This window comes from Phocoena sinus, chromosome 1 (assembly GCF_008692025.1).
Source record: "Phocoena sinus isolate mPhoSin1 chromosome 1, mPhoSin1.pri, whole genome shotgun sequence".
Taxonomy (NCBI): domain Eukaryota; kingdom Metazoa; phylum Chordata; class Mammalia; order Artiodactyla; family Phocoenidae; genus Phocoena; species Phocoena sinus.
Genome location: NC_045763.1, coordinates 154,074,884 through 154,200,946, shown reverse-complemented (window position 1 = coordinate 154,200,946; position 126,063 = coordinate 154,074,884). Strand labels below are relative to the sequence as shown.

General features: G+C 47.1%; 3 protein-coding genes and 1 pseudogene across 4 annotated transcripts; 2 read left to right on the top strand and 2 right to left on the bottom strand.

The window, feature by feature from the left end:
- Positions 1-111, top strand: part of LOC116764302 — a 950-nt pseudogene extending 839 nt beyond the window's left edge.
- A 37,235-nt stretch (positions 112-37,346) lies between these two features.
- ADORA1 (adenosine A1 receptor) lies at positions 37,347-72,077 on the top strand. 2 transcript variants are annotated; one of them, XM_032608643.1, is made up of 3 exons: positions 37,347-38,195; positions 69,042-69,729; positions 72,009-72,077. In XM_032608643.1, exons 1-2 carry the CDS (start codon positions 37,855-37,857, stop codon positions 69,679-69,681), a joined length of 981 nt encoding a protein of 326 aa, XP_032464534.1. In that variant the 5' UTR covers positions 37,347-37,854; the 3' UTR covers positions 69,682-69,729; positions 72,009-72,077. The 2 variants fall into 2 exon arrangements, with proteins under 2 accessions (XP_032464534.1, XP_032464525.1); XM_032608634.1 differs by lacking the exon at positions 72,009-72,077 and having other exon boundaries at positions 69,042-71,030.
- Positions 72,078-72,222: 145 nt separating this feature from the next.
- MYBPH (myosin binding protein H) lies at positions 72,223-79,849 on the bottom strand. The gene is made up of 10 exons (XM_032608622.1): positions 79,584-79,849; positions 79,342-79,476; positions 78,419-78,586; positions 75,954-76,042; positions 75,379-75,574; positions 75,057-75,196; positions 74,277-74,436; positions 72,904-73,040; positions 72,569-72,755; positions 72,223-72,239 (listed from the first exon to the last, which is right to left on the bottom strand). The coding sequence occupies exons 1-10, from the start codon at positions 79,846-79,848 to the stop codon at positions 72,223-72,225; spliced, it is 1,494 nt and encodes a 497-aa protein (XP_032464513.1). The 5' UTR covers position 79,849.
- Positions 79,850-82,828: 2,979 nt separating this feature from the next.
- Positions 82,829-90,233, bottom strand: CHI3L1 (chitinase 3 like 1). The gene is given in 12 exon segments (XM_032608655.1): positions 82,829-83,485; positions 83,685-83,801; positions 84,359-84,541; positions 85,131-85,254; positions 86,296-86,417; positions 87,156-87,306; positions 88,265-88,321; positions 88,836-88,929; positions 88,932-89,036; position 89,270; positions 89,962-89,990; positions 90,191-90,233. Coding segments are annotated over 12 exon segments (1,149 nt in total). The 5' UTR covers positions 90,216-90,233; the 3' UTR covers positions 82,829-83,344.
- Between the last annotated feature and the right edge of the window lie 35,830 nt (positions 90,234-126,063).

The window sequence follows — 126,063 nt, the reverse complement described above, 5'->3', positions numbered from 1 at the left end:
TAAGGTGTTGATTAGAATCATGGTCTCCAAATTGCTGTACTACTACATCCAGCAAGACACCAAGAGTGACTACCAGAAAGTGCTCTGTACCTGTGTGGTGGGGATGACTGAAGCCTGAGACTGTCTGAATGTCTAGAAGTAGTGCTTCTATGCTTCTAGCTAACAGTTCTAGAAAATCAGCTTGCTACTAACAGCCCCCTTGTGCCCATTCCCTGTGAGGATGATGTTAGTATTGCTCCCCTTGGCCCCAACCTTATTTTAGTTGCCTAAGCATTGCCTGCCTTTCCTGTCTAGTCTCTCTTTCAGCCAAAGAAATGAATATTCCAAGGAGTTGGAAGTGCAATCTATGATGTGAAACACTTTGCCTGTTGTGTACCTTGCATAAATAGATGATAAACTAAATTTTTATTTTAAAAATTAAGAGAAAAGAAAAGATATTAAAAGCAGTCAGAGAGAAAAGATATATAACCTTCAAGTAAATGACAATTACATTAACTCCTTTTTTCATCAATAGTGAAAGCTAGAGAACAGTACAACAATATTCCTAATGTGCTAAAGAAAAAATAAGTCTATTCCTAGAATTATTAAACTTAGTGAAAATAACATCCATGAAAGAAAGAGATCTAAAAACATTAAATAACTCATGGATTAAAGAGTAATTATAATTGAAATTAAAAATATTTAGAAAGGCTTAGAGACAAAACACTACATGTCAAACTTGTGAAATACAATTAAAGTGGTACTTTAGAGAAAAATTATAATCTTAAATGCTTATATTAGAAAATAAAACAGAAGGGGGATCAATATGGTGGTGGAGTAGGTCGTGGAGCTCACCTCCTCCCACAAATACATCTCTGTGTGGAACAATTCTCATAGAATATCTACTGAACACAGGCAGAAGACCTCAGACTTCTGAAAGGGCAAGAAAAGCTCCATGTAACCAGGTATGACAAAAGAATAAAGAAAAAGAGAGAGAGAGAATGGAATCGGAATAGGACCTGTGCCCCTGGGAAGGAGCCATGGAAGAAGAAATGTTCCCACACCCTGGAAAGTCCCCTCACTGGCGGGGAGACAAGCCAGGATAGAGGGGGAATTTTGGAGCCTTGGAGGAGAGCATGACAACAAGTCTGTGGAAGGCAAAACAGAGAGAGACCTTCACAGATGGTCGATACCACCACTGTGCACTCCCCAGCCTGAGATGCTTGTCCCCGGTGTGGTTGGGGGCTGGGTGCTAAAGCGTGGGCTTCAGAGGTCAACTTGGGGAGAGAACTGGGATTGGCTGAGTGGAGACAGCCTGAAGGGGCTGGAGCAGGGTGTGGCTGCAACTGAGGGTATATGCAGAAGAAGCCTGAGCCAGCCAGAGTGGCAAGGCACCATTGTTGGGGGGTGCTCAAGGAGAGGGGTGGGACCACGTAGGAAATTCTTTCCCCATTCAGGCTGTCAGGTAACAGGATGGCCTATACAAGCTCTGGGGGTGGGCGTGAGCCCCCACTGCCATCATGGGCTTCGGAGGTGGGTGTGGGTCCCTGCCACTTCTGAGAGAATCGGGAGTGAGTGCCAATCACTGTCCCCACCCTGTCATGGGTCCAGAGAGTGTGCTCAGACTGCTGCCACTGCTGAGAGACCCATGAGCAAGAGTCAATTGCTGCCCCTGCTGTTGCAGCCCCTGGGAGTATGCATGAGCCACCACATCTGCACACCCCCTATCAAGGGGATAACAGCCAGGACATGCTGAGGAAAGAGGTGGAAGGCATCCAAACTAAAAGCAGCTCTCATGCCAAAAATATTAAACCCACACAAGTTACACAGGGATGCTCCCACGTATATCTAGCCTTCCAAGACTACAGTAGATAACTGTTTCTCCTAAACTCACAGAGTAAGGGAAACGGAAGTAAAATGAAGAAGCAGAGAAACCACTCCCACTTAAAATACCAAGAGAATTTCCCTGAAGGAACAAACAATGAGACAGACCTCTTCAGTCTAATAGACACCGAGCCAAAAAGGGGTAATGAAAACACTGACGGAATTAATAAAGGCTATCAACAGAAATGCAGAGTACTGTTAAAAGGAATGAGAAAATATAAGGAGGAGGCAAGAAAAATTAGAAAATTCATTTGCTGAGACAAAAGCTGAACTAAAGGCAATGAATAGCAGAATGAATAATGCAGAAGAATGAAGAAGTGATCTGGAAGATAGAATAATGGAAATCACCTAATCAGAACAGCAGACAGAAAGACAAATGAAGAAATATGAAAGCCATATATGAGACCTATGGGATAATATAACAAGCCAATCTACACATAATAGGGATTCCAGAAGGAGAAGAAAGAGAAAAGGGGATTGAAAATGTATTTGAAGAAATTATAGCTGAAAATTTCCCAAACCTAAAGAAGCAAACAGATATCCAGATACAAGAAGCACAGAGAATCCCAAAGAAGATGAACCCAAAGAGACCTACACCAAGACACATTATACTCAAAATGACAAAAATTAACAAGTTTTAAAAGGGAATAATCTGCAACCTGGAATACTCTACCCAGCAAGATTATCATTTAGAATAGAAGGAGAGAGAAAGAATTTCTCAGACAAGCAAAAACTAAAAGAATACAGCAATACTAAACCTATCCTACAAGAAATAGTGAAAGGTCTTCTCTAAATAGAAAAGAAGGAAGAAGAAATAGGAAATCACAATTGGAAAGTAAATCACTTAAATAAGCCAGTATACAGATCAAAAAGGAAAAAAGAAATCCATCTGTGAAAACAATGATAAACACAAGGAACAGCAAAAGGATAAACATGAAGATGTAAAAAAAGGACATCAAAATCATAAAGTGTGGGGGAAGAGAGTAAAAAATGTAGATTCTTATTATCTTTTTTTAGAATTTGTTTGAGCCTACATAACTATCCATCTAAAGGAAGCAGATATAGGAAGGGGTTAACATACTTGAAAAAAGGGGTAATCACAAATCAAAAACATAAAATAGATGCACAAAAAACAGAAAGAAGAGAACACAACATAAAATAAAAGGAAATCATCAAACCACAAAAAGAAAAAGAAAGGAGCAAAGGAGAAACAGAATCAACAGGAAAACAGGTTTAAAATGACAATAAAGAGGCGGGGAAGGGCTTCCCTGGTGGCACAGTGGTTGAGAGTCTGCCTGCCGATGCAGGGGACACGGGTTCGTGCCCCAGTCCGGGAAGATCCCACATGCCGTGGAGCAGCTGGGCCCGTAAGCAATGGCCACGGTCACTGAGCCTGCGCGTCTGGAGCCTGTGCTCTGCCACGGGAGAGGCCACAACAGTGAGAGGCGCGCATACTGAAAAAAAAAAAGAGAGAGAGAGGGGGAAGATGGCGGAAGAGTAAGACATGGAGATCACCTTCCTCCCCACAGATACATCAGAAATATATCTACATGTGGAACAACTCCTACAGAACACCCACTGAACGCTGGCAGAAGACCTCAGACCTCCCAAAAGGCAACAAACTCCCCACATACCTGGGTAGGGCAAAAGAAAAAATAATAAACAGAGACAAAAGAATAGGGATGGGACCTGCACCAGTGGGAGGGAGCTGTGAAGGAGGAAAGGTTTCCACACACTAGGAAGCTCCTTCGCGGGCAGAGACTGTGGGTAGTGGAGGGGGGAAGCTTCGGAGCCGCGGAGGAGAGCACAGCAACAGGGGTGCAGAGGGCTAAGTAGAGAGACTCCTGCAGAGAGGCTCGGTGCCAACCAGCACTCACCAGCCCGAGAGGCTTGTCTGCTCACCAGCCGCGGCAGGCGGGGCTGGGAGCTGAGGCTCGGACTTCGGTCGGATCACAGGGAGAGGACTGGCGGCGTGAACACAGCCTGAAGGGGCTAGTGCACCACAGCTAGCCGGGATGGAGTCCAGGAAAAAGTCTGGACCTGCCAAAGAGGCAAGAGACTTTTTCTTCCCTCTTTGTTTCCTGGTGCGCGAGGAGAGGGGATTAAGAGTGCTGCTTAAAGGAGCTCCAAAGACGGGCATGAGCCGCGGCTATCAGCGCAGACCCCAGAGACAGGCATGAGATGCTAAGGCCACTGCTGCTGCCACCAAGAAGCCTCTGTGTGAGCACAGGTCACTATCCACACCTCCCCTCCCGGGAGCCTGTGCAGCCCGCCACTGCCAGGGTCCCGTGATCCAGGGACAACTTCCCTGGGAGAACACATGGCGCGCCTGAGGCTGGTGCAACATCACGCTGGCCTCTGCCTCCGCAGGCTCGCCCCACATCTCTACCCTCCCTCCCCCCGGCCTGAGTGAGCCAGAGCACCCGAATCAGCTGCTCCTTTAACCCCGTCCTGTCTGAGCGAAGAACAGATGCCCTCCATGACCTACATGCACAGGCGAGGCCAAATCCAAAGCTGAACCCCGGGAGCTGTGTGAACAAAGAAGAGAAAGGGAAATTTCTCCCAGCAGCCTCAGAAGTAGCGGATTAAAGCTCCACAATCAACTTGATGTACCCTGCATCAGTGGAATACCTGAATAGGCAATGAATCATCCCAAATTGAGGAGGTGGACTTTGAGAGTAAGATATATTATTTTTTCCCCTTTTCCTCTTTTTGTGAGCATGCATATGTATGCTTCTGTGTGAGATTTTGTCTTTATAGCTTTGCTTTCACCATTTGTCCTAGGGTTCTGTCCATCTGTTTTTTGTTTGTTTGTTTTACTTAAAAAAATTTTTTTCTTAATAATTATTTTTTAATTATTTTATTTTATTTTATTTTATCCTCATTCTTTCTACTTTTCCTCCCTTTTATTCTGAGCCATGTGGATGAAAGGCTCTTGGCACTGCAGCCAGGAGTCAGTGCTGTGCCTCTGAGGTGGGAGAGCCAACTTCAGGACACTGGTCCACAAGAAACCTCCCAGCTCCACGTAATATCAAACAGCGAAAATCTCCCAGAGATCTCCATCTCAACACCAACACCCAGGTTCACTCAACAACCAGCAAGCTACAGTGCTGGACACCCTACACCAAACAACTAGCAAGACAGGAACACAATCTCATGCATTAGCAGAGAGGCTGCCTAAAATCTTAATAAGGCCACAGACAGCCCAACACACCACCAGACATGGACCTGCCCACCAGAAAGACAAGATCCAGCCTTATCCATCAGAACACAGGCACTACTCCCCCCCACCAGGAAGCCTACACAACCCAATGAACCAACTTTAGCCACTGGGGACAGACACCAAAAACAATGGGAACTACGAACCTGCAGCCTGCAAAAAGGAGACCCTAAACACAGTAAGATAAGCAAAATGAGAAAACAGAAAAACACACAGCAGATGAAGGAGCAAGATTAAAACCCATCAGACCTAACAAATGAAGAGGAATAGGCAGTCTACCTGAAAAAGATTTCAGAATAACGATAGTAAAGATGATCCAAAAGCTTGGAAATAGAATAGAGAAAATGCAAGAAACATTTAACAAGGACCTAGAAGAACTAAAGAGGAAACAAGCAATGATGAACAACACAATAAATGAAATTAAAAATACTCTAGAAGGAATCAATAGCAGAATAACTGAGGCAGAAGAACAGATAAGTGACCTGGAAGATAAAATAGTGGAAATAACTACTGCAGAGCAGAATAAAGAAAAAAGAATGAAAAGAACTGAGGACAGCCTCAGAGACCTCTGGGACAACATTAAATGCACCAATATTTGAATTATAGGGGTCTCAGAAGAAGAGAAAAAGAAAGGGAGTGAGAAAATATTTGAAGAGATTATAGTTGAAAACTTCCCTAATATGGGAAAGGAAATAGTTAATCAACTCCAGGAAGCACAGAGAGTCCCATTCAGGATATATCCAAGGAGAAACACACCAAGACACATATTAAACTGACAAAAATTAAATACAAAGAAAACATATTAAAAGCAACAAGGGAAAAACAACAAATAACATACAAGGGAATCCCCATAAGGTTAACAGCTGATCTTTCAGCAGAAACTCTGCAAGCCAGAAGGGAGTGGCAGGACATATTTAAAGTGATGAAGATTACTCTACCCAGCAAGGATCTCATTCAGATTCGATGCAGACATTAAAACCTTTACAGACAAGCAAAAGCTAAGAGAATTCAGCACCACCAAACCAGCTTTACAACAAATGCTAAAGGAACGTCTCTAGGCATGAAACACAAGAGAAGGAAAAGACCTATAAAAACAAACCCCAAACAATTAAGAAAATGGTAATAGGAACATACATATCAATAATTACCTTAAATGTAAATGGATTAAGTGTTCCTACCAAAAGACACAGACTGGCTGAATGGATACAAAAACAAGACACATATATATGCTGTCTACAAGAGATCCACTTCAGACTTAGGGACACCTACAGACTGAAAGTGAGGGGATGGAAAAAGATATTCCATGCAAATGGAAATCAAAAGAAAGCTGGAGTAGCAATTCTCATATCAGACAAAATAGACTTTAAAATAAAGACTATTAGAAGAGACAAAGAAGGACACTACATAATGATCAAAGGATCGATCCAAGAAGAAGATATAACAATTGTGAATATTTATGCACCCAACATAGGAGCACCTCAATACATAAGGCAAATGCTAACAGCCATAAAAGGGGAAATCGACAGTAACACATTCATAGTAGGGGACTTTAACACCCCACTTTCACCAATGGACAGATCATCCAAAATGAAAATAAATAAGGAAACACAAGCTTTAAATGACACATTAAACAAGATGGACTTAATTGATATTTATAGGACATTCCATCCAGAAACAACAGAATACACATTTTTCTTGAGTGTTCATGGAACATTCTCCAGGATAGATCATATCTTGGGTAACAAATCAAGCCTTGGTAAATTTAAGAAAATTGAAATTGTATCAAGTATCTTTTCCGACCACAACGCTATGACACTAGATATCAATTACAGGAAAAGATCTGCAAAAAATACAAACACATGGAGGCTAAACAATACACTACTTAATAATGAATTGATCACTGAAGAAATCAAAGAGGAAATAAAAAAAAAACCTAGAAACAAATGACAATGGAGACACGATGACCCAAAACCTATGGGATGCAGCAAAAGCAGTTCTAAGAGGGAAGTTTATAGCTTTACAAGCCTACCTTAAGAAACAGGAAACATCTCGAATAAACAACCTAACCTTGACCTAAAGCAATTAGAGAAAGAAGAACAAAATACCCCCAAAGTTAGCAGAAGGAAAGAAATCATAAAGATCAGATCAGAAATAAATGAAAAAGGAATGAAGGAAATGATAGCAAAGATCAATAAAACTAAAAGCCGGTTCTTTGAGAAGATAAACAAAAAATTGATAAACCATTAGCCAGACTCATCAAGAAAAAAAGGGAGAAGACTCAAATCAATAGAATTAGAAATGAAAAAGGAGAGGTAACAACTGACACTGCAGAAATACAAAAGATCATGAGAGATTACTACAAGCAACTCTATGCCAATAAGATCGACAACCTGGAAGAAACACACAAATTCTTAGAGATGCACAACCTGCCGAGACTGAACCAGGAAGAAATAGAAAATATGAACAGACCAATCACAAGCATTGAAACTGAGACTGTGATTAAAAATCTTCCAACAAACAAAAGCCCAGGACCAGATGGCTTCACAGGCGAGTTCTATCAAACATTCAGAGAAGAGCTAACACCTATCCTTCTCAAACTCTTCCAAAATATAGCAGAGGGAGGAACACTCCCATACTCGTTCTAGGAGGCCACCATCACCCTAATACCAAAACCAGAAAAAGATGACACAAAGAAAGAAAACTACAGGCCGATATCACTGATGAACATAGATGCAAAAATCCTCAACAAAATACTAGCAAACAGAATCCAGCAGCACATTAAAAGGATCATACACCATGATCAAGTGGGGTTTATCCCAGGAACGCAAGGATTCTTCAATGTACACAAATCAATCAACGTGATACACCATATCAACAAACTGAAGGAGAAAAACCATATGATCATCTCAATAGATGCAGAGAAAGCTTTTGACAAAATTTAACACCCATTTATGATAAAAACCCTCCAGAAAGTAGGCATAGAGGGAACTTTCCTCAACATAATAAAGGCCATATATGACAAACCCACAGCCAACATCTTCCTCAATGGTGAAAAACTGAAACCATTTCCACTAAGATCAGGAACAAGACAAGGCTGCCCACTCTCACTACTCTTATTCAACATAGTTTTGGAAGTTTTAGCCACAGCAATCAGAGAAGAAAAAGAAATAAAAGGAATCCAAATCAGAAAAGAAGTAAAGCTTTCACTGTCTGCAGATGACATGATACTATACATAGAGAATCCCAAAGATGCTACCAGAAAACTACTAGAGCTAATCAATGAATTTGGTAAAGTAGCAGGATACAAAATTAATGCACAGAAATCTCTGGCATTCCTATACACTAATGATGAAAAATCTGAAAATGAAATCAAGAAAACACTCCCATTTACCATTGCAAAAAAAAGAATAAAATATCTAGGAATAAACCTACCTAAGAAGACAAAAGACCTGTATGCAGAAAATTATAAGACACTGATGAAAGAAATTAAAGATGATACAAATAGATGGAGAGATATACCATGTTCTTAGATTGGAAGAATCAACATTGTGAAAATACTCTACTACCCAAAGCAATCTACAGATGCAATGCAATCCCTATCAAACTACCACTGGCATTTTTCACAGAACTAGAGCAAAAAATTTCACAATTTGTATGGAAAGACAAAAGACCCCGAATAGCCCAAGCAATCTTGAGAACGAAAAATGGAGCTGGAGGAATCAGGCTCCCTGACTTCAGACTATACTACAAAGCTACAGTAATTTAGACAATATGGTATTGGCATTAAAACAGAAATATAGATCAATGGAACAGGATAGAAAGCCCAGAGATAAACCCACACACATATGGTCACCTTATCTTTGATAAAGGAGGCAAGAATATACAGTGGAGAAAAGACAGTCTCTTCAATAAGTGGTGCTGGGAAAACTGGACAGGTACATGTAAAAGTATGAGATTAGAACACTTCCTAACACTATACACAAAAATAAGCTCAAAATGGATTAAAGATCTAAATGTAAGGCCAGAAACTGTTAAACTCTTAGAGGAAAACATAGGCAGAACACTCTATGACATAAACCACAGCAAGATCCTTTTTGGCCCACCTCCTAGATTAATGGAAATAAAAACAAAAATAAACAAATGGGACCTAATGAAACTTCAAAGCTTTTGCACAGCAAAGGAAACCATAAACAAGAGTAAAAGAAACCCTCAGAATGGGAGAAAATATTTGCAAATGAAGCAACTGACAAAGGATTAATCTCTAAAATTTACAAGCTGCTCGTGCAGCTCGATATTAAAAAAACAAACAACCCAATCCAAAAATGTCCAGAAGACCTAAATAGACATTTCTCCAAAGAACATATGCAGATTGCCAACAAACACATGAAAGAATGCTCAATATCATTAATCATTAGAGAAATGCACATAAAAACTACAATGAGATATCATCTCACACCAGTCAGAATGGCCATCATCAAAAAATCTAGAAACAATAAATGCTGGAGGTGTGGAGAAAAGGGAACACTCTTGCACTGCTGGTGGGAATGTAAATTGATACAGCCACTATGGAAAACAGTATGGAGGTTCCTTAAAAAGCTACAAATAGAACTACCATACGACCCAGCAATCCCACTACTGGGCATATACCCTGAGAAAACCGTAATTCAAAAAGAGTCATGTAACAAAATATTCATTGCAGCTCTATTTACAATAGCAAGGAGATGGAAGCAACATAAGTGTCCATCATCGGATGAATGGATAAGGAATATGTGGCACATATATACAATGGAATATTACTCAGCCATAAAAAGAAACGAAATCGAGCTATTTGTAATGAGGTGGATAGACCTAGAGTCTGTCATACAGAGTGAAGTAAGTCAGAAAGAGAAAAACAAATACTGTATGCTAACACATATATATATGGCGTCTAAGGAAAAAAAAAAAGGTCATGAAGAACCTAGGGGTAAGATGGGAATAAAGACACAGACCTACTAGAGAATGGACTTGAGGATATACACTGTGGTAGTGGTAGTGGTAGTATACACTACCAAGCATAAAATGGATAGCTAGTGGAAAGCAGCCACATGGCAAAGGGAGATCAGCCCAGTGCTTTGTGACCACCTAGAGGGGTGGGATAGGGAGGGTGTGAGGGAGGGAGACACAAGAGGGAAGAGATATGGGAACATATGTATATGTATAACTGATTCACTTTGTTATAACGCAGAAACTAACAAACCATTGTAAAGCAATTATATTACAATAAAGATGTTAAAGATAAATAAATAAAATAAAATGGCAATAAATACATGTTTGTCAATAATTACCTTAAATGTCAACAGACTAAGTACTCTAATCAAAAGACGTGGACTGGCAGACTGGAAAGAAAAACAAGAGCCTACAATATGCTGCCTATAAGAGACCCACTTTAGGGCAAAGGAGACACATAGATTGAAAGTGAGGGGATAAAAAAAGATATTTCATGGAAATAGAAATGACAAGAAAGCAGGGTTCACAATACACATATTAGACAAAATAGACTTTAAAACAAAGGCCATAAAGAAAGATAAAGAAGGACACTATATATTGATAAAAGGATCAATATAAAAAGAGGATTTTACACTCATCAACATATATGCACCTAATATAGGAGTGCCCAAGTACATTTTAAAAAATGCTAACATACATAAAAGAAGAAAATGACAGGAATGCAATAATAGTAGGAGATTTAACACCCCACTCACATCAATGGACAGATCTTCGAGACAGAAAATCAGTAAGGCAACAGAGATCCTAAATGATACAATAGAACAGTTAGATTTAATTGATATTTTCAGGATATTACGTCAAAAAAAAAAAAAAAGCAGAATACACATTCTTTTCAAGTGCACATGGAACATTCTCTAGGATTGACCACTAGAGGATTGAATCAATCAACTAGGATTGATTGATTGTACTAGGGCACAAAACAAACCTCAACAAATTTAAGAGTATAGAAATTATTTCAAGCCTCTCTTCTGAGCACAATGGCATGAAACTAGAAATCAATCACAGAAAAAGAAATGAGAAAAAAAAAGATTACTTGGAGACTAAATAACATGCTACTAAAAAACCAATGGGTCAATGAGGAAAGCAAAAAGGAAATTAAAAAATACCTTGAGACAAATGACAATGAAAGCACAACAATAAAAAATCTATGGGATGCAGCAAAAGCAGGTATTAGAGGGAAGTTCATAGAGCTACAGGCTTTCCTCAAAAAACAAGAAAAATCTCAAATAAACAACCTAACCTACCACCTAAAAGAATTAGAAAAAGAAAAATAAACAAAACTTAAAGTCAGCAGAATGAAGGAAATAATAAAGATAAGAGAGGAAATATATAAAATAGAGATTCAAGAAAAAATAGAAAAAATCAATAAAACCAAGAGCTGGTTCTTTGAAAGAGTAGAAAAAATTGACAAACCTCTAGCTAGGCTCACCAAGAAGAAAAGGCAGAGAACAAAAACAAAATGAGAAATGAAAATGGAGAAATATCAACTGATACTGCAGAAATACAAAACACCATAAGAGGATATTATGAATAATTATTTGCCAACAAATTCAACAGCCTAGAAGAAATGGACAACTTTCTAGAAACATACAGCCCACCAGACTGAATCAGGAAGAAATAGATAATTTGAACAGACCAACCACTAGAAATGAAATAGAATCTGTAATTTAAAAACTCCTTACAAACAAAAGTCCAGGACCAGATGTCTTCACAGGGGAATTCTACCAAACACACAAAGAACTTATACTAATCTTTCTCAATCTCTTCCAAACTCAAACTCAACCATCATGCTGACACCAAAACTAGACAAAGATACCACCAAAAAGAAAATTACAGGCCAATATCTTTGATGAATATAGACACAAAAATTCTCAATAAAATATTAGCAAGCTGAATCCAACAACGCATAAAAACGGTCATATAACATGACCAAATGGGATTCATCCCAAGTTCATGAGGATGGTTCAACATACACAAATCAATCAATGTATTATACCACTTAAACAAAAGAAAAGACAAAAACCACATGATCATCTCAATAGATGCAGAAAAAGGATTTGACAAAATTCAACATCTATTCATGATAAAAACTCTTACCAAAGTGGGTATAGAGGGAAAATATCTCAACATAATAAAAGCTATTTATAACACAAACACATGGAGGATAAACATGTTATTAAATAATCAATGGATCCCTGAAGAAATCAAAGAGGAAATCAAAAAATACCTAGACACAAATGACAAATAACATGTCAATCCAAAACCTAGGGGATGCAGCAAAAGCAGTTCTAAGGGGGAAGTTTATAGCAATACAATCCTACCTCAAGAAACAAGAAAAATCTCAAATAACAACCTATCCTTACACCTAAAGAAACTAGAGAAAGAAGAAGAAACAAAACCCAAAGTTAGCAGAAGAATAAAAATCATAAAGAAGAGGGCTTCCCTGGTGGCGCAGTGGTTGAGAATCTGCCTGCCAATGCAGGGGACACGGGTTCGAGCCCTGGTCTGGGAAGATCCCACATGCCATGGAGCGACTGGGCCCGTGAGCCACAACTACTGAGCCTGTGTGTCTGGAGCCTGTGCTCCGCAACAAGAGAGGCCACGACAGTGAGAGGCCCGTGCACGGTGATGAAGAGTGGCCCCCGCTCGCCGCAACTAGAGAAAGCCCTCGCACAGAAACGAAGACCCTACACAGCCAAAAATATAAATAAATAAATTAATTAATTTTTTAAAAAAAATCATAAAGAAGAGCAGAAACAAATGAAATAGAGATGAAGAAAACAATAGCAAAGATCAATGAAATTAAAAGCTGGTTCTTTGAGAAGATAAACAAAATTGATAAAACTTTAGCCAGACTCATCAAGAAAAAAAGGGAGAGGATTCAAATCAATAAAAGGAGAAAGGAAAAAGGAGAAGTTACAATGGACACCACAGAAATACAAAGGGTCATAAGAGATTACTACAAGCAACTATATGTCAACAAAATGAACAACCTAGAAGTGGAAAAATTCTTAGAAGGATATAACCTTCCAAGACTGAACAAGGAAGAAACAGAAAGTATGAATAGACCAATCACAAGTAATGAAATTGAAACTGTGATTAAAAATCTTCCACCAAACAAAAGTCCAGGACCAGATGGCTTCACAGGCAAATTCTATCAAACATTCAGAGAAGAGCTAACACCTATCCTTCTGAAACCCTTCCAAATAATTGCAGAGGGAGGAACACTCCCAAACTCATTCTAGAGGCCACCATCACCCTGATACCAAAACCAGACAAAGATATTACAAAAAAAGAAAATTACAGGCCAATATCATTGATGAACATAGACAGAAAAATCCTCAACAAAATACTAGCAAACCAAATCCAACAACACATTAAAAGGATCATACACCATGATCAAGTGGGATTTATCCCAGAGATGCAAGGAGTCTTCAATATATGCAAATCAATCAATGTGATACACCATATTAACAGACTGAAGATAAAAAACCATATGATCATCTCAATAGATACAGAAAAAGCTTTTGACAAAATTCAACACCGATTTATGACAAAAACTCTCCAGAAAGTGGGCATAGAGGGAACTTTCCTCAACATAATAAAGGCCATATATGACAAACCCACAGCCAACATCATTCTCAATGGTGAAAAGCTGAAAGCATTTCCTCTAAAATCAGGAACAAGACAAGGGTGCCCACTCTCACCATTATTATTCAACCTAGTTTTGGAAGTCCTAACCATGGCAATCAGAGAAGAAAAGAAATAGAAGGAATCCAAATTGGCAGTGAAGAAGTAAAACTGTCACTGTTTGCAGATGACATGATACTATACATAGAAAATCCTAAAGATTCCACCAGACAACTACTAGAGCTAATCAACAAATTTAATAAAGTCACAGGACACGCTGTTAATACACAGAAATCTCTTTCATTCCTATACATTAACAACAAAAGATCAGAAGGAGAAATTAAGGAAACAATCCCATTTACCATTGCAACAAAAAGGAATAAAATACCTAGGAAAAAACCTACATAAGGAGGCAAAGGCCTGTATGAGAAAACTATAAGATATTGATGAAAGAAATCAAAGACTACACCAACAGGTGGAGAGCTATACCATGTTCCTGGATTGGAAGAATCAATACTGTGAAAATGACTACACTATCCAAAGCAACCTACCGATCCAATGCAATCACTATAAAATTACCAATGGCATTTTTCACAGAACTAGAACAAAAAATTTACAATTTTTATGGAAACACAAAAGACCCTGAATAGCCAAAGCAATCTTGAGAAATAAAAACAGAGCCAGTGGAAGCAGGCTCCCTGACTTCAGACTATACTACAAAGCTACAGTAATCAAGACAGTATGGTACTGGCACAAAAACAGAAATATAGATCAATGGAACAGGATAGAAAGTTCAGAGATAAACCCATGCACCTATGGCCACCTAATCTATGACAAAGGAAGCCTGAATATACAATTGAGCAAAGACAGCCTCTTCAATAAGTGGTGCTGGGAAAACTGGACAGCTACATGTAAAAGAATGAAATTAGAACACTCCCTAACACCATGCACAAAAATAAACTCAAAATAGATTAAAGACCTAAATGTAAGGCCAGACACTATAAAACTCTTAGAGGAAAACATAAGCAGAGCACTCTTTGACATAAATCTGATCTTTTTTGAGCAAGATCTTTTTTGACCCCCCCTCCTAGAGTAATGAGAATAAAAACAAAAATAAACAAATGTGACCTAATTAAACTAAAAGCTTTTGCACAGCAAAGGAAACCATAAACAAGACAAAAAGACAGCCCTCAGAATGGCAGAAAATATGAAGTAACTGACAAAGGGTTAATCTCCAAAATATACAAGCAGCTCATGCAGCTCAATAGCAAAAAAACAAGCAAGCCAATCAAAAAAATGGGCAGAAGACCTAAATAGACACTTCTGCAAAGAAGACATACAGTTGGCAAAAAAACATATGAAATGATATTCAACATCGCTAATTATTAGAGAAATGCAAATCAAAACTACAATGAGGTATCACCTCACACTGGTCCGAATGGCCATCATCAAACCTTCTACAAACAATAAGTACTGGAGAGGGTGTGGAGAAGAAGGAACCCTCTTGCACTGTTGGTGGGCATGTAAATTGATACAGCTACCCTCTTGCACTGTTGGTGGGAATGTAAATTGATACAGCTACTGTGGAGAACAGTATGTAGCCACTATGGAGAATGGTATATAGGTTCCTTAAAAAACTAGAACTACCATGTGATCCAGCAATCCCACTACTGGGATTTCCCACCCAGGGAAAACCATAATTCAAAAAGACACATGCACCCCAATGTTCATTGCAGCACTCTTTACAATAGCCAAGACATGGAAACAATCTAAATGTCCATCAACAGAGGAATGGATAAAGAAGATGTGGTACATATATACAATGGAATATTACTGAGTCATAAAAAGGAATGAAATTGAGTCATTTGTAGAGATGTGGATGGACCTAGAGACTGTCATACAGAGTGAAGTAAGTCAGAAAGAGAAAAAGAAGTATATTCGCACATATATGTGGAATCTGAAAAAATTGGTATAGACAATCTTATTTACAAAGCAGAAATAGAGACACAGATATAGAGAACAAACATATGGATGCCAAGGGGGGAAGGGGGGTGGGTGGGATGAATTGGGAGATTGGGATTGACATACATGCACTATTGATACTATGTATAAAATAGGTAACTAATGAGAACCTACTGTATAGCACAGGAAACTCTACTCAGTGCTCTGTGGTGACCTAAATGGGAAGGAAATCCAAAGAAGCGGGGATATATGTACACGTGTAGCTGATTCACTTTGCTGTACAGTAGAAATTAACACAACATTGTAAAGCAACTATACTACAATAAAAAAATTTTTTAAAAACAACGTACGATGCTATACCTCAGAACATGAAGTCCATAACTTAAAAATTAATAACAATAGTGAAGCAGGATGAACACATTTATGGATTTTTACCAACACAAAAGCAGTATAAAAGCAGTTAGATTAACATAATTTATACAAAAGTGCACTCTTATAGGCCTATGCTAGATGTGGGTTGATTTTGAGAGCATTGATGAAGTCCATGAGGACAGGAATTTAAACAAATGGAGTTGTGGAGGGTGCTGCATCAGGGCACCTCTCAACACAGTCTCCAGATTTACTCACTAGTGATGTTTCTCAGCACTGCCCTCAGTGGTTTCATGAGAAAAAGAAAATTGACCCAAGTGTTGCCCAGAGCTAGACCATAAAGTAGGATATTTTAGACTCTGGGATTTATCCAGTGCTTTCTAAAATTCTAGGAAAATTGAGTCTTCTTGGTGAGCATAATTCCCTTTCACTATAATCAGTTCCTTGGAAATGAAGCCCCACTGATAGGACTGATGCTTGGTGATTAGACACATCTTCAAGTTTGCACAGAGTGGTTAAGAGCACAGAAGTCAGACTGCCAGGGTAGAGTCCAGGCTCCCCCACTTAAAAGTCTTTCTTCTTAACCTCACTGTTAATATCTGTGGAATGAGAATAATGCTAGAAACTACCTCTTAGGTTTGTTGTGAGGCTGGAATGAATGAGTACATGTAAAACACCTAGGCTAGTCCCTGGAGCATATAAGCACTCAATACATGTAAATTTCAAAAAGGTAAAAAAAATATAAAACTTAAAGCAAGGTTCATACTTACCCAAATCTGAGAATTTCTCTTAAAAAGTGACTTTGTGTCCATCAAACAGCACCACATTTCTTCACTGTTAGTGATTTCATTGCACTTAATGTAGTGAAGCAATAAGAAATGAAAGCAGGTTCTAGTGGTCAGTCACTTAGTCCACATGTCCGGCTTAAGCTCAACGTGAGCACTTCCTCCATCCAATGCATCAGCAGTGTTTCACTTTCAAGATTAGAGTGTTTACAAGTCTTGTCACATCTGGAAGACATGAGCTGCCTGAGGTCTGATGAGTTGGGTCCCTCAAAGCCTTTTAATTCCCTGTGGTGGAGAAGCAGTTCAGTAAATCTTTCAACAAGTTTTCCATGACTTTACTACCCAACAGCATTGACATAAACAAGGTCTCCATACTCTGCTTCATCTTTTTCTAAAATTTCAGTAAAGCGACAATAGTAAAAGCACAAGAACAAAGAAAATTCACAACTTTGGTGACTTCCTCCATGATATCATGCAATGAGGTGGGTTTCAAAGTTCACAGTACATATTCTTCAAACAAATGATGCAATGCAGATGCCTTTTGATGGGAATAAACTGCTGAGATCCCTGTGCCGCATCTATCCTTTTCTTTGTGGGAGCCCAATCTACCAACAGTGAGCTCAGTTTTTGCATATTTATATCCGTACTCTCTTTAACAACCTCTTCTTGGGAGGCTGAGGTTCTGTCAAAAGTCTCTGGTAGACTGCCTTTCAGGGCCAGTGGGCCACACATCCCTCAACGGTTTTATGGAGAGAGGCAGCATGGTAAGTCTGAATCTTGCTTTAAGTTTCTGCACTTTTTACTAGTTTTCTTTACTTAACATTTATTGAGCACTTACTATGTGCCAGGAACTATACTAGGTGTTTTCCATGCAATTCTTCCAACTGGGAAGGCAACAACAGGTTCCCTAAACCACAATTGGCCTTTCTCAATGGGGTGGTGGCAAAGGAAGAGTTGAGAGAACCAAATCAAAATGACCATGTGCCTCCAGACACACACTTACCCTGTGCTCCTCACCTTAGCCAGTGGTTCAACTCTCCACTTAACATCTGAGGTGGAAACCTGGAAGTCATCCTAGACCCCTCCTCCCTCCCTTCCCATATCCCATCTATTCCTGATCTCTCAAGGCCTCTCCCTCACTGGCTTACCTCTATCATAGCACTTTTCACACTGATCTGTAACCAGCTGTCTCTCTGTCTATCTTCCCCTCTTAAGACAGACACTGTCTTTGATCACTGACTACCCAATGCCATAGGAGGTGCTCAAAAGTTGTTCACTAAATGAGTTAATGAATAAAGTTCTATTATTTCTACATAAAGATTTCTTGAGTTAATCCCTCTACCCTTATGCCATTAATTGCCCCAGTTTAGGGTCTTACTCTTTCTTATCGAACTCTTACAATAACCTCCTAATTTATGTTCCTTCTCTCCACTTTGCCCTACTACCACCCACTTTCCTCATTGCCTCAACAGTCATCTCTCTAAAGCACAAATTAGAGTGTGCTATTCCTCTGATTAAATGCTTTAATCCTTCTCATTGCCATTAGCGTAAATTCAAGGCCTCATCTCTTGCCTCTGTTCCTCCTGAATGCTATGTTTAGCCATACTAAATGGTAGTATATGTGGTGTGTGTGTGTGTGTGTGTGTGTGTGTGTTTAGGCCCTGGTGCCTTTGCACTTGTGCCTTCTCCCTAGGATGTTAGGATGCTACCCCCCTTTCTCTGTCTGATAATCTCCTGCCCAGTTTTTGAAACGCAGCTCAAATGTCGCTTGCTCATGAAGCCTTCTGAGAGCCTACGGCCTCCACCTACAGAGTTTTAGACCTCTATTTGAGCTTTTGTTGATTGGCTGTAATTGTTTGCTCACACATCTATGCCCCTATCTCTCTCTAGCCACTAGAATCTGAGTTTCTTGAAATCCTGAGCTTGGTATCCCTAACTCCTTAATAGGCTTTAAAAAGTACTGAAGGGAAGAGGGTGGGAGGTGAACATCTTCTGTGTACAGTGAAAACTGTTTTCAGTCCAAAGAGCCTGGAAGAAGAGCCTGAGTCAATACTACGGCTGAGGTGGCTGCCAAAGATGGCCCAGCCCTCAAAACATGGGCTTTACTCCAATCCCTCTCTTTTCATCTCTCTTCTCCTCTCATTTCTTCTTCCATGCCCTTCTCCCCTCCCTCTCTTCTTCTCCTTTTTTTTAAAATTCATTTTCCTTTCCTTCCTTCTTCCTGTTGCTATTTAACTTTAACGTTAATCATATATTGCAAAACAATATTATGACAATATTAATGTAAGTAAGCAATAATAATAGTATACCCACAATTCTGCTACTACAACAAATCAAATTGTTTTATTTGCCTATATTCCCTTCCCATCATTTTTCATGGTTGCCATCATAATGCAGTTTTAATTTTGTACTCTACTCTTTAACTTAATATCAGAAGCATTTTTCATACTCCTACATAGTCTTCATAATTATCATTTTAATGGCCACATAATATTCTGCTGAGTGGATATGACAAATTTTACTTAACTGTTTCTTTTCCACTAGGCATGTCCAGTTTTATCCTGTTGCAGAGAGCACTGTCATATACGTGCCCTTTTACATCTTTCTCTTTCTTGCTCTTTTCTGTTCACTTTTCTTTCACTTTCTACTCTCTTCACTCTCTTTTGCCTCTCCTTCTACCTCACTGGGTGCACTCTCTTTCCTAGAGCAGTAAGTTGTTCTCAGGTGGATGTAGAGATCATCTTAATAGGACCCAGGGTTTTTTAAATTACTAAACATTTGTTATAAAATGCTCCTAAGGACACTTTTGCCATTTCTGCACCCTTAAAACAGTATAAATGATAAGTTTTCCTCTTCACAGGGGTAGGAACATAGGACCAGGCAGGACCAGGTTGGAGAAGCCTCAAGCATGTGACAGAACACAATGTTTATAACGGGAGAAAATGACAGAACCTGATGTCTATCAATAGGGAGATGGCTAAATAAACTGTGATGTGTCTATGCTAGGAATATCATGTAGCATTTAAAGAGATTGTTGTAAATCTATATGTACTGACTTAGATAAGACCTTTTTTTTTTTCTTTTTTTTGCGGTACACGGGTCTCTCACTGTTGTGGCCTCTCCTGTTGCGGAGCACAGGCTCCGGACGCGCAGGCTCAGCGGCCATGGCTCACGGGCCCAGCCGCTCCGCAGCATGTGGGATCTTCCCGGACCGGGGCACGAACCCGTATCCCCTGCATCGGCAGGTGGACTCTCAACCACTGCGCCACCAGGGAAGCCCAGATAAGACCTTTTTTAGTGAATTTAGTTGCAAAATATTTGTAGTTTACAATTTATGTAAAAAATAACAGCAAAACCCAAACCCACATGATAGAATTATATATTTTCTATGGATATATTATGCAAATATATAGACAAGCTGGTAACAGTGGTCACCTCTGTGTTTAGGGGAAATGGTCTGGATTTAGAGGATTGATCAAAGGGAATGTGAGCCTGAACTGCAATGGTTTCATTCTCCCAATCAAGGAAAGTGTATTCACATATTGCTTGTATAATAAGAAATTAATTTTTAAAATGTTGCCACTGTGTCTCTTTCTGTTCACATTGTGCACTGACCAGCCCCTGATTCAGGCCCTGGCCACGAATAAATGAAACGTAATAAGAGAATGTTATGAATTATGCAAATGTCCTTTTGGGAAAAGTGGGCTTCTTGCTTTTTCTTCACACTGCACTGCAGGTTGTTTCAGACAGTGCTGGTGGGTCGGGGACAGGCAAGAACCAGGCCTGGTCTTCCAGGAGATGAGGGTGCCCCTAACTCAGACTCTGCCTCTCAGCCAGTCCTCCCTACCCCGGTCCTGGCAGGTGGAAGTTGGGAATTTTTAAGTTTAGTCTCTTGCACTGGGTCCTGGATGGAGGACAACAGATGAGGCCACACTGTCCTGCTGTGCAAACCAAGGGGAACAGGTGGAGACCCTGGAGCCAGAGTGTGAATAGTGGCAATTCATGAGTGGTACAGGCAGGCAGAGTGCCCAGCTCAGGGCCAGTGACAGCTGGGCAGCACGTGGGTGGGGGAGGGAGCAGGGGCATGGGGGTGGGGTGGGCGAGTTCAGCCATGGGGGAGGAGGCATGAGAGGGCAGAGGACAAGGGAGGGAAAGAGGGGGAGCACCTCCTGTCCAACCCCCAGGGTGGAGCAGGCATGAGGTCAGAGGTCCCAGGCTGACCTGAAAGGCTTAGGAAGCTGCAGGGTAAGTGGACATAATGAGAGAGAAGAGTGTTCCTTCTCTGGCCCTTCACCCTCTTCCCCCATCCTCAGCTGTCCTCTACCTAGCCCTAAATCCAAGGCATTTGAGCCGTTCCAGCAGCTGTGCCAGTCCTTTGGCTGGGTCAGGGCCTGGGCAGGTGTGGGGGGAGCAGCTGTCACCCCTCCCTTTGCAGACAAGGGTAGGAGCAAAAGGAGGTGACCAGGTTGGGGACATTTCAAGCACATGACAGGATGCGCCACAGTTTTCTGTCCAGAGCTCCTACCTGCCTACTGTACCCCTCATCCCACTCCTCTTTAGTTAAGTGATAGAGTAAGAAAGGTAAAAGAACTACGAAAATAATAATAATTATTAATAACATTGACTGAAGACGCTATATGCAGAGTGCTGTTGATTTTGTGATATATCACTGAATATTCCCAACAACCCGTTATGAAAGTTAAGCCCATTTTATAAGTGAGAAAAATGAGGTTTCTTGGTTATGTGCTCAAAGTCAGACACTAAGAAGGGACAGAAGTGAGATTAGATGCCAAATTTGTTTGACACTACAGACTAAACTCATAATCCTTGAGGAGGATTGAATTAACAAAAATCCAGCGGAAAGCCAGCAGACCCACATCTCCAGAAGGAACAAGAGGTGGGTGGGTCTAAGCTAGCCTTTCTCACTGTCAGAACTGAGAGCTGCTAGATGAGGTGTGGTGAAAAGTAAAGGAAGCTGGAAAATCCTCTTCTCTAGAGATTTCTCTAAATAGGAGCCATCCCATTGCTTTGGGCTGGTTTAGAAGGCTTTGCCTAGAAAAAGGGGGACAAAGTACTTTGGATTGGGTGTCAGGAGAGCTCATTCCCTCTGGGTGGGCTCTCCGGAGGAGATGGGCAAAGCCTAGAAAGGTTAGGGGGCATGAGCTCTGTCTGTCTCCCACGGGTCTTGTCCATTCTACCCGGGAGCATCCCACCTGAAGCCTTTCACAGTGCATCTGATGGTCCCCCTAGCCTTGAGCCTCCTCCCAGCCTCAGGAACCCAGCCCAGAGCCGGCCCAGGGAGGGTGCCTCTGCTGCTGGAGTGGAAGCCGGCCCTTCCAAGATCCTCACCCCATACCCAGGCTTCCGGCAGCCAGCAGGGGGACCCTGAGCCCCAGGCAACAGCCCTGAGCTGGGCGGCTTCTTCTGGCTCTGGATCCCTTCTCTGAGCATATCCACACACCTCCCTGCACCACAGTTTCCTGCTCTGGAAAAAGGGAAAGTAATTATACTTACTTCACCAGCAATGCTGTGAGTTAAATGAGTTCTAAATAAACAAGAGAGCATTGCTAGACCTCTTCTTGTTGTAGTCTTGTACTGTATTATTCTGAAAATTCAGCATTCAGTAAATGCTTCTTGAGCTCTACTGTGTGCCAGGAGTGATTTTAAGCCTTAGATGGAATCCCTCCAACCCTTGGGCCAGGGACAGTGGTTGAAATAGAAAAGTCCAGCACCTGGAGAGCTCTTCTGATCAGCTGGATGGAGTGGATGGCTCTTAGGTATAGATGGACACCTCTGGCAAGCTCCTGTTTGTTCTCATGGCCTGGAATTTGGGACTTTGGGATGGGCTCGCAGAGGGGCCGGGGAGCCCAGGGCACAGCCTACCTCTCCATCCATCCTGACTTCAGGAAAATATACTTAGCGCAGAGTCTTTTCACACTCCCAGTGCTCTTTGGTGAAAGGGTCTTAGGCTCAGGGCAGAGGGGAAAGGCAGATGTGAATGGAATATTAAGAGCTCTGCTTAAGATCAGGGAATTAGGGCCAGGACAAGACTGGAGCTGAGAGAATGAGCTGAAGCCAGAATAAAGGTCTCCTGTCCATTCTTTTCCCAGAGCTGTTTCCCAGGAATGTTGTCTCCTCAGTGTGATGGGATGAGTGCCTGGTGCTTTGACTCCTGGCTCCTGACTCCTGGCTCTAGCCTTGATTTTTCCTTCTGCCCACTGAGGGAAGGGGAAGCAGAGAATCCTTGCCTTGAACCCTTAGAGGTGATGTTTGAGGGGTCTAGGAAATTGGGCACGAATATTCTGGCCAGGATGGGGTGGGCTGTGCTGGGAGGTGTGAGCTCTCATGGTAGTCAACTCCAGGGCTTCCAGCCTGTGGTGGGGTGGCAGATGGATTGCCCAGTGGCGCCCTTTTGGCTGCCATCAAGGGCCAGAGAAGCCAAGAAATTCGTAGCCAGTACCCTGTGGGCTGGGGTCAGGAGTGGGGGCTGGGCCAGGGGCCCAGATGAAGAGGAACCGATGCCGAGAGAAGGCTGGTTCTTTAACTGATGTGCAACATGGCAGGGCAGACTGCTGGCTTCGGGTCAGGTGTGGCTGGGGGCAGGGGAGTGGAGGGGCTTTTCGGAGAGACTAGGTTGGGGCAGGAGACCTGGGAGCCTCCCCTCGAGATTTTCTCTCTTCTCTCTGATTCATCTCTTCCTTGCCACTACGTCCCTCCCTCAGGCTGTGAGCATGCTGAGTTCTCCCCATCTAAAACCAACCTCTTTTTTTTTTTTTTTTTTTTGTGGTACGTGGGCCTCTCACTGTTGTGGCCTCTCCCGTTGCGGAGCACAGGCTCCGGACGTGCAGGCTCAGCGGCCATGGCTCACGGGCCCAGCCGCTCCGCGGCATGTGGGATCTTCCCGGACCGGGGCACGAACCCGTGTCCCCTGCATCGGCAGGCGGACTCTCAACCACTGCGCCACCAGGGAAGCCCTAAAACCAACCTCTTTTTGACCCCACTCGCTTGCAGCTAATAGTCCATCTTTTATTCTCTTCCCTGCCAAACCCTTTCAAAGCCTCATCCGCACCCACACCCCCACCTTTTCCTGCCTGCTCCAGTGTTAACCTGTGAGATGGTACTTCTACCCCACTCTTCCCCCTTCTTGTCACAAAATCTTACCACTTCCCTCTCGTATCATTCACAGCTGCTCTCCAGCCCTGAACGCCCCCAGGACCCTTCTTCCTGAAATACCTGCTAGCCTGCTCCCCACTTTGGCTGCTCTCCCTCCCTGGTGCTATGGGCACAGCCCTGCTTCTTTCCAACTTCTCTTCTACATCTTCTCCCTGAGTGATCTCATCTCTCCCAGAACACACTTGAGATGACCCAGACATCAAGGGGAGTTCCAGTTGTCCCCTTGGCCATTTCCACAAGCCTGCTGGACCCTGTGCCTGGATGTCGCCATAGGTACATCCCACCAACCTGTCCAGGAGTGGACTTCCCATCCTTCTCCAGGCCCCACAACCAGCTTCTGCTGCTCCCTATCTCCCTTACAGGCCTCAGCATTTGCCCAGGAGTTCAAGCTTGAAATCCAAGGGTGATCTTTGCCTGGCTGTTCTGCTTGACTGGCCAAGGAGCCCGGGAATCCTATGCGACATCTCTCTTGTTCATCTCCTCTGTTCCCACTGCTTCCTCTTATGTTTGGCTTTTAATCTTCTTTGACCAAGACTGCTGTTACCTCTGACAGGTCTCCCTGCTTTTACCCTCTCCCTCTTCCATCTCACTCTGCAGAGTCACAGAATGATCTTTCCAGAGCCTCTTTCAGATCCTTCAGTCTCCTGCTCAAAAATCTGCAAAGTCTTTCCATCCCCAATAGAATAGACCATGATATCTGCCTAGTGATTTACAACCTGAAAAACACTTTCAAATAAACAAAATAGGGAATGTGATTGTCCCTTCTTTATGGGTAAGAGAACTGAGGCTCAGAGAGATGTGGTGAATTGCGGGGGTTCCCTCAGGGCTGAAGTGTGGAGCGGGGACAGGCACCGAGGCCTTCCAGCTTTACTTGGGGGCACCGCCCACTGCAGTCTTCTCAGCCTCCCCTGGGAAGCTTTCAGAAACGTAACCCCTCACTATCACCCATCAGCCCAGCTGGAGGCCAGTGCTCTTGCCAAGCCCCTGGCCTTGCCCAAAACATACCTCTCTTGCTCAGGCTGTTTGCTCTTGCTGTCTGCCCAGAATACTTTCCTCCATGCCACCAGCCCCTCTGCATAAAAACAGAGCGTCTTCCCCATCTTCCAAGGTCGCTACTAACCCTTGCTGGCCCCATGTGCTCTCTCTTTTGTCTATGGCACTCAGAACACACCCCGGAGCAGACTTGACACTCCAGCCCCTGAGCTTTGAGCTCTTGGATGGCCCCTTAGAATAGTGTCATCTTCATAGGAGGTCCGTAATAAAAACCAGCTGAGCAAGTAAATGAATGGACGGGGCTGCTGGAGTTTCTCCTCCTCCAGAAACCCCTCGCAGACCAATTGGTTCAGTGGTTCTAATCACCCCCTGACCCTCACACACACCTCCCTGAGTAAAGCACATCACATCTGGGTCAGTCTCATCTCTGCTGCATGGCTCTCCTTTAACTACCCTCAGCCTTGGTTTCCTCATCTATGATTGGGCTCTAATAACATACCCTTTGCTAGTTCCCCGGTGTGTGGTGAGCATTAAATGAGATGTTGTTATGTGAGGCATAACGTGTGTTTGTGTGAACACTAAGGTGCTGTGCAACTGTGAGGGAGATTAATTATTGCAGAAATGTGTGTCCACCTGTGTATGTTCACAGCCCGCCTCCCTCCCATGTGAGATGGGGAGGGTGTGAAAGCCAAAACCCTCACTCAACCAAGTTCTGAGTTTGAAGCGCTGGTGCTTGAGGGATTCTCCGAGCATGGCTCACCTCCAGACATCTCCCCAGACACCAGGCTCTGCCTCCCAACTCATGGATGGGTTGGGACAAGTTTGTTGCCTTTCTGGGTCTCAGTTCTCTTATCTATACAATGGACAGGTTGAGTTGAAGCTCAGATTTTCAAATTTTTTTAAAGTTACATGGCTAATAAAATCTTTTACCAGCAACCCATATGTCATATAAGTCAAAACAGCTAAGACAGGAGCAGCTCTATGAACCCCTAAAACCTGACCCTCCTTCCCAGCCTTTGGAGGCTCCTTTGCCAAGCCCTGAGGGGATTCTCTGTTTATCGTATCACAGAGATCCTTCTAGCACTGGCGTGAGCTCTTTTCCATGCCTGCTGAAATTCAACGGGAGGAAGTACTCATCAGTGGGGGTAGAAAGACTGAGGTTCGAAGTAGAAAACATCTTCCCCAATCTTCACAGGAGGGACTGTGTTTTGGGGTCGTTTATGCCTTCTGTTCCCCACCTGACTGGGAGGTTTTCTTATCTCTATATCCCCAGTGCTCATCTCACTGTCTGATACAACAAAAGGGGTTCAATAAATGTCTGTTGAATAGAATAGGTGAATGGATTAATGAACAAACGAACAATGAGTTTAAGAAGAAATGAAGGTGACATCCTCAGGACTTAGGAACAGTTCCGTGACTGTCTGGAGGGACTTGGGCTAACTGGCCCTGACTTATCCCACACCCCCCTGACCTCACGAACACACCGATCCACAGGGAATACTCAGCCTGAGTCGACACTACTTCCTACGGACCCAGCATCTCCCCCCATAGGAGCCTCTGATCCTGGAGAAGGGAGAGAGGACGAGGGAGGGAGAAGGAGTCAGAGAGACTTAGATTCCAAATCTGAAGCGGGAAGGGTAGAGGAAAAAAGGAGAGGAAGGGAACTTCAGGGAAGCCGCTGCAGAGGCAGACTTGGCTTGGGGTGGGCCCCACTGGGGAAAGGCCAGGGGCTACCCTGCCATCCAGAAATCTTTTCCTTCCAAACTGCCTGTCGTTTCCCAGCCCTGCTCTTCTTCCTCCTTCTCCTCGTACACATGCTGCCCAGAACAATGCTGAAAAATAAGGCAAGGACCAAAATAACCTCCTGCTGTTGGGAAGGGGAGAATCCTAAAACCTCATTTACCCACCCGGAGCTGAGCCGAGCCTTGACACCCCCCTTCCCTGTTGGTGTCCTGAGGGGTGACTGAGAGAGCTTCAGCCTCCATGGGCAGGCCCCTTTCTGACTTGGGGTGTCTAGCCCAGTTTGGAGAACTCAAGGAAGGAAGACATGCAGGGCTGCCCCTCAGGAGTTGCTTCCACATCAGCCCTCCCTCTTCCCTATCCACCCTTTCCCCCAGTGCAGAGACTGTAGGTGTGAAGGGTCAGTGGAGAAACCCGGGACAGGGGCCTTGGGAGGAGAGAAGCAGGACAAAGAGGTAAGGGGGTAGAGGGGGTGAGGACCAGGCCCTGGGGGTCTTTAGACCCTCTGTGATGTTATCTTGCTCCCAGAACCACATGCCAAATAGGAGCTTTTCACTGGGTACCTTTAAGGACACCCAAACCTGGTACCTGTGGGACTTTAGCATGACTGGCTGCACGGAGCAGATTCCAGAATTTTTCACTCTTCTGCTCTTTCCACCCCCAGGACTCCACCTGCTTGGTGCTGCCTACTTGCCTTATTGATAAAATATCTGTGCTAGACACTCCATAAGTCAGCTCATTAAGCCCTCATAACCATGCTATGGGTTGGTTTTCCTACGTCAATTTTATGGATGAGGAAACCAAGGCTGTGCTGTTCAAGGTCACATGTCTCCAGAGCATAAGTGGACCCTGACCATGGAGAGGGTCATCTAGTCAGGGTGTCCTGGACATAGTGTGAAAGCCGGAGTTTTTGGCTCAGTGTAAATTCCAGACACCTTTGTTCCACCTGTTCTGCCTACACCTCTCCACATCATCCTCTTGCCCACTATAGACCTCTGACCCCCTTCTCTACTTCCCCCACCACAAACCGCCCCTCCTCTCAGCCCTGGAATCTGTCCTAGATGCAGTGGCCTGGACTTAGAAGTTTCTAGATGGAAAAGTCAAGTGCCCAAGGGCTCCATCTTGGCATTTTTTTCCACCTTGGAACAGACTTACCGGCTGTCAGAGCAGGACAGGATGATAGATGTCAATTGTCTGAGATGACTGACGGATAAACTGAAGCCAGGAGAGGAAAATTAACTTGTCTGGGGCCATGTAGCCAGTGAGTGGCAGAGTATGGTCCAGAAGCCAGCTTCTAGCTCTTCTGACTCTCAATCAAGTGGTCTTTTCACTGCACCAAAGGGACCTGATGCCCAGGAGCATTGTGTTTACCACTAACACCCCCACCCTCTCCCGCCCAGAAGACTCTGAGGAGATGGTGTGCTTTTCCCAGGGCAGCTCTCCAGGACAGATTCTGACTGAATCAGCTCTGTTCTCAAAGAGGCCAGTCCAATCCCCCAGAAGACCTGACCCTGGAAACAGGCAGGGGGTGGAGGGAGGGAGGGAAGGAGGGAGGGAGGAGAGAAGGGAAAACTGTTTTGGTTTATTTTACCCAGAACTGAGGAACAAACACATTACCTACAGGTATTATGCAAATGTATCTACTACATGTCAACAATCCATGGTGAGGTGAGAAGAATTGTGTGTGTGTGTGTGTGTGTGTGTGTGTGTGTGTGTCGCAGGAGATCTCTGTTGTCTCCAGAGCTGAAGTTGCTGCTGAAGTTTAGATAGGGTGACCCAACCATACACCCCTTGCCCCAAGCCAGGCCTGCCTGGGTCTTTGCAGGTTTTTATGACAGCTAGATGAGTGAAAATTAGGAAGCTAAGTGAAAATTAAGAGAAAGCCTTGAACCAAAAAGAATTTGGGCCAAGTAAAGGGCTGAGAGGCAGGGGCATGGACACAAGCCTTGTATGTTCACGTGACATGGGGAATAAGCAGACCTTCAGGATGCCATTGGGAGTGTGGAGGAAATCTGTAGGGGAAGTAGAGGGGAAAGCGGGGAGGAGAGTTGACATGTCCCAGTTTCTCCAGCTAGGCTCTAGGGAAAGATTGCAATTTTGATATTTGAGGCATAGATTCTTTTCTCCCCCTGAAGGTAGAAATTGAAGTTAGCTTTCCCCATGCTGGGCTTCCTCCTCCCCGAGGAAGATTCAACCCACCCTTACCCTTTTCCTCCCAGCTACTCAGGTTCAAGCCCCACCCTAGGCCTCACTGTGACTCAGCACAGACTCCCAGCAGAAGTTGTGTGTTCACCCTTGTTGACTGAAAAAAATGCACAACGTGACAGTTGTGCGTTAAGTTTTACTTGGGGCAAAAGGAGGACCAGAGCCTGGAGACAGCTTCTCAGATAGCTCTGAGGAACTGCCCCAAAGAAGTGTGGGAGAGGTCAGTATATATGCGATTTGGGTAAAGGGAGATAGGTGCAATCAAGCGCACATCTTGGCAGAGGGTTGCTGCTGGTCATAAGGAGCAAATGTCTCCATAAATGATTTTAGTGCTTTTCTAGATATGAGAAAATATAAGAAATTGGGCTCATACAATATTCTCCTGAAAATAACTATCTGAAGACCTATTCTTCCAGTTTTTCCCAGAACACAGAGTTCCTCATTCCTGATCTCTGCCCTGAACTCCTGGGTGAAGGTCAGAGACTGCAGTGGCTAGTGACCTAATTTTTGTAGAGGCAGATGGCAAATGACAATTTTTAGCTAGCAGGAACCCCTCATGGTCCTAAACTCGACCATAGCTTGGGAGGCATTTTATGACCATTTTGTTCCATGGTGCTAGGAATGCTCATTCCTAGGTCAGGTGAGGATTTCATTGATAGGCCACTCAATGGGCTATTTTTTTTTCTTTACATCTTTATTGGAGTATAATTGCTTTACAATGGTGTGTTAGTTTCTGCTTTATAACTAGGTGAATCAGCTATACATAAACATATATCCCCATATCTCTTCCCTCTTGAGTCTCCCTCCCTCCCACTTTCCCTATCCCACCCCTTTAGGTGGTCACAAAGCACCGAGCTTCTCTCCCTGTGCTATGTGGCTGCTTCCCACTAGCTATCGGTTTTACGTTTGGTAGTGTATATATGTCCATGCCACTCTCTCACTTTGTCACAGCTTACCCTTCCCCCTCCCCATGTCCTCAAGTCCATTCTCTAGTAGGTCTGCATCTTTATTCCCATCCTGCCCCTAGGTTCTTCATGACCATTATTATTTTTTTTTAGATTCCATATATATGTGTTAGCATACTGTATTTGTTTTTCTCTTTCTGACTTACTTCACTCTGTATGACAGACTCTAGGTCCATCCACCTCACTACAAATAACTCAATTTCCTTTCTTTTTATGGCTGAGTAATATTCCATTGTATATACGTGCCACATCTTCTTTACCCATTCATCTGTCGATGGACACTTAGGTTGCTTCCATTTCCTGGCTATTGTAAATAGAGCTGCAATGAACATTGTGGTACATGACTCTTTTTAGATTATGGTTTTTTCAGGGTATATGCCCAGTAGTGGGATTGCTGGGTTGTATGGTAGTTCTATTTTTAGATTTTTAAGGAACCTCCATACTGTTCTCCACAGTAGCTGTATCAATTTACATTCCCACCAACAGTGCAAGAGGGTTCCCTTTTCTCCACACCTCTCCAATGTTTATTGTTTGTGGACTTTTTGATGATGGCCATTCTGACTGGTGTGAGGTGATATCTCATTGTAGTTTTTTTTTTTTTTTAATTTTATTTATTTATTTTGGCTGTGTCAGGTCTCCGTTTCTGTGCGAGGGCTTTCTCTAGTTGCGGCGAGCAGGGGCCACTCTTCATCGCGGTGCGCGGGCCTCTCACTGTCGCGGCCTCTCTTGTTGCGGAGCACAAGCTCCAGACGTGCAGGCTCAGTAGTTGTGGCTCACAGGCCTAGTTGCTCCACGGCATGTGGGATCGTCCCAGACCAGGGCTCGAACCCATGTCCCCTGCACTGGCAGGCAGACTCTCAACCACTGCGCCACCAGGGAAGCCCTCATTGTAGTTTTGATTTGCATTTTTCTACTGATTAATGATGTTGAGCATTCTTCCATGTGTTTGTTGGCAATCTGTATGTCTTCCATGGAGTATTGTCTATTTAGGTCTTCTGCCCATTTTTGAATTGGGGTGTTTGTTTTTTTGATATTGAGCTGCATGAGCTGCTTGTAAATTTTGGAGGTTAATTCTTTGTCTGTTGCTTCATTTGCAAATATTTTCTCCCATTCTGAGGGTTGTCTTTTCATCTTGTTTATGGTTTCCTTTGCTGTGCAAAAGCTTTTAAGTTTCATTAGGTCCTATTTGTTTATTTTTGTTTTTATTTCCATTTCTCTAGGAGGTGGGTCAAAAAGGATCTTGCTGTGATTTATGTCATAGGGTGTTCTGCCTATGTTTTTCTCTAAGAGTTTTATAGTGTCTGATCTTACATTTAGGTCTTTAATCCATTTTGAGTTTATTTTTGTGTATGGTGTTAGGGAGTGTTCTAATTTCATTCTTTTACAAGTAGCTGTCCAGTTTCCCAGAACCACTTATTGAAGAGGCTGTCTTTTCTCCACTGTATATTCTTGCCTCCTTTATCGAAAGTAAGGTGACCATATGTGCTTGGGTTTATCTCTGGGCTTTCTATCCTGTTCCATTGATCTATATTTCTGTTTTTGGCCAGGACCATACTGTCTTGATTACTGTAGCTTTGTAGTATAGTCTGAAGTCTGTCAAGGAGCTTGATTCCTCCAGCTCCATTTTTCATTCTCAAGATTGCTTTGGCTATTCGGGACCTTTTGTGTTTCCATACAAATTGTGAAATTTTTTGTTCTAGTTCTGTGAGAAATGCCAGTGATAGTTTGATAGGGATTGCATTGAATCTATAGATTGCTTTGGGTAGTAGAGTCATTTTCACATGTTGATTCTTCCAATCCAAGAACATAGTATATGTCCTCATCTGTTTATATCATCTTTAATTTCTTTCATCAGTGTTTTATAGTTTTCTGCATACAGGTCTTTTGTCTCCTTAGGTAGGTTTATTCCTAGGTACTTTTTCTCTTTGTTGCAATGGTAAATGGGAGTGTTTCCTTAATTTCTCTTTCAGATTTTTCATCATTAGTGTATAGGAATGCAAGAGATTTCTGTGCATTAATTTTGTATCCTGCTGCTTTCAATGTGCTATTACTGGACTAGACCTTATTAATGGTAGCCAAACGTCTCTGGACCACCTGTCTTACTAGTCTGTTACAGTCCAGGCAATGATTCCTTATTGTTGCTTTTTTCCATATTTAGAGTTACACTATTACAATCGTTCATATAGAACTATGTGATTGGTCAACTGCTTCAAGTCACCTAGTCATCATTTTATCAGAGGCTCAGTCACACATCTGGTAATGCAAGAACAACAATTTTGTAAATCAGGCAAAATACAAATGCCAAGAACTTCCATTAGGTGCACCCCAGTATATCCCCAGTCATCTCAGTCAATTCTGTACCTATCCTTATCTTTAAGGGAAATTATATATTGGTTTTATTCAGAAGGCACCCAACCCAGTTTCCTAGTGTTATTATGCTGGTTATCCTTAATATGGTTCCCAACTTAAGGGGGACCTTAAACTTAAACGATTATAGCCTGGTGTTAGCCATATAAATCCATCCCACAACTGAGGGAGTTTATATTCCTTGGCTGAAATTTTAATTGTTGCTCTGACTGAGCTTGAGTAACTTTAGAAGAAAATTCATATTTATGGTCAGAGCCAGAGTAGGTATTATTAAGTGGCCAGGTGAGGGGATCCCACCTAGTAATACCAGATCAGTAATGACCTGAACAGAGCTATAATTTCTTTCTTCTAGAATAATTCTCTAAGGGCCTTCCAATTAGAGCCTTGGAGTGGAGAAATCCACCAATGTAACCCAGAAATACTGGATATAGGTAATTGGCCATAAACCTAACAATTGGATGAACTTTAACTCTGCATAAGATTGTGATATATAGTTGGTTCATAAGCAAAGGTGTGAGCAATTATCAAAGTAATTGGTATAGAGGCCTGGTCCAGCATCTTGGGTCAGCTCTCTACTTCAGATGTTGTCTTCCTCTTATCCTAGTCTGGTAGTTTCTTCTCTGCTTGAGCATTGTTTTAAGGTGATTTTAAGGTCTGAAATCCTCTCTGTAGGCTGGTTCATTGCAGGAGCCCTTTCTAAGAGGCTATACTAATCCAAGAGTCAATTCTCTTCAGTTTTGCTGTGCACAAGCTACTTAAGAGTACTTGATAAGGGTCCTTCCATCTAGGTTGGAGATAGTCTTTTAAATTATGTCTTTTCCAGTATGTATACTCCCCTGCTTTCAGGTCATGGGGCATCTGATCTTCATCCAAAGATAGGTTACTGAGATAAGCTTCAGAAACAAACTTAGAGTGTTTTTTAATAATTCAATTAAACTTTACAATAATATAACATAACAGCAAAGAGCTATGTGTGAAGTCAGTCTTAGGCAGTGAATACAGACCTCAATTAACAAATTTAGAATTTAAAATCCACTGAAACGTAATCTTTTTCTCTCTAAAATTACCTTCATTTCTACCAAATACAGCCAAGTTGACTAATTTGTTTGCAAAATAAGTCTGGTTTCAATAAACTTGGTCTAATGACTCATATAATTGGTCATACAGGCTTTTTTAACGTTTGGCTTTGCTGTAACTTGTCAGAAAGTTCTTACTATGAGTCTTCTTGAAGAGGAAGCATTTTTGCAGGTATAAGCGTAAAACAGTAACTGTCTATGAATGACAAAGACTTAAGAAGGCACAGTTAAAGACCTGATACGATGTCATTGACAAAAAACTTGGTTACTGCTGTGACATACAACATTTTAAGATAATAACTAGAATTATGACTGATAACATTTTACCAGGACATACCATAGTTTTAGAAAGTCCATATAATTTCTAGAATATCTAGATTAAAAACATTTACCCATACAATATAACCTAAGAAGATTTATTACCCATTTGACAATGCTTCCCATGTAATTAACATACCAAATGAACCTAATTAGTTTAATATCTTTCTTTGGGATGTTTTAGGGCCCCTTAAAGCATCCCAAAGTTAGCTAGAGGTCAAAGAAACTTCATTAGAATTTGATTTGGGAAGTTTGTCAAAAAATAACAAAAAGGTTTTAAAACACTTGGTCAAATAGGATCATAGGTCATTGTGAAATAATACTTATTCACTTAACCAAAGTGACAATAAAAGATTTCAAAGACAAATACAGAACAAATCACTGAAAAGGTAAAGAAACTTAAAATCTGTTATCAAAAGCAGATCAACATTTTAAGAAAACTTTGTACTCTTTACAGAGAGAAAAACCAAATTCAAGTTTTGTACCGACTTACTTTTAAAATTTATTTACTGGATTAAAGTTATTCTAAATTTAGCCAATCCTGACCATGCACAAAACTCTTCTCAAGGTTCCTTTCCCACAAACCTTCCATCACTTTCTGTACCCATATTAGTTTGTCCCTTATTTTCCCCATCCAGAAACAACCAGCTCTAGGACAGAATTACTTTTCCCTTAGTGAAATGCAATTCCATTCCTTATACCTTCCTTTAATGAAAATACACACCCTACTTTCTTGCTGCATACTGAAATGTTTCCTTTACTATTTCAAGTAGCTTTAATGACATATTTAAATTAGAATCCTCAACTCTTAAACACCTTAATTTCTAGTGAGAACGAAAAAGTAAGCAATTGGGAACTGTCTTCTACATTAGCACTCTGTAGATTGAAAAACATAAATACCAATAATAACTTCTAAAAACAAATGTGCTTTTTAATAGAAAATTTCTCAGTGTGGCACCAAATACATTTATTAATAATCCTCAATACCTTTAGTTTCTCTGTAAAAGGAAGCCAATGTTCAGTTATTAATGTTTCAGTATCCTATTTTATTTGGGAATGACTTAGCTATTCAATAAACTTCTATCATTTAACTTAATTTAGCACAAGTCTAAACTTTTAAGTTACCAAATATCTGGAGAGTTTTTTTTTTGCGGTACGCGGGCCTCTCACTGCTGTGGCCTCTCCCGTTGCGGAGCACAGGCTCCGGATGCGCAGGCTCAGCGGCCATGGCTCACGGGCCCAGCCGCTCCGCAGCATGTGGGATCTTCCTGGACCGCGGCATGAACACGCATCCCCTGCATCGGCAGGCGGACTCTCAACCACTGCACCACCAGGGAAGCCCTGGAGAGATTATTTTTAAGTAGACATTCTTAAAATATAATTACTCCTAAAGAGTTCACCCAAAAGCTCTTATCTCACTTACACTTAATTTACTTATAAAATTACTGATAAAAATTTCATCATACCAAGTTATTTTTCTTGCTGACAAGTTTGCAACGGATGTAATAAGATCTTATTTGACTTCTATGAAATCTAGGTATTGATACAATAAAAATATTACACTTAATGTTGATGACTCTAAAGACATATCTATATTAATTAAATCTACAAACTTTAACTTTAATACCAGGTATTATTTTAATACTGAATATTTCCCAGTTCACATGAACACAAAATTCATTCTGGCAAGTTTCCTTTCTGAGAAATTTATATAAGCACTTAATTTACTCTAAGCCAATTAAGTAGAGCTAATACCATCAAAGGTAAAGACATATATGCCAACATAGACATATAGACAGATACAACCAGAGATCTCATTTTAACACTTAGTCATGATTCAAGTATTACAATCTAAAACTCATTAGAGTGCCTCGTTCCTGATCTCTGCCCTGAGCTCCTGGGCTGAAGATCAGTGACTGCAGTGGCTAGTGACCTAACCCTTGTACAGGCAGATGACAAGTGGCAGTTTTAGTTGGCACCCTCCTCTCAGCAGAATTCCTCTCTTGACATCCTGAAACCCAACAAGAATGCAGTGACCTCAGTGACTGGGGTGTGGCCAGGTGGCATTGGGGTCTCCCAGCCTGACTCTCTTCGCCCTCATAGAGCTCTTTCCCCATATCCATGAACAAGGATTTCTCAAGTCGGAATCTTTGTAAGGCACCTGGTCTGAGTGAGCATCTGCCGTGGGGTGGTCCTTAGGCAATACCAGTGGCCCACCTAAACTGAAACTGTGGCAGGAGACAGCCAAGAGTGGGATCAGGATGGAGCACAGTGGTGGAGAGCCCTGTGCTGGGAGTCAGGAGCATGGTTTCTTACTCTAGTTCTGTTACGATTTGCTGTGGGAACTTATGAAAAGTCCCTTCCGTCCCTGGGTCTGCTTTTTCATCAATAACATGTGGAAATTGGACTGGATACCTATGGCTTAGGTACTGTGCTATGAAGAGGGAGAAGGAGGAAAGAAAAGAGGCACAAGAGGAGGTGACACTGATGTAGATGACCTTGTGAAGCTAGGTAACTTCTCTGAGCCTCAGTGCCCTCTTCTGTAAAAAGGAAATTACTAGATAGAGGAGAAAGGAACATAAATACTCAGGATAGAGCCTGCAAAGCAATGCGTGCTGGACTATGCAGAGGCTGATTTCATGGGAAAGCAGGGTTTCAGGACTGAGGGGTCCGGGAGCGTGCCAGGACTTCCAACTGACTGTTGGGGGAAATGGAGAAGGGGGGCATCCTGGAGTCTTGCAGGTGAGATGCCTTGCCGTGACCGGTGGAGGGATCGCTGACACCCCACATGTGAGAAGAGAGGGAGAGTGAACACGGGGAGGCTGCTCCGCTGTCCACTCTTGAGACAGGATTCACACATCAAACCCTACGACAAGCTCACATTTCCCAGCTTTTCTCACCCAGAATCACTGCCTTTGTTTAGAGGAGGGGATGGGGGAGGAGACAGAGGGCCAGGAGGGAGGGGCCCCGCGGTGCCGCCGCCGCCCCCACCCCCTCCGGTTGTGCGGAGCCCGACTGCCACTCAGCTCTGGCGCCGTGGGCGACGGAGGCGCCGGGTGCCCGAGTGGAGTCCCAGACAGCTGCCATCCCTCTGGACCTGACAGGCTGGCCCTGGATTCTTCAGGCATCCCTGGAGCAAGAGGCTGCCCAAGGCGTGGAGCTGGGAGGGCGCTTGGACGGAACCGTTCAGGTGGCTAGGAGCTCTGCCAGCTTTGGTCACCTTGGGTAAGTCTGTACCTCAGTTCGCCTCCGGGTCATCCCCAGTGGGGATGCAGGAAAGGGTTGAAAGAGGCGACTAGAATGCCCCCTTGGGGCAGGGTGTGTGCGAGGGTCCCTGGCAGAGCCAGACCGGGACCGGGGACTGCTAGGAAGCAGGAGCCAGCAGTGCCTCTGGTGGGTGGGCGCAGGGCATGTGTGCACTGCAAGCTGGGGAGAGGGGACCGCGCACCCTGGCTTGTTGCTCGGCTCAGTCCTCCAGACCCACGTCTGCCAGACCAGTCCCAGGTGCGAAATAGGGGCGCTACCTCTTTAAAATCGTCCGGGCTGAGCCTCTGCCGCACCATGTGATTGCCTGAAAGGCCCGGCTAGGAGCTCTGCGGCGGGAGCCTGGAGGACCGTGAACTGCTACGCGCGGTGCTGAGAGCCCAGCCCTGCCTGGCGCGGCCTCGAGCCCTGAGTGGCACCAGGTGTCCGGAACTTTGGGCACAGCCTCTGGGACTCCCTGGCCACCAGCAGACAGGATGGTGAGCTCCCTGCATCCTGTTCTGTGGGCATGGGTAGGCAGAGCCAGGCACTGGGGACCCGTGTGGGGTGAGTGTGTGCTGGAAACTGCCTCACACCTGATAAAATAGCCGGTGGAGGAGTGAGTGCCGCTCTTTTATGTTGTCGAATGGATCCGCTGGGACTGATAAGGGGAGGGGACAAAGATCCGGCAGAGAAAGGGTTAGGGTACCCCACCAGCTTGGGCAGGCACTAGATGTGCCAAGTGGGGCACATCTCCAAAGGGCAGCTGGACTTCCAGAGCCGCCTGGGTTCCCCTCCCCTTCCCAGGCAGGCCTTCCCACCCCAGGCTTCCGTGACCACAGGTGCTTGCCTCCTGCCCCTTGGTGCCTGTCTGCTGATGTGCCCAGCCTGTGCCCACCATGCCGCCCTCCATCTCGGCCTTCCAGGCCGCGTATATTGGCATCGAGGTGCTCATCGCCCTGGTCTCCGTGCCTGGGAACGTGCTGGTGATCTGGGCAGTGAAGGTGAACCAGGCACTGCGGGATGCCACCTTCTGCTTCATCGTGTCACTGGCAGTGGCTGATGTGGCAGTGGGCGCTCTGGTCATCCCACTTGCCATCCTCATCAACATTGGGCCACAGACCTACTTCCACACCTGCCTCATGGTCGCCTGCCCTGTCCTCATCCTCACTCAGAGCTCCATCTTGGCCCTGCTGGCAATCGCTGTCGACCGCTACCTCCGTGTCAAGATCCCGCTCAGGTGAGTCCAGAGCAGCTGAAGGTACCTGCTGTGCCCCATGCTGGGTGGCTTGAGGGCCATCTAGAGAGGATAAAAGGTAGAGCATAAGACCCCAAGTAAGCTGGATATTCTCTGGGCCATTGTGCCCCAGCCCTCAGTCTGCCTTCCTCTCCTCTGCCCTGCAGTATCAGGCTGAACTCAAGTTGAAGCAGGAGGGGGCTGGGTGGCTGGAGGAATGTGAACCTGGCAGTGCTCAGGACCCCAGAGCTGAAGCCCTGCTGTTCTCCTGACCCGGCCGGGGAACCTGAGGCTGCCTGTTCAGCCTGGCCTGGGGTGGGGCGGGATCGGGGGGTGCGGGGTAGACAGTGAGCCCTGGTTGGGAATGAGCTGATCACCAGTTCGAGGGAAGTGGAAGGGGCAGAGCAGATTGCTAGGGTGGGCTTAGGGTGGCGCGCCACGGACAGCAGTGCTGCTTCTCTAACCAGAACTGGGAAAGCTTCCTGAGGATACTCTTGTTCTGCAGATACCCTTGTGCTAGGCAGCTCCCTGCCCCAGGGCTGTCCTGTTGAACACAGACAGTCCGATTACCTCTGCCCAACTCCCACTTATGGGATCGCTGTTGCAGGCAGGAGGAGGCAGGCTCTTAACGTTCCTGTTGTGTTGCAAAACCATGTTGTCTTTCCGGTCACAGCAGAGGTGCTTATGCTGTGTCCAGGCAGCACCAGGGTGGGTGACCTAATAGTGGCAGTCCTGTCATGCAAGTGTCCAGTCCACATTGGGGCTCTTTCCCTGGGCCTGCCAGGCCATAATCTTGTCACCAGGCAGTGCCTGGGCCACCAAGCACCAGCAAATGCCTGGGCACACTGCCAGTGCTGGCCTCTCTGGGACATTCTTGTGAGGCGTGCTTGCCCCCTCGTTAAATCTTCTCACCAGTAGATTCCCTTTCTACTGCGGAGTTCTAGACGTCTTCAGCACCTGCTGTCCCTGGAGTAGCTTCCATACCTGGGACATGGAGCCTCTGGCCTCACCTGACAACTTGCCCAGGCAGGCCTAGGCACCCATGTTTCTCCTGTTTGCATTACATTTGTACACATTTAAGTTTTCAGAGATTTTATAATGCACCATGGTTTTCCTCTTTTCATCGTGATCCTATAAGGGAGGTGAAGTAGGAGCTGGTAAAGGGGAAACAGATCCAGAGAACCTCCTGAAGCTGATTGGGAGCAGAGCCTTGATTCCACTACTCCCCTTCCTTCCTGATTCCCCCAGTGTCCCAGCCCCCTGATGGCAGTGTTCCTGCCCTGTTTACCTCCTTCACAAGCTCCAAGTTTCCCAGGGAAGGTGAGGTGAAGACTGCTGCTCAGGAGAGAAGGGAAGACAGGGAAGGCAGCCCAGAAACCCTGTAAGCTCAGCCGCTGAGGGGCCTTCATGCTGCCATTAGCCCCAGGTTGTGGCTGAGCTATATACCAAAGAACCTGATTTCAACCCATTAGCGTGGGCTGGGCCTCTGAGCCTGGTGATTATAGCAAAGTGTTGCCACATTAGGAAAGTCATGCAGATAACGTGAATATAGGAAGGCTGCTTAAGAAATCTGGTCTACTGAGTGGGTGCCAAGGCAAACCAAAGGCCTGGTCGTGATGTAACAGAGGTCGCGGGCCCACAGAATGTGCCCTCCTTGTCCTGTGGGGATGGGGATGGCTGTGCTGGAAGAATTGCAGGCTCATTCTTCCAGAAGACAGCTTCTGTTGCTCCTTGCTCCAGCGTTGAAGAGCTGGGGGTCTTTAGGAGCTATCGTTGGAGGGCCAAGGCAGAGGTACGCACAGAGGCTAAGAATGCAGGCCTGGGTTCAAATCCTTGCTATGAATTCCTAGCTGCATGACCTTGAGAAAGTCACTTATTAACCTCCTTCAATTTTAACTTCCACGTCAATAAAAGGAGACGTTAATGATAGTGCCTTCTTCCTAGGGTGATTGGAAGAATATAATAAACTCCTACATATAAAGCACATGGTACTGTATAATGCACCTGGCGGTATGTGCAAGCCATAAGTGGTAGGTTTATTTTGTAGTTTTATTATCATTGTTAACATGTGGCTCAAAGTGGGTCTGAATAGGCAAGCCCTGCGCCCTCACCCCCCCACACTGATGCTTTTACATGACAACACATGTGCCCTTATACACATGCACGCACACGCGGGCACACAAGGCACACCGCATTTCCAGAGAAGTGTCCCAGTACTGTTAAGCTGTATTTATGCATGTTTTTCTCCCTTGCTAGACTGCCATGCCTCAAGTGCAGCGACCTGGACAGTGGCCACATTTTGTTCGTTTGTACAAATTCTCCAGAACGCCTAGCATAGTGTCTGGCGCACAGCAGACACTCAGTAAACGTTGACTGAATTGGATGAGTTTTCAGAGCTTACATGGTTGTACCTCAGGCAGGCCTTCCAGGGGTCTAACCTCTGACCATCGTGCTGTGGCCTGTATCTTCCCAGCATTCTACCTCAGGGCCCTGACCACAGCTGCCCTTATCAGCTCAGGTGGCTCCTTCAGAGCCACACTCCAGTAGCGCCTGAGAGAGGAGTCTTTCTCCTGAGTTAGAGAAAGGCTGCTGGGCCTAGCTTCCAAAGCTGGGATCCTGGAGGCTGGGCTGAGGTGACGGGTCACTCCAGGTCCCCCCGCAGGAGGAACACATGCGCTGCTGCCCCCTGGGCAGCTGGAGTCAGCCGGCTGCTGGGTCTGGGACAACACCTTTCTGCTGGAGGTCCCCAGGTGCCTGGCTCCCTGCCCTGACAAGCCAGGCAGAGGTAGATGTGGTCTGGGAACCAGGGGGCAATACTGCTCAAGCATTGGTGAGGCATGTATGGGGCGTTCAGTGACAGGAGTCAGCTGGGCCCCTCACCAAGCAAGGCATGGTTTGGTTAGTAACCAGAAATTTTATTTCCTTCCACTTGGCAGAAAGCCAAGAGGAAAAAAGGTTCACGTGGTGTAGTGTGATCCAGTTACCAAAAACAAAAAAAGCTTAAATTGTTGATGTATCAACAACCTGTGGTTATTTACATGTATTTTACAGGTTATTTGCCTTCCACCTCCACATGCTTGGTAATGGATATCCCATTCCCCTCAGCTCCTACTTCTAGGGAATCCCTGGGTTTTCTTGGGGGCACTCGGTGCCAACTTGATACCTACTCCAGGGGGCTTGTTATGGTGAGGAGTGCCACTCCCTGACCACCACAGCCCGCTCTGTGGGAAGGAGGCCTGACCCTCTCTGTGGGAAGGTGACCAGATGGGTTGGTGTGGGGTGAAGGGGTGATGGGTATTTGGGAGTCAGAAATACCTGAGTTGGAACCTTGCTGTTACAAACTAGCTGTGCAACCTTCTTGGTTAAGTTATTCAACCCCTGAGCCTCCTCTTTGCCACCACACCCCCTGCCACCATCTGTTAAATGAAGGGAATGGATTCTGGATTCGAGGTCTCTGAGGTTCCTTTCAGTTCTAAGTTTCTATAGTCCTTCCTGACCATGACTCCTGCCAATACTGTGTTGAAATCCTAGGAAGATTGTGTGTGTTTTTTAGCTCCTAGTGCTTATGAGCTAGGCACAGTGCTATATACATATATATATATTTTTTTTTTTTGGCGGTACGCGGGCCTCTCACTGCTGTGGCCTCTCCCGTTGCGGAGCACAGCCTCCGGACGCGCAGGCTCAGCGGCCATGGCTCACGGGCCCAGCCGCTCCGCGGCATGTGGTATCCTCCCAGATCGGGGCACGAATCCGTGTCCCCTGTATTGGCAGGTGGACTCTCAACCACTGCGCCACCAGGGAAGCCCACAGTGCTATATTTTTATAGTTTTATCTCATTTAATGCTCATAGTTTCTTGCTGGTAAAGGTTATTGTTATCCCCATTCTAGACACGTCTATAGATACACTGAGGTCTAAAGCTCAGGAAGGTTCAGTAATTTTCCCAAACATCTTATCAGGAGCCAAGACAGGATTTGAATCCAGGTCTGTCTACCAGAGATGCCTTTAACCGGTGAGCCCATATGTGTTTTGAATCAGCCTCGAGAAGCTATAGGATTTATGGAGCAGTTTCCTCACGGCTGTCAGCGGGGGTGATTTTTCCCCTCTGATTTTTGCCATGGCCTCTGCACTCTGCTCCAGCCCATGCTTGGTGCCTCCCCCTCCCTCCTCACCTTCACTCCAGTGGGCAGTTGAGCCCCTGGCAGCCCTGCCTCTGTCCACAGCTGGAGGCCTTCCCAACTGGGCTGCTGGCCAGGGAAGTACAGCAGAGTGTGGGGGAGGCCAGACTGCTGGACCAGAGCTCTGGGAAAGAGATCTGGTAGATTAACGTATGTTTGCTTTTAGGCATCAGTTTAGCCCTCTCCCCGCACCCCCCAGCTAGCCTGGGCTTTTCTGGACAACTAAAGTGCCTCCTGTGCTTGCACTGCAGCAGGTGACCATCTGTGGTCTCAGGGTCCCAGAACAGTTGCTCTCTGGTGGTGCCATCTGCTTTCGGCAGAGGTAGGCCATCTCTAGCTCCTGTATGGATGGATTAGTCGTTGGCCTAGGGTGGCTGAGATAGAAGAGGAGTGATAGCAAGCCCTGATGCCCAACTCCCTCACATTTGGACAAGAGGAAACAGAGGCCCAGAGTTCCAGCATGTTCAAGGTCACTCAGCCACAGGCTCTTTTCTCCTCCTAATTCTGACTCTGGCTCCCCAGCCTTTGATGTAAAAGGCTTACTTGCAAGGAACAGCACAGAGAAATTTCAGCCTCCACAGGTGAAGTCAGCAAATTAGTGGTGGGCTTAGAGGGGGAAAGTGATGGAAGGATGTCAACTTTGTGATTAAAAAGGTAATTTCTTTGTTTGAACTAGGGATAGCCTTCAAGTGGATTATGCTAAAGAGCGCTCTGGGCAATCCAGATTAGTATCAGTGGTGAAACCTTCTCCCAGCTGACATTGGAATGAGTCCTTTAGCAGTGCTGCTTGGAAGCAAGGGAATGGCCAGGATACTTTCTGAAGAACCCCTCTACCCAGAGGTCATGGGGCAGAGCCTTGGAGGCTGTGTTGTGTTTGATATTTATTTCCAAGCATAAAAGCAATCCATGTTTATTGTTAAAAATTTGAGAAATATAGAAAAGAATAAAGATGACAAAATAACCAGTAATTCTGCCACCTGCAGATCACTACTGTTAAATTTCTGGTGTTCCAGAAAATTTTCCAACATATATAGATGATAGATAGATAGATGTTAGATAGATGATAGATAGATGATAGATGTTAGATAGATAATTACTTTTGCATAGTTGAGTGCATCTATGGTTTTTATATCCTATTTTATACACTTAATGTTACATTATAAGCATTTCCCCCATGTCAATAAAGAATATTTTCTAAGGATTTTTATAATGGTATAATATTGGATTGTCTTTTTATTCATCTTTTAGGTCCTAGCTAAAACAGCCCCTTCTTAGGGAGGCCTTCTCTGACCCCCTCCCCCGCTAGACCAGTTTCATTTCCTCTGTTAGTTACTCCAGGTGGATCTATTTTTCCTTCCCCATCTCTCCTGGCCCAGGTAGTTTTTCTGGGCTTGGTAAGCACCAAAAGGGCCAGGACCACATCTGCTCACATACCTATGTAACCCCCATGCCTGGCACACAGTAGGCATGCTATAAACGTTTTTTTAAATAAATGATTATCATATTTTATATGACTTTTATATTTTGTATGACTCATTTTTATAATTTTGACTAGATTTCTAATTTTTACAAATAACACTACAGTGATACCCACAATTCACATTGTTTGTAGGATCAGAGCCAAGCCTAGAACTTTGGGTTTTGCCTCCTAGTAGATAGCACAGCTTCTGTCTGTAAGGATTTTCTTATAAGGTTAAATATTTCCTAACTCCCTTTCCTCCAACTCTCCCTGCTCCTCCTGCCCAGTTTCACCAAAATTGCAAACCCCCAGAGGTGCACCTGGCATTTCTCTGCCCATTTGCCCTTCTGGGCTAGGTAGGGCAGGACTGTCTGGGCCGCCAGTCTATTCCACATTGCCTAGTCTCTATTCCTCTTAGGCCTGGGCATCCTGTTTCTTTGTGTCTTAGTGAGGAGAGCAGTCCCTGGAGTAGAGGGCTTGGAGTATGGTACTTCCTGGTTGGCCTCATTTGGCAGGATGGTCACAGAACAGAGAGGAAGGAGGATACCTGGCTCTTTGAGCTGCATGAATCACCCCTTCAGCCTCAGCCTCCCTCTTAACTCAAGCCCCAAGGAGGCTACCAGCTGCCCAGGCTACCTATAGATTGATTTTGCCTGTTCTTGAACTTTTATAAAGGTAATTGAGTAGTATATACTCTTTTCTGTCTGGCTTCTGAAGCTTAAAATTATGTCAGAGATTCATCCATACTATTGAGCAAAATAGTAGGTTTTGCTTGTTTGGTTTTGTTTTGTTTTGTTTTTTCTCATTGCTGTTAGAATTCCACTGAATGAATGTGCCGCTATGTTTAAATTCTGGATGTATCTGGAAGAAAAAAATTTCTCTTATGGATTGGATATGGGGTGTGAGAGAAAGAAGAGTCAAGTATGACCAAACTTTTAGTTCTAAGCAACTGGAAATATAGAGTGTGCATTATCTGAGGTGGGAAAGGCTGCAGGTGATACACGTTTTGGGAGCAATAAAAGGAGTTCAGATTTAGACACGTTGAGTTTGGTGTATCTATTAAATGCCTCGGTGGATTGTTGAGCAGGCAGTTGGATGGATATGCAAGGATGGAGTTCAGGAGAAAGGTCTGGGCTGGGGATGTAAATGTGACAGCCATTGGCATGTAGATGGTGTTTAAATACATGAGGCTGGATGAGATCCCCAAGAGAGAAAGTAGAAATAAAGAAGAGGATGAAGATGATATGATACTATACGTAGAACATCCTGAAGACACCACCAGAAAACTACTAGAGCTCATCAATGAATTTGGTAAAGTTACAAGATACAAAAGTAATATACAGAAATCTGTTGCATTTCTGCACACTAACAGTGAAGTATCAGAAAGAGAAATTAAGGAAACAATCTCATTTACCATCGCAACCAAAAGAATACAATACCTGGGGATAAACCTACCTAAAAGGCAAAAGATCTGTATCCTGAAAACGGTAAGACACTGATGAAAGAAATTGAAGATGACACACACAGATGGAAGGATATACCATGTTCTTGGATTGGAAGAATCAATATTGTTTAAATGACCATACTACCCAAGGCAATCTACAGATTCAGTGCAATCCCTGTCAAAATAATGATGGCACTTTTCACAGAACTAGGTCAAATAATTTTTTTTTTTCTTTTTTCTTGCGGTGTGCGGGCCTCTCACTGTTGTGGCCTCTCCCATTGAGGAGCCAGGCTCCGGACACGCAGGCTCAGCGGCCATGGCTCATGGGTCCAGCCGCTCCACGGCATGTGGGATCTTCCCGGACCGGGGCACGAACCCATGTTCCCTGCATCAGCAGGCGGACTCTCAAACACTGTGCCACCAGGGAAGCCCCCAAATAATTTTAAAATTTGTATGGAAACACAAAAGACCCAGAATAGCCAAAACAATCTTGAGAAAGAAGAACAGAGCTGGAGGAATCACACTCCTTGACTTCGGTCTGTACTACAAAGCTACAGTAATCAAAAGAGTATGGTACTGGCACAAAAACAGTCACATAGATCAATGGAACAGGATAGAGAGCCCAGAAATAAACCCATGCACTTATGGTCAATTAATCTACGACAAAGTAGGCAAGAATATACAATGGAGAAAAGACAGTCTCTTCAATAAGTGGTGCTGGGAAAACTGGACCGCTACATGTAAAAGAATGAAATTACAACATTCTCTAACACCATATACAAAAATAAAGTCAAAATGGATTAAAAATGTAAATGTAAGACCGGATATTATAAAACTCCTAGAGGAAAAACATAGGCAGAACACTCTTTGACATAAATTGCAGCAATATTTTTTTGGATCCATCTCCTAGAGTAATGGAAATGAAAACAAAAATAAACCAGTGGGACCTAATTAAACTTAAAATCTTTTGCATAGCAAAGGAAACCATCAACAAAACAAAAAGACAACCTATTGAATGGGAGAAAATATTTGCAAATGATATGACCAATAAGGGATTAAGAGCCAACGTATGTAAACAGCTCACACAAGTCAACATAAAAAAAAAAAAAACCTGATTAGAAAGTGGGCAGAATAACTGAATAGACATTTTTCCAAAGAGGAAATGCAGATGGCCAAAAGACACATAAAAAGATAATCATCAGGGAAATACAAATCAAAACCACAATGAGATATCAACTCACCCTGTCAGAATGGCTGTCAACAGAAAGAACACACATAACAAATGTTAGAAAGGATGTGAAGAAAAGGGAACCCTCCTACACTGTTGGTGGGAAGGTAAATTGATGTAGCCACCGTGGAAAACAGTGTGGAGGTTTCTCAAAAAACTAAAAATAGAACTACCATATGATCCTGCAATTCCACTGTTGGGTATATATCTGAAGAAAATGAACACACTAATTCGAAAAGATACACGCGCCCCGATGTTCATAGCAGCATTATTTACAATTGCCAAGATATGGAAACAACCTAAGTGTCCATCAACAGATGAATGAATAAAGAAGATGTGATATATACATACAATGGAATACTACTCAGCCATAAAAAAGAACAAAACTTTGCCATTTGCAGCAACATAGATGGATTTGGAGGGCGTTATGCTGAGTGAAATAAGTCAGAGAAATACAAATACTGTATGGTATCACTTATTTGTAGAATCTAAAAAACACAACAAACTAGTGAATGTAACAAAAAAGAAGCAGACTCACAGATATAGAGAACAAACCAGTGGTTACCAGTGCGGGGGGTGGGAGGGGTGGGGGCAATATAGGAGTAGGGGAGTGGGTGTAACATAGGCTTAAAGGTGTATTGTACAACGTGGGGAATATAGCCAATATTTTGTAATAACTGTAAATGGAAAGTAACTTTTCAAAATTATATAAAATTTTTTTTTTAAAGTTTAAGAAAGCAGAGGAGAGGACCAAGGACTGAACATTGAGAGTTTGGGGAGATGATGAAGCACCAGCAAAAGGGACTTAAGGAGAGCTACAGATATAGGAAGAAACCCAGAGCCCCAGGTGTGGTGTCCTAGAAGCCAAGTAGAGAGTATATGAAGGAGGAGCAAGAGATTGGCCGTCAAGGGCTGCCAATGGGTCAAGTGAGGTGAGGACTGAGAATTACCATTGGGTTTAGCAAGAGCAATGTTAATAGTGGTAGGAGCAGAAAGTCTAGTTGGAGAGGGCTCAGGAGAGAAGAGGAATGGAATTGAAAACAGCTGGTGTAGATTACTTTTTTGAGGTATTTTGTTGCAGAGCGTAAAGGCATGGGGCAAGAGCTGTCAGGAGAAGTGGAAACAAGGCATTTTGCTTTGCTGTTTGCGAAGAAGGGACATTAGTATGTCTGTGTACTGACTAAGACCATCTAGTAGAGAGTGCAAAACTAATGATAGGGCAAAGGATAGAATTTCTGGATTGATGTCCTTGTTTAGGCAAGCAGGGCTGGGACTTAGGGCAAACACAGAGGGATTGGCTTCAGAGGAGCCTGGAGATCATCCAAGAGGCAGAAAGGCAGGGTATGTGGGTGCTGGTAGGTGACGTTCTCTTCGGAGCGTTTCGGTTTTCTTAGTGAAGTGGGAAGCGAGGTCATCAGCTGAGAGGGAGGAGGTGATGGAGAGAGTAGCAAATGTGAAATAATTCTTTAGGAAGTAGGAGAAAGACTAGACTCAGAAAGTCTAGTGGAGTCGGAGGCAGCGTTAAGGGCTCACCTGAAGTTCGTGGTGATAAATTTGAGTGTTCAGATGCACAGGCCCAGGCATGGAGGAGGCAGCAAGTTCACTCCTTCACTAATTCAGAAGCACCAGACTCCATGCCAGACATTAGGTATCTTATTATGTGGCCAAGAAGTCGGTCCTGGTCCCTGCCCTCATGAAATTTAGAGACTAGCTGGGAGAGAGCCAAGACACAGATAAACAAGGAAGTAGCTACAATTACAACTTGAGAAGTATTTGAGGAAGGAAGCCATCTTGGAATTGACTGTGCCTGGCCCTTGTTGGCTTCTCTAAACCCTGTGTCAGTCCAGCCCTCACAGGGCTCAAGGACTAAGGTAGGGCCTTATAGGCCATGTGGTTCATGGTCAAGAGTTTGGATAGGATTCTAGGTACACATTGAAGCCTTTGAGTGCTTTAAGCAGGGAATGACATTATCCAGATTACATTTTTAAAATGTCAAGTCCTTAACCAAATATTAGCAAATCAAATCCAGTGACACATAAAAAGGATAATATATCACAACCAAATAGGTTTTATTCCATGTTAGAGTTAGAACCAACTGGTGATGGACTGGATGTACAGAGTAGGAGGAGGATCAAGTATGACTCCCCAGGATTAAGGCTGACGCCACAGGGCGGATGGGGTGCCATTTCTGGAGATAGGGAAGGGTGGGGAAGGGAGGGATGGGGAGAAGATTCAGATCCTAGTAGGTACTCAAGTGGTAGTGATATAATGGTGGGTCCACTAGTGGTCTCTCTCTTGCTTGTTCCCCAGCTTCTGTCCCTTCATGTGGTCCAACAGATGGGCCCCCTTTTGCCTCATGCAGCACCAAAGAAGGAGTCCTTCAAATATCCAGCAAGCTTCCTGGGTGCCTCCAGCTGCCCCATCTACTGTTCCCACCTCACTTCTCAGCAGGCTTTTGGCTTTCTTAGGCTGAAACCACAGCAATAAGGACATGTGGCTTTAGGGAAGCTCCCTAAAGCTTCCAGAAGGAGACAGCAGAGTTGCGGGTTCGTCCTTCTTGCCAGGCTTTATTCAGAATGAGACACAGTAGCTTCTGTGATAGCTAAGACCCCCCAATTCTCTACCCATCCTCAGTCAGGTGGTCACTCTCCCTGGATGCTCTGTACCTTCACAGCCTCATTTCCCACCCTCATCGCTGGAACCCACTAGTGGCCTGACACTGGGGATTGTGTTAATCCCCTGCACAGTGGTCGTTCCTCCCCAGTTCCTCAGCAGGGTCCTCTCACAGCTGCTATATTGGGCACTGGGTGGCCCAGTTTCAGCTAATGCAGCAGAGAAGATGGTCAATCAATAAGCAGGCAGTTATCAAGTATCGGCTCCAGCCTAGCCCTGATGGGCAAAGCAGGAGGGCCGGGGGAGCCCCAAGGCTAGCATAGGGCACACGGGGACAGGGTCTCTGTCGCTCTGGACTGCTTGGTGGAGCACTGTCAGCTCTTCTGTGCAGAAACTATCTTTTGCCTCGTGTAGCAGAGAAAAAGCTTTGCAGTGCAGTTGGTGAGGTTGGTGCAGAACCTGAGGGCCAGACCTTGCAGCTCTCACCATGCAGCCTGCTCTCAGAGTCCACAGGCTTCCAATTCTCTGCTTCCCACCCCTGGGAGAGCAGGGGCCGAGACTACAGCAGAGCAAGAGCTACTTCTTAGCCCTTTTTTTCTAGCCCAGTGGAACCAAGAGCTCTGATGCACACCCACCCAGCTAGAATGCAATGTCCCAGGCAGTGATTCTCTTGGGGGCACCAGAGGGAAAGGTCTGTTGAAAAAAAGCCCCTCTACCCCAGATTTTTTGTTTCATTTTTTTATTGAAGTATAATTGACTTACAATATTAGTTTCAGTTGTACAACATAGTGATTTCATATTTTTATACATTACAAAATAATCACCAGGATAAGTCTAGTTATTGTCTGTCACCATACAAAGTTATTGCACTATTATTGACTATATTCCCTATGCTGTATATTACATTCCCATGACTTATTTTACCCCAGATATTTTTAACGATCACCTTTTCAGAGACACATCTCTCTCCCCCTGCTTTATGGAGGTACGCGAGTCGAATGAAGGGTAAGGGCGGTCTCCCCAGACAGTAAGTTCAGGTACTTGGAACTGTGTCATCTTGGAGTAGTTACCTAACCTTTCTGAGCCTCCATTTTCTCTTCTGCAAAACAGGCTTCTTAATACTTCCTCTAAAGGTTGTAATGAGGCTTAGGGATGAGATACATTAAGAGCCTGGCACATAGTAGGCACTCAGTAAATGGGGACTGTTACTATCGTCAAATAATCCAAACTTGGTTCTCACATACCACTTGCTGTGTGGCCGCTGTAGTTCCACTGGGACAAGTCCTCATCGAGATGAGTTGCGTACTCTGTGAGAGCAGGGTGTGGTTCTCTCCATCTGCCTCGCTCATTGTATTTCAGTACCTAACAACACATGCCTGGCTGGCACTCAGTAGGTGGCTGAATCAGTGTCTGTGGGGCGAAGGAAGCCTTAGTGGGGCAGACTGAGTAGCCAGGTAGAGAAGAAGTCAGTGGGAAATTTTACATTCACCCACAGAGGGCAAACGCAGGTACTGGAGAGTGAAGGGTTAGTTCATTAAAACGTCCCCAGGAGATGAGAGGAGTAAAGGGTCTCGCTCAAGCTTACCTGGCAAGTTAGGGGGGAGTATTCTGGCCTCCTGACCCCCAGCTCAGCTCCTGTTGGTCCCCGTGCTCCTGTTTCTATGAGGAAAGGGTGTGAATAGTCCCTCCTGAGCTCTGCTTGTCTTCCCAAGGCCTTGTCCAGCCCTGCCTGGACGGTTGGCCTCTGAGGGAGCCGAAGCAAGGGCTCCGCTGGGGGCTGGCAGCTCCGTAAATCCTCTCTGGGGAGGAAGACGTTTGGTGTGTTTGGGGACTTGCTGTGCTCAGCAGACACACCTGCCATGGTGGCCCATCCTCTGCAGAGTAAATACAGCACCCCGTACCCCACATTATGGGCTCCTGGGGCTGCCATCCTCAGATGGCCCAGCAAGGGCAGGGGAGAGACGCAGAAACCACTCAGCAGCTCTGTCAGGCTCAGGAGCAGCCAGCAAGCCAGAGAGGGGTGTGAAGGCATGACACCTTCCCTCTGCCGTCATCACCTGTAATCATGACAGGAGGCCACGGTGGCTTCAGGCTCTTAGTGGTGTGTGTGTGTGTGTGCGTGTGTGTGTGTGTGTGTGTGTGTGTGTAGGGAGCTATAGCTTTTTATTTTTAAAGGTCAAAAAATTATATCCTGGGTTTTCAGACCATACATTCAATTCTGCTTGCTCACCCCTGGCCCCGCCCACCCCAGTCCCTCATTCAAGGCCTTGTTGGGAAGAGTCCCAACAAGGCTAATCTCTTTCCTGTTTGTGCCCCACCCAACCCTCATGCCCTACCCCCACCATTAATCTTCCTTGACGTAGGAACACAGTTTATATGTGCAAGTTAAGAAATGTTTTCTGACAACACAAGTCCTGCCCTCAATGGCACAGACCCACAGTCTCTTGGGCAAGACTGACAATTTACCAGCTGTCACGCAGCAGGAGGCCTGAGCAGGCCTGGCCCACACACAAGCACACAGGGCCAAGGTTACTCCCCCAGCCTAGGATGCTCAACCCCACCCCACCTTTTACCTGTGGTCAAAACTCACCTTCCCTGCCTCCTAGCCAGTTATATCTTAACCTGTCCAGGCCTTGGAGTTGAGGAGGAAGATGAAAGAAGGATGTTTAACATCTAAGACCATGTCTAAAACACACACACACAAACACACACACACACACACACACACACACACACACACACACCGCTCAGAAATCCGTTCCCTTTTCTTTCCTAATTCCTACTCATTCGTTAATAGTCAACTCAGATGACACCTCCTCCCAGAAACCTTCCTTGTTTTGGTATGTTTACAGCTCCCCATGCTCCCCTGTAACACAGCCCTTGTCAGATTGCACCGAGGTAACCTCCTTCACTGGCCTGTGAGCAACTTGAGGGTGGGGTCCAAGCCTATTCAACTCTCCTTCACAGTGCCCAGCATGGTTTCTGCCCATTTTCGGTATCTGATGCCTGACCAATAAGTGAACGGTAATAGTAGCAAGTGACTCTCGAACACCTAACGTTTGCTAGGCCTTTGCGAAATACGTTATGTGGATTCTCTTATTTAAATCCTTGCACAATTTTATGAAGAGGCACTAATAGTGTTTTCTAATAGTAATAATATATTCCTATTTTCCACATTTTCTGAGGAAGCTGAGGCTCAGAGAGGTTAAACAACTTATTATGAGTCACACAACATCTAAGTGTAACTGGAATTGTTGAATGAACAATTGAATGGATGAATGAAAAGACCTGCACTTGAGCCTTGACTCCAACCTTGCTGCTGGGTGATTTGGAGTAAATCACTTACTTCTTTGGGTCTCAGTTTCCACACCTATAGAATGGGCACAATTCCTTATCCCTACTGCAGAGAGTTATCTATAAAGGAGTGCTCTCAGAAGAGGAAAATGGCTGCATTGTTCAGGGATGAGTTGGTTCTGGGTGTGTGTGGGGAGGCTCCCAAACCCCCACCCCAAGCTGTCCTCTGGCCTGCAGAGTACCGCCCAAGAGCTGGCCTGATTGCCTGGCATGGAGGTGGCAGAAGGAGCTAATGTTGGCTGCCGGGCTGTGGGTACATGAGTGGAGCAGAGACCCGAGAGACAGACACAACTGTCCCCGGGAAGTAAGAAGGATCAGGAAGTGGGTGCTGCCGCACACCTGGCAGAGGGGCTGAGTTTGTCTTTGGAGCTGACGTTTAAAGAGAAAACCTCTTCCCTCTTCCCCCTCGGGTGTCGTGCCACACTGTCTACCACCTGCTCGAGCTGTAGACAGCTCTCCTGGCTGCTGGGAGACGGTGCTGCATCTCCAGCACTCAGTGGAGTGGAGGCTCCACACCAGCAGCTCCCTGACCACACGAGGTGGGCGGGCGCCTTGGGCCTGGTGGGGAGGGAACTCACAGCGACTGGATGTGCAGGCTACTGCTGGGCTTTAACTCCTCCATGATGGGCAGCTCCAGGGCCTCAAGGGGTCTGCACAGGAGCGGTTGTCACCTCCCACCACTGAAGTCCACGCAGGCAAGGAGGGGCCATTCTCTAGGCCGCAGTCTTCCTGTCAGAACATGGCCTGAGTCTGAGCTCGGTCTACTGTCAAGGTTTAAAGAAAAAAATGTTCAAGGGAAACACTTGGGAGGAGAATCAAGAACAGGGGAACCCCCTCCCAAACCAGGGAGACCTGATCCCCGAATTCACCCAGTACAGAGAGAGACCCGGAGCCGGAACTCAGAGACTGGAACTGTCTGCCGCTGTACCCATTTGGACAAGCCACCTCACTTCCCCGGCGCTGCATGTTCCTCAGCAAAGGGGACGCACAGTCCCTGCCTGACTTCTCAGGGCTGCTGCAAGGATCCAGCACGCAGTGTGTGTGCTGAGTCTGAGGAAAGAAGGGACGCTGAGAGGCACAGAGCTCTGAGTGCCTTAGGCGTCAGGCTGGCAATGTTGCTCTCTCAGTCCTAACTCTGCTACTTACTTGTTCTATGATCTTGCCCAAACTCTCTGAGCCTCAGTTTTACACGTGTAAAATGGAAATAATGACATCTTCCTCATTGGATTATTGAGGGGATTACACGTGAAAATAATGTAAACCCACCATCTCTCTCCAGTATCACAGGGGCTTGTTCTTCCCCTTTCCTGCCGTTTCATGGGAGGGAAGACGATGGATGGGTAGCGGCATGCACACGTGTGTCTCTCTGTCTCTGTCGCAGTTGGGGCAGACAGTTAATACAGCCACCCTCAACTATGGCTTGAGAGGTTCCTTTACATGCATGCCATGGCCTAATGTTGGTGAGCTCCACCTGGAGAAGTGGCCGTGGCACGGCTCGGAGGTGCATAGAGCCGTATACACAGGTGAGGTGTGCTCTGTCACTGTTCTGGGTACAGTCCCCCTCTGCTTCAAGCTTCTCCATGAGTCCAGGGGCTGCCTGACAGGAGAGGATCCTGAGGAAGGAGACATGTGGTCTTGGGGCAGAGGGAGTACCTGCATGCTGAGTGTCCCCTCCATGTCAGGAACAGTGATGAGTGCCTTCTTTGGTAGCATATTTAATTTTATTTAGCCTTGCAAGGCTGGCATCAACACCATTTTTACAAATAAAGAAATAAGAGAACCAGGGAGGTAAAGGAACTGGAAAATAGTTATCCAGCTAGTAATTAGCAAAACTGGGATTTGTACCAGCTTACCAGATACCAAAGTGAATGCTGCTTGTGATATACCGACTAACCCAGCCACTCTCCTCAGGGATTTCCAGACTGTGGGGAACTATAGCCCCTGTCCTCAGAGAGCTTCTAGGCTAAGATGGAGGCAGAACACAAGATTTTGCAGTTAAGAGAAATTGGCACAGGCCGAGCTAAGAGGGCTGAGATTTCTGGGACAGAGGCTGCTAGTGGGCACAGGCCTGGCCTGACCTGCCATCTGGTTTCCTTTAGGCCCTGCCTGCTTTCTCTCAGGTTCTAGGGCCTGCATGTGCTCATTTGCACAGCTACCTCGATCACAAGTGCAGGGAAGCTAAATCAGGAGGTGTTGCTAACATCATGGCAGCAGAAATAATCCCATGGGGTCCGTGGAAGTGAGAATGGAGGAGGTGGGCTAGAGAGGCAGCCCAGCCGACCCCGGGCTGGGTCCTAGGGCTGAGTGTTGTGAGGGATTCCAGGAGACCTTCTCTGCCACCCACAGGTAGCATGCATGCCGCAAAGAGCACTGGGCCAGGTTCAGAGGAACCTGGGTTCAGTCTCAGCTCAAACACTAATCAGCCAAGCTATAGCCTTGGGCACTCACTGAACCTTCTTGGGCCTCTGTAAAATGGCAACAACAGGGGCTTCCCTGGTGGCGCAGTGGTTGAGAGTCCGCCTGCCGATGCAGGGGACGCAGGTTCGTGCCCCAGTCCGGGAAGATCCCACATGCCGCAGAGTGGCTGGGCCCGTGAGCCATGGCCGCTGAGCCTGCGTGTCCGGAGCCTGTGCTCCGCAACGGGAGAGGCCACAACAGTGAGAGGCCCGCGTACCGCAAAAAAAAAAAAAAAAAAAAAAGGCAACAACAGAATCTGCCCTATCAGGCAAGCTGAAATGCTTTGTGAGGAGAGCTGTGCACCCCACTATCATTTCGCTGAGGTGGGGAGCCTCTTGCCTTCCCTTCTCCCACCCTGGCTCCCTGCCTTTCCTCTCTCCATATGGTGGAGGTGGCTGTCCATTAACAGAAACAAGTCACACGGGTGGTTTGCAAGGGACCTGGCAGGGATTTGAGTTCCTGTTTCCTGCAGGGTCCAAGACAATGCCTTTCCTTTTTCTGGGCTCCTCAGACAGGCTTCTCCCCAAACAAGGGTGGGGAGGGTTACTTCTGGGCCAGCATTAGGCTGAATGCCATTGGGCCTTGCTTCTCACACACATTGCAGTCTGAGAAGCTTGGACAATAAGGGGTACTGGGGAACATAAGACTATAGTCCCTATTCTCAAAGTCCTCACAGCCTCATGGGGATATTATTGTGTGAAACACAAAACCCTGGTTTGGGACGCAGCTGACCTGAGTTGCAGTTCCAATTCTGACCACCAGCTCTGTGACCTTGAGGGAGTTACCCAGTCTTCTCACCTGCGGAGATGCCGCCTCCCTCCTAAGATGATTGTGGGAAGAGGAAAGGAGAGACTGTATGTAAAGCTCAATGCCAAGTGGTTACCATAGGAACACTGGGAGGTGGGCTAGGCAGATATCAGCTCCATTTTGGATAAGGAAGCTAAGATTCTGAAAGGTGATGTAATCTGCTAACACAGTAAGTTTGAGTGTGATTAGAACCCAGGCCCTCTAATGCCTGTCACACGCCTGCCAGTGTTGTGTTATGTGAAGCCTTTTGTTTCCTCGGCCAACTGGTGTAACTCTGTTGGAGATAGTGGGTACCAGCTATGGAGGTCAGAGAGGGAGAGTTTTGGGTGGTCAGGCCTTTGTGGGATTTGAAAGTTGGGGACCCTAGAGTTGGACCTTCCACATGGCCCATATTGTTGGTATTAATATCAGCTGGGTGAGGGAGGCCACTTTGGTGTCCCCACCCTGTGCCTGCAGTGCCTGTCCTACCTGATTCTTGCCTGGTTGAGTCCCCAAGGCCCGTTATTGTCAGCAATCTGCATTTTCTTTTTTGTGGCTCTGAGCACAGCACTTTGACGTTTTTTGTGAATGGTGGATGGGAAAAAAAGGTTTGGATATAATAAGCTTCCTCCGCTCCCACATACGTCATAATGTGTGATTCCCGCATCGAGGGTCGTGGCAGATGTGAGTGATTTATTGGGCTTTGCAGAGTGGCAGAAATGACTGAAAATATGGTCATTGATCAATGCTCAGAGAAGCTGCCTCTCCAGACCCCTGCTCTGGGATGCTGCCAGCGGCTCCATGCTGCTCCGTTATCCTGGCGCAAATCACAGGGGTGTAGGGCAGCTCCCTGAGAACAGACCGTTCCCTACTTCCACCCAGGGACGGCTGTGAGGGGAAGGGCTGGTCTTGTAGTTAGAACCACCTAATTAAGTGGCTTAACGTATTAAGCTGGATGACTTATAATGGAAAGTGACTGGGTGACTGGGACAGAAACTTGGAATGGAAATCTCAAGGATTCTATGGAAGGTCCCTCATCTGGGTGGGCTGGGTGCAGGGTCTTCTACCTGCCAGGAGGGATGTTGTGGAGAGAAGCAAAAAGCTTCAAAGTGGCTTCCGCTTACCCTCCTTCCTACTTTACTCACATTTAAAGTGGTTATTGATATCATTGGATTAATGTTTACCGTGTTGGTAACTTTTCTGTTCATTGGGTTTGTTGTTTGTTTCTCCCCTACCTTCTCTTTTCCGCCTTCTCTGGTTTTAATTGAGCATTTTATATGAATCTATTTTCCTTTCTAAAAATATTATTGTGTGCCGTACTGTGTACCAGATACCACAGTGGGTGCTAGGAATACAACATTGAACCAGACCTGACTCCTGCTCTTGGGGGGTTGGCAGTTATATGCTCAGGGAGGAAACAAATAATTTTACTGATTGCCCCACATGGGGAAGAGGAGGGCATCAGCTCCCACCTTGATCCAGGGGATCCTGCTGCATGCTGTCCTGGGCAGGGGACTGTATGCCCAGCCTGTATCTACCTGGGCAAGACTGGGTGCTTCCCCACCTTCCACTGCATCAGGATCCCCCTTATCCCCAGCTCATCTCTGGGGCTGGGGCAGAAAAGAGGAGGAAAACCTGCAGCAAATGCAGGGCGTTGGAGGGGCAGGGTGGGGCAGGGCTCAGGGCTGATAGCTGTTGCTAAACTCTTCTGCGTGCCGCTACCTGAGTGGCTGCACTGGTTCCTGGATTGGGCCTGGCCTGCAGCTTCATGTAAATGTTCCCGCACGCTGTGGGGCTCGGTGAATAGGCATGTGTTGGGACGTAAGACACAGAAAGCAACAAGAGGCACCAAGCAGGGATGATGGGAAACTGCTGGGTGCTGGGGTTCTTACCACTGTTATCTGGGCTCCAAACTCCACCAACCTGGATGTGAAGTGGGGAGAAAGTCCAGGACCTGGGAGAATATGACTGCAACTTCTTCCAGGTCCCAAGGGCAGGACTGCCTTGGGTTGTGGTGTAGCAAGAGGGACTGAAGTTAGATCCTGGGTAGGACTTTCTTTCTTTTTTTTTTTTTTTTTTTTTGTGGTATGCAGACCTCTCACTGTTGTGACCTCTCCCGTTGTGGAGCACAGGCTCCGGACACACAGGCTCAGCGGCCATGGCTCACGGGCCCAGCCGCTCCGCGGCGTGTGGGATCTTCCCGGACCGGGGCACGAACCCGTGTCCCCTGCATCGGCAGGCAGACTCCTAACCACTGCGCCACCAGGGAAGCCCCTGGGTAGGACTTTCTGATGTAAAAGTACAAGCGATGGAATGGAGGGAGGTCTGAGGGTGAAGGTGGGACCTTTCTTTAGAAAGAGGACAAAAGTCTCCCTGTCTTCTCTGTCCTCCTCCCACATCCTGCCATCTGTTGCATCTTTTCTAGAATAGAGGGCTAGATGCTATGAACTTTAGGGAGCCCTGAAGGCCCAGGCAGCTAAAGCAGAGAAAGACCCCAAGCCCTATGAGAGCAGTTGCCTCCTCAGGGCAAGCATCCCTGTCCCCCAAGCCAGCCCCTGTGACTCCAGGTTCTGGGCACTAGGGCACTGGGTCTGCTCTCTGGCTCTCAGTGGACCACTGCCTTTGGGCTGCTCTGGAATCTATATATTGTCTCTCTGGCCAGAGTTGGATCATGGTCCCTAGAGGGAAACAGGCCTTCAGGCAGATGTTGAGTACTCTGGTTCCAGACAGGCCAGGAGATATGCAGAAGGGAGGTGGGAGAAGGGACATCATGAGCTCCCCCTGAGTCTGCCTCGCCCGTCTCCAGTCTCTACACTGGCCACTTACTCAAGAGAGCTTTCCTGCGCTTAGCCAGGAAGTGTGGCTTCACCAGGGCCCTGTGTGGGGTTTGTGCTGGGCTCAGCAAGCTCCCACATCCCTATCTGCTCCCCACCCAAGACTCAGATGCTAGGCAGACAGATCAGGGAACACAGACTAATTCTGTACCAGGGTTGAGTTAGGTAGGAGAGCTGAGTGCAAAATGGATACTAAAGCCATGTGACCAGTCTTTCCAAAGTGAAACAAATAACTTTTTGTTTGTCTGTGTCACTGCAACCTGTTTTGTATCTCTTCAGGAGCTGACTGTATTTTCTGGGGGAGTCGGGGACATCCTTGGGAGAGGGGTGGTGATAACACTAGACACCAGCTGCCACTATTCACAGAGGGGCCTCATGGCCCCAGTGAGCCTGCCAAGCAAGTCTTCTTGTGCCGTTACGCTGAGGACAAAAGCAAGGCTCAAGAAATTTTTACTTGGTCAAGGCCACAGGCTGTTAACTGGGAGAGCCACAGCTTGAACTCAGATCTGGCTCCGCAGCACTCTTCATTCATTCCTTCATTCATTCACTCACAACAAACATTTATTTCTCTTTCCATTCCATGTTGCTTCCCATCTTCCTCTCCATGGGGCACATAGCTGGAGCGTGAAATCCTTAGAGGGGGGACTCCCTTCTGGGGAGTTGTAGGTGCCTCTCAACTACTGCCCCTGGGATCCCCATCCCCAAACTGGTTTTTGGTGTTCCCTCCCTCCACTAGTGCCAAGTTCACCTCTTCGTATAAGATGATCTGACACATTTCAGAAGAGGGGAACTTGACCTGCCAGAGCTTGGGAAACATCTCATTCAGTCCTACATCATCCAGATGAGGATAGAGATGCCCCCAAAGGAGAGGAGTTTCACCCAAGGCCAGCTCATTCCCTCCCAACAAAGCCTGGACCGGAACCGAGGTCTGCTGGTTCCCACCACAGTGAGGTGCTCCAAGGGAGGACTGCCCCGCTCTGGGGGTCCTCATGTCATTGCTGTCCTTGCAGGCACCTTGATGGGCAGCGTGGGCCCCCTGCTCTCTCAAGCCTGGGGAGCTCTGCACATTTCCAGCTCCCTCCTGCCCTCACCCTCCTGATGTGCCAGCCAGGCTGCAGGATTCCCTGCCACCTATTAAAAGTGACCACTGTCTGCAAAGACCAGAGAGGCTGCTGGGGAATGATTCAATCAGCTCCCTTTTCCTATAATGTCAGGTCTTTCCACTTAGTTGGAAAAGAAATTTGACCCCCTTTACTACAGTGGTCATCCCAGTAAGGCCTCACTGCGCCAGCCACTCGTAGGTCATTAAATCCATATGCAGACAGGAAAATTTTTTTCCATACTGCCGAATGAGTCAGAAAGTCTCCCACAGCAGGTGGGGTAATTTGCCCTTGGTATTTTCACCATCCTGGCCTTACCCCAAGAGCTGGAGAGAATCAAATCTCAGAGCAGGAAATGGCTGGGAATGCTGAGGTCTGGGTCCAGTTGTCCTGAGTTTACAGCTCAGGTCAGACACCCTCCTCCCTGAAGACCACCCTGTCACTGGGATGTGGGGCTGCAGTGGTCTCAGGAGCTAGAGGACTGGGGCCGGGGAGGAGGTGGCTGCATCTCAAAATTACCTAGGGGATTGTGTCAAAGTGCAGTCCCTGGGCCTCCCATTGCCTGTGTGGGGACATTCTGATATGCCCCGGACTGTGGGAAAGGGTTGGGGATTGTAGGCAAGTATACTTTGAAAATATGCCTTCCCCAAACCTGAGAACCTCCCTCCCTACACTACCCCCTGCAGCCTCCTCTGGATCAGGTGCACTGGACAAATCCCAGCCCCTCTTTGTAAGGATGAGAGGATGCAACCAGAGAGGAGAGGGGCTTTGTCACAGGCACACAGGCCTGAGGTAGGACTTGCAATGTCAGTTACCTGTGCCACCTTTCAGTCTGGGGTTGACGCCAGGAACTTTGGCCTCGTATGTTTTATTTAGCCTGGGCTGCTCTCCCATCAGACTGGGCATTCCCTCTGCTCAGGGGCTATACCTTCCCCATCAGATGGAGAACTCCTTTAGGTCAGGGGCTATGTTTTTTCTGCTCACTCCCAGATTCAAGGAAGGGGCTCTGAATCTGAAGCAGGGAGAACAGAGGACGTTCAGAATAGAGGACGCTACTGGGTCACATACCTAGACATAATTGTTTTTCCCACCAGGCTGTTGAGTTGTTTGTCCTCAGAACGTGACCAGGAGTTATTTCCAAGGCCCATTATGCTACTAGCCTAACGAATTTATCCAGCTCTCTTCTTTCAAGGAGTTCAGTGTCTGGGCCCGCTCTCTATAGTTCTGCAAACTAGCCTTGAGGGTGTCCAACGGATCCCCCTTTTGGGGATTGGTGACACTGATATTTAGAATTGGTGGGTGATGCCACAGGTCCTGAAGCAAGCAAGATTCAAGGCAGGATTATTAGGACCCAGACATCCAAGTCCCTCCCCAGGGTCCCTGATCCAGACTCCCCCGGGGAATGTTACCGTTAAATATTTGGCCCCTGGAGTGTGCCCAGTGCCTTTGATTGTATCCGGTTTCCTGTTTCCTTTGAGAGGGAGAATTTCTCTGAAGGAAGTGGTTTATAGTCCTAAAGCCTGACTTCCCTGACTTCCCTTGGATCCCTCAGATCCAAGTTTCCAGTTACAACTAGCTGAGATCAATGATAAGGAGGGAGGCAAGGAAGGAGGTCACCAGAGCTGTGGAATATCGCTCCTTCCTACAAGGCAAGAAAGTGGGAAGGGAAGATGGAGGGTTCAGTCCCAGACTCTCCAAACTGCCCATTGCAGAAAGATGCAGACATGCTCCGGTCCCCTACCCAGCCGCATGCCCAGTGCCTTGGTGACAAGAAACAGGGACAGCCAGACCTGAGGACCCTGCCCTGGTCTCAGCGGTTCACAGGACACTTCATCACCCCTGCCTTCAAACAGAGCCATATTTAGCCTTTTCCAAACCCATCCTGTGGATTCTCTCTCTCTTCTTTTGAGTCAACACATATTTATTAAGCGTCCGGTCAGTTCTCTCATCCCTCAAGGAGGGAGTTCTTTGTGATAACTACATTCAATTTTTCCTGCTCCAGCTTCACTCCTGAACCATTGGGATCTAACCAGGAACATGGAAATCGCTTTAGGCGTTTACAGCTGAGGGCTTTTAATGCCAGGAATTGGTCACACAGGTGATGAAGCATCTAAGAAGTCAAATAGGGGATAGTGAGGTAACTCAGACATTAGCAACAACAGGAAGCTACCCCTAGGCTGAAGGGCAAAGGAAGGAGGTGGTCCTGGAGCCCAGGGGCTACAGGGGGCTAGTGGACGCTGAAACCATAAGGGGCCTGGCTGGTGGGAGGTAGAGCCAAGGAAGAGATATAACCGCTGCCTGAGACCCATCTGTGACGGAGAGAGGGGGGTGGAAATATCCTTCCACCTCCTTCCTCCAGCACTCCAATGCCTTCCATGAACCCAGCGACCCAGGAGCTTGGGAAATGCAGCCTGCAGGGGTCAGCCGCCCTCCCCCCGCGGCTCAGAGCGGGGCAGGGCAAGGAGGGGAAGCTGAGGACATACAGCTTCAGGACCAGCACACTCCAGCCTTTTTTCTACAGTGATGGAGTAGCTTCTCTGAGCACCTTCCTCCGTTGGTCAGTTCTTGGTCCACCAAAGAGTTTTTGCGGATCTCTATGCCGCCTGCCCCCCTTCTCTTTCCTCTGTCAAATGCATCTTTCCTGCCTCGGTCCCCTGGTGTGTTCACCACCTGATGGCATCCTGAGCTTTTCCTGTTCTGAGGAGGCTTATTGTTCATGTCCTCAGAGTCAGCCTAAAAGTCAGTTCCCAGTGGTGTCCAGGAAGAGCCCTCCTGTGAGGCTGTAGGCAGACAGAGGACACCCCTCTGTGCAGTCAGGCCTCCGACTGGATTTGATCCCACCTATGAAAGGGGCCTCTTCATGAAGCAAAGGACCAATGGAGAGCTCAGGCAGGCTCATGGCTCCTGCTGGGGCTTAGCTTGAGTTGGAAATGCTGCTCTGGAAGACTCTGGGGAGGCTAGTTCTGGCCCGGGGTAGCCTCTGCTGGTCTCACAGTATGCAGGGACAGAGCCGGGGCTCAGGGCTGCCATGGATGTGCTGGAGGCTGGCTGGTGGCCTGGTGGCACTCACTCATACCTCTCATAAGGGGCCCTCATCGGAGCAACCTTATGTCACAGGACTTAAGTAGGGGACCAGTAGTTATCTGACTTAGCAGCAGATCCCCACAGCTTCTAGCCCAGTGGGTAATGAACAGGGGAAAGATTTTTTTCATCCAGGGCACTGTAATTGCTTCTAAGACTTCAGCTATGCCTTTCTAATCTGACTGTCTCTAATTGAACACCTACCATTTAATCCTTACCTGTGGTTCCCTGACGTACTCACATGGTAGGTCCTCAATTAATCATGAATGATCGAATAATTTTTTTTAATTTATCACTTTTATTTATTTATCATTTATTTATTTATCATTGAATAAAATGTATTTGTCATTGAATAAATCATAAATGACTGAATAAATGGATATATGGATTCATGTATCCATTTTTACATCTATTTACTCATTCATTCAACAAATAATTATTGAGTACTTTTCTAGGTACTGGGAACACAGTTGGTGAACTTGCAAAATGAATCTCTGTCCTAATGGAGTTACATTCCACTGGAGAGAAACATAATAAATTCCTAAACACCTACATATTTATATCTATATCTAAACGAGAGAGGAAGCAGTTGTGGGGGGGTGGTAGATGAATGGATTCAGAGAGTCAGGAAGTGATAAGCTCTATCAAGAGAATGAAAAACGGCAGAAGGCTATGGAGTGAAGGGCTTCTTTTGCAGGGTGGCCAGGGAATCTCCTCTGAGGAGGTGACATCTAAGCTGAGATCTGGACGTGGGGGAAGGAGCCTTCCCAGCCCTCTCAGGGAGGTGAGCAGGAAGTGCAAAGGCCCCAGGTGGGAGGTGCACACAAAGAAGTGTCCAGTAGTGTGGTCTGGACTTCCTGAGTGAGTGCAACAGGATTGGGAGTAGGGGAAGGGCCCCTGGCCAGAGAGGAGTCAGGGTCAGGGAATGGCCCCACTCTCCCTTCAGTGGTCGGGATCAAAACATGAGAGTCATCCTGATGGTGCATTCTCTCACCTGGACATCCAAACTCAGCAACAGGTCCTGTTGGCTCTGTTCCCAAACACATCTGACAGCCAGGCACTCCTCCCCACTCCCCACTGCCGCCCACGAGAGCTCACCACCTCGCCTCTTATCCGGATGGCTGAAGTACGCTCTCCCCGCGGTGTTCTTGCTTCCCCTGCCGCACACAACACGCTCCCCACACCGCAGCCTGAAGCATCTTTTAAAAACAGAAATTGGAGATTACTCCTTTGCTTACAATGGCTTTCCCTGCGCAAGAATAAAACCTTGGAACCTTTCGTGTGACCTGCCCAGCCCAGGTGGCCCCGCCCTGGCCCTTGCCTTCACTCTCCGGAAGCCCCCACTAGCTGCTCTGCTCCCTGAGCCACTCGGGCCTCAGGACTTTGCCTGCTGGTACCTCATGCCTGGCTGCCCTAGGTGATCGTGTCCCTCTCAGCTCAGTGTCTCCTCCCCAGAGAGGCTGTCCTGAGCACGTACACAAGCTAAGTCAGCGGCACTCCATGCCCAGCCACTCGCTCTCAGGGTGTCCTATTCATTTCACTTGGTAGGTCTCAAATGATCTGTTTATTGGTTTATCCCCTGCCTCTAGAATGTCACTTTCCTGAAAGCCTGTTCTCTTCGATATTCCTGAACCCAGCACTTGTAACCGGGCACCTAAGAGCCCTCCGTGAATATCTGTTTAATGAATGAAAAGGGAGGGTGCCTCCGCTGCCTACTTGCCCCAGCACTGACGACTAAACCGCTGAGCAGATCATGAACAGACCAGCCTGAGGGCTACAAAAGAGGTTGGACTTGGAGGGAGGAGGGAGGCTCCCAGGCAGGCCTGCTGCCATCTTCAGAGCTGCCCAGTCCAGAGGGTTACCTGAAGCAGCGGAGGTCCACCATGACTCCCTTCTTCTGTACTGGACCTCCACCCTCTGAGCCCCCCTTGTCCTCCACCTTCCTGAAGTGGCAGAGCTGGGGTCCTTCATGGGCTTTGGACTAGGACAAATCTCAGTCTTAGAAATTCCATCTCTACCTCTTACTCACTGAGTGACCTTGGACATGTTTCATAATCTGAATCTCAGTTACTGTGATTAGAAAATGAGAATAAAAATCATAATAATGCCTAAGTCACAGGGCTGTCTATAAAGTTGGTGCCAGCACATGAAAAGCATCAATAAATGTTAGCTTTTATTAGCATTGCTATTATTGCTGTCAATCAGTTAACTATTATTTTTGAACATCCCCCCTCCCTTAGCCTCCAGGACCTTCTCGCCTCCTATGGCAGCCCTGCCGAGGTGTCCAGGGAAGTAGCAAAGGCTTCCTCTGCCATGCCCTATTTGGGTACAGGATTTGTAGCCCTCCTTCCCTAACTTTGACCTCTAAACCACACTGACTTATTGTTGCAGCAGCTATATTATGAAAAACTTGTCTGTTCCGCTAGGCCAGCTCTTGGCAACAGGAGACTCGTCTACCTCTTTCCTTAAGCTCTCCCTTTTCCTCTTGGAGTCTCTGCCACCCCAACTACTCTAGGTACCCAGTTTTTTCATTTTTCTCATCATCAATAAGAAGATACTGACAAATAAAGTAATTCATACTATGGAGTCAGCGTTATCTTGGCTTTAAAAATAACACACAGAGAGGGCGATTCTTAACCCAAAGGAACATCTCACCAATGGGGGGATTCTATGCACTGTGTGGGAGCTACAGGAGCGGGCAGGGCTCTCCCTGGTTTCTTCAACAACATCTTTAAGGAGCTGCCTGCCCTGCTTGCCTGTGGACAGGGCTCCGCTTGGTATTCCAGTGCCTCCATTCTGTTGCCTCCCCTTTGTCTGTCTGAGACTGCACACTCCCGAGGACAGCCATCTCTCTGGCTAGCTCTCACAGGGCTGTCTATAAAGTTGGGGGTTATGAGGCCTTGGACCATGACTTATGGGACAAGTGTTTGTGGCACATTCAGCACGCCCCACCCCATGTGCACCCTAGGACTTGCAGCCTCTGCTTCTCTTTCCCACGTGTAGGGAGAGGTAGGTTTTTCTCCCAGCTCTGAGAGGCAGCCCTTCCTGTGAGAGCCAGCCCTACCTCAGCCAAGGTCCTGGGTCCAGCCCTTTCCCACCATGGAGAAAATAGCAAGAAAAACAGATGAGAACTGATACCCTAAGCTGCAGGGTCTGCTGGGACCTGGCCCGGAGGAGCCCTAGGAAAGCTTTAACCCCCGGGGCTCCAGGCAGTTGAGAAGGGTGAGGGGAAGAGAAAAGGCGGCACCTCTCTAGCTAGAAGTTACCTCCTCCTCTGTCACCTGGGACACTGTCAGAATTCACCTCCTCTCTTGGTGGGTCATCACTGCCCAAATGTGGGTCCTGGGAGAGATACCCGCTCCCCTAGTCCTCAGGCTGGACGGCAATACCAGAGGTCACTTTGTCTACCCCCCTTTCTCTGGGTGGTACCACCTTTGAATAGGGTCTAGACATTCCCATTTTAAAGCTTGTAGGAAAGGGATGTTCCCAATCTGCCAGTCATCCACATCTAAACAACCCACAGTCAGCCTGGTGCCCTGAGGAGAGCTGGTCTTGGAGTCAGGAGATGTGGGCAAGTCGTTGCCCATTTCTGGACCTCGAGTTCCTAATCTGTACAATGGGGATTCCATTTTGCGCTGTACTCACCTCACAGGGTGGTTACGGGGATTACCTGGGACATGAACGTAAAAGGGCTTTGTAAATGATCAATATGACATAAATCATAGCTGTGATGGGCTGTGATGGGGGGTGCCTGGCCTACATCCTTCCTTCCACAGCTGCCGCTCCACTGGGCTCTGCGGCGGCTCACCACAGGGACCTGCACCCTGCCTGTGACAGCTGTGGCAGAGCACCTTAGCCTTTTTAAAAAAAAATTTATTTATTTTAATTTTTTTTACAGCTTTATTGGAGTATAATTGCTTTACAATGGTGTGTTAGTTTCTGCTTTATAACAAAGTGAATCAGTTATACATATACCTGTGTTCCCATACCTCTTCCCTCTTGCGTCTCCCACCCTCCCTATCCCACGCCTCTAGGTGGTCACAAAGCACCGAGCTGATCTCCCTGTGCTATGCGGCTGCTTCTCACTAGCTCTCTATTTTACGTTGGTAGTGTCTATATGTCCATGCCACTCTCTCGCTTTGTCACAGCTTAGCCTTCCCCCTCCCCATATCTTCTGATAGAATGACCTGCGCTCCTTTAGTCTCACCCCATGGACTTGCCCAGAGCTTCTTTCACTATAGGACATCTTTAAGCTCATCAGAAACAAACCTTGAGCCAGCTGTTTACAGAGCCATTAGGCTGTGTTTGCTGAGCACCTAGAGATAGCAGGGTTTCTCAGGTGTGTGTGTTTTCAGGGGCTTGGAGGGTTAGGAGCTCAGGCACAGGGATATTGGTGGCGTGCTTACAGAGCATTTCCCATATGTTAGCTCATCTGAAGTGGGTCCCACAGTCTCACTTTACAGGGGAAGAACTGACCTAGTAAGTTGCAGACCTGGGGCCCAGATATGGATCTCTCTGACTCCAAAGTATGCACCAGGCTGGCTTTCCTGCTGGGGATTCAAGAGGTGGAAGTAGGCTTCAGTTACAGCAAGAGAGCAAGGATTAGACCTAAGAAAACTTCAGGAAGGCAGAAGCAAACTGGCCAGATTTCAAGGCCCCTTGGAGCTTTGGGGACACAAGGACCCTATGATTACAGAGTAGGGGATGGGGCACCACACTGAAGGTGTTGGAGTCATCTAGGGGCCTCAGTTTCCCCACTGGAATGATGAGATTAGAAATGAGGTTGCTTATCTAGTGCTTGCTTTCTAGATGGGGTGGGGGTGGGGTCCAGTTTCTCCCATCCCTCAAATCATTCCCCTTCCCACTCCTGTAAAGCCTTCAAGGAGCAGTGGGCTTTGGTCCAGGGTGAGAGGGACCTGAAGAATCATTGCCGTGAAGGAGAATGCCGCAGATTCCACAGGCATGGGACAGAAGAAAACGGAGTCAGAGGGAGGCCTCCGCCTCCACACCCGTGGGTCTCAGTAGCTGTTCACGTGCTCAGGAGGGGACTCCCTCCATCACAGACGCTACATTGGAAAATAACAACTGGGCAAGCTGCTGGGCTGAGCCAGCTCCTCAGCACAGAGCTGGGCGGGCCCCAGCCCTTGGCGCTAGCTCCAAGGCCAGTGCGTGGGCAGAGGACATGCTGGCTGCTGGCTGGATTGGTTTAAAGGGAAGTGGGGAGCCCCCCCCTCGGAGGGGCATCACCTCAACCCTGGGGGCAGAGTCACGGCCCATGGGCAGCCTCATCCATTTTCTGTGTCATCCAAATGTTTTCATCATCTGTGTATGTCACGGCATGAAAAAGCTTGGTAGCTCTGCCCCTTGACATCGTCCTGCTTATTTCCTTCAAAGGACATATCACAACCTCTAGCTGCCTTGTTTATTTATTTCCTTACTTTTGTGTTATCTATTTCTTCACCCAAAATGTGAGCTGCATAGAGGTAGGGATTCTTTATCTTACTCCTAGCACAGAGACCAATGGCACAGAAAGCACGCAAAAATGAATGAATACACCCATGCATGCATGCATAAATGGGAGTCCCTTGCATGCAGTCCTCAGTGAACATCAGTTTTCTCTCCTGAGAATAATTCCCAATTATCTTGGGGGTAGAGAGCTGGTTCTTGAGATCAGCCCCTCAGGAGATAAGTACTGTACATGACTGAAAGGGGAGGCGAGGTAAGGATGGAGGTGGGAGATGGGGGCACTGGCAGAGATGGGACACAGCCGAAAGGAGGGGGTGTGGGAAGGCTTTTTATGGTAGTGTGTCAGCTGGCCCAAGGGGAGGGGTGGTTTGTTAATCACCTTGTTGTTGTGGTCAGTTAGGAAGCCCAGGACAGCGCTGCCACCCTCCATGTGGTCTCGGGCAGAAGGCGTGGCTACTCTGAACCTCAGTTTTCTCAGCTGTCAAATGGGCATTCATTCTGCTGGTGCTTTTCTACCCCATGGGAACTGTCACGAAGCAATGATAAGGTCACCAGTGGGGGTGTGCCAAGCACATGTGAGCAATTTTTACCTTGGTAATTTTAGTAAGACTCCTAAAGGAACTCATTTGTTATTTTCTTCTCTGTTTTTTCCCACCCTCAGCAGTAGACATGAACCAGTGCATCGCCAAGTTCTGGCCTAAATTTTAGATCCCAAAGACTTGACCCTCTAGCCAAAGACATGCACCTCCCCACTCATTGGGCCCTGGCTGAGCAGGAGCCTCCTCTTAGAGACCCCCAGGGGCCGGGTGAACTGAGGAGGGGGCCTCACACTCTGCCCTCCTCTCCCCCAGGTACAAGACAGTGGTGACTCCCCGAAGGGCTGTGGTGGCCATCGTTGGCTGCTGGATTCTCTCCTTTGTGGTGGGCTTGACACCTATGTTCGGCTGGAACAACCTGAGTGCGGTGGAGCGGGCCTGGGTGGCCAATGGCAGTGTAGGTGAGCCCGTGATCAAGTGTCAGTTTGAGAAGGTGATCAGCATGGAGTACATGGTCTACTTCAACTTCTTTGTCTGGGTGCTGCCCCCACTGCTGCTCATGGTCTTCATCTACCTGGAGGTCTTCTACCTGATCCGCAAGCAGCTCAACAGGAAGGTGTCGGCATCCTCTGGCGACCCGCAGAAGTACTATGGGAAGGAGCTGAAGATCGCCAAGTCGCTGGCCCTCATCCTCTTCCTCTTTGCTCTCAGCTGGCTGCCCCTACACATCCTTAACTGCATCACCCTCTTCTGCCCTTCCTGCCATAAGCCGAGGCTCCTCATGTACATCGCCATCTTCCTCACACATGGTAACTCGGCCATGAATCCCATCGTCTATGCCTTCCGCATCCAGAAGTTTCGGGTTACCTTCCTTAAGATTTGGAACGACCACTTCCGCTGCCAACCTGCACCCCCCATCGATGAGGATCCTCCAGAAGAGAGGCCCGATGACTAGACTCCACCTCCTGCCCCCAGCTGCGCACATCTGGGGCATCTCAGCCCAGTACTCACCTCCCTGCTGTCCCACTCGTCTCCCTTGTCTCCCTGAATCTTCCCTACTGGCCTTTGGGCTGTGAGTGCCCTGCACCTCGAGGTCCTGGAGGAGTTTTGGGAGGGCAGTCCATGGGGAAAGAACGAGGTAACCTGAGGGGACGAGGAAAGTGGCGGCAGCACCCTAACCCTAACCATCCCCACCTGCCTGACCAACCCACAGGCAGCCCAGCACATCAGGCTAAGTGGGGCTTGGGGACACTGAGACTGCCATGGGGCCATGTGGACCAGGAGGGCAAGCTCAGCTCCCGTGGCGGGAAGGGAGGGGAGTCTGCTTGTCTTAGGTGGTAGTGGTGCAGCCCTGGGACCAAGTTTAAGGAGAGGAGAATATCCCTGCCAAGATGGAGGGAAGGGGAGAAACTAGATGTCCTGGCCTTGTTTTCTCTCCTGTTCTGTAGCAGAAGGTGGCCAGAGCCACTGACAGGCAGGAAGCAAGGAGCCTCAGTCCCCACCTCCCAGAACCCTGTGTTCCTGGCCATGCTGCATGCCAGGGTGCCTGCTCTCTTTGCCCTGGGGATCCCAGGGTTATACTTGGGAGAGGCCGAAAGGACGAGTCCAGAAATAATTTCCAGTATTTGCTTTATTCTCCCCTAGCCCTTGGACCTGAGTGGGGGCTCCGAGCTCCCTGGAGCTAATGTGGAATGGTAGGTGTGGGCCTCAAACAGCCACTGGGAGACAGTGTTGAGCCCTCATTCTTGCCTTGAGCCTCCCAAGTAGGAGACTTGGAGTGTAACTGCCTGTCCTCTGGGCCACCAGCTCTCGGTGATGGGCATGAGCCCTCTTAGGTGACACCCATCTCTGTTGCTTCTGAGCCAGATGGAGAGGAGAGCCCCAGACATGCCAGCTCTTGGGAGCATTCTGCCTGCCTGGGGAGTGGATGAAGAAGGGAAGGTGGGCTGCTGTGGTCATGCTGGGATGAAGTGTGACAGGGTGGTCAGGCCAGAGGAGACTACCCTCCTGGGTGTATGGGTGGGAAGGTCTTACCAGAATTTAGGTACCCTCAGTACCCCTGACAGCACAGTGTTCATGGGCTTTGAGGCTCTGTTGCAGCGTCTAGGCCTTTAGCCTAAACCCTTGGGGAAGGGTCTACTCCTGGCCAAGCCCAAAGCTCCTTATACAGAAGAATGAGGGGCCAGGTTCTAAGTGTGAATAGCAACTCCAGACATGATTCCAGGCCCTTCCCTCTCTCAGAGGTGGGATATCCCCTGGCTCCCAGGGCGGGCCACTTGACTAATAAAAGACTGTGAACCCTCATGGAGAACGTACCCCACCACCGTCTGAGGGCAATAAACAGCCTCAACAGAGAAAAAGCAATGGTGGGGGATAGGGAGAGGTGAAGAGAGGGGGGACTTGGAGGCATTTGGAGCAAGGAGGGTTCCAAAGAAGGGTTGTGTCTCTTCCTACAGTTATCCTCTTAGGGTAGCAAACTCTGCATGTGAAATGAGATCCTAAAAAACCTCACATCTGGAAAAGCCCCGTGACACCGCGAGCCCCCTCCCACGGGCACCTTCCTCGTGGTGTCAGAGGTGGAGACCCCCTCACGGTGACACATTCAACACCCACCTCGTGGTGACGCAGTGCCGCCCCCATCGTGATGATGCTCACTGTCACAGAGGCCCCTGCATTGTATCACTGCACACCTTTATTCAAGTGCTTCTCACCCAGTGTGCAGCTCCCTGCAGGAGCGCTCCAATCTTTGCACTTTCCAGGGCCCCTTGTATCCAGGAAGCCTGGCCTGGGGCCTGCTAGGCAGGTACCAAGGAGCAAAGCCATCAGTCATCACTATGGAGATGGGGACCTCTGGCCTCCGTGGAGCTTGATTCTGGGCCTGGCTGCCCTGAACCCTCAGGCCTGCGGCACCTAGCAGAGAACATGTTTTATGAGCCCCTGCTGTTAGGCAGAGCTGGGCTATACGTGCCCTGCTGAAGGGGTGATATGGGGAGGGCAAAGCAGTACCCCTCTTCCTTTCCCAGGCCTCCTTCCCCTTAGGCCCTTGGGCCCAAAGCCCAGGTCTCAGCTCTGCCCACTGCAGCTCCAGGATACATCCTCACTAGTCCAGGGCCTCAGAACCACCTGGGGAGGGCAGTCAGGGCAAGGATGTCGCCCCTACTTCTCTGACTGAGGAAACAGGTCCAAGGGAAGGCCCTGGCCTAAGGTCTTTAAGAGCCAGGACTAGATCCTGTCCTCTGACCATCCACTGAATCCCTTCCACTGAATGCCCATCCCTTCCAGGCGTCACCAGCAGCACCCTGCCCGGCAGCGTCTGTGGAGCACCCCCAGGACTGTGCGTGTTCGTTGCCTGTGACTGCAGATTTGTACCCAGAGCTGGCTGCCCCCTTCCCTTCTCACTCCCACCCCTGCTCCTGGCCTCCACCCCCAGAGGCAGTGGAGGGAGTGCATGCAGCCATTTACCTTCCTGCTCATCACAGCCTCCACCAGTGGCTCTTCAGTGTGTGGCTGAGGCTGGGAGAGATCTGAAGGTTAGAGCTCAGGGAGGGGGTGGGTGTCTGCTGGGGACCCGAGTGGGGGGTGGGGGGGGTGAGTGAGTCTCATGCCCTCACCCCAGTGATCCATCTGTCCACGAGGCAGGCTCTACCGCCTCCTTTACCCACGTGAAGCCATCCTCCCTCTTGGAAAGTCCTTCTGACAGCCTGACCTCGACTTTCACTACCCCTGTCTTGCCTTGATTTTCAGCGCTCAGCCTTGTCTAGTCCAGCAGGAGAAGAGGTGGCTTCTCCTGGTCTCCCATCCATTGGAGGGTTCCTAAGGAGTGACCCCTCTCAAGTCCTCACCTTTGACCTCCAGCCGGCAGTCCACAGACGCCTCCCCCAGCACATTGATGGCCTTGCAGGTGTAGACCCCGGAATCGAAGGGGCTGGGTTTCCGGATCTCCAGGGTGCAGACACCTTGCTCAGAGAGGGCGCGGTATTTGGGATCACCCTGGATGTCCATCTTGTTTTTCATCCAGATGATCCTGGGCTGGGGAAGCAAGGTCAGAGGAGAGCTGGGAAGTTTGTGGGCCAGGACGAGGCTCTCGAAGGCCGTCCTCAGCTTAGGGAAAGATGCCTGGGAAGATTCTTCAACCCCGGTGCCCCTGCCCAGGCCACAGCAGGGCCCTGCCCCTCACCTTGGGTGACGCTCGGACACTGCAGAAGAGCTGCGTGCTGTAGCCAGGGGTGGAGGTGTGGTCAGCCAGGGGCTGGGTGAACGAGGGGGCTTCTGAGAAGTCTCGCTCAACAAAACTTTTAGGTTTGGCAACAATATCTGGTTTGGAGGGAGAAAGTAGGGTGAATTTGAGGTTACAGGAGGAGACCTCTTAAGACTGACCTCATCCATTTTCTTAAGATCACTACAGCTTACACTTCGGTATGCCATTTAATCTACACAGCATTCCTTTGCAAGGATAAATTTGTCATCCCCAGTTGACAGATGGAAAACTTAGACCCTTCATAGATGAGGGACTTGCCCAATATCACGTAGTGAGTTTGTGGCTTAAGCGATGGAAGGTCACACGATGACTATGGCTCTCTGAGCAGAGAGCTGGTGGTCTGGAGGAAAATTAAGGGCGGGAGACAATCCATTTCATCCCTGCCTCCTCCTCTGGAACCCCATGGCAGGACCCTAGGCTCCTGGGGTCTTTGGGAAGCCAGGCACAGCCAACATGCCGGAGCTTAGAGGCAGAACGTCTCAAAGAGGCAGAGGAAAGCCGAAACGACAGCTGGGTGAGTCACAGAGGGGAGGAGAGAGGGGAGTGGGCAGCAAAACCAAACAGATGAGATGATCTTGGCTGAGGGTGGAGACTAAAAGCCCAGGGATCCTACATTTCATTTCTGTTTGTCTTTGGAGACTTGACTGGCTTTCTTCTTTTAAATGAAAATTTCTTCCTAATTCTGTGCAGTTCAGGCTAATGTGTGCTTTCTGCAGCCCGCACAGACTGTACGGGGGAGGGCCTTGGAGCACACAGGGTGACAGGGAGAAAGGGCTTGGAATTTCACATTTGACTCAAGAGGGCCATGTGCCTGTATAGAGACAGTAAATACCCGTATCTCTCTTGTCCATCTATATGGTGTTATATTAGGGTCGGGAGTTTGCTTTTAGCAAACTCACCGGTCTACCTATCCGTACACATTGCCCTTCACAGTAGCTCCCTTGGGACACTGCACAGGAGACCCAATGACTTATGATGTTGGCAGCCATACAGCATCTTTAGAATAAGTGCACAGCCTCCCAAGGGGTGCTTCTCATTTGCATGGGTTTGCTCTGATGTGTTTGTTTCAATCAATCAACCATGTCCATTTCTTTACAGTCACGCGGGTGTGAATGTGTGTGGGGGGGTAGCTGTGGAGCGGGTGTGGAGAGGGCAGCAAAATCTCTGGCAAGTGGGCACCCATGAGAAGCACAAAGGGAGGGGTGCTGACACACCAAGGAAACGTCAGAGACAGGGAGAAGGGTCAGCATGGCAAGGCCTAGCTTGGTTTCCAGGCTTGGACCCAGACCCACCTGTCTTCTGGATGTGGGCGAGCTCCTTGGTGACGGCCGCCGAGGCACTGAGTCCACACCGGTTTTCCGAGAAGACTCGGAAGGAGTAAGAGTTACCCACGATGAGGTCTGAGATAGTGCAGGTGGTCGGGTGGTAGCGCTCCAGCACTGTGAACCATTGCTGCAAGGACCCTGGGCCTGTCATCCTCACCTCCCCCCTGCCCTACCCCTCCCTGCTCTCACTGTGGCCTCTTCCTCAGAGGGGCTTGTTCCACGCCCCAGCCCTGGGAGGCTGAAACATCCAGCTTTGGGTCTGAGGGACTTTAAATTGGGAGAAGGAACCCCTGGGAGAATGTGACCTTGCTGGGGTCTTCAGAGAATTCTAGAACTTTACTGGTCAAAGTGTGGCCCGAGGTCCTGCAAAGTAAGAATCACCTGAGAACTTCACAGAAGTTCAGGATCTCAGTCCCCACCCCAGACCCACTGAATTAAGATCTGCATTTTAGCAAGATTCCCAGGTAATTCATATGCACATTACATTTCCTGAAGCACTGCTCTAGAGCTTGAAGGGCCTCCGAGAGCCACCCTTGCAGTCGTCAGGAGGAAACTGAAACCCAGAGATGAAAGGGATTTGCCAAGCGCCACACAGGGAGTCAGGTTAGTGGTAGGCAGACCAGAGCTCTTCAGTCCGTTGACTCTTAGTGGACAGGCCTTCCCAGATACCTAGGCCACTTCTTTCCCCACAAACCCAACCCCAGTCAGACCTTCCTCCTCCCCTTACTCTGCTCCAGCGGGCCTCACCCCTGTCTTTTTGTCTGCCTTCTGCACCGTGTAGCCCAGGATCTCTGTGTTGCCTGTGTCCTGGGGTGGTGTCCACTCGAGGGCAGCGTTGCAGCCCCAGACATCCAGTAGCCTGATGCTGCTGGGGGATCCAGGTTTATCTGTAGGACCCGAGTGTGAGAGAGAGTGAGGGGGAGGGCTGGGCTTGCTGCAAAATCCCCCCACCCAAGATCTGGCTCTTATCACTCTCTCTTGGCCTGACCCCATTGGCCATCAGTTCTGGGGCAGGAGGTGAGGTCTCTGGGTCCCCAGCAAGTCAGCCCTGCCTCCCCCCGCCCCATACCGATCACCAGGATGTCGATGGCTGCCTTGGCCTCCAGGCCTTCCAGCTGTACTGTGAGCTCATAGCAGCCTGAGTCGGAGCGCTGGGCTGAGCGGATGAAGAGGATGGAGTCCTGGTCCCCGGTGCGCACACTCACCCGCTGGCTGTCCAGGGCGTGACCGTTGTGGGTCCACGAGGCCTGAGGCTTGGGATTCCCCTGGGAGGGAGGAGCCCTCAAGGTGAGCGCAGAAGGCACCAGCACCCCCACACCCACTCAGCTCCAGGGATCCCTGCGCCAGGGGAGCTGTCCCCATTGGCCCTTCTGAGCAGGGGCAGCAGAGGCTAGAGCCACAGGTGCTGCCTAGAGCCTCATTCTCCGGATGTCCAGCCAGCCCCGGGGCCACCTGTCCTGTTCACCGGCTGGAGAATCACAACAGGGTCATGTGTACAACAGAGGGAGGATGAGGCCATCTTGGTGGGTGGGTCTCAGGCAGACCTCCACGGGGATCCTGACATTTCCTGGGCTCCTCTAATACACCTCACACGGGGGCCCTTATTTCACCCAAGCTCTTATCCTGGGCAGGAGGCATACTCACCTGGAAGGGGATTTGCAGGTTAATCATCTCTCCCACCTGACGGACATAGGTCTGACGAAGGTGGCGGGGAACGCGGATCTTGGGGGCCTCTGCATTAAAGCGAGAGGCTAGGCTTAGCACAGCAGGGGGCTGCTGATTGGAGGCTTCTGTGGCAGGGGCGGGGGACAACTGGAGAAGGCTGCTGGCTGGGCAGGAGGTCTGAGTGTGCTCTGAGGCTGCCTCCTTGTGGACAGGGCAAAGCTCACTCCCCAGATCCAGGGACCCAAATCCCCTGAGGCCCTTGGGGACTTGAGAGCCAGGAGGTTCCAGGAGGGCAGGACCTCCACGGTGTGAACTGGTAGGCATCCGGGGCACTCCTTTGGTGCCCTGACCCTGCCAGGCTGGGATTTGCCCTGCTGCTCTGGTATTCCTGGGCTCCAGATGGGCCCCAGCTGGCTCCCTGGCTCCCCCTGGTGGGCAGCGTGTGCTGCGCCTGGAAGGGTGGCAACCCTGTCTTCCCAGTCCCTCTGCCCTTCTGCTTCGAACAGCTCAGGCCTTCAGAGAAGCCCCTGTGAGACCCATTTGCCCACTGCTCTGTCTCCAAGCCATATGGGAGGATTGGGATCTTTCCCTTTTTAAATGAAGCCAGAGCAGACCTACCCCCTTCCTTCTCTCTTACTCCTGCCACTACCTTTCAGTCTGCGGTGGGGGAGTCCTTCCAGACATTTTACTTCAGCCCCATGCTACGGTAGAGAACCACCTTCCTGACTATCACCTCATCAGGTGCAACCACTGAAACGGTCGGGCATTCCAAGGGAAGCTGCAACAGCCCCTGCCACTATCCCCCTGGGCGGGAGCAGGGGTGGTGGTAGCTGAGGCTCCTCAGTGGCAAACAGGTGGCAGCAGTCGGTCAGTGGCATGCAGGGCAGAGAGGGAGGAGACAGAAGGAACACGGTGTCTCTGAGGATTAGCTGTGCAGGCACTTGGCCCTGGGAGTCTCAGGCGTGGAATGTTCCAGGGGCAGCTGCAGGGGGCCAGGAATGCTTGGCAGCTCCAGGTGGCTGAGGAGGGACAGCTGAGCAGCTGAGGACTCTGGACAGGGTCCCCACCCTGCCCTGCCCATGAGAGGGGCCTGGCTGGCTGCTCCCTGTTTATTCACAGCCTCCTCCCCTCTTCTCTCCAGGAAATCCCCTTCTCTCCTGCCAGAGGAATTTTAATGGAGTAGAGGGCGCTGAGTCTAGCGGACTCCTCCAGTGTTAGGCCTTGAAGTAGAGGACCCTGGCCCCTGCAGGCTCTCAGAGTCTGAGATCCCTGGGCCCTCAGGAAAGGTCCAGGATGCCCACCAACCCCACTCCCCAACAAGGAGGGCTTCCTGGCACTCCCAGGCTAGAATCGGTGAGTCCATATTAAGTTGCCAGGTGGCACCATGTCTCACCAAGACTCAAAGGAGGGGAAAGGCCTCTGGTTTTGAAAACCACCAGAAAAAGAGTCCCTGCTGCCTGGTAAGACCTGAACTGGCCTGTGTGGGAGTCAGGTTCTGGGACTGCCACTAATAGGCTAGGTGACCTCAAGGGAGTCCTGGGTGCCTTTGGACCTGCTTGGCTTGGATGGACAAGCCGTGACAGTCTACAGTTCTACACTCCCAACCCCCTGGTGCCCACATCTCTCAGGCCTTAGAGTTGAAAAGTATTTCCTTGAATCCAAACTTGACCTCCTTCTGTGGCCATGAAACCCCCTCTGTCTGGAGGCCTTGTCCAGAATTATGGGGTCAAGATGAGGAGGGGGGAACAAGGAGAAAGGTGGAAAAAGGCCTCAGGCCACCTGCTGGCCTATGTCTCTTGTCACCCTGGGGCTCTGGGCTGTCCCCAGAAACCTTGGATCAGACCAAATGACTCACTGCCATTAACAGACTGAAACCTGATCGGTCCTGGGAGGGCTTGAGGCTAATGTACCCTACAAATAGAAATCTTAGCAAGGGGACGGCAGCTGGCCTCCCAGGTTCCCAGGGCAGCACTGGCCTCTGGGGATGGAGAAACCTTCGCGGACCTTTCGTAGGGCATTTAACTTCTTCCCACTAGGGACAGCAAGAGGCAAGCAAAGACTCCTATCTGGAACCCAGGCCATGTGAAATGAGAAGAAAATGGACTTCCGTGGCCGCTGAAGGAATTAAGATTAGGTAGGAAGAACGAAATGACTCTAAGCATTGGGACTCTGAGGCAGGTGACCTGGGGAGCTTGAGCTCTCACTTCTGGAGGTCAGGAAGCTTGGGGGCTGGGCCACTCAGGGAAGTGGCCTCTTTGACCTCTAGAGGCCCCTCGCCGCTGAGGAACCTGGGATTTTCTTAAGGCAGAATGGCGATAGCAGGTGGCTTGTGCACGTGAGTGTGGGATGGGGGGAAATGACTGCCCTGTTCGCTCTACCCATTGGCCTCAGTTTCTCCGTCCATTAGATAAGGTGCCTGGGAAGGGCTGGGGAGCAGGATTTACCGATGATCCTTTGGATGTGGACGGGCTGGTCCAGCACAGCTGGTGGGCCAGCCCCTGCAGAGCTCACTGCAGCCACACGTATGAAGAACTTGTCACCTAGAGCCAGGTTCCGCACCGTCTGCTGGGTCACCATCATGGGCCGGGAATTCACAGGCACCCACTCCAAGGCTGAGAGAAATGAAGAGAGTGCAAAGCCCTGGCTCCGTGGCTGTGGGCACCCTTCTCAGTGGGGCTTCCCTTCTCGCTGATGATCTGAGGAAGCTGACCTCCCTTTCTGGGACTTATTTTCCCTTTGCTTCCCTGACTTCTTGTTGTCAAATGGCATCAAAGACACCTGATGTTAGAACCCTTGAGTGGTGGCCAGAGATGGGTTTGCCCGGAGCCCAGAGAGGGTTGGACACATTTGCCAAATCACACAGCAAGGTAGGGGCAAAGGCAGCCACACGTATGAAGAACTTGACTGCCATGGAGGTGGATAACAGGATGCTGGCGTGAGGAATTTGGCCAGAGCCGCCCGTCCCCTATTTCTCCTCACTCTCTCTTACAACTTACCCTCCCCCTCAGCTTCTTTTGCTCTCCACCTCCTGCTTGCCCTCCCCAAGCAGGGTCCTCTGAGACTTAGCACCTCCTTCTTTCTCACAGAGGAGTGCCCCACTGTCACCTACCCTTTTATCTCTGTTACTCAGAGGCTTCCTGGAGCTGGAGGACAGGGGGCCTCCTAAGGCCGTTTGGACATCCTCCTGCTTTCAGAGGTGCGTTGGTGGAGCAAGAAGCTGTGTGTGAGTGGCTTGAGCGGACTGCTTCCTCTCCCTCCTTCTGTATCTCCCCTTGGACTGACCCAACTGCAGAGTCTGGGGGCTTGTCCCTGCTGCCCTCTAAGCCCACCTCCCCTGGGTGTATGCAGGGCTTAGCCCATAGCTCACCTCCCTGTCGGCGGAGTTCCAGAACATAGCCCTGGAGCCCCAGCTTCCCTAGCCTCTCCGGGGGTTCCCAGCTCACAGTCACCGAGCCGTCACTCACGTCCTCCACAGCCAGCAGCAGCGGGGCACTGGGGACATCTGAGGGAGAAGCAGGGGGAGATAAAGAGGTTCGTAGCCAAAAGCTCTCCCCGCACCACTCTCCGCCAAGGCTGCCTCCCTCCTCCACCTGTCCCGCCTCTTGTCACCTTCACTTGGAGGTGCGGGTTTAGAGGCTGCGGGGGCAGGTGCCTGAGGGGCAGGCTCCTGTGGCTTGGGAGCCTGCTCTTCCCCGGTAGACTTCGGTGCCGCCACTTCTCCAGAGGGCTCTGTGGTGGGCACATCTGTAGACTCAGAGGCAGTCTCCTCCGGACCACAGGCAAGGGCTTCCCCGGTGGCTTTTCCTCTCATTGCAAGGATTGCTGGAGGGTCGGGCTGGAGGGCGCAGGTAGTAGCACTGGAGGGTCTGTGCATCCAGGGTGCCTGGGACACCCAGGTCCAGGCTTATATAGTCAGGGGGCTGCCCCACCCCCAGGCAAATGATTCCCAGCTGTGGGGTCAGGTCAGGCAGGGGGACTGGGGGGGTGCGTGGGGAGGCGCTGAAGCCAGGAATAGCTCTGGCGGAGGACTGCAAGGGTCCCTTGAGGAGTGCACGACCTTGTCCATCACCCCGACTGGATCTCAGCAGGCAGGGTTCTGGTGCCCAGATGGGAGGAGGGTACAGATCGGTGAGATGGGACATGGCCGGGAGCCTGCGCCAGGGGTCAGGGCAATGGGAACGAGAGCTTCCATTTGGAGAATGAACCCAGATCAGGCTCTGTGTGTTTGGCCTCTGGGGGACCACTTGTGCCCAGGGCTTCTCAGCTTGGGTGCTGGGGTTCCAGACAGCCTGGAAACAGCCTTCTCTTGGGAGCACCCCCAGCTTTGTCCCTGGGGTCCCACACTCCCCTGGTCCTCACATTCCCTGGGAATTCTCACTTGTGCTGTATGAGGTTGAGGGCCTAGAGAGGGAGGGAATTGGGATGCCCAAGTTGGGCCTGATTGGAGGAAGGTCTTCTAGCAATGGGACCCCAGGAAGGGAGTCTAAGGCCCCTGGTTACCCAGCCTCTCCAATCCCTGCTCTGGACCTCAGTTTCCCCATCTGTTACAGAGAACACTATGACAGTCCCCTAGCCCTTGGGGGTAAAACCAAGTCATAAGACAGGTCTGGAAGAGACCTTGGAGGAGGACAGCACTCTGAGACTTGTATTCTTCGAAGCAGGACATCTGCATGCCACGGGGAAATGAGGCAGGTACAACCAAATTCCTAGTCATTGAGTCATTCATCCAATAAAACAGTAAGATTGGGAATGATTTAATAAGCCTGAAAATAACACGTGTCAGGGAGGAGGGGAAGTAACAAGAACTCTCATTGCTGGTGGGAGTGTAGATGGGAGCAATCTCTTTGGAAAAAGTGAGACAGTATCTAGTCAGATTGAAAATGTGCAAATTCTATGACCCAGCAGTTACAGCCCCAGAAACTCTCACACCTGTGGCCCAGGAGACATGCATGCAAACATTCACAGCAGCATTGTTTGTAACACCAAATCTGGAGAACACAGCTCTCCCTCAACAGGGGAATGCATAAATAACTGTGACATGTATGTGCCCCTCTAAACCAAATATGGAATATAAAATGAGCAAACTTCAGCTACATGGTTGATCTGACAGACATAACGGGGAGCAAAGGAGCCAGGCACAGAGAGCGATGAGACACCTTTCATATCCAATTCAAGCGCGGGGAGCACCAGCTCTCTTCTTCAAGGGGTGTCTCTAGAGGGTGAGACCACAAAAGAAGGCAGGCAAGGTCAGGACAGTGCCTGCCTCTGGGCAGAGGGACAGGGAGGTATGTGACTGTGGAGTTTCAGGGGCACTAATGAGGTCTCATTTCCTGTCCTGGGTGGTGGTTACACAGGCTTTCACTGTACAGTAATTCTTTAAATTAAACAAATACATTTTACGCACTCTTTAGCTTGTATGATATATCCCCTAATTTAAAAATCAATACACATATAATTTATTTAGGGCCCTCAGTGGCATGCACTGAGGGTGGAGGCCTCACACTGGTGAGGTGTGGCCACCTCTCACCAGTGGCTGTCCTTGTTGGGGAGAGGCAGTGGAGGGCCTGGGGAGCCTCCAGATCCTGCCCTGCTTGGGTGCCCGTGCCCTCTGCCGGGTGACTCAGTGTCCTGCTGGGCAGTCCTCCAGGACTGGAGACCCGATCTCTATCCCTGGCCTCTGACTCTGCAGCTATAAGTGAATGTGACTAACTCTGCAGGACCCTGAGTCAGGCCTCCAGAGACTGTCTCAGGATGGGGGAAGGGTGGCCAGGGGGGGTAGGGTGGGGGTTGACTTCCCTGGAGGACTCACAGCCCCTGGCTTTTCAAAGACCCCTGTGTGGTAGAGTAGGCAGTGGGCAGGGATTAGGGAATGCTTGGCCCACTGGCCAGCAGTGAAATGCCAGGTACCCCTGAAGCTCTGGCCAAGTTCTCACTCTCTTTTCCTTTAGCTTGGCAGTGACCTTGGGATCGGTTGCATCTGCCCCGCTCCAGCTGGTTCAGATTTCAGGGAGGCCGATAGGTATTTTCTTCCCCACACCTCAAACCAGTGTCACAAATCACTAGGCCAAGTCACAGATAATCCAAACATCAGGGAATCCACAGATAAATCCTCTTTGGTTTTGAAGCATGCAGCTGAACTCTCTTTGGATACAAGGCATGTTTGGGGCTCTGAGAGTTCACAGAAACCGCTGAGAACATCTCTACTTCATAAAGCCTGGAAGGCTGGCTGATCTGAGGTCATCCCATTTGACCCATCCCATCCCATCTGGCCCCCACCTCATGTCCCAGGCTGAGCTGAGGAGTCTTGGTCTCTGCATGGGCTGAGGGCTATGTCCCAAGACAGGAGAGACAGAGGGCTGGGTTACAGCCCTAGGACATCTGACTGATTTCAGTCCAGCAATGGAAAGGGTTCCTCTAAGGTAATGAGCAACTGGTCACTGAGAGTGTGGGGGGAGGTTGGAAGGCTAGCTCTCAAGACCTGTAGAGACTCTAGGCCTGGGACGGAGGGAGGGTATGTGAGATAACATAGGTGTCTCCTTCTAGCCCTGAGAGTCCAGGGTCAGGGCTCTCTCTAACCTGAGCCTGTGTTGGCTCCTATACCTCCCGAGGTGAGAGGAGATGAAGGGTTGGTGTTAAAGCGTTTCCTTCCTAGTGCCTGCTAGCCCTGGAAACAGAAAAGACTTCTTTCAACAAGGAACTCTATCGAGAAGTCTGGACGACAATGACTTTAAGATCTGGAAGCCCATCAGCCCTCTTGGGTTAAGTCCATGACTGATGGGTCTGGCGATGCTTGCCTCTTTTGGGGACTTCTTGGGGCCCGGCAGAGGACAGGGTGGTCTCATTTTCTGCAGCTCAGGACTACCAAGCCTGAGAGAGAGGAATCCAGAAGAGACGGGGGAGGTGAGCCCCGGGGGTCCAGTGGGACCGCAAAGATAGACTGAAGCAGGCGCTAATAACTGGCGGGCCCCAGTGCTTTACTGAGCAGCCGCAGAATCAGGAAAGGGAAGTGGAGTGGGGACATGATTATGTCCCTGAGTAAAGGTTTCAAGCTGGGCTTTGCAGAGGATATAATTAGCGTGGTTGCTGCTTCTTGTAAGATATTTCACTCTGCAGTGGTACAGCTTGCCAAAAGGGTGTCCTTAGGCATAGAGGCCTGGGGGTAAGGGAGTTGAAGAAATCTCCTTGTGTGGGGCCTGGAGTACCTGCCTGTCCACCAGAGCTGAGCTCAGATGGCAGAGCTGTGGCCCTCCGCATGGGCCCAAGGAAGGGAGACTGAAGCTCAACAGGGGACCCAGCAGGGCAGGTGATCAGGCTCCTAGCCAGTCAGGGCCAAGTGATCTCTGCCCCACTGTGTGCCCAGGAACCGAAGGCTACACCTCAGCAAGCGCATCCTTGATGGCACTGGTGAGAGGGAAGTGCAGATTCTGTCCGCACAAGGTGCCCTGAAAGTCATCCAAGTCCAGGGCCCACACCATGGCGCCAGCCAGCTGCCTGTTCCTCAGGTACTGCACCTGCTCTGGAGACCCAGAGCAGGCAGGGCTGGGTTCCCTGGGCCAGGGTGCTTATGGGGGGCGTGCTATCTGGACACCTCCCCGTGGGAGAGAAAAGCAGACACCGGAGACCCCAAACACCTCTGTAGCCAAGCCCCACCCTCAGTGCAGGGGGCTTCCCTCCCCCTCTTCAACTTGGGGTGTGGCCTTAGGTACGTACCTTGTTTTTGATGCTCTCCTGGTCATCATACCCCACCCACTGGTTGCCCTTAGTGGCATAGGGGACCTGCTGACCAAGGAGTCTATGGACTGTGGCTCCGCGGAGAAAGTCACAGATCTGAACAGAGAACAGGGCAGGCGTGGTGTGGGGAGCTGTGCTGAGACTTTGCGGGTCACCGGGGGACGCCACAGCCCAAATCTCTCAGCCCCTTGCTTCTTCCTGCAGGCTACATCTTCCCCTAGAGACTGCAGGCTTCGCACAACTTTGCTTAAAACAGATGCAAAGATCCCAGGATTCTGTAGCTGCTATAACCTGAGGGCATTATGGGGGCTCTGATTAGCTTCCTGCATCTTAAACAGGGATGTGGGAAATAGTGCTTTGACACTGAGGACCGGCCCAAGGCAGCACAGAGCAGCAGAGGATGGGCCGAAACAAAAGAACCTACCTCTTGGCCATTGCTTTTTCCTGGGCTAGAAGGAAGGCCCAAACTTGGTGGCCAGAGGGGTTGCAGACAGGATGTGCCTGGCCTCCTCCTCCCTCTTCTCCAGAGTGCTAGGTCTGCTGGAACATTTTTTTAAATTTCCAAAGGAGTAAAGTGTGGGTGGGGTGGGAGGCTCACCTTCCCCGGGGGCTACGGGTGCCCCGGGAAATCTTACCTTCTCCCCAGCTCATACCTCATAGTAGGCGAGGGTCCCTTTCTCCTTGGTGAACTGGCCTGGTATTCCTGGCCCTGAGGTTGGGGCTCCCACATCTGTCTTGGAAGAGGCCAGGGTGAAGCTCCTCCCAAAAGTGGGGATACCCATCACCAGCTTATTGGCCTGGGCCCCCAGCCTCAACACATAGCTCACAGCGTAGTCCTGTGGGTGGGTAGGGCAGGACAGTTTGAGCAGTTAGATGCTGGTGGTCTAGGAGGGGAAAGGTTGTGCAGTTCCCACTGCTGCCTTGAAAGGTGGAGTTCCAGGTCTAGATGCGTCTGGAATTCCCTTCCTTCTGGGAACCTATAATGTCAGTCTGAAAAGCATTGTGTAATTTCAGTCTTGAAAAAAATCCTCTTAGGTATAGGAAGGGATTATTACTGTTCGATAGTTGCAGAACTCTGGTGATTGGCCCAGGTTACACAGCAAACAATGGCAGGTCTAGACTAGACTCTTGCCCTCTCAGCCCCCAGCCTTCTCTGTGCTCTCTTCAGTCTGCCCTCTGCCTTCACTAGGTCCACCCTACAGGCCCATCAGGAGACGTCCTGACTCTTTATGGACGCATCACCTCCCCAGTTCCCAGAGCTGTGGAGAACGCATAAACTTTGGGCCTCAGTTTCCTCATCTGTGAGGTGGGCCCTATAACCCCTCCCTTGCAGGATTACTGAGGAGTGGAGAGGTTGGTGTCTGAGCTCTGGCAAGTGGCATGTCTGTGGCCCCCTCTCAGCCCTCCCTCCTTTGGGACACTCACAGAATTGGTGAATCTGTCAGAACTTGTATCTTCCTGGCCTCGGAATAGGGGGCTGTGATGTGCTATGGTCTGGCGCTACGCTCCATAAAAGTCGTAGGTCAGAAGGCTGATGAAGTGCAGGTGTCTGTGGAAGAGTGGATGCAGGTCAAGGCGAAAAATTGAAAAAGCGCACCACCCTAGCAGGATGTGAGCTGGAGAAACAGGCAGCCATGAGAAAAGCCATTAACCCCAAACCCAGCAGAACCCAGTGACCCGCTGTCTAGGCTGCTGGACCACCTCCCTTGTGCCACACTGGGACGTGGGCTCAGGGTCCCACAGGAGCATTCAAGGCAAGAATGGGGTCCTTCCAATCCGCCCCCAGCACACAGTTGGGAGCTGGCCTCCAACACACGTCACCCCCTCCACTCCAGCCACATTCATCTTTGAGAAAGCAGATTACAAGCGGCATCAACAGCTAGCCTTGTCGGGAGAGAGAGGGACCAAAGGATGGCCTGAACCTATGATTCCTGCTGGTGGGAAGTTAGGTTTCCAAACACAAAAGTGGAGGGTCTGCAGGTGGATTGCATGAACATGAGCTTCAGGTGTTTGGGGCAAATGGTTGAGAGTCACCTCTTTCCCACCCTCTAAGTGATCAATTAAAGCACCAAGTCTACACTCCCTAAGACCCTAAAGAAGATTCTAAAGTCAGAGCGAAGAGTCTTGGTCTCTTACTCTTGGGTTTCCTAAGATCCATGCCTTTGTCTCACGGAGAGATCAGCCTGCTTGGCTGGGGACCACTCATTCTCACACGTGAGGAGGCAGGGCGAGGAGGAGGGGTGGGGTGGACAGGAAAGGGAGGGGGTCACCCGCATGTGTGAAAGGTATCATGACTGCTGCCTTGCCCCTCCAGAGACTAGTGACTGGCTGGTTTGTATAACTTTCCCTGCTTCCTTTTCCACAAATACATACATTCATAACGACTTTCTCAACTGAGCAGCGCGATACCCCAAGTGGAAAGGAAGGATAGGGATTGTTATGCCCCGTTTGACAGATGGGGAGGCTGAGGCACACAGAGGGGAAGTGACCTGCTCAAGGTCACACATCTTTGGAGAAACTGGGACTAGAAGCCCAGTCTTCTGATTGTACATGGAGTGCTAGGGCAGAGTGCATCAGGAAGGAGATTCACCGGGATATCTGGGCGATGTCATAGCCTCTGTCAATGGCAATCTTCCCAGCAGACACTGCCGCGCTGAGCAGGAGTTGCTCTGCTCCTGCCTGGGCTTCCCTTGCAAACTCAGCCTCCGTTTCCTGGTTGGGAGAGAGGCAGGTGAGTGACAGCAAGCCTTGAGGCGAAAGATCTCTGAGCATGTCATTGGCCTTCGCTGTCTGCTGTAACCTCCAACCTGACTGGAGCTCAGTGGGAACGATAAAGTGGTCTCATCCTCAGACTCACCCATCTTTTTCCTAAAAAACTGTTTGGACCAATCTCATCCCTACACCCCGTGCATACTCATCAACACTCAATTATTCTCTGTCCTGGAGGGACCATGAGGATAGAGAGTGATCCCACTTGGTCCACAGATGATGCTGGAAGATATTTACCTGTTGGTCTGTGCTTTGTTCAAGCTTATAAAGGAGAACACAAAATTAAAGTGATTTACATTGTACCATGAACAGTTTGTTTAAATGATCACTCTGTCCCTGGGGTAACTGAGTACCTCTGATGCAGTGCATGCTGGGGAGTGGGCAGTGTTGGTTTGGGAATGAATACAGGCAGTGAGGAATGGGTTCTCCGCTTAGTGACCTCTGCCTCTTAGAACCCCACCCTACCTCCCACTGTTGTCAAAAGATGTCTTCCTTGATGTGTGAGATCTCAGGACACAGGCTTGTTTGTCTTATCCCTGGTCCAGATCTCAGGACCCTGCAGCAAAGAGGCCTCAGTCCCCCTTTGCCTGCCTCAGGAGAATATCTCTGAAGACAGCTTCTGCCCTCCCCACTCCCTGATGCTCCCTACCTCCCTGCCCTTTTCCCTGACCCAATCAGCACCTTGATCAGAGTGGTGAGATGCTGCTTGTTTCTCCGCCCGGGGTTGAGCCAGGCTAGGTCCAGTCCATCAAAGCCATGGGTCCGCAGAAATGGTGGCACCGACTTGATGAAGGTTCTGCGACTCCAGGTGTTGGAGGCTATTTTGGAAAATCTAGAACCGAAATCACCCCAGTAGAGGGCTCAGTACCAATACGCTGGGTGCCTTAGCCCTCTGGAAGGGTCTCTGGGGCATGTGGAGCTGGGAGTCTGAACCCACACAGCTCTAGGAGGGCATGGTTGGGACAGGACCCACCTCCTATTATCTTAGAAAGACCATGTGCTTTGGAGCCAGATATCCCTGGCTCTATCACCTACTAGCCAAGCCACTTTGAGCAGGTTATAACCTGAGCCTCAGTTTTCTCATCTGTAAAATGGGCATAAATATAACATCTCACAGTGCTATTATGAGGATTACATGTGATAATGGTTGGATAGGATGCCTGACATATAGTAACAGCTCAGTAAATGAGAGCTGCTATGGCCATCTTTGCCCCCTTTTTAAAGCCTCCTCCAATTCTACCCACTCCAGGATGCCCTCACAGGGTCTCCACTCCCAAATTTCCCATTCATTCCATCTCTCTCCTTCCAGCCCTTAGGACAGTATCCCTCGCCGCCCCAAATTTCTTTGTTTTCATGTCTGAGAAGTAGTAAAAAGAGCATTGGCTGCCACCTTGCTGTGTGACTCTTTTTTTTTTTTTTTTTTTTGGAGGTAAGCGGGCCTCTCACTGCCGTGGCCTCTCCCGTCACGGAGCACAGGCTCCAGACGCGCAGGCTCAGCCGCTCCTTGGCATGTGGGATCCTCCCAGACCGGGGCACGAACCCGCGTCCCCTGCATCGGCAGGCGGACTCCCAACCACTGCGCCACCATGGAAGCCCGCTGTGTGACTCTTGACAAGTTCCTTTCCCTCTCTGCGCTCTGATTTCGTGGTTGCACATGAGGCAGGCTCCTGACAACCATTCAGACCCCTGTGCCTGACCAGTCTGGGGTCCCTGTGACCCCCATCCAGTGGATGAGGAGAAAGCTATGCCTCCTCCTATTCCATCAACCTCTGGGGGATGAGTCATCCTACCTTTGATAACCAAAGTTCCATCCTCCAACAAATAGAAGGGTCTTCAGGCTGGGATTCCTGTGGGGCACAGGGAGGCAGGAGGGCAGGGGTTGAGTGAAGTTGTTGTGACATGGGGTGGCCCCACATTTAGGAGGCTGTATCAGGCTTCTAGCTTTGGGTGGGAGGCTGAATCAGGCCTCTGAGGTCCTTCCAACCCTGAGATTCAGTATTCTAAGACTTTCTAAGCATTTGTGGCAGTTACTCTGAGGTATGTTGCCCATATTTGTTCCCTCCAGTGGGGAATATGGCAAAATAGAGTCATGAGCACTTTCTCCGTGGAGAGGCACCCTCAGAGGATGGAGAGGGGTCCCGTTCCCAGGGGAGCTCAGCTGTGCCTTCTTCTACGGTCTTCTTCTACACCCTGACACCTGCCCTCATCACTTCTTCCCACTTAAGCCAAGGCCCTCCAGTTCTCCACCCAGAGGTGAGTACTGGGGACCTCGCCCACCCTCTCGAGCAGGAGTACACTGCCCTGAGACCAGCCCTGCTAACCCTCCATCTTCCTCCTTCCCTGGCCAGCCAGTGGCCCAACCTGTTCTTGAGTGTGTTCAGTGTGTCATAGAGCGTCACATCATTCCACTCCCAGGTGTCGATCGCACTGTTGCTTATGCTGGCAAAGCTGTAGAGATGTGGGTACAGAGGAAGGGGTCAATGGCGTCTGGGAAGCAGCTCCCATCGCCCTCCCGGTACTGGGACCAGCTGGTGTAGTAGCAGATCAGCTTGTATGCAGCACCTGAGGAGAAGGCCAAGATTGAGCCAGGGACCCTCTGGCTGAGCCCTGAGCTGAGCACTAATGGGGTTTTGGGGGGCGGGGTTGATGGGTAGAATTGTGAGCAAAGTTAGAATTCTAAATGCAAAGGGCTGGCTCAGGGGAGTTCTCTGTCTGATGAAAACAAGGTCTATTTTGAAAATGCTTAGAAAAGATCAAATATAGTAGATAAACATACTGCAGACTAAGAACAGAACACTGTATGGGGTGAGGGGGTGCCGATGAATGAAGATGAAATGGGACTTGGTACAAGTAAAGAAGGCTTCCTGGAGGCAGCGACTTTGAAGGAGAAGAGGGACCCGACAGCCATATCAGAAGACCCTGGCCTTCAGGCGAGAGTCTTGCAGGACCTTCAGTGGAGTCCTTGATCTGGGAGGCTCTGGCCCATCTCTTCTCTGCCTTCCTGTGGGAGTGCCCCTAACTTGTAACCCACCCAGAATGGCATCCCCCAGGCCCCTTCAGTCCATCCCCCGAGCTGGGGCACAATATCCCAATGGACCCGGAAGTTCCTCCTCCCTGCTCATTCTAATTTTTCCTGCTGCAAAGTAGGCCTTTTCTGCCCTCTTGACTGTGGAGGAATAACTGGGCATCACTCATCCATGCTGCTACTGGTCTCCTGTTAGTTGTTCCCAGTAAGCGATTAGTTGAAGCCTTCATTGAACCTGAGCCTTTGAAAGTTCTTAATTTTCAAAAATTTTAAATATACAGAAAAGTAGAGAATAGTATAATCAACACCTATATACTCATCACCTTGGTTTAACAAATGCTAATATTTCTGAACCATTTGAATCACAGAAGAAACTGGAAAAGCGCTACCTCAGCGGCAAGGTCCCTTCCACACAGCCCTCACCACACCCCCACCACCCATGACTTAAAAGGGGTTACTTACAGCTCTGGGCAACACCAGGACCACAAAACCTGAAGGGAAATCCAGGGTGAGACCCCCTGCAAGTACCTCCTGCCCTTCCCCCTGCTCCCTGCACCCCCCCACCATAAAGGAATCAAGGGCCTCCTCACACCAGCCTCCTCTTCTCTCTCCCCACCGACTCTGCTACCCCTCCCACAGCAGGTAGGAGGCCAGCCCCTCTGCGGAGCAGCTCTGTGGCCAACCCAGAGACCTGTCTGAGCCACCCTCAGACCCATCCTGGCTGCAGCAGAGGGGGGCACGGCATGGCCTCTTCCTTTGCCCTCAGGCTCCTGGTGCCCAGCTGCCTAGACAGGACGCTTCCCTGGGTGTCCAACTTCCTCTTATACCTGTCCCACTCCACTCTCCGGCACCCCAAACCATGCCATGTACAGGAACTGAGCTGCGTGTCAGTGAAGGAACTAGCAGGCTGGAAAGTGGCGGGGCCAAGCACTGCGGGCCGCCTGAGGTGGATTGAGAAACCCTGGAGAGTTCTGAAAACGTGGGCCAGGTCTTCCTGAGGCACCTGCTGGCAGAAAAGCCACCAGGTGGATGATCTGGGGGCTCCTGTGGCCAGTAACTCAGCCTCCCACTCAGTTTCCTCCAAAACCCAGCAGTTTCCGGGCTTTTCGGGCAGCCTCTACTTTTGCCTCTCCAGCCCTCTGTCCGGGCCCTTGGCCAGGTTGAAACTGGGCACAATTGAGTTCTGTAACCAGCAGTAACCCCAAAATAGGCCGTTATTTATTCTCTCCCTGAGTCCAGCAGCACCCTGCCTGACCCACTCCCCCTCGCCAAGCTCTTTCCCACAGCCAGCCTGTGCTGAAGAAAGGCACAGCCTTTTAAAGAAAGGCTGGAGAGGAGTGGGAAATTGCTGAGAACGCTCTGAGACCTGGTGCCGCTTTGCTTCCTTTTTGAAAGGCCCGTTAAAATGAGTATGAATCTGGCAAGCCCGGGGCTGCAGCGAAGTACCAAGGAGTAAAAATTCAGGGAACTCTTGATTTCCCCCAGGAGCAGATAATCTCAGGAGATAATCTCCACACTCTCAGCTCCTCTCTGTTGAAACCTAAGTGTAACGATGCCACCCCTTTCTAGATCCCTCAGTGATTTCTTATCACTCTTCAGATAAGAGCAAAACTTCTTAACAAGGCTCTGCATGATTTGTTCCCTGTTTGTGGATACTTTTTTTTGGCCAAAGATCCTGGACAACTCCATTCTTTGCAGGCTATAAATTAATTAGTAGGCCGGGAGTGAAAAGTTCAGAACTCCAATTGCCAGAATGGGACAGAGGGCTTCTGAACAGATACCTTTATTTTTACAATCATATTAGGTAATAATCCAATGTTAGCCACACTGATTTCACAGCCCTCTCTTGGTGAGGTCTCTCCCTCTGTCCCCCTTCTCTTCCTTCCTCTCCCTAGAAACTGAAACATCTCTTTATTAAGAGAAATCGTCAGAAAGCAGTTTGTCCAGAGTCATACTCACGAATACTAAAGGGTCATGGCTTCACCCTCTCAAGGCAACTAGCCTTCTTTTGTACCCTAGATGATTGGCAGCAATGATAGTCCATGATAACTTTCCCTTGTTTGTTTAGGGCACTGGGAAGTGGACTTCCTTTCATCTCTAATAGAAGTATTACAAAGTAGTCGGCACGTAAAAATGTTCATAACAGGGTGCAGGATGTTAAGAAAACACCCAAGTTCACTCTCTTCCTTTGTTAAAAATTACTTCATAGGCACAGATTAGCCCAAGCCTTGTCCTGTGCTCCCCCAAACTCAGTTTATTAGTTCCACATGTCCTGCATGAAGGTGGCATTGTCATAACAGCCAAGACATCCCCTGGGCCTGCCCCAGCAGGATTGGCCAAGTGTCCCACGGCACATCACCTCTCAGCTTCATCTCACACCATGCCCCCTTCACTCCCTATAACTCATCCATTCATGCCTTCTTTCTTATATTTGCTCTACTCTCTCCCACCATAGTGCCTTTGTATATGTCATCTACTAGCCTGCCAATAACTATGAAGGGCCTGAGATTTTATACTACTTGCAAGTTAATGAGATAGACAGAATCTCATGGATTCTGGCAGAAGACACAAGAACCCGAGGTCAGAGACGAAGGACTTATTCATGGCACATCAAGCAGCATGAACTTCATGTTTGCATCATTTCCTGTGAAGAGGCAGCTATTTTGAGTTGCTGCCCAGGCATTTTACAGTATAACTCCGCTCATACCCAGAGTCTGGACATTTAGATAAGGACCTGAGTTTAGGATTCCAGCCACAAGGTCCTGCTTTGCATTTCCCAGGACACTTTTTAAAATAAGCACTTAAAGTTGAGCCCTGGAAAAGTTAGTGGTGCTCCCCAACCACCTTATAAGTAAAAGGTGCTTACTCTCTGTCTCCTGCTGGCTTGTGACCCAGGACAGAGGACTGCCCCCGCCCCCAGCTCAATGCACACCTCCCTCCTCTGTTTCTGGAATCTGAAAGTAATAAATCTTGTCACTTTACTTTCTTTGTGTGAGTGTATTGAAACTGTGCCTTCAATCAAAACTGCCCTGGGGTTTTCATTTCCCCAAAGTGGAAGCTCAGACAGTGAGGGAGCTACCTGCCCACCCTGTGTGTACGGTTTGTGCATCCTTATTCAGCAGGTCATACTCTGCATATTCTTAATTAAACACTCCTACTCATCCTTCAGACTGCAGCTCAGCAGGCACCTTTGGAAAAGGCAGACTCCCTAGTGAGGGAAAACCCCTATCGGGGCTGTCAGTGTACTTTGTACCTCTCCTCCTAGCACGTGACTCGGTTATAATTTTACATCTCATGTGTTAGTGTGGATGTCATTAATGTCTGCCTCCCTCACTAGACTATAAACTCAGTAAAGGCAAGGACTGTGTCTGTTTTATTCACCTTTGTGTCCATCCCTAGTGCTTGACACATAGTAGATGCTTAGTAGTTATTGAACGACTGAAAAAATGAATGATCTCAAGATGGTACATAACTCCAAACTCTTCTATTTTGTTTGGAACCTGAAATTCTAGAAATTTCATCTCTTTCCATAGTCCTTGTCACCTTGTGAATAACCAACTCAGGAGGTAAGATGAAATCGCAAAACAAACATCCTGACAACTTCCCTGGTCCAATTGTTCTAAGTCCCCACGCTGCTCTTATCATTCGGTTTACTTGTTCAACCAATGCTTACTGAGCATGGCACAGTTGCCTTGCACCGTGGGAGGTGGTGAGGGCAGAAAGGTGAGTGAAAACAGAGAATCAGTGCCTGTCCTCATGAAGTACATGGTCTGGCAAAGAACATGGACATTAAACAAAGGATAGCATAAATATTTTATTACAACTGTGAAAAGTTCAACAAGGCAATTCTGAGGGTTAGGAGAGTTTATAAAAGGCTACAGGTGGTCAGGGAACTCTTCCTTGGGAAATGATGTTTCAGCTGAATTGTGAAGGAACAGGTACTAGCTTGGCAAAAACATGTGAGGCAGGAGAAACAGAAGAGGCCTGGGGTGGGAAGAGGCTGCCATGCTCCAAGACCTGGGAGGATTCAAGAGTGGTTGAAGCGTGCGGTAGGGCAAGAGAGGCACAGATGAGATGGGTGGCCTCTTAGGCGTAACTGTTTTGAGGATCCGTTCCTTTTGCATGGAGTGTCAGAGCAAATGAAGGTGGTGTTAACATCCCGCCAAATATCTGAGGGGAAGTTCTTTATTTACAGGCAGGTGTCTTCCTCCAAGTTCATTTCCAAATCCTCAGCTCCAGCATATGGTGTTAGTGTCAGCACACAGTAAATGCCGTCAAAGACTCAGAGACAGAAACATTTGGACAAATAAACAATTTACTGCAAAAGGTAAAAGGGAGTCCAAGTTCAGAAAGAAAGATTGGTTTGTCAAATACAAATCACAACAAGTATTTAAAGGGAAAAAAAGATGACCAAGGCTACAATATTCATGGTAGAAATCAGCAGCTTTCTCACATGTCCATCATATTCACAGTTTATCTTCACTTGTTAGCATAGTAAAAATCAAGGAAAAAATTGCTTCTGCCAGAGTCCATATTTATGAGAAATAATGAGAGTTTATTATTTTGGAGTCCTGAGCCAGTCACAATAGCCTGTTGTTTTTGGATTATCTCCAGATGTAGAATGTCCCCACCTCCACCCCGCAGTGGTGCTCAGTCATGAATGAAGCAGAAAAAAGTGTCAGGTTTTGCTTCTGCAGTTTTTCTTTTCCTGTGGGCAAGTCCTTGCCTTTGAGAAAACCTAAGCAGATTAACAGTTTTCTGACTCAGTGTTATTAAATTGATATTTTTTTTATTTGACTAAAATTTATTTCCACAGGCATAACAAAAGGAGTTGATGTAACATATAAACACTTCCTTTTTGAGTGGCTAACAGAATTAGAGCCACATGACATTGAGGCTTGACAGTGAACTTCTGTCTGGAGGCTTGTAAAACTCCTAGGGCTGGGAATAACTTTTGTGTCAGAAGAAATTTTACCATCCTTATTAGCACTATTTTCTCTAAGATTCCCATATTTGTTAATATGCCTGCCAGGAAATGAAATTTTTACTACCTGTAAGGCTGGAATTTCATAAGTCATAAAGCCATCCCAGATGGCTCCCAGAGCCACCCCCTCCTGGGAGGACTTCATAGATGTCATTCTCACATGTAAAATGTAGTCTTTGTTCCTTAATAAAGGGCTTATCACACCTAATTAAATGGAATTTTTGGCATAGTGAATATTTAATTATATTCTGGTAAGAAAAAGGACAGATTCTTATTGAACCTATATAAATAATCTACATGACCATAAGTACTGAAATCACTCTAGAGGTAAATAAGGTACATCAATTTGGTTCCATTGCCTCAAACTTATAAAATAGGGAATTAGGCCATAAAAAGTATAGGAACTGGGGGGGACCTTCAAGATGGTGGAGGAGGAAGATGTGGAAATCACCTTCCTCCCCACAAATACATCAAAAATACATCTACAAGTGGAACAACTCCTACAGAACACCTACTGAATGCTGGCAGAAGACCTCAGACTTCCCAAAAGGCAAGAAAATCCCCATGTACCTGGGTAAGGGCAAAAGAACAAAGAAAAAGCAGAGGCAAAAGAATAGGGATGGGACTTGCACCTTTGGAGGGAGCTGTGAAGGAGCAAAGGTTTCCACACACTAGGAAGCCCCTCCACTGGTGGGGATGGGAGGTGGGGGGGGGGGGGGAGAAGCTTTGGAGCCACGGAGGAGAGCACAGCAACAGGGGTGCAGAGGGCAAAGCGGAGAGATTCCTGCACAGAGGATCTGTGCCGACCAGCACTCACCAGCCCGAGAGGCTTGTCTGCTCACCCGTCGGGGCGGGTGGGGGCTGGGAGTTGAGGCTCAGGCTTCAGATTTCATATCCCAGGGGGAGGACTGGGGTTGGCTGTGTGAACACAGCCTGAAGGGGGCTAGTGCACCACAGCTACCCAGGGTGGAGTCCGGGAAAAAGCCTGGAACTGCCGAAGAGGCAAGAGACAATTGTTTTGGGGTGAGCGAAGAGAGGGGATTCCTTCCCCGTCTGCCCACAGAAGGCAGAGCACCACCTAAATGACCTCCAGAGACAGGCACCAGCCACGGCTGTCAACTCAGACCCCAGAGATGGGTATGAAACGCTAAGGCTGCTACCGCTGCCACCAAGAATCTTGTGTGCAAGCACAGGTCACTATCCACACCACCCCAGGAGCCTGTGCAGCACACCACTGCCAGGGTCCTGTGATCCAGGGACAATTTTCCTGGGAGAACGCATGCCACGCCTCAGGCTGTTGCAATGTCACACCGGCCTATGCCACCACAGGCTCGCCCCACGTTCCAATTATGACTACCATACCCCTCCCTCCCCCTGGCCTGAGTGAGCAAGGGCCCCCTAATCAGCTGCTGCTTTAACCCCCTCCTGTCTGGGTGGGGAACATATGCCCTCAGGAGACCTACACCATAGGCGGGGCCAAAACCAAAGCTGAACCCCAGGAGCTGAGCAGACAAAGAAGAGAAAGGGAAATTTCTCCCAGCAGCCTCAGGAGCAGCGGATTAAATCCCCACAATCAACTTGATGTACCCTGCATCTGTGGAATACCTGAATAGACAACAAATGTTCCCAAAATTGAGGCGGTGGACTTTGGGAGCAACTGTAGACTTGAAGTTTGCTGTCTGCAACTGATTTGTTCCTGATTTTTATGTTTATCTTAGTTTAGTTTTTAGCGCTTGTTATCACTTGTGGATTTGTTTATTGGTTCGGTTGCTCTCTCTTTTTTAAAAAATTATTATTTTTTATGTTAATAATTTATTAAATTTTATTTTTTTTAATTTTTAAAAATTTTTCTTTCTATTTTTCTCCCTTTTCTTCTGAGCCATGTGGCTGACAGGGTCTTGGTGCTCTGGCCTGGTGTCAGGCCTGGGCCTCTGAGGTGGGAGAGCTGAGTTCAGGACATTGGACCACCAGCGACCTCCCAACCCCATGTACTATCAATCAGTGAGAGATCTCCCAGAGATCCCCATCTCAATGCTAAGACCCAGCTCCACCCAATGGCCAGCAAGCTCCACTGCTGGACACCCCATGCCAAAAAACTAGTAAGACAGGAACACAACCTCACCTGTTACCAGAGAGGCTGCCTAAGATCATACTAAGTTCACAAACACCCCAAAACACAACACCGGACATGGCCCTGCCCACCAGAAACACAAGATCCAGTCCCCCCCAACAGAACACAAGCACCAGTCCCTCCCACCAGGAAGCTTGCACAAGCCACTAGTTCAACCTCACCCACTGGGGCAAGACATCAAAAACAGCAGGAACTATGAACCTGCAGCCTGCAAAAAGGAGACCCCAAACACGATAAGTTAAACAAAATGAGAAGACAGAGAAATATGAAGTAGATGAAGGAGCAAGGTAAAAACCCACCAGACCAAACAAATGAAGAGGAAACAGGCAGTCTACCTGAAAAAGAATCCAGAGTAATGATAGTAAAGATGATCCAAAATCTTGGAAATAGAATAGAGAAAATACAAGAAACGTTTAACAAGGGCCTAGAAGAACTAAAGAACAAACAAACAATGATGAACAACACAATAAATGAAATTAAAAATTCTCTAGAAGGAATCAACAGCAGAGTAACTGAGGCAGAAGAACGGGTAAGTGACCTGGAAGATAAAATAGTGGAAATAACTAATGCAGAGCAGAATAAAGAAAAAAGAATGAAAAGAATTGAGGACAGCCTCAGAGATCTCTGGGACAACATTAAATGCACCAACATTCAAATTATAGGGGTCCCAGAAGAAGAAGAGAAAAAGAGAGGGAGTGAGAAAATATTTGAAGAGATTATAGTTGAAAACTTCCCTAACATGGGAAAAGAAATAGTCAATCAAGCCCAGGAAGTGCAGAGAGTCCCATACAGGATAACTCCAAGGAGAAACATGCCAAGACACATATTAATCAAAATATCAAAAATTGAATGCAAAGAAAAAATTAAAAGCAGCAAGGGAAAAGCAACAAATACCATACAAGGGAATCCCCCTAGGTTAACAGCTGATCTTTCAGCAGAAACTCTGCAAGGCAGAAGGCAGTGGCAGGACATATTTAAAGTGATGAAAGGGAAAAACCTACAACCAAGATTACTCTACCCAGCAAGGATCTCATTCAGATTCGATGCAGAAATTAAAACCTTTACAGACAAGCAAAAGCTAAGAGAATTCAGCACCACCAAACCAGCTTTACAACAAATGCTAAAGGAACTTCTCTAGGCACGAAACACAAGAGAAGGAAAAGACCTATAAAAACAAACCCCAAACAATTAAGAAAATGGTAATAGGAACATACATATCAATAAATACCTTAAATGTAAATGGATTAAATGCTCCAACCAAAAGACACAGACTGGTTGAATGAATACAAAAACAAGACCCATATATATGCTGTCTACAAGACATCCACTTCAGACCTAGGGACACATTGAGACTGAAAGAGAGGGGATGGAAAAGGATATTCCATGCAAATGGAAATCAAAAGAAAGCTGGAGTAGCAATTCTCATATCAGACAAAATAGACTTTAAAATAAAGACTATTACAAGAGGCAAGGAAGGACACTACATAATGATCAAGGGATCAATCCAAGAAGAAGATATAACAATTGTAAATATTTATGCACCCAACATAGGAGCACCTCAATACATAAGGCAAATGCTAACAGCCATAAAAGGGAAAATTGACAGTAACACAATCATAGTAGGGGACTTTAACACCCCACTTTCACCAATGGACAGATCATCCAAAATGAAAATAAATAAGGAAACACAAGCTTTAAATGATACATTAAACAAGATGGACTTAATTGATATTTATAGGACATTTCATCCAAAAACAACAGAATACACTTTCTTCTTTAGTGCTCATGGAACACTCTCCAGGATAGATCATATCTCAGGTTGCAAATCAAACCTTGGTAAATTTAAGAAATTTGGAATCATATCAAGTATATTTCCTGACCACAATTCTATGAGACTAGATATCAATTACAGGAAAAAAAATCTGGAAAAAATACAAACACATGGTGGCTAAACAATACGCTACTAAATAACCAAGAGATCACTGAGAAAATCAAAGAGGAAATCAAAAAATACCTAGAAACAAATGACAAAGAAAACACAATGATCCAAAACCTATGGGATGCAGCAAAAGCAGTTCTAAGAGGGAAGTTTATAACAATACAATCCTACCTCAAGAAACAAAAAAAAAAATCTCAAATAAAAACCTAACCTTACACCTAAAGCAATTAGAGAAAGAAGAACAAAAAAACAAACAAACCAAAGTTAGCAGAAAGAAAGAAATCATAAAGATCAGATCAGAAATAAATGAAAAAGAAATGAAAGAAACAATAGCAAAGATCAATAAAACTAATAGCTGGTTCCTTAAGAAGATAAACAAAATTGATAAACCACTAGCCAGACTCATCAAGAAAAAAAGGGAGAAGACTCAGATCAACAGAATTAGAAATGAAAAGAAAGTAACAACTGACACTGCAGAAATACAAAGGATCATGTGAGATTACTACAAGCAAGTATATGCCAATGAAATAGACACGCTAGAAGAAATTGACAAATTCTTAGAAAAGCACAATCTTCTGAGACTGAAACAGGAAGAAATAGAAAATATAAGCAGACAAATCACAAGCACTGAAATTGAAACTGTGATTAAAAATCTTCCAACAAACAAAAGTCCAGGGCCAGATGGCTTCACAGGCGAATTCTATCAAACATTTAGAGAAGAGCTAACACCTATCATTCTCAAACTCTTTCAGAATATGGCAGAGGAAGGAATATTCCCAAACCCATTCTACAAAGCCACCATAACCCTGATACCAACACTAGACAAAGATGTCACCAAAAAGAAAACTACAGGCCAATATCACTGATGAACATAGATGCAAAAATCCTCAACAAAATATTAGCAAACAGAATACCAACAGCATATTAAAAGGATCATACACCGTGATCAAGTGGGGTTTATACCAGGAATGCAAGAATTCTTCAATATATGCAAATCAATCAATGTGATACACCATATTAACAGATTGAAGGAGAAAAACCATATGATCATCTCAATATATGCAGAAAAACTTTCAACAAAATTCAACACCCATTTATGATAAAAACTCACCAGAAAGTAGGCATAGAGGGCACCTACCTCAACATAATAAAGGCCATATATGACAAACCCACAGCCAACCTCATTCTCAATGGTGATAAACTGAAAGCATTTCCAGTAAGATCAGGAACAAGACAAGGGTGTCCACTCTCACTACTATTATTCAACATAGTTTTGGAAGTTTTAGCCACAGCAATCAAAGAAGAAAAAGAAATAAAAGGAATGCAAATTGGAAAAGAAGCAATAAAACTGTCACTGTTTGCAGATGACATGATACTCTACCTAGAGAAACCTAAAGATGCTACCAGAAAACTACTAGAGCTAATCAATCAATTTGGTAAAGTAGTAGGATACAAAATTAATGCTCAGAAATCTTTGCATTCCTATACACTAATGACAAAAAATCTGAAAGAGAAATTAAGGAAACATTCCCACTTACCATTGCACAAAAAGAATAAAATACCTTGGAATAAACCTACCTAAAGAGACAAAAGACCTGTATGCAGAAAACTATAAGACACTGATGAAAGAAATTAAAAATGATACAAACAGATGGAGAGATATACCAGGTTCTTGGGTTGGAAGAATCAACGTTGTGAAAATGTCTATACTACCCGAAGCAATCTACAGACTCAATGCAGTCCCTATCAAACTACCAATGGCATTTTTCACAGAACTAGAACAAAAAATTTCACAATTTGTATGGAAACACAAAAGACCCCGAATAGCCCAAGCAGTCTTGAGAACGAAAAACGGAGTTGGAGGAATGAGGCTCCTTGACTTCAGACTATACTACAAAGCTGCAGTAATGAAGACAGCATGGCACTGGCACAAAAACAGTGGAACAGGATAGAAAGCCCAGAGATAAACCCATGCACATATGGTCACCTTAGCTTTGATAAAGGAGGCAAGAATATACAATGGAGAAAAGACAGCCTCTTCGATAAGTGGCGCTGGGAAACCAGACAGCTACATGTAAAAGAATGAATTTAGAACACTTCCTAACACCATACACAAAAATAAACTCAAAATGGATTAAAGACCCAAATATAAGGCCAGACGCTATAAAACTCTTAGAGGAAAACATAGGAAGAACACTCTTTGACATAAATCACAGCAAGATCCTTTTTGATCCACCTCCTAGAGAAATGGAAATTAAAACAAAAATAAACAAATGGGACCTAATGAAACTTAAAAGCTTTTGCACAGCAAAGGTTACCATAAGCAACACAAAAAGATAACCCTCAGAATGGGAGAAAATATTTGCAAATGCAGCAACAGACAAAGAATTAATCCTCAAAATATACAAGCAGCTCATGCAGCTCAATATCAAAAAAGCAAACCACCCAATCCAAAAATGGCATAAGGTCTAAATAGACATTTCTCCAAAGAAGATATACAGACTGCCAACAAACACATGAATGGATGCTCAATGTCGCTAATCATTAGAGAAACGCAAATCAAAACTACAATGAGTTATCACCTCACACGAGTCAGAATGGCCATCATCAAAAAAATCTAGAAACAATAAATGCCGGAGAGGTTGTGGAGAAAAGGAACCTCTCTTGCACTGTTAGTGGAAATGTAAATTGATACAGCCACTATGGAGAACAGTATGGAGGTTCCTTAAAAAACTAAAAATAGAACTACCATACGACCCAGCAATCCCACTACTGGGCATATACCCAGAGAAAACCATAATTCAAAAAGAGTCATGTACCACAATGTTCAATGCAGCACTATTTACAATAGCCAGGACATGGAAGCAACCTAAGTGTCCATTGACAGATGAATGGATAAAGAAGCTGTGGCACATATATACAATGGAATATTACTCAGCCATAAAAAGAAACGAAATTGAGTTACCTGTAGTGAGGTGGATGTACCTAGATCTGTCATACAGTCTGAAGTAAGTCAGAAAGAGAAAAACAAATATCGTATGCTAGCACATATATATGGAGTCTAAAAAAAAAAAAGGTTCTGATGAACCTAGGGGCAGGTTCAGAGACGTAGAGAATGGATTGAGGACACAGGCAGGGGGAAGGGTAAGCTGGGACGAAGTGAAAGAGTAGAATTGACATATATACACTACCAAATGTAAAATAGATAGGTAGTTCGAAAGAGCTGCATAGCACAGGGAGATCACCTTGGTTTTTTGTGACCACCTAGAGGGGTGGGATAGGGAGGGTGGGAGGGAGAAGCAAGAGGGAGGGAATATGGGGATATATGTATACATATAGCTTTGTTATACAGCAGAAACTAACACAACATTATAAAGGAATTATACTCCAATAAAGATGTTAAAAAAAAAAAGACATCACAAGTAAAGGGGAAAAAAAAGTATAGGAACTTAGTAAAGGCACTTTCCATATTATTTAACCTGTGCTATCATTGTTCTGTAGACAAGTCCAATCAATACATGTCATTACAATTTACAAATTGTTCTTTTAAAATTGTCCTAATGAGGGGGCTTCCCTGGTGGTGCAGTGGTTGAGAGTCCGCCTGCCGATGCAGGGGACATGGGTTCGTGCCCCGGTCCAGGAAGATCCCACATGCTGCAGAGCGGCTGGGCCCGTGAGCCATGGCCGCTGAGCCTGTGCGTCCGGAGCCTGTGCTCCACAACGGGAGAGGCCACAACAGTGAGAGGCCCGCGTACCACAAAAAAAAAAAAAAAAAAAAAAATTGTCCTAATGATACATTAGCTTATAATCTATATTAGGATCACTCATGGAATATTTTTCTTCCTTTTGAAATTTAAAAGCTCAATTGGGACAAAATGACATTCAAAATGCGATTCAGGGCTTCCCTGGTGGCACAGTGGTGAAGAATCCCCCTGCCAATTCAGGAGACACGGGTTCGAGTCCTGGTCCAGGAAGATCCCACATGCCGTGGAGCAACTAAGCCTGTGCGCCTCAGGTACTGAGCCTGCGCTCTAGAGCCCACAAGCCACAACTACTGAGCCTATGTGCCACAACTACTGAAGCCCGTGCTCCTAGAGCCCACGCTCCGCAACAAGAGAAGCCACTGCAATGAGAATCCCACGCACCTCAACAAAGAGTAGCCCCTGCTCTCCGCAACTAGAGAAAAGCCCGCGCGCAGCAATGAAGACCCAACGCAGCCAAAAATAAATAAATTTTTTTAAATGTTAAAAAACGTGATTCAGTGGGCTGTAAGTATAAAAATAAACACTGCATTTAAAATAAAATTGAAGATAGAGAATTTAAAATGTAAAATATCTCTAATATTTTTTACATTGATTACATGTTGAAATGTTGATATTTGGGTTAAATAAAATATATTATTTAAAAAATTTTAGGTATATTCTAAGTAGAGGATAAGAAATACATTTAAAAAGAAAGGGGTTTTTTTTCTTATGTCAATTAATATAAATGTTAATCATATGAAATCGGTTCATTTAGTCCACTTAGTTGTAGGTAATTCATTTTTATTTTATTGATCTGGGGTTAGGTAGTCTACTTCTACAAAGTTGTATACTTTTAGATCAGTTGCATACTCTGTTTGCAACCACTCAATCCTGCTGTCGTAGTAGGAAAGCAGCCATAGATAATAGTGACTCAATGAGCATGGCTGTGTTCCAATAAAATGTTATTTACAAAATCGGACAGCTAGTTGGATTTGTCCCGAGGGCCATAGTTTGCTGACCCCTGTTCAAATCTAGACCAAAACCACTCTAGGAATTCTGACTCAGTCACTTGGTTCAGTCTAACAGATCCATGGTAATGATGTCCACTTATTTAGGGAGGTCTGTACCCATGAGTGTATCCTATCATATCCAAGTCAAGAGTACCAGGTTCAGGGACTTCCCTGGTGGTCCAGTGGTAAAGAATCCGCCTTACAATGCAGGGGACGCAGGTTTGATCCCTGGTCAGGGAACTAAGTTTCCACAGGCTGCGCAGCAGCTAAGCCCGTGTGCAAAATTGCTGAGCTCAGAGCCACAACTACAGAGCCCACTTGCCCTGGGGCCACAGCTAGAGAGAAGACCACGCACCGCAATGAAGAGCCTGCGTGCTGCAAGGTCTCGCATGCCTCAATGAAGATCCTGCATGGCGCAATTAAGACCCGACGCAGCCAAAAATAAATAAAATAATTTTTTTTTTAAAAAACGAGTACCAGGTTCAGTTTTTTTTAATTGATGTTCCTTTGTTATTTCTTTCAAAAGACTGAATTCCTGATCTTTAGCTTGTAGCAGGGGCCTTTAGTAGATGCAAGGAAAAGTAATCTGTAATTATGATTAATTAACTATCATCTGTAATAAGAAGATTAAATGGTTCTGGTTAATCAACAGATTGTAGGAATGTAGAGCCTTTTTAATTCAAGTAAAATATGCAATCAATTTGTGTGAGAGAGTGAGGATACTAGCAAATCTCCAGGGCCTTTATTTTATGCCATAAAGTAAGAATGTCACCAGTTGACAAGGATATTTAAACCTAGGGACAAAACCTAAAATAAATAGATGTGTTGGCAATTATTGTGTCAGTTTTTGTACATGAACATCAGAACGTTTCTTTTCAAAGTGGAATGTGAGTATGATTGTTTTCAATGGAATCACTGAAATGGTTAAATTAATACATTTTACTTATAAATACTTAACCCTAAAAAGCTGAATGTTTCTTTTTGATAAGCAGGAATGAAAAGGATGGCTCTAACAACGGTGTTGAGCTAATCAATCATCTGGAGAATGTCAAATATAACTAATTATTTTTCGTATCTCACCTTTTATAAGGTAAAAAATAAATTCACGTGCTACCCATGGCCATCTAAAAAAACCCATAAATAGGCTGGTAAAATAAGACATCCTAACAGTTTTACGATTCTGAATAAGGGGCCTGAATTTGGGCAAGATAAAATTCGAAAGAGTTGTTAGAGGATACAAGATATGAACTTACATCAAAGTATTTAAAGGCAAGAAATAAACAATGTTTTTTTAAAACACTCAGATATAGGTAGTAATAATTATTAGAAATATTAACTTTTTCAAAAAGAAGGATCTTTGTTAAAATGTAAAACATGCCAAAAGAACAAAGAATTAATATTAACAGAATAAATTAATGATAAAAAGAGATTTCTGTTGTTTTGGAATAGGTTAAATTGATTATATAAATGGGCAGAAAAATCTCAGTAAGGGAACACAATACTAATGAGTAAATTAATTAACATTGGTCTAACTGCATTTAAAAATTTAACATATATAATTATGCTTCACAAACTCATTATTTGTAGCTATTTTACACACAAGAAAATAAAGTTTACTTCCCCTCAGACCATCTAAGCTTATGACACAACCTCGGATTTGTCTCTTTTATGTATTGACACAGCAAGAACATTTTCAATTTCAGATAAAGTTATTCCTTTTTTTCCCCTTGATAAGCAAAAACACATCCATTATCTTGCATACACATTTCCCTATTGGCCCAGACATTTTGTACTTTTCTTAAAAACTCAATGTGTACATTAACATAACCCAAAGACATTTACATAAGCTTCCAACCTGTTACTGTTGGCTATGTTAGGATGCATTAAATAACAGTGGGAGAATTTTTTAATTTGTTGTTTGAGTATCCAGAGATTATTACTAATTCAAATTAATACAGTATTAGTTTAAGGTGATAAAGTTAGCTAAGGGTCTGGAAATTACAATTTAAGTTGGCACATCAAGTCTATGTGATCTTTTAGCATTACATAAAATAATCTCCTTTTACAAAGATATTACTTATTATCATCTATTTAGCTGAACTCTTTAATTTGCAATTTTATAATCTTAAATAAATTGATGTTAGTTTATATGACCAGAAAATACAGTAGGGGAAATTTAGGCAATCCAAAATAACTGGATTTTTCAAGAGAAAATAATCCCAGGAGTTACAAACTAGAACACTGTGCCTGCATTGTTTTTAAATGGTGGTAAAATCAGGGAGAAGGCATAGAGGTGTTTTAAGCCAAAATTGTTAAACCAGTTTAATTTTTCCAAAGAATCATCTTGATGAGAATACTATACAGATTTTTCTTCTTATACAATTATATATTAGATGTTAAAACGTTCACCTTATTTAACAGTAATACTTTTGCTTCTTATTTTGTAACTTAGAAACAAAGGTCATTAATTAAACCCAGAGTCAAAACGCTTTTTTTTTCTTTTTCCCCTGAATTACAGCTTTAGGGGGAAAAAAAAAAAAATCTGAAACGGTCAACAGATTTAAAGCACGTAAGTAGAAAATATTTTAGAAATCTTTGGATTCTTTACATTTGTGTGTTTGATATGATAGTATTGTTTTTAGAAAAAAGACGTTTGGAACATGAGCTTGCTCCACTAGATTTTAAAACCTTATAAATGGGGGCTTCCCTGGTGGCGCAGTGGTTGGGAGTCTGCCTGCCAATGCAGGGGACGCGGGTTCGTGCCCCGGTCCGTGAGGATCCCGCATGCTGCGGAGCGGCTGGGCCCATGAGCCATGGCCGCTGGGCCTGCGCGTCCGGAGCCTGTGCTCCTCAATGGGAGAGGCCACAACAGTGAGAGGCCCGCGTGCCGCAAAGAAAAAAAAAAAAAAAAAAAAAAAAAAAAAACCTTATAAATGGGACTTCCCTGGTGGCGCAGTAGTTAGGAATCCGCCTGCCAATGCAGGGGACATGGATTGTATCCCTGGTCCGGGAAGATCCCACATGCCGTGGAGCATCTAAGCCCATGCGCCACAACTACTGAGCCCGTGTGCCGCAACTACTGAGGCTGCGTGCTGCAGCTACTGAAGCCTGTACCCCTAGAGCCGGTGCTCCACAGCAAGAGAAGCCACCGCAATGAGAAATCTGCACATCACAAGGAAGAGTAGCCCCCACTCGCCACAACTAGAGAAAGCCTGCGTGCAGCAATGAAGACACGACACAGCCAATAAATAAATAAATAACTTAAAAATAAATAAAACCTTATAATCTGATCTATTAACTCCCTCCAGAAGTTTAACTATATCAATTTGTTTGCTCAAAATTTTTTCATATTTATAAAGTAGATAATTTTATCAACTCTTATACAAGTTGGAAGAACTAAAAGGATCACCTAAGAAAAACCTAAAAGGTGATCCATTAAAACATATAATTAAGCACTGTTAGTTCTTTTATGGAGGGAAATATCACTGTTGAAAACCTGAGTAATTGGGGGATTTCCTTCTGAATTCAGCAGGCTAAGCTCTCTCTCTTCTAATGTCCACATCCCTTTTTTAACCTTGTTATTTTTGAATCATTTGAATCTAATTTTTGAATCATTTAATATTTTAGAGAAATTAAAGAAAGCTGATTTGTTTCCTTTCAACTTAGGTATAGGAATTTCACCTTTGTAGCTATAGTAGCTATTGGGACCATAATGAGTTATACACTTTAAAAGCCAGAACTTTGGGATGAGGAAGGAGGCTCTGAGTTAACAGAATCCCCATTGACACCAACATGAAACACATCAACACAGACAATTCTATCAATAGTCATAGAACCACCAAAATAAAAAAAAAATCCTTTTTTCAATTCTGTATTCTCAAATGCCAGGAAATATTAGAATCCAGAAAAACATATTTTCCCCCAAAAGACTACCAGGGAATCAGATTCCAGAAACACCATCTATTGCTCCCTGACAGAAATCACTTAATGGCCAGATCATGTACCATTCCTGCTGCCACTAGTGTGGGCACAACTTGCTGTGCTCCATCAGAGCCAGAAGCAAAATTGGCTAAGAATCGGCTTTAGCTCCATCACCTCAAATGAGAGTCCCCAGAGGTGTCAGGGGAGGGTGACTACAGAGTCCCCTCAGAGGGACTCTGTAGGTTCCATGTGTCTGTTGGCATCATTGGTAGAACCTCTAGGAATAAGTTGTCAAAGGAGGACCAGAGACCAAAGCATTTAGAAAATGGAAGAAAACACTCACTTGTGAAGTCTGTGAATGAATTCGCCTTCAGACAAGTGGCTGGCCAAATACAAAGCACAAGTATTTAAAGGAAAACAGTTTTAATGGCCAGGATGACCAAGTTTATATTAGTCTATTCATGGTGGAAAACAGCAACTTTCTTACATAATCATCATATTCACATCATATCCTCACATTTCAGCATAGCAAAACTCAGGGATCAAATTGTTTTTGTTAGGGAGTCCAAGTTTCTGAGGAATATTCAATAGTTGGGGGACCTGAACCTGTTAGGCCAACGCTGTTGGTTTGTTTTTCCCCTTTTCCTGGCATGTGAGTGTTTAGTCATTTTGGAAACAGGGAAGTGTCAACTTTGGTTTCTTCAGTGCTCAACACATTTGTTTGCTGGTCCCTCATAGGATCATGAAAACCATGGTCTCTCTGGAGAAGCCACATGAAGATAACGGACAGGTGGTTGTACTAGGTCTCCTTGGCTGACCTGAAATCAGTTTCTGGGTAAGTAGACTGGATGGGAAGTGACCCAGGCACGATTTCTCCCTGGAGAGATGGGATGGCCATGCCGGGGGTGTGAGGGGGTCCTCTGTAAGGAAGCAGTGGCTCCCTGTGGGTCTGTGTTCTCTGAGAAGTGGCCTGGGAAGAGATCCAGTTGATCCAGGAGATTCCCCATCCAAGGCCTCAGCTGGCTAGCTCTCGCCTCTCTTGCCTTTACAGGCCTCACAGATGGTAAGCTTCTCTCCCAACTTCAGCACTCTGGTGCCAACCCCCTACTTCAGTTTTCCTCTCCCTGATTCCAGACTCATGTCCTCCTAGAACCTTCCCTCTTTAACCAAGCTCACATCTAATGGTTCTTTCCTCTGTCTCTGGCTTTACAACCATTGAACCGTGTGGGTTTGGGAACATTGGCCCCTGTAGTGGTGTGTTTAGTGCCTATGGGTTATAGCATTCCTCTCAGACTGGGAACTCTCTGAGGGAAGAGGCTGTCTCTTTCCCAAATGCCACACATGGCTCTCCCTGAAGGTAGGGCTCTCTCCTCCTTTCCATCTCAGATCTGAGGGCAGGGATTGTGTCAATATCTGCACGACTTCTCTGCCGTATCTATGCAGGGTTATGACTCTCAACAGATCTCTTTAGCTCGAGGACCAAAGTCTCTGACAAAAGTCTTTGGATAATAATGGTGGTGATTGCAAGCCACTGCTTTGAGGGATATTCTGCACTCATCAACAAAGTGAATACAGAGGTGGTTTTAATGATTCTTTGCTGGGCCTCCCTTCCTGTCCAGGTGACAATCTTAATCTCCCATCCAGTAGGGCATTCTCCCCCATTTCCTCTCCATTTGAATATCCAGAGGTAAGTAGGAATTAATTTTCCTCTCTCTCCTCTGTAAGCTCGAATTCTCATTTACAAATGTGTAGCTCTAACCTGTCTAAATATAGCCATTCTCACCATAACCAATGGTCCCCTCATTGGGATTGCTTATAATGCCAAGAGAAAAGAAATGCTGGTAAAATATAAAACCAGGGCTCTAGTGACCCCCCCAACCCCAGGGTGCGCTGAGTAAGACTCAGAAAGAACCCTTTCACTCTCATTCAGCTCTGCCACCTCCTTACGTTTGAGGCTCAATTTCTCCCCAGGATTAAATGAGAGGTTTGTGTGTAAGGGCTGGGTATAGCAGATGCTCAGCAGCTGCTAGTTACCTTCCTTCTCCACTCCCCACCTTAATTTCTGGCTCTTCCATAGAATTTCCATCTTCAGTTGAAATGTTTCTGTGGCTCTGCCACTAAGTACTGAATTTGTGGAGCACTTGGTCAGAGCTACATGGATCTCTTATACCACAGCCAGAGATGATTCCTTTAAGGGCTTTCAACACTAAAACAGGCAACTAGAAGAATCTACAGATCCTCCATTCTTAGGGAATCTTAAGTCAGGCCTTTTGAACTGAGATAAGAAGCTTCTGGAGCCTGGGAAATGGATGGGGTTTGAAAAAAACAGCTTATATAGTAAGAAGATTACAGTAGACAGAATACTGGTTTCCCAAAGTTACCCACATCCTGATTCTTAAACCTGAGGATACAGTACCTTACATGAAAAAAAATGGCTTTGAAGATGTGTCTAAGTCAAGAATCTTGAGATGGGGCGATTACTCTGGATTATCTGGGTGGGTCTGATATAATCACAAGAGTTCTTCAGACACAGAAAAGGGGATGTGATGATGGAAGCAGAGGTTGGAGTGATCAGCTTTGAAGATGGAGGAAGGGGCCACAGGCCAAGGAATGCAGGTGGCTTCTTGAAGGTGTAAAAGGCAAGAAAATGGATTCCACCCTGGAGTCTCTAGAAGAAATGCAACCCTGCTGACACCTTGATTTTAGCCCCATAACACTTATTTTGGATTTCTTACCTCCAGAACTGTAAGACAATAAATATGTGTTGTCTTAAACCACTGAAGTTCGTGGTAATTTGTTACAGAAGCAGTAGGAGACTAACACAGAGGTTGTTTTCTCCATCTGGCAACAAGGAAGCTGAGAGTACTTGATCTTTCCAGCTCATTTAGCTGCTGTGGCAGAGCCTGCCCTAGAGCCCAGACTTCAGTTTTGTTTCACCAGGCATAGCTTACAGCAGACCTGAGCTCAGGGACTGTGAGGCCATTCCTGAAAGTGAAAGTTCTCCTGCAAAGTGGTGGCCTTGAGGAAGTGAAACCTCCACGGTGTGAAATGAATACCTCCGGAATGTTGAAAGGGACATTTCGGCTCCCTTAATTAAAAAAAAAAAAAAACTTCAGGCAGGACTGCCCGAGTTGGCACTGGAAGAAGAAATTCCTACATGGGAGGGGCAATTGGACCACGTGATCCCGACTCCGTCCCCAGGATTCACCAAGATGCACCTTCCCCTTGAGAGGCTATCACCAATGTGGCTTTGGGGACACTGGTTGTCCCTTAATAAATACTCTAGCCCAGGAGGTGGCACACCTTCCCTCTGCAGAGCTGACTCTGAGCACGGCATTCAAATAAGACTTTAGGGAAGGTTCCAGGGTATCAAAGGGAAGTGCACACTGAGAGATGGATACCAGAGGAGCAGACCTCCCAGCTATGCCTTCGCCCTGATCCCACAGGAAGGGGGCCATCTCACAACCCATTTTCAGGGATGCACCCCTGCTCCCAAGCTGGGACCAAGAGAACCAGGCCCAAGAGATGGGTGACCCTCTCCTCTCTGCCTAAGTTCAGTCTTATGAGCTCTGCTTTCCAATAAAGATTTGTCCTTTCCCCACTTTAGTGCAGCCCTTAGTTCCAAGCCAACTCCTCTTCCCTTCCTTCCTCACAGAGACCAAGCTCCTGCCCTACAGACATGACCTGGCTCACCATTCAGGCCACAAGAATGTACCAGTCAACCAATGTACCATCCAATGTACCAGTCATCCAATACCATATCAGTTTCATGTGTACACTATTTGGTTAAAACACTAAATTGTTCACTAGAGCCTAAGAGTCTGTTACACCATTTATCCACCTGAGGGGGAAGAGGGCACTTTTTATGGGTTCCAAATGCTTGACGTGTATTATGCCAGTCACCGCTTTGGCAGTTCCTGGAATGGAGGTATTGTTCTTATCCTATTTTACAGATGAGCAAACTGAGGCTTGAAGAGGATAAGTAATTTGCCCACAGTCACACAGATTTTATGTGGCAGAGCTCAAGGGCTTGAACTAGACCATGACCTTTGAACTACTGAGTGTGGGGGTAATTTAAGAAAGGTTGTTGTCATGGGAGAAGGGCAGGAAGAGAAGGGTAGAGCAACCATATGGTGAGAAAACTCATGGCATGTAGTCAGACACTAGAACAGAATGGTGGGAATCGGGACTGTCCTAGAAACTGGAAAGATCTTGCCAAGAAGGGCAGTCAGGAGCTAACTATATAGCACCACCATGTCCACAGGAGCTGCGTCAGGCCCTGGACTCTGCCACTTCTCCCTGTTGGTGATCTTCCATTCTCTCCACTCCTCCCCTGCAGTGACTAGCTTTTAAACCTGAAACTGAAGGTGACAGCAAGGAAGCAGATAGCAAAGGAATCTTTGTCCAATTGTGCAGCTAAATTTGGAGAAGAAAGAAACCCCACAGTACGGTGCTTGTGTGGGCAGTTTTGAGAAAGTGTAAAAATGAGGGGAGGGTGCTGAGTCCCTGGTGGTGTGGAAGGAGGAAGAAAAGAACTCACAGGAGCTGGGACCCAGGGCTGCAGCTATCCATCCTTTCAGGAAGTATCTGCTGAGTCCCTGCTAGGGACCAAATCCTGGGCTAAGCTGGGGGCGGGGGCAGTGACGAGTGGGTGGAGGGACTTAGTTTAGTTTGGATGGCCAGGGAAGCCTCTCTGGGGAGGTAAGCTTAAGCTGAAATCTGAAATGCCAAGAGGTGGGAAAGTGATCTAGGCAGAGAACACCATATGCAAAGTCCCAGAGGTGAGAAACAGCTCTGGGCATTATAAAAAACAAAACAAACAAACAAAAAAAAAAAACGTAAGAGAAGGCCAGTGTGGCTAGAGTATACTGAACCTACGGGGAGAGAGGCAGGGGGCCCAGTGGAGAGAGAAGAAGGTCTGGGTCAGGGGGCCCTTGTAAACCATGGAGGGGTTTTGCTCTATGTGCAGTCAGATGCCACTGAATGTTTAAGCAAGGAGGTACATGATAGGATTTTTGTTTTAGAAAGTCACTCTTGCTGCTCTGTAGAGAATAGATATGCAGGCGGGAAGAGGTGAGAACATAAATAGCTATTAAAGAGGTCCAGGCAAGAGATACAGTGGCCTGGACCAGGCTGGTGAGGATGGAGATGGAGATAAGTGGGAAATTCTAGACATTTATTGGAGGAAAAGTAACAAACTTACTGCTGTAAAGGGATGAGGGAAAAGGAAGAATCAGGAACCACACTGGGCTTCTACTTTTAGCAACTTAGAGAGGATTGTGGTAATTTTTTAAAGAGAGGAACACTTGGGGTAAGGATAGGCTTTAGAGTAAGGGGTTCTATTTCAGGCATAGTAAAGATGAGCTGTTTACACTTCATCTGAGTGGAGATAGCAAGAAGGCTTGTGGATATATGTGTCTGGAGCTCAGAGGGGACCCTGGGACTGGAGATCCCCAGTATAACTATGGGAGTCATTAGCATAAAGACGCTATTTAAAGCCATGGGAATGGATGAGATCATCCAGGGACAGAAGGGCAGAAGGCCCCTGTTCAAACCCTGGGGGATACTGACATTTAGAGATCAGGTGGAGGTGGAGGAAACCAAGGAGGTGCAGCTGCAACCGTTTCATGCAACCAAACATTTATCAAGCCTACAGGCTTGGTTGCATATGCCACAGATGCTGGGGACACCAGGGGAGTAGGACAAAGCCCTTGTCCTCAAGGAGCTCACAGTGTGTAGGAGCAAGTGTATGAGCTGGTAGCTCCAGTACAACATGGTAAAGTAGTTTAGAGATGAACCCAGGAGAAGGGGCTGTTTGGTCTCAGGTCTCTGAACCTGGGGGTATGGCCGAGTCTATGCGAGGGGCCATGGGCCCCCAGAAGATGAAGACAAAGGATGCAGAGGCTTGGAATTATTCCAGATCTGGTAGATCTCCCTTGAGACTCCTTGAGTCTCCTTGAACCCAGCTTCACCTCTCTTCCACCCTCCACGCCCTGGTTTTCCTCCACCAGAATGCCCACTGTCCATGCCAACACCACAGAGCCCTGCTCGTTCTTTGTTTCCATCCCCATCTCCAGTCCCCCAGGTCTCCACCCCTTCCCAGACAGGCTAGCACCCTTAGGAGGAGAACTGTTCTCAAAAACAGGATTAACTTCAGAGCAAAATGACCACAGCCTGGAACCTTGCCCTCTATCAAGGCAGGATGTTGTCTCAGAAACTGTTGCTTAATTTCCTGCTGTTGAGAAATCATGTGTGTTGACCAGCTTGTTTTTCGTACTGTTTGAAGAAACGAGAGGGATCTGTCTCACTGAGCTTCTCAGAGAGAAGCCAGGTCAGCCCCCTCATGACTGCAGGTGAGGACCCTCCACTGACCACCCTCCCTCCTCCCATCTGCTGCTGAGTGCAGGGGGCTGGGCTGCACTCGTTCACTTTGCTGCCTGGGTCAAGGTGCCCCCATGGCTAATTCTCCCATGGCTATGGTTCAGTCCATGAACCTGCACGATCTGGCCCCAACCTCTCCTTCCGCCCTTGTCTCATGCTGCCTCCTTCCTGTGTGCCTTGATCAGTCAGTCTGGACGTGCCCTGGGGATCCTGGCACTCAGTCCTTACCTGGGTAATGCTCTGCCTCTGAGACTGAGGAAGGTCTGAACACACATTCAAGGCTCAGTCTCAGTGCTGGCACCTCTATCTGTTAAAGCCCTCACCAAAATCACCCCACCAAAGAGTTCTTCTTCCTTTGAACATGCTTAGTTTGTTCCTTTCTCACTACTTATGGCTCATTTAATCTTGAACTATAATGCTTCATGGGCATGCTTATGTGGGGCCTTTAGGGACTTTCCACCCCCTCACTTGTTCCCGTAAACCAACCTCTTGCGCCACTCCTTCTCCCTATCGAAACCAATTCTTCTCCCTATCGAAACCAATTCTTGGAGTTTTTCAGTTGACGGGGACTTTCCAGCCAGCGGGTAATTTTCCAGTTGCCCGTAACAGGTATACGCCCTAACCACCACAATGAACAAACAACTGTAACGGCCAGAAGGTGGGGCAAAAGTTCCTAAGCCAATGAATTCAAAAGTCACCACATTTACCCAATCATTGTGAGAATATACCCGCCCTATGAGTAAATAAACCTATAAAAAGTATGTGATTCCGCTTTTAGGGGTTCCCCATCGGCCTCCTGCGTGAGGTTCAGGGAACCCCGGTGCATCGGCTCCTAATAAACCTCTTGCGTGTTGCAGCGGCTCTCGACTCTTGGTGGTTCTTGGGCGAGTTGGAATCCCTCGTAGACCGTTTGGGTCTAACATCTGGGGGCTCGTCCGGGATCCCCACTCGCCCCCGGGTCACAAGAACATCGGGAGTCGGAGGTATCAGGTAGGCTTAAGCCTAATTGTCTGTTTGTTTGTCATTCGTTTGTTGCTAGCCGCCATTAGGAAAAAGCCGTGCGAACTGGCTTGCTGTGAAATCTGTATTGGACTCCTGGCTAGGCAGACGTGCCGAAAGCTGGTGTCCACGGGCCCCGGGGGACGCTCTGGTGGTCCATCTGGAAGGAGAAACAAATTTTGTCTCCCCTTCATCTGGTTCTGGCAGGTTATATAAGCTGCCATCTGAATTTGAGTTGGTTTCGGGTTTAAGTTCGCGGCGGCAATATCAATGTGTGTCTTTTGAAATTTTATTGTTTTTCTGTACTATTATCTTTCTTTTGACAGACGACAATGGGACAAACTATGACGACTCCTCTTTCTCTTACCCTAAGCCACTGGACCGAAGTTAGGGCTAGGGCCCACAACCTTTCGGTAGAAGTAAGGAAAGGAAAATGGCAAACGCTGTGTACCTCTGAGTGGCCTACGTTTCAGACAGGGTGGCCACCCGAGGGATCTTTTTTGTTAGATAAGGTTGGGCTAGTTAAGTCTAGGGTCTTTAACACAGGACCCCACGGACACCCAGACCAGATACCATATATCCTGGTCTGGGAAGATCTAGTTCTCTCCCCGCCTCCGTGGGTCCGGCCCTTTGTTTCCTCAACAGGCACGTCTGCATGCGCTCCAGCACAATCGGAGATATTGGCCCTGAAGAAAACCCCAGACACGGAAAAGTCATCTGCTGCCCCGGACCCGCCAAAGGCGATATATCCTGACCTGCAGTCTGATTTGCTTCTTTTAGATCCCCCACCTCCTTATCCTCCGGCCCTAAATCCCATGCCGCCCCTAGGACCCCCAGCTTCACAACCCTCCGCACCAGTAGGGCCACCTGTTATGGCGGAAGGGGGGGGTCCCTCGGCGGGCACCAGAAGCAGGAGGTCTGTTTCCCCGGATTCCACTGCTTTACCCCTTAGAGAATATGGCCCCCCCGATAACCACGGGAATAGGCCCCTTCAATACTGGTCCTTTTCCTCTGCAGATCTTTATAATTGGAAGATGCATAACCCTACTTTCTCTGAAAACCCACAGGCTCTTACTGCTCTAATAGAGTCTCTTGTCTTCTCCCACCAACCCACCTGGGATGATTGTCAACAGCTCCTCCAGACTCTCCTCACAACTGAGGAGGGGCAACGGGTTCTCCTGGAGGCTAAAAAGAATGTGTTAGGCGCCAATGGACAACCTACCCAGTTGCCTAACGAGATTGATGCCGGGTTTCCACTCGTCAGGCCGAATTGGGACTTTAATACCCCGGAAGGTAAGGAGCACCTGAAAATGTATCGCCAGGCTCTGGTGGCGGGTCTCCATGGAGCGGCCAGGCGCCCCACGAATTTGGCTAAGGTAAGAGAGGTAACTCAGGGGCCCCAGGAATCGCCAACCATGTTCCTAGAACGCTTAATGGAGGCTTTTAGACGATTCACTCCTTATGATCCAACCTCTGAGGAACATAAGGCCACCATAGCAATGGCCTTTATTGACCAGGCGGCCCCTGATATTAGAAAGAAGTTACAAAGGCTGGATGGCATACAAGGTTTCTCCCTTCAGGACTTAGTAAAAGAGGCAGATGAGGGAGACAGAAGAAGAAAGAGAAGAAAGAAAGCAGAAGGAACAAGAGGCTCGTGAGGTAAGACGAGATAAGAGGCAAGAAAGACATTTGAGTAAGATACTGGCCACTGTAGTCAGAGGAGGAAACATTAGAGACAGAAATAGACAGGAAGGGCAAACAGCAGATAGAAGGCGGCCATTAGACAAGGACCAATGTGCCTACTGTAAAGAAAAAGGTCATTGGGCAAGAGAATGCCCTAAAAAAAAGGAACGGGGGAAGGCCAACCAGAGATAAAATATTAACATTGGAAGAGGAAGATTAGGGAAGTCAGGGCTCGGACCCTCTCCCCGAGCCCAGGGTAACTCTTAAAGTGGAGGGTGAACCCGTCCAGTTCTTGGTGGACACCGGAGCCCAGCACTCAGTCCTCCTCCACTCAAAGGGCCCCCTTTCAACTAAAAGGTCATGGGTCCAGGGGGCTACAGGAAATAAGCAGTACTCATGGACCACACGAAGGACAGTAGATCTTGGGGTGGGACGAGTAACCCACTCATTCTTGGTCATACCTGAGTGCCCATACCCTCTGCTAGGCAGAGACTTACTCTCTAAGGTGGGGGCCCAGATCCACTTTCAACCAGAAGGGCCCACCATAACTGACAACCAAGGGAGATTACTCCAAATCTTGACCATGAAGCTGGAAGATGAACATAGGATATATGAAACACCCTCGCCTCCACAAGTTGACATGCAGGATTGGATGACCAGGTTTCCACAGGCTTGGGCAGAAACTGCCGGTATGGGAATGGCAAAATATCGGCCCCCCGTGGTGGTAGAACTTAAAACAACCGCCACCCTGGTGACGGTCCGCCAATACCCCATGAGTAAAGAAGCCCGAGATGGCATCCGTCCTCAAATACAAAGGTTGCTGGAATTAAGGATCCTGGTAAGGTGCCAATCTGCATGGAATACCCCTCTTTTGCCAGTTAAAAAGCCAGGAACTAATAATTACCGACCGGTACAAGACCTACGAGAGGTAAATAAGCGGGTAATGGACCTCCACCCCACGGTACCCAACCCCTACAATCTCTTAAGTACTCTTCCACCTCAGCACACTTGGTACACTGTTTTGGATCTTAAAGATGCTTTCTTCTGCCTGAGACTTTCTTCTCTCAGTCAGCCTTACTTTGCCTTCGAGTGGAAGGATCCAGCCTCTGGGATGTCAGGCCAGCTGACATGGACTCGCCTGCCACAAGGATTCAAGAACTCCCCCACCATTTTTGATGAGGCTCTCCACCAGGATTTGGCATCTTATAGAGAATCCAATCCCCAGGTAACTCTACTTCAATATGTCGATGATATTCTTTTAGCTGCTGAAACCCAAGAGGACTGCATCAAGGGAACTGAGAGGCTGTTAACAGAACTGGGAACATTGGGTTATCGGGCTTCAGCAAAGAAAGCACAAATATGTCAACGACAGGTTAGTTACCTGGGGTACTTGTTAAAAGGAGGACAGAGATGGCTTTCGGAAAGCAGGAAAGACACCGTTGCCCGGATACCGGCCCCCAAGAGTCCCAAACAAGTTAGAGAATTTTTGGGGACGGCCGGATTTTGTAGGCTATGGACTCCGGGGTTTGCTGAATTAGCAGCCCCTCTATATCCTCTGACCAAAAATGGCATCCCTTTTGCTTGGGGGGATAAAGAACAACGGGGCTTTGACCAAATTAAACGAGCCCTGCTATCAGCCCCAGCTTTGGGGCTACCAGATATCACTAAGCCTTTTCATCTGTACGTGGCCGAGAATAAAGGTATCGCAAAGGGAGTACTAACTCAGAAACTGGGCCCCTGGAATCGCCCGGTTGCGTACCTATCAAAGAAATTGGATCCTGTGGCAGCGGGATGGCCCGCCTGCTTAAAAATAATCACCGCAGTGGCTGCCTTGGTCAAAGATGCTGACAAACTGACTTTGGGGCAGAACTTAACGATAACAGCCCCCCATGCATTAGAAAGTGTGATTCGCCAGCCACCCGACAGATGGCTAACAAATGCCAGAATGACTCATTACCAAGCCCTGCTGTTAAACTCAGATCGTATTAAGTTTACATCAGCCACAGGACTCAACCCGGCCACCTTGTTACCCGACCCTGACCTGGAAAGCACTACCGTCATCCATGATTGTCAGGAAGTACTGGCTGCAGCACACGGTAGCAGAGCAGACTTGATGGATCAGCCCCTCCCCAACGCCGACGTTACCTGGTTTACTGACGGAAGCAGTTTCCTAGAGGAAGTTTTTATAGATACCTTCTCAGGATGGGTAGAAGCTTTCCCGACGAAGAAGGAGACAGCTACTGTGGTGGCCAAAAAGATCTTAGAAGAAATTTTCCCCCGGTTCGGGGCACCAAAGGTAATAGGATCAGATAATGGTCCCGCCTTCGTCGCCCAGGTAAGTCAGGGTGTGGCCAAATACCTGGGGACTGATTGGAAATTACATTGTGCCTATAGACCCCAGAGTTCAGGACAGGTAGAGAGAATGAATAGAACTCTAAAAGAGACCCTAACTAAATTGTCCATAGAGACTGGCGGTACAGATTGGACGGTGCTCCTTCCCTTAGCCCTGTTCCGGGCTAGAAATACCCCCTCCCGCTATTATCTTACTCCATTTGAAATACTATACGGGGCCCCACCTCCTCTTTTTACGCTAAGGGAGAAATTAAGTCCTGACTGCCAGAATAACACTGACTTATATGCTAGGCTGTTGGGACTCCAGTTGGTCCAAAAGGAGGTGTGGTCCCAGCTGGCAGAGGCTTACCGACCAGGAACACCAGCAGAGGCTCATCCCTTCCAAGTCGGAGATTCCGTGTACGTCCGTCGGCACCGAACCCAGACTCTAGAGCCTCGGTGGAAAGGACCATACATCGTCCTGCTCACCACCCCCACGGCTATAAAGGTAGACGGCATCGCTGCGTGGATCCACGCTTCACACGTGAAGGCCGCACCAGCATCTGCATCATCGCAATGGCGAGCCCAAAAGACCAGCAACCCGCTCAAGCTCAAGCTCCTGCGATCATCAGACTTATAACTTTAACTTTGTTACCCCTACTGACGGTGAGTAATTTTAGTCCTCACCTGCCCCAGCGTTTAACCTGGCAGGTAATTTCCCAGACTGGAGATGTAATATGGTCTGTTAGCAATATCGCTCCCCCATGGACCTGGTGGCCAAACCTTTTTCCTGATGTTTGTAAACTGGCCATAGGGGCTCCCGGTTGGGATTTAGAAGACTATTATGATCAACATAATGTTCCAAAAATTTTATCAACTAGAGCTGATTCCTCCGGAAAGGGTTGCAAAAACGGGATTCGGAGAACTGGGCTCAGAGCTCCTGCTTTCTACGTATGCCCCGGGTTCCATCGCCACAGGTCCCTTAATTATAAATGTGGAGGAACTGAAAACTTTTATTGCAAAAGCTGGGGATGTGAAACCACAGGAGATACCTATTGGAAGCCCACCTCTGCCTGGGATTTTATTAAGGTAACAGCCAACTATACTCATACTACTTCTGGGGGACCCCAACCCATCAGCCCCGAATGTCTAAATAACTGGTGCCACCCCCTCAAAATTTCTTTTAGTGAGCCAGGAAAAAAAGATAAAAAATGGATAAATGGCCATTCATGGGGAATTAGGTTTTACAAAGAAGGATATGATGATGGGTTACTGATGACCATCAAATTAAAAATTGAAACCCCGGGCTTCCCTGGTGGCGCAGTGGTTGGGAGTCCGCCTGCTAATGCAGGGAACACGGGTTCGGGCCCTGGTCCGGGAGGATCCCGCATACCGCGGAGCAACTAAGCCCGCGAGCTGGAGCCCGTGCTCCGCAGCAGGAGAAGCCACCGCAGTGAGAGGCCCGCGCACCGCAACGAAGGGCAGCCCCCGCCTGCAGCAACTAGAGAAAGCCTGCGCACAGCAACAAAGAGACAGCACAGCCAAATATTAAATAAATTTATATAAAAAAAAAAAAAAATTAAAAAAAAAAAAAAAAAAAAAAATTGAAACCCCTACTCCAGTTCCTATAGGCCCCAACCCTGAGATAGGGCACTCTTTGCTACCTTTGGCCCCTCCCACAGCGTTACCAGAGATAAGAAACCAAACTTTTGAGCCAAAAGGAATGACAATCAAGCCCAAGGACCACCCCCCCCACCCCACCCCCCACCCCCCACCCCCCCCCCACCCCCCACCCCCCCCCCCCCCGGGACCAAATGCTCTCATTGGTCCAGGCGGCTTTTGAGGTTTTAAATGCCACAAACCCGGAGGCTACCAAATCATGTTGGCTTTGCTATGCTGCTCCTCCCCCTTATTATGATGCTATAGGATATAATTCTAATTATAGTAATGTTAACACTCCAGATCAATGTCGATGGAAACAAGAAGGAAATAGTAAATTGACCCTGGCCTCAGTATTAGGAAACGGTACATGTGTAGGAACGCCCCCCTCGTCCCATCGACATCTTTGTACCAATTCAAGCCTCCCACAGGGCTCAGGGTATCTCCTCCCTCCTCCGGATGGATGGTGGACATGTAACACGGGATTAACCCCCTGCATTTCTTTAGAGGTCCTTAAAGCTTCAACCGATTTTTGTGTGTTAGTTCAGCTGGTCCCCAGACTCATTTATCATTCAGATTCATCCTTTCTAGATGAATACGAAGGCAAAAGAAGGTTTAAGAGAGAGCCCATAACCCTCACCCTGGCTGTACTCCTAGGACTAGGAATGGCAGCCGGGGTAGGAACAGGTGCAACAGCCCTCATTCAACAACCTCACTACTATAATGCCTTGAGACAAGCTGTAGATGTCGACCTCCGGGCGTTAGAAAGTTCCATAACTCAGTTAAAAGAATCCCTCACCTCGCTTTCAGAGGTGGTAATGCAAAACAGGAGGGGATTAGATCTGCTGTTCCTTAAGGAGGGCGGACTATGTGCTGCACTAAAAGAAGAATGCTGTTTTTATATTGATCATTCTGGGGCTATTACCAAAACTATGGACAAACTTAGGGAGCGCCTGGACAAAAGACAACAGGAAAGGGAAAATCAAAAAGGATGGTTTCAATCATGGTTTGATAAATCTCCCTGGCTTACTACTTTAGTTTCCACCTTGTTAGGGCCCCTCATTATTTTATTGTTGCTCTTAACTTTTGGACCATGCATTCTGAATCGCCTGATAGCCTTTATTAGAGAACGCATTAGTACGGTACAAGTTTTAATGCTAAGGCAACAATACCAAAACTCGCCAAAAGAAACTGAAATTCCATGATTGAAATTAGTTACAAAAAAACAAAAGGGGGGAATGTGGGGCCTTTAGGGACTTTCCACCCCCTCACTTGTTCCCGTAAACCAACCTCTTGCGCCACTCCTTCTCCCTATCGAAACCAATTCTTCTCCCTATCGAAACCAATTCTTGGAGTTTTTCAGTTGACGGGGACTTTCCAGCCAGCGGGTAATTTTCCAGTTGCCCGTAACAGGTATACGCCCTAACCGCCACAATGAACAAACAACTGTAACGGCCAGAAGGTGGGGCAAAAGTTCCTAAGCCAATGAATTCAAAAGTCACCACATTTACCCAATCATTGTGAGAATATACCCGCCCTATGAGTAAATAAACCTATAAAAAGTATGTGATTCCGCTTTTAGGGGTTCCCCATCGGCCTCCTGCGTGAGGTTCAGGGAACCCCGGTGCATCGGCTCCTAATAAACCTCTTGCGTGTTGCAGCGGCTCTCGACTCTTGGTGGTTCTTGGGCGAGTTGGAATCCCTCGTAGACCGTTTGGGTCTAACACTTATTGCCCCTTCTAGACTCTATAAACTCCAGGAGATCAAGCTTTGAGTCTGGGGTCCAAATCTCATTTATCTCCATCCACAGTCTCAGCAAAGAGTTTGGACAGGCTTGTGGAATGGATGAGTTTTGATTAAAGTTGTAGGGGGGCACCTAAACTGATGTGGAAAATGCAACCTAGGACTTGATTTTATTGGTTCTCTGGGAAAAATGCACCTCTATGCTAAGAACAGAGTCCATAAAGGGATAGAGAGCAGTTTGTTCATCCATCCATCCATTAATTCAACCATACATTCATTCAACAAACAGTTATTAAGCATCTACTATGTGCCAGAAATAGTGTCAGATGCTGGAGATATAGTAAGAAAACTGATAAGTTCTTGCTCATGTGGAGATTCTGTTCTAGCCCAGAAAGACAGATGATAAGCAAGGAAAAACATCAAGTAGTGGTAAGTGCCATGATAAAAAAAAAAAAAAAGTCAGAGTGATGTGATAGTGTGACTGGGAAGTGATTGAAAGGGTTCTCAGAAGAAGTGACACTTACAGAAAGACCTGAAGGACGAGCACAGGTGGCCATGGAAAGGTCTGGGCATGAGGACTCTGTGAAGGGGGAAACACGAAGCTTTGAGGTTGGGGCAGGTGGGGAGAGAGATGGAATGAGTTTAATGGGCGCAAGGAATGGAAGGAAGGGAAGAGTAACCGGGTCATGGGGAACAAGTGTTCAGTAGGGGGGCAATGGTGAGATAGCCAATAAGAGATGGCGTGGCATGTAGAGGTTTGGAACAAGGTACGAATTTGAGTTCTGATTCTAATTATTAGTGGTGTGTGAACTTGGGCATCTTTTCTGGGTCTTAGTTTCTTCATTTGTAAAATATCTCATTTTTAGAGCTCTTGCGAGGATTAAATGATATAATAGAAATAAGCACCTATCATGTTGACTCTGTATAAGTGGTAACCTATAGTCCACATAATAACTTAAAAACAAGCATTACAAGGTTAGGGATGACCAGGAGCATGAAGCCCAGAGAGTGACAAGTTAGCAGTTGTCCTAATGAGCCTTCCTCGCTCTCTCCTAATTTCATCTCTTTCTTTCTCCCTGACTTTTCTCTCTCCTTCACCTTTTTTCTTATCTTTTTATCTTTCTTTCTTTTATCCCATCACAAATTTCTTACTTTTGCTCTCCTTCACATTATTTCAAGTCATACCGCAACAGCCCAAAATTTGGATTCAAGACATATTTTCAAATATTGCTTATTCTGTATAGTTTTGTCTTCCTTTTACAATCAGGTGTGTTTGATGCTCATGTACCTCCTCTAAGTCAAAACGCAGCAGCAGCGTGCACACCTCAATTAAGTGAGTTTATATGATTATATGACCCTTGGTTGTTGTTTTTTTCCACTGAGGTCACTGTCTCTTATTAGAAAATGGCTCCAACCTACTGGATTAAAGGATTGGAAAGAGATTGTTTCAAGGCATTTGAGGACTGGTGTGCTAAGAGATCTCTCCACCCCTGGGGAGTGGAGGTCTGGATGCCCTCCACAGGCCGGTGACCTCTGAATCACTCCAAGGATGCTCTGGAACACAGCCAGAACATCACGTTCAGCTGCCGGCTGGCTTTCGCTCTGTGGCTGCTCCTGCAGATGTGGGCAGATGAGAGGGCAAGGAAGGCCTGGCTGAGGTCTGCTAGTGGAGATGGAGGCCCTGAGAAATGTGTAAAGACACACTCTGGCATGAAGGGTAATGTAAGATTCTCCATCCCAGTGTTGCAAGTCCCTTTGCTTAGCTAAGAAAGCACAAGTTCCCTGTGCACACGTGTGTGTGTGCGTGTGTGTGTGGAGGAGAGAGCCGCAGAGCGAACCCCCAACATTCAGCTCAAGACTTATATTAAAAGGGGCCTTTCACTTGGGAGAGCAGGGTAAAGGGGTAATACTTAAGCCAAAGGTAGACTCTGGACCCCCCTTGCTTTCCTATTTCTTGGGAAGAGGTGTTCAGTGGCTGGTTGTGGCTGGCTGTGGCCAGTAAATCCAACCCACCCACCGTATGGCAGGAAGCTGAGGACTCAGGATAAGAAGCAACTTGCCCAAGGCCACACAGGGAGGCAGAGGTAAAAGCCTAGTACACTTTCTTCCTTATCAGGTCACTTTTGAGTCTGGGTGATGGTGGTAGGAATAGGATAGGGTGACAACCTCTCTGTACTTTGACTTTATGGGTCCCAGTTGTCTAACTTCAAGTCCTGCCCTGGCTCGTGTTACAGGGTCTGAGCCCCTCATATTCGAAGTCTGCCTTTCTGTGGGGCAGGGCTGAGTGAAGGAGCATTGGGTTGTACACTGGAAGGCAGCCCAAGACTTAACCATGGACACAGAAAAGCCATATCTGGAAAATTGAGAGCTAACTTTAAAAATGAATAGGGTGGAGGTTTCCATCCTTACAGGGGTCCAAATAAGGTCATGTGATCTATTGCTACAGCACAACACTCTCAAATTTAATGCTAGGAAGGAGCTTAGGAAAAACAAGACCAAGGGCCTATGCTCTGGGCTGGTTTAGACTGGTCTGGCTCCTCAGTACCCCAGCTGTTCTGCTTCAGAGGAAGGCCAAGGGCAAGCTGTAGTGATGATGGAAGATATGGGCACTGAGTCCTCCAGATGCCTCCCCTTCTCAGGTTGCCCTTTCAGTGTCCTTTCTTGGAGTGTGGTCGCCAAGAAATGAAGGGGCTGAGTGGGTGGAAGAGGTTATCTTCAGCTAAGCCTGGGATCCTGGCTGCCTGGCATTGTCAGTTTCCTATTGGCGTGGGCGACAGCTGGGAATAGCAAGGACACTCTGAAGGAGGGAACGTGTGATGCTGGGGCCATCTTAAACTCCCAAGATCTCACATGCCATATGGTGGAGGCCAACGAGGAGAGGGGGAATGCCAGGAATGTCTGCATGTTCTCTTGTCCCCACTCCCATGCTGAACAAAATGAGGTAAGGCCCAAGAGAAATTGAACAGTGAGCTTTCGGAAGCTATGCTTTCCTACTTGAGATGTATTTAAAAAACATAGTTTGCTGAATGACAGAATTAATTATTGGATTAATTAATTAATATATGACTGGCTATTTCCTCTTGGCACCAAGCTCTCAGCACGAGGAAATGGGTTTGACTTACAGCAGAGGACGGTGGAATGAGCTCCAAGAGTACTTGTTAGCAGTGATTCCACACTGAACTGGGTGGTGGCATCCGGTGAAGATGCTTAGAAAAAGTAGCTGCCAGGACAGCATGACATGGCAGGTGGTGCCCAGGGATCCTTTAGCAGCTCCCCACTCCTGATATACCCTCCACCAACCTCTCAGAGGCAGCTCCATCTAAAATGCTTTGCCATCCTTCTCCATTTTGGCACTGGCCTCTCAGCCATGATCCTTTCCAGTTTCCCCCAAACTCAGGGATAGCAGGACCTAGAGTCAAGGGAAATGCACGTATCTCCCAGGTGAGAGCCTTACAATGCAGGGAGAGTGGCATTCTGAGGCTTTTGCCTTGTGGGATGGGGGTGGGGATCAGGGCAGAGGAACGAGGCAGAGAGGCATGGAGGTTCATTGAGCCTGAACTCTCTGGACATCCCTGGGGGTATCTGAGAACTCCCTTAGTGGGAGGATATAAGGATGGCGCCTCGAGATGAACAACATTTTCAGGAGGTTCATAACTGTCCATAAGGCCTTCAAAAATCTGAGTCCACTCCAGTGACCTCTGAGAAAATTGTGGGTTTACAGCCTGACCCAACCCTCTCCGGGCCACTTGGGAGGGACAGATGGGAAGAAGAGAGAACCAGCAACTTCCCTGACTTTATCTCAAATAAGGGCTCTACCCAGGAGCACAAGGATACTGAGTTCTGAGTAAAACAAAAGCAAGCTCTAGTGCCACCAGCTATAACCCTTATATCCATTGGGGAGGAAGGGGAGAATCTTTGGCCCAGGGAGGAATAAAAAGCTTTAGCCCTCAATCTACTCAAGGAAAATTAGAAAATGCAATGGTCCTGTAACCACAAAGAGACATTGAATCAGCAGTTACAAATCATCCTCAACAAAAGCA

What these genes read in the sequence shown, in the direction of transcription:
- MYBPH (XM_032608622.1), bottom strand. Translation starts at nt 79,848, where the DNA reads ATGCACAGACCCTCCAGTGCTACTACCTGCGCCCTCCAGCCCGACCCT. An exon ending in ACCCGCACCTCCAAGTGAAG is followed by an intron (nt 79,477 to 79,583) that starts GTGACAAGAGGC and finishes CTTCTCCCTCAG; the next exon opens with ATGTCCCCAGTGCCCCGCTG. An exon ending in CCACATCCAAAGGATCATCG is followed by an intron (nt 76,043 to 78,418) that starts GTAAATCCTGCT and finishes GCTTTAATGCAG; the next exon opens with AGGCCCCCAAGATCCGCGTT.
- ADORA1 (XM_032608643.1), top strand. Translation starts at nt 37,855, where the DNA reads ATGCCGCCCTCCATCTCGGCCTTCCAGGCCGCGTATATTGGCATCGAG. An exon ending in CGTGTCAAGATCCCGCTCAG is followed by an intron (nt 38,196 to 69,041) that starts GTGAGTCCAGAG and finishes CCTCTCCCCCAG; the next exon opens with GTACAAGACAGTGGTGACTC.